Below are 133,530 nucleotides of genomic sequence, written 5' to 3' on the forward strand. Positions count from 1 at the left end.
TTTTTTTTTTTTGGAAACTAACCATCCAAATGGTTCTTGTGAATGCAACTTCTGTCCACTTCTCACATCTTGTTCTCTCAGGCCTCTTTACTCTGCCTTGAGAGCTGGTTGCAAATTTTAAATTCAAACAGTTTTGTGCACGAGTTTAGCTGTTCAGTTAAACTATTTTTGTGAATGTTGCTTTTACACAAGTTATTTTGATTTTATACAAAAATGGAATGTCTTCTATTATTCATCASAATGTCTTTCCAAAATATTTTTTTAGTGTTTCCTACTGCCCATAGTTTATGATCCTCACCTTCTCTTTCCCCTTTGAGCTAGGATTCATCACTGAGCTGTGTCCCCGCTGAACACACTGACTACACAATGGCCAGTGCTCCCTGTCAAGGAGGAGAATCTTGTGTGCAAACAAATTTAGTTTATCAAATACAGGCTCTACAAAAAAAAGAGTACAATACCATTTCAAAAGAAAATATGGTTGTCTTCATTTTAAATATTACATGGGTTGTTTCCTGTTTCCTGCATTTCGTTAACACAAAAGCATACTCAGAATCTATTTTTTCTTATTGTTCATATGCTTTGCCTCATATGCCRGGTAAAATTATTTACTATGGATGCTGAGATATGTCACCTAATTCATGTGCTATCATTCTGTTTTCTGATAAGCAAATGCAAACCTTTAATCACAATAAAGATCAATGACTAATTGTTAGTGAACTGAAGCACAGGACTAATTTACATAGTCTTTAAAATTAGGATAGCAGCTTATATCTTTCTATTCTAGGGCTTCCAAATTTGCTAACATCTGCAGAATTGAACCAGAGTCAGTACCTTTGTCCCTAGAGACATTATGTTATACAATGCTGAGAAAGTGGTATATAAAATCATGAGAAAAAGCCAGAAATCAATACAAAACCAACCACAATTCAGTTAATTTCTTTAGCTAGTTTAGCAGCTAACATACTCCTGCCAGAAATRAAGAGAAGCCTCCCCCTCTTTTTCCCTCACCAAGATACTGATAATGAATGTCAGAACAACACAAATAACATGTATTTCTATTACCTGAAATATTTGACCAGAAATACTTTCTGCTCTTTTTTTAAATTCAATAAACATCAGCAAAAATATATTGGATTTCCTACCTCTATACTACCCAAATGACAATCAAGAGCAAAACAAAATGCAAAGACAGAGCAGAGAATAATTCTACCATGTCAGTTAAATTGACAGTGTATGGAAAAATGCCATAGAACTGATTAGAAATTTCATTTTACAATCATTTCAACTTGAATAGTGTATCTGCAAAACCCTCATATGTCTACAAAAAGTTTTTCCAGAAAAGGATATTTATTACAGTTGTCTTGGCAACATGAGCTCTATGGAAATACAAATCACAGCTAAAAACGTTTTGTTTTTAAACATTGCAATTAAATGAGGGGTAGGGGGGAAAGGGGAAGAAGTCTAGGTGAGCAGAACTGTCTGACCTGGTCTCAGTTAAATTCATAGAAGGACCAGATCCAGTAAACACTAAAATATTGCACCTTGCTTGATGTTGATGAGACTTGAAGTGGAATATGGTCTTAAATAGGACGAAGCACTAAGACAGATGTAAGCAAGCTGCACCGAGACCACACTGAAATATCAAATATGATCAGAGGCTTAGAAGGACAGGATCCTTGACAAAGTTTAAAGGAATTCAGAGTAGAAAAAAGAAGACTGAAGGGATATCTGATCATGATATTTCAAAATCTTTTTTTTTTTTTTTTTTTTTTTTTNTACACACATTCAACTCACTCCTTATGCACACGGGCTGTGCCTAGCACAAACCTCTGTGCTTACAGCTCGCTGCCACCTGTGAGATGGAGACGAGTATGGACACATGGCTCCACCTGAGCAGGCACACAGCCTGTCTTAGAGGAGAAGTTGCTCCTGCTGCCATTGCCTTCACATGAACATTTATTAAGAATTATRAACTTTAAATGAAGAATCAAAGTCTAATGCCCTTTTTTCCCCCTCCTGTTATTTTGACTAAAAGGTTTGGGTAATGGCAAGAATTGGAAACAGCTAGCCAAGATGTTGTGTGACCTTGAGGAAATTGTTTAGCATTCATGAGCTGTCTCTGCTTCCATCTCTAATTTTGGTCCAATACTACCTAGGAAATACATTGTCAGATTCAAACAGGTACTTGGAATATTTCCAAAAAACCAGCACATAACTCTAATTTCAGTTAGAGACACAGAGGGAAGAACTGAACAAGCCAAAAGACAAATTCACTAGCCAAGGATCACTCAAATAGTAGTTTCCAGTTTGGATCCAGAATTCAAGTAAATTTTGTCTACATTTKCCCAAGACACCAGCCATGGGAGGTCTGTAGCATTCTTGTAAAAGATCTTTTTTTGGAGGCTAGCTGTAGTACATTCCTAGCTAAGCACCAGTCTAAGTAAAGCCAAAAGTACTGTTCTACTTTGTCAGCAATCTTCAGTAAAATCACACAAGAAATAATCAGTTAAAATTAATGTGACACCAACCAGAATTCAGTCACGGTTCATAGCAGCTACAGTAAGGGCAAAAATAAATGCAATTTTTATGGCCTTATTGAAACTATTACTTTTTTWAAAAAACACTGCACTTTGAGAACAAAAAGAGATAGTCAAAGATTGCACAGTTACTCTAATACAGTGTGGATTCCAAAAATTTCACTAACACACTCCTGAAGTGTTGTCTTTTCGTAATCTCATGAAATATCAAACATACTCAATTGGTAAATCTGTAAGTGAAATGTAACATCACAACTGTGTGACTGGATAGCAATCGCTCTGTGTTSTGGTGAGACATTTCTGTAATCTCTCAAAGAAAAGATCAAAATATTCTGATCTATGCCAGTTCTTCACTTTTTTTCTGTAAAGGTGAAAATCACCGTCTCCCTTCGCCTGCTTTCGTTGTGTTTTCCTTTTCACCTGGTAATTTGGGATGCAATAAAGCACCTCTACGCTGGTAGGGCAGACATACAGTGCCCACCTGGGATCTTGAAACTTGCGCTTGGCTTTATTTCAGATCTAATGGGGATAGCAATACAAGCTTGAGACCTATTTTGAGTTTTCACTTGTGCTGTATGCTGCRCTGTACTTCCATGTAAAGAGAAGACTGCTCCTGAGTACAACCCACTTAGCAGAACAAAATCAAAGTGCAAACAAATGACATAAAWGCAGTTATTGAAACTTCCTAAGGCAAGCAAGAGTTCTCCTATTTTCAAATGTTTTTTCAGAAAGCTGATATGCTTTAAGATCATCCACAGATGCAAATCTAACTGTTGGATACTCACTAGTTAAGAATTTGCTTTGACTGAACTTGTTAAATTTCATCTTTTAGTAGCTGTTACCTTAGATTCTTCTGTGCTGCCTGTTACTAAAGTATCTGTAGAACTTAAAATCTGTAATATACTTATCTTCAGAGCATGCTGGCAGAGAAGAAAGTGTGCTTTTCCTCATTTTATTGATGGGTAACGAAGACAAAAGGGTACTTAAGGATGTGCTCTGAATCTCATAGGAAAACTGTAGCGGAACAAAGAAAAGAGCTCCACTCTCCTCAGTTTCAATCCCCCATCTTAAACCTTACTGTATATACAGGTTTCTATCTACTGCTCCCCGTTTATTCTGTAAATATCAGGTTGCAAGTGCTCCTACAGAGCAACAGTAAAAGAACGAGGGAAATGAAACCTAAAATATGTTTATAGCTTATTAATATAGAAGAACCGCCTCCTTGTTTGTACAGGCATGTTTTGCAGCAGCAATAGACTTTCATTAGCGTGAATCAAATTAGCCTATGTTTGAAGCAGGTGTTTTGACTAGCTCCAGTAGCCTGTGCCTCTGCACCTCTCTGGAACGACTGACTCCAAACTAAGAAGGGCAAATTGACTTGATCGCACATATATTCTTGAATAGGCTACAAGGCTTTGCTCTGTCTTTCATTTCAGATGTGGGAGAGTGTGTCCTTACGTGATAGAAGTAAGAAGGAAAATGATGTTTAGCTTTTAATCGGTGAAGACAGATGCTGAGTTTCCACAGTTACYTGCAGTAACATGTTTTCCAACAATTTTAGTCTAAAACCTGCTCTTCCACTTGCCATATTGCCCTCCCAGACAGGTTTTGCTCATGTTAAGGTTGAGTGATGTCAATAGCTGAAGCGGCAGCCTGACGACAAGCACAGAAGAGAATGAGACATAAAAATGCTCCCTCCCTATTTCAATCTCTTTGCTTTTGATGCTTGTTGCTGATGCCACTGCAGCTGAAAGCATTGCATCTCTGGTGCAGAACCTCTGGTTGCAGACACGGAGTCAGCAGCTTTGGAAACCAAAGGGGTGCTGTTCACTAGACTGTTCTGATTGTCAAGTGATGCTTTGGTTCACTAACGAAAGCTAGTGCACTATTTGGAGGCTTTTCTGTGCATAGSTAAGTATTGAGAGAGCTTTAACTTTCCAAAACTGTTTTGCTAGCCTCTAGTTGTTACAAGAAATGTACAGAAAGCATATGCATTCTGGAACATTAAAGCAGCTGCAGGGATATGATACCAGATCTTATTTCATACTAAGGTTATGAAGTAAGTATCAGCTGTGATAACATGAAAGAAGAAGTAGAAGAAGAAAGAGCTGTTATAACAAAATGGTTAGAAAAGCTCTCTTCTTTGGTTAGTTGTGGTCTCTCCAATCATGGTACCTCAGTTAATATCCTTTTCTTTGATAACCCCTTTGAATATCATACTGTGATACATACTATAAATGCTCAGGTCTCAAAGCTAGAAAATCTTACTGGAAGAGCTGTTTTCATCATGTTCACTTGTACCATCAGAGGCAGGACAAAGCTTGTATTAGTTACTATCTGGGGTTGGCGCAAACATATTGGTTTTGTCATTGAAGTAATAAAGTGTTTTGTGCTTTTGCCAAATGCAACATATTCCTGAAGGCACTCACATAATATAAGGTGGTRTGATAGTTATGATCTATTAGCAGGAAAATGTAAAAGGATAATCTATACTCCATCTGGGAAAATAGATCTTTAAGTGATTTCTTCATTCTTTTTCTGATTTTTCCATGCAAAGCTCTTTCTTAGGTCTTAGACAGGCTATAAATGTCACTGGTATTTCAGTATGTAGACACACTAAAAGGCATTTTCTAGTTCTTTACACTTGCTATTGACCTCCTCTCAAGTGACTGCTCTAAAAGCAGAAATATTTTCACCTAGAATTTAATATATTGTGGTCTAAAGTTCAGATCTTATCTGCCTGTTATGTCAACCCACAAAGTGCTACCCAACATTAAGTGCTCTGAAAAAACCCTGTACCTACATATGAGAAACAAGATAGAATTAGCGAACAGCTTTAGTATGAATATCTGCATTTCTTAGATCCTTATCTGCAAACTGTGAAAAACAGTATTCATTTATCTAATAATGACAGTAGTAAGACAAATTAATATTAATACATAACTGAGAGATTTAAAGGATGAGTCCATAGAAAGGACTACACGATAAGCATCACTGAAGTTTTGCTCAAAATGGCCAATGCAGAAGGAATGGATTAGGAAAACAAGAACATACAAAGTTAAGGTTACCATGAAGCCTAGTTTCTCTATACAGCTATGCCAAGCTGATGCATCAATGSAGTCATAGAATGGTAAGGTTGGAAGGGACTCCTGGAAATCATCTCGTCCAGCCCTCCKCAGGGCCCATAGAGAGATTGAACCTGTGGCCTTGGCATTAGCAGCACCACACTCTAACCAACTGAGCTAAACCCAGTCTGCCAAATACTTCTTCAAAATGAGTTACCTTATCACAGCTCTATTACACACTTGGGCAGGAGGGAGTTTCAAGAGGTGGACACACCATGTCAAATCAAATGGAGTTCTTCAGACCTGTTGAAGGTATTACTTCTGAGTACAGTCAATTAACTGAAAAAAAAATAATCTTTTATCCTAAGCAGTTCTGGCTGCAGAAACATTCATAAAAATATGACAGCGATAATTTTTAATGATCAGCTCCAGCTCACCTGTCCCTGTCCAAACCCCTATCAGAACTAGTTTTGCTCCACCTGGAATAAGGAGGAGTTAACTTTCATACAGACTGATGTCCTGGCAAAGAGCTTGATGACTTAATACTTGAGAGTGTTATTGAGAAAAGTTGAAAAATCTTAACTATCATTGTTCTGGATGCCTCAGTAGTGGCATCTGATTCTGCCCCAACAAGATTTTCTCTCTTTCTAAAGAATTCACAATAGCACTTACTGGTAATACTGCTTTCCTGTTAATTATACTATGTCTTACATAGCATGAAATGAGGAATTAGAGGGCTTATTAATGCTCTGTAAACAAACACTGGCATCACTGAAAGCGAGATGAGCTTAAACTTGACAAACTTACTGAGTTTAAAATGTCTTAACAGCATTCCACAATTTCTATTATATTCTAACTGCACTAAGATCTATATAATTTAATATATATCCTCTGTATTCTAATATATAGTATTCTGTTCTGATACATTCTAAATACAATTAAGACATATCAATAGCTCATGACAGGAAATTTTGCTCACCAGGTATGGTCCTGTCCTGACAGAGATACATATGCTACCATTCCCAGAAACCTCTTGTTTAAATAACCATTGGAATAATAATGCACAGTAAAAAATTAGCATGAGTGCTTYTGTTATTATAGCTGATGGTGAGATCTTATTGATTACAACGCAAGCCCTTTTCAGTGAGCTTTTGTGCTTACTTTTATTGCAGGCCAAATTATACGGGTGTAATCTCTGGAACCCTTAGTATTTTCCATTGCCACATCAACAGCTGCTAGCAAGCGCTCAGCCTTTGCAAGTGTAGGATTCGCCGCCGGTGTCCCCAGCCAGCTCGCTCCGCGAGGTCGCATTCAGAATATAAATGTTCCGCTGCTCACACTGTCCTTTCCCTCCYGTCTAGTAACTTATATCGGCACAGAGCGATACCAAATCAAATGAGAGACGTAACTGACTTAGACAAGTAGGTGTAAATCTCTCTGTATATACTCATTTTYGGAGCAGTACATCAATTTAATGTACATTGGTAAAAATTCAATTGGTAATTCAAAATTAATTAAATACAAAATGACAACATTGTCATGGGTTTAAATTGGATTGTGTTTGTTTTAAGCTATGCTTTTTTTTAGCTTGATTCAAAAAATTATTTCTATAARCTAAAATGCAAAGGTGTGGAAGGACAGTAGATGATTATTTACTACATTTAGTATTTACTAAATATTTACTATTATTTACCATTTGTTGTTTCTTAAATTAAAATGCTTAAGCTATGATTTATTATTTTTGCTTTCTATGAGTATAAAAAAAATGAGATTTTGGTTTTTTTGGTTGGCTCAWGTGCAGATGGTAAACTCCAAAACCTCCTATGTGCCAACATCAGTTCCCTTCCAATTTTGCAAAAATTTCCATATTAAATATATGTTTTCTGCTCTCTCAGGGAAGATATGCACAATATTATATCATTATGTTACATCATTATTTTACAATATCATGCAACCAATCACAACTATGCAAAAKAGCACGTATTTAAAAAAACAGTAATAGATCCTGGTAGATTAAAAAAAGTTAAAAAAAAAAATAAAATCTGAGATTTACTCCCCTTAAAGCATTCCTGAATTGAAAAGTTCCTAAGATTCTAAATAAAAACATACAGTAAAAATTTACATATGTTCACTGAGAACTGCCATTCTGGATTTCATCCAAACTGCCATCTGATGGCCATATATACATACACATTTGTGCATGTGTGTGTGTGTGTGTGTATTCCATGACCTGTATTAACTGCTTTAAATGAAGGTGCAAGAAGCAGACGCATGGGAAGTTGTTGCTGAAACAGCCTATGATGCTAATTGCTTTCCAGGCTCTGACAATCAGTTTCAAACTCTTGGTTGTGGAGATCTGCATTCTTCTTTTAGTCATTACCGTCACGCTAGGAGACTGATTACGACAAACTCCTCCTATCACTCCAGGTAAGTTGTTTTCTCCATTTCCGTGCTAAAGTTTCTGGACTCTTTTCATTTGTTATACAAAGTAAAATAGGCAACATTTTGCCTTCTGCCAGCACTTCAGCTTCTGTTTCTCAGCTGATGGGGAGGACAATGAGTTCATGATTACCGTGAAGTGATAAAGGATAAATCTGTGCGCTCCTGCTCCAGCATATGCCATCTTCAGATATGGGCCATCATTTATAATGACACCAGCTGCAGCAATGCTGAAGGTACCATTAACCAAAGAGGGAAAAACACTCGGCAAAGCCGTAAAACAACTGCAGAGCTTCATTTTTCTTATTCAGTCTTTTAAAATAAGGTATGTGTTTAGTGTGCCAAGCTCAAACAAGTAATATCAACAAACTTCAGCTACCTTGGAAAGAATCCATTATTATCAGCTAAGACATTCACAGCTTCACCAATGAGATCTGTAACGACAACATATATTGTACAAAGACGATTTATGTTGTAACCAGATAAAGAGTGGAAGCTATTATCAAATTGACAAGGCTGCTGACATCAAATATGCAGGCAATTACTTTAGTACGTTGATGGCTATATATCTCACACACACAGGATTTAAACACCATAGGTGTTCTTTTTCTTTTGATGCTCGTGTAATTTTCAGGAGTGCTATTATTAACTGCAGAGCAGCAGGAAAAGCTTTGGATTCAAATTACAAATAGCTGGATTCACAGAGTTTGGTTATTGGTAAATACAAATGTGGACAAAATATATCCCTCATCTGCCTCATTTCTTACCCMTTTCGTTAGGCATTTCTGCAGAACCTAGAAAAGCTAGTGATGATGCTCAAGTTACCTGATCTCACTGAGGTAGAAGAAGAAAAGCCTTGGGGATGCATAATGTAAGAAGCCTGGTTATGGAGTTGACCAGTTCCAARTGGAGTTGGCCAGTAGTGTTAGCACGTACCAACACGTGTGTGTATGAAATGGGAAGAAAAGAACGTTGTGACAAAGAACCAAAGTGGGATGAAAGTTTGTAACACCAGCAGCTTTCCTGTCAGAAAGCRCTGTTTTGACAAGTGGCTTGTGAGATAAATCCATACCTGTTCCTGACATGAAAAAGCTAAAGAACTGAATTAMTTCAGGGAACAGTAGTTAAAATCTTCTCTCACAGGGGACTGTGCATTTTAATTTGCAATGTGTTTTATTATTTTACCTTATTTTGTTACATCTCTGTCACAGAAGTATTAACCTGAAAATGGCTTTAGTGGGTCAGTGCAAGGTATCTGTCCAGACACTGTCCTCCTGCCAGCAGAGGCAACTAGTAGGGGCTTAGGAAAGAGCACTGCCCAGAAAGGGGCTCCTTCCCCTACAATGTCTTCCCAAGAGCCAATAGCTTCAGATCATCTTCATTTACATGCAGATCACATTCAATAGCCACTGATGGGCTCATGCTCCAACAGTCCCTTTGCAACCTCATGCATACTCTTTGCCCTCACAAATCATGTAGTAAGGAATATAATAAATATATTTTTTTTCCACTGTATGAAAAAAAATATTTTCTTTTGTTTGAAATGTGAAAATATCTTTGGCTGGCTCCTACTACGTGAGATATGGGATAAGTTATTTCTATTTACTTTCTCCTTATCACACATGAATTTAGAGCTCAGTATTCCCTTACTGCTTTCTCTTGTTCCTCTTGCATCTCAGTAGTTACATTCCTCTGATCATCCTTATTAGAACTAGAAAATGTGCTGAGTACTTTGAATATTTATATCCTCTCATGAGGTTGAAGAGAGACACAGCATTCTCATCCATGGATTTTATTCACTATTTCTTTTCCAACTATTCCTAACTTTTTATTTACCTTTTTAACCACCAATAAGCATCACACTGACTTGTTAGTCAGTGTGAAGTAGTAGTAGTTAGTATTCAGGAAGATAATAGCTAAGAAAGAGGGAAACATTGTGTGTATGTGTGTGCATACACGTGTACATATATATATAGATAGATACAGATATATGCTTGCTTTTCCTTCTGAGCAATGCTTTGCGTTTGCCATTTTACAGCTCCCTATAGTCAGCTTTTAAATGGATTATCACAGATAATTTTGGTCACTCCACTTTTGACTGTCTTTTCTAGAGAAACTAGAGAGTCAGTTCTAGCAACATGCTACAGACAACTTCCTTCAAGTGAAAAACAGCATTTATTCCTCCTCTTTTTTTTTTCCCATGTGCTCCTCATTCAGAGAACTAATCACCTCATCCCAGAATTACTAAATTCCCCTTAAAGCCTTTGCTGAAGGACCTTCTTCAATGATTTTTGAAAACTCAAGTATGTCCTAAWCATCATCCTTATCTCTAAGATATCTTTAGCAGAGTTAAAGACACAGACATTCTTTATTAGAGCTTCTAATTTGCCTTGTATGCAAGCTAGACTTCTGGTTAATTCGCATCATCCCTGGATCCTTTTCTAAAGACAGTTATAGATGTACTAAGCCTTTAGGCCTCTGGTAATCTTTGGGGGAATAGGTAAAGTACCTTGTTAATACATAAACAATTTCATATTTAATGTATCTTTGAACATGAAGGTAAATAATTTCAGATCCCGGTACTTTTTACCAGTGCAATTGGCAAATTTCTCTAAAACTCTTCTATGCATTCTTCAGATTAATCTGAGACGATTTCTCAGATTAATGTTTGGAAAAAAGGTTCTGTTGGAAGAACTTCTTTGATACCTTCACCCTGAATACTGATGCAACCAATGCATTTGGTTTCAGCAATGGATTTAATTTTCTCTGACTGCTCCTTTTATACCTGGATCATCAGTCAGCTCCAACCAGCTCTCTAAAAGGCTTCCAGCTTCTGATGCGATTAAAATAGACTTTGTTACTAGCATTTATATCTTTAACTGGATACTCCAGTGCAATTTTATCTTTAACTTGCAAAATGTTACATTTATTCACAGTTCTTTGTTGTACTTTGAAAACTTCTTTTCTTTTCTTTCCCCCCCCCCTTAATTTCCTAACTGCTTTCTTTACATTGTTGTGCAAACATATTGGTCACTGGAGGTCATTTATAGTTTTGAGGTTTCTCCATTTTTGTTTTTAAATTCGTAACACAAATACACCCTAAATCTTCATTATGTCTTTCAACAATGTCTTCTCCAGGCCACCTAGATTTTTTGCTACTGATCATAACTTTGTAGATAGCTTCCTTATTTTCATGAGACTGTTCTAAAAAAGTAAAATAAAAAAAGGCTATTGCAGTGTATTTTTTGTCGCTTTTTCCTTAACAGAAATGTAGAATTTATGTTCTTTTTAGAGAATCTTAGCTAAAGCTAGGTTTTGAATCAGTATTTGTCAAAGCACAATATGAAATGTCATGTCCTACACTACGTCCATCATGCCACTTATGTAAAATACCATAATTTGGCAGAAAATAGGGCATTATTTTATTTTTAATACATAAAATTTTATTAAAAAGACTAAGGCTGGCCATTATTTAATACAGGTTGACATTTCTTATCTGATCTTCTGGACAATTTGTGATACGAATGAACACCAAATACACTGAAACAGTTTGATGCTAGGAGGAAGAAAAACAGATAAGCGCTCAGTGTACTAATTAGAGGAGCAGCTATTTTCAGGATATGTCTCTTAGCCTGGAATCATTTTTCTAGGATATTGAAAACAGATGCTCTTTTAATTAGAAGCAGAATTTCTGAGTTTCAGCTAGCAACACCCAAGACTAGGCTTGATTGCACTGGAGATAAAAACGCATACTTTACATGGGTTCCAGCCCTCCTGTTATGTAAATGTCTGCTTATGWATACATCTGCTAGATGGCATTCAATTCACTAAAGTGCATGCATCTCCATGTGACTGGGACCATCTCCCCTTTAATTTACCAGTCTTCACATGGACATAGTCCATAAACAGCGTGGGCTGATGGAAATTCATCTTCAAATGTGAGTAGCTGAGGCCTGTACCTTTTTAAACAGAGTATCCTGGATTCTATCCTCAATGTCTATATGTAATTCAGTTGGCAGTTGTAGTCTAAGACTATATATAGAACTAGATTTATTACTACTGGTGTGTTACCAAGAAAGCCGATCCAGCAGGTTAGAAGGAAAAATATTAATTCCCCTGAGCTCAAAAACATCTTCTGTAGTCTGCATATCCTTCTCCCTCTCTCTCTTTTACAGCCATGACAGCACTAATAGATGCCTAAAAAAATACCTAAGATAGAATAAATCTCAGCAGAGAATACAAAATGAAGTGTGACCTCTCAAAAATTTTAGTTTTACAACAATAAAAATACAATAGCAAATATACTGTAAATGATAAGTTCATACATKCAAAGAAACCAAATCCATATGTTCACCACAGGTCATTCCATGTTTAAATGTGGACAGTAAGAAAGAAAAAAAGAACGCACGCTCCTGTTTATAATACTGTCTCTTGAGATTCAGGCAACCATCCCAAAAACACAGCTAGCAAATCACAACAGAAAGTGTGGCCTGAACCTCAGGCCTTCTTTACATAAGGTAAAAGTTAGCTAGAGTGTTTTTTTTTTTTTTTTTAATTCCTCCACAGTGCTAGGTTGTCCATCACAATTCTCATCATCTATATACTTCTAGCTGTCCAAAGACACATTCCACTTCCTGAGCATTTCTGAAGGTAGGGATATCCTATCACTTTAATTTTTTCCTGGTTAAAGTCTTGGTTGGAAGCTGAGAGAAGTATACAGTGAGTGGTCTGTTGGCTCAAGATTAAACCTAATTTTCGTCATCAGATTTGCTTAAGCTGAACCAATGAGTTTTTATCTTAAATATTCTGAAAGTCCTAGAATCATTGATATCTCCCAAAGACTGGTTAGCTCTGATCAAAGGGAAATAAAATTCCTTCTTAAACTTTTTTGGATAATGTCTAAAGAAAGAGGAGGGARAGAGCACCCCTAACACCACAGGACTTTAATACACTCTCCAGTGCTAGGGAGATCTGCAGTAATGCTCTTAGCATGGAGTTCTTAGCTTACTTCCTAGATACACTCCCACTGGAGTTGAATGAAAAAAGGTTGGGACATTCAGATTGTACCATTGCTATGGTATTGGTATGGTATGTTAGGGTACCGTGCTATAGCCATTGCTATATTGAACACACATACAACATCCAGACTGGCTTGCAGACCTTCATCCTAAGCACAGTGCATCTGAAYGCAGAATGTAGCTGCTTGGTGCTAGTGACAGGACAGCGTGGGAGGCAAGCTGTGGAGTTTTAAATAGGCTTAAAGACCTAGAAAAAAAGCCTGAGTCAACTGCGGAGAATAGGRAGAGTAAAGGGAAGGAAAACTGTTACAGTGAGATGCCTAAGCAGATTGCCAAGGCCTGCGACAGTTGGTGTTTTCTTTAGAGCCTGAGCTTTCAGAATTAAGAAACTAAAGAGAAACCTTTAACTTAATTTAGTATTAAAATGTTTCTAGCCAGGTCATTTCAACAGTAAATTTTTAATGACCTCTGCTACTTTACATGTATCTTTAATAAAAATAGTGAATTCTTCAAGAAAGGGATGAATGGTCAGGGTACATGTGATGCTTACAGTTTAGCCACAGAAAATTAGAACTTTCTTATTGTAAACACAGTTTTGTTCTGAGAGTCAAAACTCTTATGCTAGTGCCCATGTGGAAGTATACAGTGAACCAGCAAGATTCTGGAGAGCAAAAGGATGAGAGAATGAGATAAGAAAATACKGGGTTTTCCTTCCTGTAAATTTTGTTGCTTCTGTTATAGTTGCCTTGGTATACAGTACTTAAAAGCCCAGTTTCAAACTACACAATGAGTGAATCTAGAACTCTTGGTGTGGATAGGCTAGCTGGGGCTAGAGACTGAGGATGCATGGTATAAAAGTTCAAGACATTACTACCAAGACAAACGTGTTCTTCCCAAGGAATGACCTGAATTTTCTGTTGTAAAATAATTGGTTCCTTTTTCTCTTAAAATTCAGAGAGAGGARTACCAGATATGTCTGCGGTCTCTTCTGCTCATTACTACTACAGTTCTGACTAAGATCTGCAAGCACTCTGCAAATATCAGTTCTTTCATTCACATTTTGGAGCTGCAAAAACAGCATTATAACTACTTTACAGATGAATAATTGATGATTTGGGTATCAAGCTCAAGGTCACACAGCAAAGGAGCAGCAGATCTTGGAATAAACCAGGACAAGCCTGTGATTCCTGGTTCCTCTTGGCTGGCATTCTTTCCTACTCCTATGCTCGAGTCTGATGACTGCACAGCACTGTAAATACCAGCCAGTCCTTCAGCACAGAAGGACAGGGTTTGCTCTAATGCTATTTTTAGTTAAGCAGATCCCGCTTTTAAATCTGCAACGCCTTCATTTTCAATATCGTGATTATGTTTAATGTTGCACGGGCAGATGAGGGAATTGGCGTGAATCAGAGAGCGCAGTGCAGAGTAGGCAGCACCACGCTGCCTTGTGAAACGCCAGCACAGAGCAAACAGGAGCTGCTGCGGGGGCTTTGCGCAGGGAGGAGGCACCGGGCAGCTGGACGTGTCAGCTGGGTGCCTCAGCCGGCAGCTGGTACAAGGGGAAGGTCAAGAGCGAGTTTACTGTTTACTGAGTTTGTAAATTACTAATTATTCAGCTCACTAAACAAAGCAGGCTCATCATCTGCACGTGACAGTCCGCCTCCCATCARCTCTAAGCACATAGGGGAAAACAGGAATTTTCAGCTTTATTTTGATAGATGGAAGTCATTAATGGGTGATAATGAACAGCATRAAGGGCTATAATGTGTAGATCCCTAGCAGGTCTGAGCATACCTCCATGTTTGTTAGAGAACAGGTGTGGAAGATAAAGTCTTGCTCTGGACTGAAAAAAGATGACCCCTCTAGAGAGTTTGGGGAAAGCCTTGCTAGCATACAAGGGATGGTAAGATGTGGTATACGTGTCCAAAGGAAGAAATGGCCTAGGCTGAGTTAGCCAAGGGCCTTCATTCCCGTTCGCAGAGAACAGCGACAGCAGCTGCAGAGACCATCTCCGAGCTGCAGAGACTTCTGAGATACTGACTGACAGAAGCTGTGGGAGCTGCAATKTGAGAAGAGACACTGCTCCAAGGAGTACCCAGGAAGCAGTCCATGACATGAGGGCTCAGGGGGAGGGAAGGGGAACGACACCACCACCACCACCCTTGGGCTTTGAATCAAGAAAAGAGGTTGGTTCTTCCTCTCCTGTGTCTTTCAGAGGAAGGGAAAGACATGGTTTTGGAGATAAACCATCCAAGAACTAGTGAGGAAGAGACCTGAGACCGGGCTTATGGCCCTCTGGATTAGGGAGGGCTGCAATTTTTGGTTGCCCTCACATGAATGTGCCTTTTAGGCAGGCATAARTATGTCCAATCTGACAACAGTCAGAATTGGCTGACATAAAGCAAGCTTCACTGTGGAGTCCAGGGAGGGGGTTAGCTTCAGCCTAGAAAACCTAAATGAGAGGAAAATATGGGGAGAATGTATCCAGTTCTCAGTTAACTTGCAGCCACTTACAATCATAGTGGCCAAAAAGGCATGCCTTCACCTCTAAAAGTGTATCTCTGCTCAGGGAATGCTCTTTGCCACAAGAGGAGATGCAAAACCTAACGAGACTACCAGGATGAGTAGGGTTAAAGGCTGCAATTAGATATATTCTCTGTGCAATCAGTGGTTGCTGCAATGTTGAGTGTAGATTAGCCAGTTTGCAGATCTTCCCAGTGTGAAGATAAAGAGAGCAGAACAGAAAACTTAAGGAAAGAGGAACTCCAGGTAAGCATCAGTGCTGGGCATGGAGCAATGGAAATAGAGGTCAGCAGCAGCAGAAGAATGAGATAGCATGTTTTCCAGAATATTGGAAAATAGGAGCAAATGGTCCAGGTGGAAGGGAGGGATTTAAAAACAAGAGAGAAACTAAAATGCTTCCTTCAGCGGAAAAAAGACACTAATGAAAAGCAGCCATTAAATCCAATTGAGACAAATTAATTGTATCATTTCAGAAAAAGTTTTGTGCCAAGAAACTTTTAAGCAAGTCACTTAAACTATAAATATCACTAGAAACCAGGCATTATAGAAAGTATTCAGCAGATAGAAGTAGAAGAGATAGAGTGATGGATTGGTGATACAGAGGTGAAGGGAACATCCTGCTAGATACGGTAAAAAGAGTCGGATTCTGTGAAGGTTATTTTGGCTTTTTGATTCCGGCTGTGCATCAGCTAGGGGACGTACATCAGAGATGAAGTGGCTTTGATGTTACAACATTACCTGGCTTTTTGCCTGCTGCTGCTTCTTTTTTTTCTTCCTCTTTCCCTTATAGTTGGGCAACCTTAATACAGGCTTCCACGGGCATAAGCAATTTAAGGCTTTCTCAATCATGGTTTGATTTGCAGTGCCTGCATTTACCCTAAAATGGATGATAGTGCATCTGACATTTTAAAATTTCTCCTTCAGGAAAGAGAGGTACTATCAGCTTCTCAAAACATTTCATCTAGCTCCAGACCCAGTAGCTAGATCCTTACATCAAGACATCCTCACTCTCAAAAGGGTRTTTCACTAGTGTTTCAGCCTCATCATGTTGCACATTCTAAATAATACAATGAAGTTTCCCTGTTTCAGAGTGTATGTGAAGCTCTTCCTCTAAGCCTTCTCAGTATCACTGGTGACATTGATATTGGATATTTTTGTAGGTTCTGTTGCCAGTTACAGTCTTATGACAACCCACAGCTTCCTACCACAGCTCTAGGGTACACAGCCTCAGTGAAGTTTGAACAGCTCTGGGAAACTAGAGCTTTTAAGAACACTTGAAAACTCCATCAGTCATGATGACACGCCAAATAATACATACATAGCACTTTGAACCTGTTCAGACTAAATGCTAGCATACTGCAGGGCTASCTGCACGGAGGTCGGTGGGGCAATAATTCAGTGTAGGGTCTGAAGGTGACTTAMGGGACTGGAAGAGTGAGGAAGGACAGCAGTGGCTCCTGTTTTACTGAACTGGGGAAAAAATGTCTTTTAACTGTTGGTTTAAAAGTTGTTAAGTATAAAAGAAATAATATTCCTAGAGACCTCATGGGACAGACAGCTCAACTGGCTGAGCTACTGTGGAATATAATGCAAATAGCAGAGGGAGAAAGACAAGCGACTACATCCTAGGTGCAATATGCCTAGAGAGAGCACCACACTTTTTCTCCCATCTTCTCCCATCCTGAGAAAGGGCCACACAGAGATCTGGGGAATATCTAGACAGAGGTACATGTCTCACTTACCAAGCTGCCATCTACCACCTCAGTTTGACCAGTACCTCAACTCCCTTGTGCCATCCACCTTTGTTCCGTTCTGAAACAAATTTCATCTCAGTTTGCCATTTGAGCTTAATAAGTCAAATTAATAAGTCAAATAAGTCAAGAAGTCACACTTAAAAGAAAAAGTCTATTTAGAGATTCTCAGATTGTTGAATAATGTTGTTATGGATCTTCAGTTGTTGGAAAGGGCAGCAAAATGTGACGGATTATGCTGCAATGATTTTAGCACACCTTTCCAGCAAACTCATAAATACATGTTACAGCCTTATTCTACAGAATTCAGAACAGTGTTAGTCATTTTTGTGGCAGACAGAAAGTTTCTTTCCAAAAAGAAGGCAACAGTGAGATCTGGAGTTTGCACAAACTGGTAGCAACTACTTCTGCTGCTCTGTCTGTACATCTGCTCCAAGCCCACCCCACGCTGAGCTTTGAAGTACCCATTAGAAACTGCCTGCCCAATAATTACCACAGGCTTCCGACCTCACTTGGGAAGTGCTAAGTCATCAGCTCTATAAGCCATAAATTATCAGTTTGGAGCAGTCTCAGTGAAAAAAAAATATGAAAGCCACAGCTATTTGAACGCAAGTCTGGACCTAGCTTCAATCCAATCCAATTAAAATAAAAGCACACGATGAAAGGATTGTGTAATGCAYTCGCTAATGGTTTGTTGTACCTTTAAGGCAAAAGGGGAAGCAGATAAAGATAGCTGAGACCGGGCAGGACTCGTGCCATCCTTGTTACGTTCATTACGGTCTAAGCTCAATCTGAAAAGCATKGAAGACTTTTACCGTGAAACTTTTCCGTGTTCTTAAGATAGAGGTAATCTTCAACACTCCCCTTTTCAAAGCTCTATTCTCTCTTTCCCTGACTACAAGAAAAAGATAATATTGAGACACAAGACTAACAACCCTAGGAAGGAATGTACTAGAAAAAAATATTTTGCTTATGAATTGCCATCGAACAATTTATGATTCTTGCATTTACTAATGTTCTCTAAGYAGCTTCTGCAGTGAAGTGTTGGCCCACTGACTGTCTGTGTGCAGTCTGAAATCCATCACTTTTTGAAATCCCAGCCTTGCAGAGCACTTCACAGACAGCTCATGTGAGCTGTTCCCATTACTTTGACTGAAACCAGGCCCCTTTTGCACATAATTGTGTTTGAGAGTTCAATATTTGCCTTCTTGAAACACTTCACTAATATTTGTCTAAGATTAGCTGTTTCACAAACATTCTTAGCCACAAATTTCTTCAAACTTCTCTGTACTTTAAGACAAGAGTGTTGCACACAGATAAAATAATTTGGCTTTTGCTTTAAAAAAACTTTGGCAAAAAGCACTTTCAGTTATTTGTCCAGCTGTGTCATAGAACAATAAATCAAACAACAAAGAAACATTTGTCTAGTTATTGTACAGACTCCAGTAATATTTAGCATTACATTTAAGTAACCTTACAAGCTTAAMCAGATAGTGTTTCTATGAGGAAAGGATGCACTAAGGTACTTATTTTATAGACTAAGAGCAAGGCCTGGAGAGGCTACACAGCCTTCTAAGGATCACCCAGAGCTTCTGACAGCATGGAGAACAGAGACTCCTCTAATTACCTCTGGAATATCTCTTCTTTCCTAAGGAAACAAACAAACAAACAAACAAACAAACAAAAACAGTATTTACTGATCAACCCTCCCCAATCAGCATTACTCAACTATTTCTGTCACTTCAAATTTTGGCTCTATTTTACAGTTCGGACAAGACTATTAACCACACAGACTATGGTATCGTTCACTCAGTACATAAGAACACTCGAATAAACCAGTAGGAGAAGCCAGAAACATCATACTGATATGTTAGAAATCTGACGGCTAGCTGCAATAAGGCATAGATGCCTACAAATGCCCAGAGTGGAGAGCTGAGCAAAGGATCTGTTTAAAGCAAGTCAATAAAATAAATAAATAAATAAATAATAAAAAAAATAGGCTAGACATCTGGATGACTCCTTGACTAAACTCTCTGTTGTTCAGCCATCTCATTCAGTTCAACTCCGCAATGTCTTGCCTATGGCAGCTTGAAGGTTTGGAGGGTTTCTGTTGTTGTTCTGGTTTGTTTTGGGGGTCTTTTATTTATTTATTTGGTAAACTGGTTAGACGTCCTTTGAAAGAACTGAGAAGGCCATGCTGTTTTCCCATCAAAACAAGGCTGCCAAAGGAGAAGTCATGTTTCCCGTGTCTCAGCACTTAAGGATTTGCATCTTGAAAATGGGAAATCTAGATCCAGTAAGTATCCAAAAGCGAGGGAATTGAAAGCCGCATTCCCCTTTCACTGAGGGCATCTCAGCTATAACTGCGAGGTTACAGCTAATAGCCGAAAAGGCTCTCTAGAAAGGAATAGACCAAAAAAGGTATATTAGGCGTTTTGAAAGAGCATTGATGCTGTCAGTGTCTTTAGAAATATTCTAGGCAAGACTATTTAACTCTCTCTTTGACACTTTGTCTAGTTTTTGAATCTCCACAGTACTAAGGCAGGATATTTTTCAGCATACTATGAAAAATCTCAAACTACTGTGAAAGGTTTGCTTGGATGACTTTCTGCAAAATAYGCAAAAGTCTTTGCAAGTTCTCCATTTACTTCTAACTTCCAAGTTAAAAAAATCACAAACATTTTAACCACCTAAATATTTATAATAGTCTGCCTTAAGCATGCAGTGCATAGTGCCTTTTGAGTACTTTAATAAGCTAGAAATAAAGGAACGTTTTACTCAAAGACGACGGAGAGCCGTATTTGGGGTGAAAAATGAAAATTGTTTAAACACACACACCATCAGTTAGAAGAGAAATGACGTTTTAATGTAYGGGCTATTTTAAGTCAAGCAGGCTGTAAGGATCATAGTTAGAATATGGCCAGAGTATCAGYGCAGGATATCATACTTGCAGAGAAAACACCTGGCAGTTACATTAGCAAATAAGCAAAAGGAGCCCCCCAGCGAAAGGGGCTCCTGCGCCTGCGGCCACCCCGGGGCTCGAGCTCAGGAGCAAGCTGCCTGCAGTACTCCTTCCTGCGGTGCCCCGGGGTCCCCGGCCAAGAGGCATCCCCTGAAATATCTACTTACTGTCAAACTCACGCACACAATGCCCATGGCATGTGGTGTAATTATCTTAATTTGTCTTATGAAGTTCTTGTAACATGCATTTGTCTTCTGCTGCTGCAGGTTTTTCACACACTAATTTGTGAGAGCAGCAATGCTCGCTTTTATGCCATTTGGGATTTCTTCCCTAGACCCTCCAAGCTCTTTGATGGCTCTACTTCTCAGGCAAAGTGCCAGCCCAATAGCTGTGTCGACAGGTGAAAGTCCTGGGCTTTTCCCAGCACGCGTCTCCTGCTGATGAAACCCTTCCTTGTGAGGAGTCACGATGTTGCCAAAAACTGCCAAAATGCACGTATTTCACTGATTGCTGAGCTGTCGCTATTTTCAGTTAACAGCTGTTGACAGGAAAGCTTACCACTGCCGACTTGACCTCAGTCTTCACTGCTTTGGATACTCCTTTGAAAAATCAACTACTTTCTCCCACRTCACAAAATCCCGTTATTTTACTGGGAGAGATAGAAGGGACACACGTTTGCTCTGCAATCAATACATCTCTTTAGAAGTAAAATGTGAGGTAGACAGACAGAGACACAGCTAATTCCTCTAAGCRCTTGAAAATTCACACTAAATGTATTACATATATTCCCTTACTTGATTTCCTGCAGCTGAGCTATTTGAAATTGTGTTATACTTGTCTGCAAAATGCAAAGCGTTATTCCCTATAAAGCAGAAATTGAATTGTGGCTCTTCTGCTCTTTGCTTCTCCCTGCTTTTAAACGTTTTTATTCCTTGGAATTTCCCCCYGGCATGCGGTGGGCGCAGACTGACATTAAGGCATTTTCACAAGTGATGAAAATGCATTTGAGACTCCCAGGGCAGGGAGGGCAGCAGAGGGAGGGCTGCTTCTCTCATGTCACTTCTCTGTCAAGACTCAGCTGGGAACTGCACAGGGTTGAACCTTCTCCGACCAGCAAGTAGCATCTTCCTATCTTGTTTCTCAACAACTGTTGAGCAGCTCCGGACCATCCGCCTTCCACCAGCCACGTGCTCCGTGTAACGGGATTASGTTACCTTCTTCCTCCGCGTACAGCAGTTCTACACGTTTTCCTATCTGCGCTGCAGTAACGGCACAGAGGCCACAAACGACATCACATCACTTCCTGCAAGGATTCATACAAACACGTATCAGAAGCTTGCCATCCACATCAGTGAGACTGGCAAAGGAAGGCAAACGGCACTTTCTTCACCCAAGTGAGGCAGAGAGCAATAACTTTGTGACAACTCTGTGTCATCAGGATGGCTTGGGAAGCGAAGAAATCAAGGGGGTGTGTGTGGGGGTGAGGCACCACACACAACGTAGGGTGAAGTTTCTCGAGCTGGGGAAGATTTATGCCAGTTCAAGGGCTTGATCATTTTCTCTGCAGTGTTCTGTTTTCCCTTTGAGTCTGCTAAGATTTTCATAGGATACCTTATGTCAGACCAGACTGACTTGCCTAAAACTAGAGAAGAAAGTCCTTGRTTTCCCAGAAACTGGAGACAATTTTCTAACTCCCTGTCTAGTAGCTTCATCATCACCTCCTTCCTTATTTCTGCACCTCCCAACACCATAGCAAACTGAATGCAGCCTCCGCTTTGGCTAGATATATATCATTTATGCGCAGAGGGAATGAGTCTCTTCTCCGCTGGCTGAAGTAATCTGGTATTCTTCCTTTTTCTAGTCACGATACAAATCAAAAGCTTCAAAAAAGATGGAAGAAAAATAACTATGCCAAAACCACTTGGCTGATAGGAGACTGAATRCACTATATAAGCACAGCTCTAGGGGGATATGTCTCCGGAAGCATAGACCTGACACCCCTTACAACATTTATCCTAARCTACTGCAGTTTCAGATGTTCTTATTCATGTAAGTCTCTAGCACATTCATTGAATCTCACTTAGTTAAAATAGAAAGGCAACTACTATGCCAGAAGGAGATATTCTGAACTGCTCTCAGCTGGGAATCTCATTTTATTCATCTTACAGAAAGGCTTTTGAAAAGCAGCACATTAACRCAAACCACAAATGATAACTGAACAGGAGACTGTTCTCACAAATGCCTCATCAATAAACATCATAAAAGTCCTGCGTCAAGAAGTAATACTCCATCTACCAGCACACGCAAACCATAGTAAATAATGAAAACATAAATAGGAGAGCAATAAGGAAGACAGGTAGGGAGTACAAATGATATCACTGAAACGCAAATAAAGTAGGAAGGTTATTGGTGAAAAYGGAGAGTATTTTCTGCAGGGAAAATCATGCACAACTTTCTACTAGAAGAGACAGTAACACTGGGTTGGAGAATAATATGAACGGATTTACTTTTATATCAGAGATGCTGGAATTAAGGGAACTGACTCCTCTGTATTTGCAAAGTCACTTGGAGAAATAATTTGATTTTTTTTCTTTAAGTGAAGTACATGCACATCTCACATTGCAGCATGAATGCTCTCATTAGAATTCAAGAGCTTTGTTTCTGTGCTGTAAATCRCTTCAGAAAGCCTCTGTTCTTGAATGCATGTATCCATACCGCTCAGTTTGTTATAACCGATCAACTTTAAACTCACGTAACTAGAATAATTGCTCAGAGCATCTCCATACAGACAGACACTAAATGAGAAAGGGAAAAGATATACACCAAAGATGGGGGGAGGGGGGGGAGCAACCTGTGAACAAGACAAGACTACAAGCTTATTTTACGCTGTGCTGCAAGCAAGGCTTGTCTCTAAAGATATCAATTAAGTACAAACGCGGCAGAGCATTATTAAACTCATTCAACAAATGCACAAATCACTTTTGGGTGGAAAATGAATAAGCTACTATTCATGTGGAAAAGGAAAGCATTAAGAAGTTAAAGATAAAAATTGGAATCTATTTATACCACGTTCTTAAAGTTCACACATTTTCTTTAATTACGAGCAAGTATCCACATAAGAAATGCAGCCTTGTARCTTTTTTAAGCTGAAGCATAATCAGTTATGATGAAAACTAAATTACATATGCTGTAATCTTTTGACCTTGGAGTCACTATGTTTTTCTCTTATTATTACTGATACCCTTGTCAATGACTTTGCAGTGAATGCTGGTAAGTGCAGGTATGTAACAGCCTTACGATTGTCACAAGTGCTGCAGGTCCGGTTTGCGGGCAAGGCTGCTCTAACAGCAGCAGTTTGGGCAGCCTGAGCTTCTACTTCCCGGACGCTGAGGATTGAGCACAGGTCCTTTTCCCATTTCAGAAGCAGGCCTGTAGTTTGCTCACGTGCATCATGTAGACTGGTATCATCCCCAAACCTGCTATTTGCAGTGCAGAAGATGGCATTTTTTGGAAAGTTGTGCAGTCAGAGTGTGGTTTGCCTGCAGCTGACGTCATCATCTATTTCTGAGCTGTTGGCTTGCACATCATCTTCATTTTGGGTGCTGCAGATGCAGTTGGCTGTGTTTTATGGTCAAAATGGAAAAAGTGAAACAATCAACCATGCGCTCTGAGAAAGCGGACAAGATCTGCGATGGCAGAGCTCCACAGCTCTTCACACAATAGGAATGTCTATGCTGTGTTGTTTTCTTCCAGAAATCCAAGTCCAGACCACATGTAACCTCTGTGCAAGTCCTTCATCAGCAGTCTGTTCTCTCAGACAGAGGAAGCAGAGAACTCACGAGAGCAGGCAACAACAACAAAAAAATTACCTTTTATTTTACTGCAGAAAATTTCCCTAGTGACAGCTTTCAAGGGTGCTCAGGACTCTCTGGTATCATTAATGAAAGGGGGAGAGGGGACATTACTGCTTTGCATGTGTTGGAAATCAAGGCTGTAATTTCACTGTAGTACAGCTCTGCTGTATATAAAACTGGGGCCACTCAAGAGGCTGCATAAAAAAGACTAATCTTCCAGATTGAACCTGTAGTAGATACGAACGAGTGTGATTAACAAAATAAGCATGAATGTGGGCGAGATCTTTGTCCTTTAAATTTCTTACTTTGTTCTACAAGTTTCACAAAAGGAGAAAGCAAGCAATCCAAAAGAAAAACGCTTATACCTYGCTGGAGAGGGGTGGGGATTTCTGTCCATCTCCACTGTTCATTAGGTTAAAACTGACTGACTCCTYCTACAAGTCTGGCTGGAACTCATGGCAATTTCCATTAGGTGGACTGCCCAGCTTTATACCTGCATAAATACCATTTTATCTGAAAACAAAAGAGTATTGAATTGGTTTTTCAACAGTCTATCTGCACTAAGAAAAAAAARGGGGGGGGGTGAATTCCTGTTTATTTTCTCCCTGCCTGCCACGTCCCTATAAAGGTAGAAGAAGCAAATTTTKCCCTTGATCTGCAGGAGACAGTACTGCCTTCAGCAGCAACTACGCTTGCAGCTCCAAGTCCTTTCTGGAAGACCAGAGGAAACAGGAATAGTACGATGTAAGAAGTAAATTAGAGAAATGCTGATTTTAAGACCTGCTGAAACGGTATTTCCTGGAGTAATTATTTGCCTCAGCGAGTGCATTGAAATCAGCAGTACTAAGGTACTTTGACTCTACGCAGCATTGTGCAGCACAGCTCTCCTATTGAGTTAACATACTTAAACACAGAAACATGCCTCTTCTCTTTAGGGCCTCTTATTATCAGTATTATTCATTAAAAAAAAATCCCTTAAGATTTCTTAAGAATGAGTCTCATTTATTTGCATTTAGTTTCCTATCGGTAAAGGAACAAACATGTTAAGTTGCACAGAAAGCACTGTAATCTTCTGGAATAAAACACGGACCCTCCCGAAATACAAAGGAACTCCAAAGACAACGCACAAGTCTGCCCTTGCAATCACACCTGCTAACACGGAGCTCTGCCTCTCAAAGATCACTACTTCGCTATTTTGATCATCTTCCTTTTGATAATAAGAGCTAACCCTTTACTGACCCTCCTATCCCATTCCTTCTGCATATCGCTAGATTTTTTTTTCAAATACAAACAGACTACCTTTAAAATCCAACTAACTATTTTTACAGTATGCCCCTGGTGTCAATGTAAATGGAAAGGTTGGAGAATGGGGAGTCCGGGGCCTCCAAAAAGGTGAGGAGGGAAGAGCAAGAACCTCAGCCACTGTCTTAGCCCCTTAAAAACAGCAACTCGAGGCGTGCAGAGAAAGCACACAGCAGGCGGAGCTGGACCGCAGCCACGTTTTGCTCATGCCAGAGCGACACATTTTCTTGTGCCCTTTGATGGTAGAGGTTAGCACTGAAAACGGGGCACAGATCACATCAAAACCTGTACACAGAGGTGTCTGTAATTTGAATAAGGAAATTTAGAAGAGCAAGGTCATGGCCCAGATGCACRGATCGCAAAAGGAAAGACACGTGGTGACTTCTAGTTAGGCACTGGCGTATTTGCATACGCTGCGTACAAGACAGCAACACATGGCAGGGCAGTTTGTTGACAAGTTAATGACCATATTACTTACATTAGCACCTAAACAAAAGAAAGATGTAAATCGGTATTTTCTTCCAATAAAAGGAACTTCTCTAAGTCAGTAATTCTGCAAGGTGGTACATAAAATGTGTATCTCTTCCTGAAAAAAATGCTGCCATCACTGAATTCTGGACCTGTAAAATTTAAAACTCAGAGTTAACATAAGTGAACACTGGTATTTTAAATGCTTACATCTTAGAAGGTTACTTTCTCCACACATTTGTACGAACATACAGGACTTCAGAGAGCTCCGAATATGGTATAAAAGGAAAAGGCTAATCACGTTGTACATACGTTTTCATAACGAGAAACGTTGAATCTGTTAAAGCTTATGCAACAGTGACTTCTGCTGTGAAAGTCTTGTCAAACCAGGCTACAGGTTATTAGGGTTGTAACTTCCTGGTMCTGCTCCGATTACTCAAAAGACTTATATGCTTTAAATAGAGTTTAACAATCTGCCTCTGGCAGGAGCATTTATAATACGAGAGGCCTCGATTCCTGTTCTTGTTCCTACTGTAAGGGGTAAAGTGTCTATGTTAGTAGGACAAGGATGGAGAAATAAAACCAAGCTATTTGTTCACTAGCCCCAAACAAGAAGAATAAAGCTGTTCAATTATCAGGATATTCTGAGCACTTCATTTTACACAGGTTGACTCAAGAATGTAGTTTTAGAAACTTGGTCTGATTTCACTGCATCTTAGCTGAGTTAGCAGAGGCAGTTTTAGCAAATTTCTATCATGCTTCAATCCTGTAAAAACGATAGGATATTTTTTCTGAGGGCTGTATGCAACAGGTATAACTGCCTTTGAGTCTGAAAAAAAACCCAACCTAATAAAAGAAAAGGGTTTCAGAGTTTTTTTTTAATAAGCAAAGTGATCTCCCAAAAAAGTTTCARGAAAGAGCTAAACTTATGATAAAAGAACTCATGAATCCTCAAAAATTTTAATACGGAGTTATCAGCTGGAAAAACAATTACTAGTGAAGAACAACCATCTGCTGTCCATAAATTACAACTAGTTAAATGTGTATCGGAAAATATTTTTTTGACTAAACAAAAGAACTGCTTGCATTCCTCTGGATTTAAAGCCAATTTTCTTGCTTGTGTATTCATGAATAGGCAGAAAATAACTCTGCACAGGCTACATGCATCGAGTTAGTCAGCATAAACTGTCGCAAAGGCTTTCCTTTTTAAGTCATACCTTTTATAAGTAAGACTTGATGCAGAGCCAGACAGCTCAATGCTCRCTCCTGCTTTTTGCATACTTTAGAGACTAGATTATTATTGTCTGGTCTCAACTAAAGGTCTATTGCCATACAAGGCTTCGTATGCCTTCATCAATTTACAACGATTGTTACTAAATAGCCCATAATAGGTGTTTTGATTTAGCATACTAGAAATGTTGGATTTACAGATAAGAAACACCATTATTAGAATTCCACTAATTGTGCATTATGGACTGCACTATACACTAGTTTAAGCTGCAACCACTTGGCTTTTTCATGCCATGTATGTGAGCTGCTGATGTAGAATCATCACCAACRTAGCAAGTTCTCCCCATTGCTTTTGCTGGTACTTTATGTCTTAAGGAAGAAGCTGTTACAGAATACATATTTATTTTCTTGAAACAAAGCACGGTTGTTTGGATTGATTTTTATCGTTGGAGTATTTCATGGTCAAAAAAAAAAAGTGAGGAATTTTCTGTTAGACTTACGACCTTGAAGACGACATTTTAAATCTCTGCTCTTAAGACACAACAAAAACTAATTAGTCCTCTATACTGACTGAAGTAAATGAAGAGCTGTAACTATGAAAAATCAATGGAACATCAGACAATGTTTGATGTGTCAGTTTGAATCAAGGGAGAGTTCTTCTAATTTTAAAATATGATTTGATAAATGCAAATCMTCTCTCACATATCATTGTTTCTGCTGAAAAAATACCGTTGTTCCATCTGTTGTAGTTTTGCACTAGCAATATTAACACACTAGGAAAAGGGAGCTTTATTCAACCTCTCCCACATCAGAGGTATTCTTTCAATTTTTACAATCTACCATATACACTAAAAAGTTTTAAAYAATGATGAATTATATTGCATACCTCCATTTTTCAGTAGCTGACTTAAGACATCTTTCAAAGGGTCCTTTCTCTTTCAAAAATTACTAAATGTGTCTTCCATCACTGCAAGGAGTGGAAAGCTGCCAGCACCTTCCTGATGTTGGAAGTTCAGATAACCCCCCAAAAATAAAAATTAAAAAAAAAATAACCAATAAATTGATTTAGTTGGGAAATAGCGTTTTGGGGAATAGATGAAGGAAACTAAAAATGAGAAATTTTCATAGGGGAGGGAGGGAGGGAGAGAGAGAGAAGGAAGCAACAACGTTTTCCTGCAAATAATGGGAAATTTGGTAAATCACCTTCCTTTTGCTGGAACTAAATACCTCATTTCAACATTTCCCAAACGAAATACTCCATTTTGAGTACACTGCATTTTCCAAATACAGCTTTCAGGCTTTAAACAGTTTTTTCTTTTCAAGGTTGATACATTAAAAATATAACACTGGGAAAAATATTTGAGAGCCAGAATATTTAGCTTGGGGATTTTTTGCATGTAACTTATCAACTTAATTCAAAACAATTTTGCATCTTAAATCTGCAGTTKTTATTTCAACTAAAAAAACCCTATAAATCAGTAAGGCAGTCATTTCAGCTGTAGTACCACTAATTTCCARGAAGCGTTCTTCGTTTACATGGTATTTGCAGAACGGTAAAAGAGTTTCCGAGGAAGCTCTGGCTCTGGTCATTTAAACGCGGACAAAGCACAGGACTACGCACTCGAAAGGCAGTCCCACAGCGGACAGGCTCGTTGCCCCACCTTTGTACGTCTGTTCAGGACGCTCCAGTTTGGTGCGACTGTTACAGAAGTGTGAACTCACAGCATCAAGTTATGATAGAACAAATACTTATTTAAACAATAAATACATCTGAGAAACAGCAGGAGGGGAACAGAAAGCCATAAAGAGCAGTCAGTTAAATAGATTTGGTTTCAGTCTAGTGGACTTGAAAGTTGTCTTTGGATTAAAGACCTCTAACAGTTCAATGGAAAAATAACAAATAGTCTGTTTTAAAGCACAGAACGATTATGGGAGAGCTAGAAACTTTCTGCAAATAGAACCTTCCTTGCTCCAATAAATTTCATTGCTCCATGCTAGGAGAAAGCAACTGTTATTTTTATGCCTGGAAAGTACATTTCCATTTGTTCGTGTTGTAGTAAACACTCGCCATAAGCGATAGGATTTTCTGTTCTCCTGAGGATTAAGAGCTCACCAAATTACTGTGTGCAACACTGACCACCTTTGCTCAAAAAAGTTTCATTTAACCTGGAAAAAGTGCAGAGAAGAGCTAGTAGGAATGCAGAAACTACCACCTGAGAGATGACTAAGAGCTARGTTTGTTTGCCTAGTAAAACAAAATCTAGAAGGGCTCTGTATCATGAAGTAGATACTGAGGCAGAGAAAACAGAATAGTATTCTCACAAGAACAAGAAAGCATAAAAATATCACTCATATTTGGTCCAGGTATCAGATGATTTCCAAAAATAAAGGAGTTAAATTTTAGAAATTGAACAAAACACGTAATGACATCTGAAGTACGGCTCATCTGTTTGACGAGAGCATTGCTGTTTCTCGGCAGCGCTTGCTGTAGGGAGCCGAACTGGGAAGGCCTTCCACGGCCCTGGCGCCCCAGTGGCCCGCACTGCCGCACCGCTTTATTGCTCCTCTTGTTCTTTCCCTCGTATTACGTATCACAGACTGCCTGCATTTTCCAAGACTGACAGGTGCAGAATAAACATTACRCTTTAGTGCAAGAGCAGAGTGGGAAAGGAACAAAGGCACAGAAGTACGGCTACCGTGGTGAATTCCAGCATTTCAGATCTCAGTGWACAAACTGATCTCTTGCAGCTTCAGCGACATTAGAAGTTACCACAAAAGGGTTACAACTGGTAGAATACCRATAGTGTGCTTCTAGTGAAGATCAAGCACCACTTGTGGACTTCAGTAGTTGGTAGCAAGTCACTCTAGCTGTATTTCTGCATACCTTATGGGCACTGAATCCTAACAGTATAGAGGGAAATCCAAATTAATACAAAAGTGGTAGCCTCTCTAAAGCAGCAGCGATCAAAATGCTAGGGCAGGTGTGTTGACTTTCTCAAGTTGTCTTCTACTGCTTACCAAACAGATTCTTTTAYGCACGTACTGCTGACAGTGCTGGAAACGCAGCAAGGCATCGCTTTCAGAAATTGCAGACTTGGAATCCTTGCTAAAATATTATCTGAAATTGCAGGCTGCTCAATGTTGCAGTGGATCAGCCGCTGCTGTTCACMAGATCATCAACAGTGAATATAACAAGTGCGTAAAATCAAATCAGCAATTAACACACAACYGCATAGTAGGCTTTATGAAACAAACAGACTTTACATAATGTCCCAAAATACTTTAGTGCTAGATAACAGGGTGAGGAAAGGACGGATTAAGTTGCATCAGCAACAGAAAAAATCTTTGAGACTTTATATATGTAAGTAGCTGTGGAGCAATGACACAAGGGCAACGTGAACCATGGAAATAGGGCAAAGAGAAAGGTTGCACTAAATGAGAAAGGCACCGTGAAAGAGAATTTATATACTAATGGTAATGAAACTTTAAAATGAAGGCCTACTAAAGCTGTATATAACTGAAAAAGAAGGGGAGGGCCTATGACACACCTGTAAGAGTTATCAGATAAACTAGAGGTTCATTCCTTTTCCAAGAAAAATTACTTATCTGCGTACATTGCAGTAAAGGGATGCCAAAAGAAAAATGCAGGAGTTGCCTATGCTCTCTTGGGAAGAGAGTATCAGTCCCATCAGACAGACTACCTCTAAGATGGAAAAGTTTGTGGGCTCTTCAGCACAGAGGGGGCTCAAAGACAGCTTCGGCAGCCAAAGCACGGCGCGAAGTACCAGAAGGCACAGAAACATCATTGCACCATTTAAGTCATCCAGGCACACTAAAACCAGGACTGGAAAYGTTAACTTCTTGCTGGGGTTGACCCAGGCAAAGACTGAACCATTACGAAGTATCTGGTAGAGGAAACAGCTGTYGATCAAAGCCACTGCAGCCCCACGTACCTTTGCCTATCCTGTGCTGCAGGAGACGGTGCTGATCCGGTCCTGTGCAGGTCTATCGTGCACTGTCAGCAGCAGAACAGAAACCGAACAGCTCTATGAGTTCAGGTACTACAGCCTTGAGGGAAATTCCACCATGTAAAACGGGGGAAAAAATGCAACTGAATTTACTACATCTTCATGCAAATGAATTTGCAGCTGCAAGATAGTCAACTTGGCACAAACTATGTGGCACCACTCTGAAAAATGAATTTTGAATAATTGAACTGCGTATCAGTCAGTCACAGCAGGTCTTTACAGATCACACTATAATTGCAGCTATTAAACACACATCTTTTACTATAGTACATGTCAGGGTATAAAATATGAATATTCTCTGCACATTTAAATATTAGAAACAGATTTGTAGCCAAAAGCTGCACAAGGTCACATGGTTCGGCCAACCTCAGATATAAGAGATACAAATCTAACCACAGGACCAGCCCCTAAGAGATGCTGAGGACTTGCAGCTTGCATCATTTTCCTGGAATTAAGCTCCATATATTCATTTTTCAGTGATCATTCTTACTCATTCTTGTATCACAAATCTGTTTGTAACAGAACAATATGAGCAACTGACAGCACTCTCAAATCACGTATTTAGGGCAGAACACAAGCTTTTATCTTGTATGTGAGCCTGCAACTTACCTTAGGATCTTTGGACTAACTCTGCTGGAGTCTTCCTCTCAAAATGCTCTAACATTTATTTTCTTCATAAAAATGCAAGATATAAAGTCATATGTAGACTCTTCTCATGTTTATTTTCATCCTTTTATTGTTTATATTATTCAAACATCAAAAAAGCTTCAAATCTAAACCCTTATGTTTGTCACAACCTGGTCACAAGCCCTTCATCTTACTTAGGTTAACCATTTGGATGATTTGAAAAAAGCGTGGTTAGTACTTGTGGAGTAGACTGATTTGGCACATGAAGATAGAGTGAAGACTGATCAGAATTACTTCTGAGTTAAGAAGAATCTATACAAAATTGTAAAGCAAAAGGATTATTTTTTCTGAAGAATGAAGTCACCATTTTGGAAAAGTTGATCATTCCTTGTCTTTGGGGATGGGCATGGGGAGGATAACATTAGAACTGTCATTCATACTTGCATTGAAAAGACTTCAGATTGGGAAAGGGTTGCAAATCAAAGTGAAATTTTGTCAAGTAACTAAGGGGTATTTTGTCAGGCTGTTTAAAGTTTTTAGCATGTTGACAGGCTTGCTTCCAATCTTAGAGAAATTTGTATATTGTTATATATGCAGTATCCTCACATCTTGATTAAGCTAGGTTCTTTTTCTGAACTTCTAAGACAACACGATGACCCAAAATTCCAAGAAAAGCAAAATTTGACGTTTCTGAGGTTTTTTTTTGTTTGTTTTTGTTTTGTTTTTTTTTTTAAGTTAGCTAATGGAAGTAATATTCTAGTTCTTAGAGGTTCTCTTCATATAGCAAAGGAAAGGGTCATAAATCAAGATACTAATCTCTGAAAGCTACCTCAACCTCTGGTGTTACCTCCTTCAAGATACTGCACGAAGAAAATAATCCAGTGAACACACACATTCAGAGTATAATCTACTATTGATAAAACCTAACAGAAACACGTAATTCATCATAATGTGAAGTGACTGGGCTATATTATACAATGATTTTAGTGATTTGTTTTTTTCCAATGATTAGGTCACTGCAATTTTTCTTCCTACAGTTCTGCAAAAAGACTCACATTTACAAAGGTTGTACTTACGTTAAGAAAATTATCTAGAATTTCACACTTGACAAATGAGCTGTGAGAAACTAATTGGATCTTCAACAGGCTTGTTTTCTAGCAGGAAAAATCACTAAAATGTATTCTCGAGTGAGATCTACTGAAACCAGAACACCTTTAATGGAGGTTTTTCATCGCTTTTAAATGAGGTTACAAGATAGACTTGCAGGACAATAAGTTTTGAATTTTTTTCTTCATGGTATGCTTTTTATGCACAGTTTACGTCAAGGAAAGGATCCACTTTGGCAGCTTTTAAATTTAAAGTTATAAAGTTAAGCTGAAATTATAAGCAACTATTGGTATAAAAGCTTGTAAGGAATTTTTTTAGTAAAATAGTTCTGTTGAACAATCCCAAGTTAAGCTAGTATGTTTACACTTGGGTGATAGATCCCCTGTTCACCTGGTTACTAGATTAACGTTCTCATCACTTGAGTTATCTTAGCAAAAGCATCTCTTTGAATACTGAAAGAAAAAGAACTCATCTTGGATAGTTAATTTTTCTATCAAAAACGTATTTTTGCACTAAATAACAGCAACATATTTTAAAGCACAGTTAGAKAATTAAGGCAGAAAAATCCCTTTAAAAGCAACTAAAAACAATAAATATGAAATCCTCACACCTATTCATACAGCAGCCATAAGAAAAATTTACAGAAGATGCCAAGCATCTTTTTTATACTGTTCAGTTCCTACTGCCGGTATACGAGTTGYTGCACAAGTCTCAAGCCTGCCTCACTGGATATCTGTACTTTTCACCGCAGTTTCTTTAGTTTCCAAACCAGTGCACATTTTTCCAATCCTGAGGTAATTTAAAAGAAACTGTCCACTGTGAAATGGAGGTATAGGATCTTACAAATTACATCAGGCCTTAAACATACTTCTGGAAAAAGAGATTACAAGTCTGCACTTCAGCCATGAACACATCCTTCTGAGAAGGATCTAGCAAAGCTGGTCAAGACTGCTTAGGGAAGTGACTGGCGTTCACTGAAAGGGATTACGGTGCAGCCTCCAAATTCATCAGGCACTGAGAAAGGACTCTTGCCGGAGGTGGAGGGGTTGGCAGCTGCTGGAGCGTAATCCCGTGTCCAGCGAGCGCCTGCCCTGCAGCTCAGAGCACTGCGGGCAGCATACRGAGGCCGTAAGAAGGTAGATGCGCCTGAATGCGTTAACGGCAGATTAGGCTGCAACATCTTCAGCTGTGTTAGGCTGGTTTAGCAGCTTTTATTATTAYGGGAATGTAAGTAAAAAGATCCTGACTTCTAAACTGCTCCAAACTTGCAGTGATACATACTGCACAGTGACTTAGGAGAAGTAGGGTGACATTCTCAAACTTTTTCTAGCTGCCTTACTTTTAAAGCATTTTTGAATAATCACAGAACTGTATTTTCTGTATGAACACATGGACAAAGTTACTCTTTTTGGAACGATGGGCAAATCTTGCTCCAGCATGTTGAAAATACAAAGCTGCATCAGAAAAGTCCTTAATCTATCTTAATCTGAGCTAAAGGAATCTTATTGATTTTAGCCAAGGCTTCAGCTCCAGTCCCCTGCGACCACAATATGTACAAGGCATGCCTGTTTCTGACCTGCCTGTTTCTCATTTTCTTTGCCCTCTATTTGAACCATGCCTCATGCTTTTGTTTGTTTGTTTTTTTTTAATAATGGAAAGCAAGCAAGATATAGGTCTGTCTTTGACTAAAGGCCATTACTAGGTATTCAGATTACCAAGAGGACTGACTTAAGCATGMGTCAGATTGATATTTGAGAATAAAGCAATTAGTGAAGCAGAAAAGTGAATATACAATAATCGCCTTCCCTAAGCTTYCAGATAAGTCAATGAACAGAACAGGTTGCTCTGCCTAATGTGTAAAAACTGAGATACCAAATTCCACAATGTGCCTTTAAACTACTAATAAACGTTTTGCCCTGTATTTAAGGCAGGAATTCCCAGCGACGCTCTCTTGAAAATGGCAGTAACATTAGCTAGACAGGTTCTGCAGTAAAACCCTCTTTCCAATCACTTTCACTCCCTGCAAATGCAGGGAACAAAATTTCTGCTCGAAATCCTTACACACCATTTGCCCACCCAACATTAAAAATACCCTACAACAAAACAAAATCTCAGTTCTTGTGCCCTGCTGTTTTTGAAAGCCTGTAGTATTACATATTTTGTATGTAAGGCTGGGCAAAAACACAAAGCCAAAATTTGTTTCTTTCAAAACGGACACTTGAACCTATGTATGTCAATTTTGGAAGATGACAAAACCTTATATGGAGACTCAGCTAAAAAAGTCAAGTTAGATGCAAGCACCTTTTATAAACAAGACAAGTTATAGAAATTGACCTTTATTTAACACAGGAATCAGTTTCTTTAACCTTTTTTTTTTTTTGATACAAAGTGACATTTTTATTTTAGTACAGAAAATCCATTTCTGAACAGTACCTGTCTGTTTGAGGTGTACCACTGGAGTCCACTCTGACCTCAACTTAAAAAAAAAAAAAAAAAAATGAGATACACAGAAAACTGCTGTCCCTCACCATGAGAAATACTTTTGACTAGTAATGCATCCATACCATTTTGTATTCTTTATATATATATATGTGTGTGTGTGTGTGTGTGAGAGATATATATATATATATATATATAAAAAATATTTTAAACAATAAAACAGCATCTGTAAAACAGAGTTTAAATTTAGGACCAAATCTTTCTCTGAAGAACTGTGCAGAAGAATCCCTTTTTATTAAACAAACTGCAAACAGAAGCAAAACGACAGCCTATAGTGTAAAACGAGAAACCCCACATAATGAAATGTTAGGAACAGTGACTGAGAAAGCAGTTCTATTCAAATGATATTTTAAAAACAATTAAAATACAGTACCCAAAAAACATGGCACAAAAGACAGAAGAGAYGAGTACAAAACCTGTGTTAGAAAAACACAGACTCTGAAGTGCAAAAACAAAAAAGGAACTGATACAATGGAGTTTGGTACAACAGGCAAATAAGTACTGCAACCAAAACTAAATGCTCATTTATTTGTTGACAGTGAAAACACTAACAATTTAGTACCTTTCTAAAGGCTTTTAATCAAAGCCCTAAAACTGTGCCTGCTCTTATATTAAATAAAAACAATCTATGTGAATGCTACACACTGAAATACAAAGCTTAAGAATTACCCTGCAAAATTGCACCAACATAAGCTTTCAATATTTACAGTATCTAAAAGTGACAAAACACAGCATGCTAGGCCTAGAGCTTATGCCTCTCTCCCACCACGACTTAGTCCAGGCCCAACAACCAAAAATTATTATTTCTCAACACACAYGTAGGCTTGGATTGTTCAGATATATTATGACGTTTAAATATTAGATTCATGCATAAAACAAAAAATGGTTTCTCTGACAGACAAGCGTTGACAGAATACAAACAGTGGTCTGCCCTGTAGAGGAGTGTACTTCCTTCTGAGCCTACTCCCAAGACGTACCGATTGAAATCCCGTGTTATTACCCGGTAGTCACGTCAACAACATGCTTAGAAACGGTCAGAATAGCAAGACAGAATCATGTTGCGCATAAACCGTTCACTCATCTGCAGRAATTTCACTCCATTTGGGAGAGTTATCTCATTAAGTGAAAGGAGACAGTTCAAAAAAACAAAACAAAAAAAAACCCAAAAGACATTCAAGTAAACAGCAACAACCAAATACTTTGAAAARGTTTTTGTAAACTTGTAATTCTACAGGGTTTTGCAGCACTGCTAAATTCATTTCTCATGGACAAGTACTCTCAGGCTGCATCCCCTCCTGACAGCCCGTCGCACGTGTAAGTACGACGTAAGAGACGAGCTCYGTGAAGTGACCTACCCCTTCCCTCCTGCCTCGTGAGTTCTGCGTGTTCAGTGTATCATTCCCCTTCGTGAAACAGAAATCACCTACTTACATCTTTATAAAGACAGAAATGGACACAGTCCACTGGACAGAAAGTTAACTGGTTATTTACACTGCAAAGCAGTTCCATGGCAAAATAACCTAGAGCGGGCCAGCAGGGATCCACAGGACTTTGTTTTGTTCTTGATCGACGGTTGTCATAATCTGAGTGCAAATGCTTGCAAGGGCTCCTCCTTGGACAACACCTACGGAAAGAGAAACCCCACACACAAATTGTGCACTGGAACAAATGGTGACGACTCCCTACCAAGAGCAGTGGCAGGCATTTTTCTGCAAAGTGTTTATCAACACATCAGAATTAATTTACTTAATTCAATACTTGCCAGATGCATGACTCTATTAAAACAGGAAAAAGAATAAACAGAGCAAAGAGGTCAAGCACTCAGTATATAGTCTCTTCTGCTAGTCCTTTAAACTGCCCAAGRAAGCAGAAGAACTGATGGCTATAATCAACTAAGACAACTGTTTTGTTAGCATTCTCCATGTACTATTTTCAGAGGAATCAGGTGGCAAAGTTTAAGTCTAAAGATGGTCAAAACCTGTTATATCMTAATAAACTTTTGCTGTTGAGCATATGGTGCTAAGAGTTTTATATTTATGTGCTAATATACATAGAGACTATAGCTGTAGCAACTGGCACTATTTACAAATATTAAAAGCAAATTATGAGGTAGCTCACAGAAAGCCAAGCTAAGTAAAACMGCCAGGGTTGCTACCCAAATCTTATTGACAGCTATGTTTCGGGAATAAAAGGTAAACAGTAAATAACGCTGAAAATCGATTCAAGAGATAAACAATCTTGCATTCTGCCACGGCTAAACATAACAGTCATGAAAGTAAAGCGGTAACACTGACACAGGAGAAGAGACTAACTTATTTAGGCTTTAAAACTGAAGTAGGGAGAAATCTGTGACTTGAGAGTTATGTCAGTAAAACCTCTTTAGCCTCAGCTAGCACTAATGCTAGAAGGAAACTGAAMGTCTTAAGGCTTAAGACATATTTCCATGCTTGAAATGTAAGAATTTYATCCTACAGAAAAATTAACTCTGCAAGATACAGTGATGTAAGTTTTSACACAGACTGCAGTAACTGAACAGAGCTATGGATGGTGGAAAACAGTAATTAAGGGGTAGTTACACATGGTGCTTAAAATTTGGTACACGAGGTCAGTCTGAATGGTCATTAGTCTAAAAATGTATTTACTGAAGTAGTCGGGGAGCTCAGGTCTGAGAGAGCGCGTATAGCAAGCTACTGTGTTCAACACGCTTAAACACAGGCATGTCTTACGCGCTAAACTGAGATTTTATAATTTCAGAAAGCCAAGGCGTCAGCACAGTTTGGACACTGGTTTTCAGTGACCAGCAACCACTGGAAACTAATGACAGCTGGAGCCCTTCGTGCCCGGCACTTTCGTAGCAAGAAGCCCTTCCCCGCGGGCAGGTGACTGGGGTACACAGCAGCCCGCCGGGCGCAGCGGCTCTGCTTCCACTATCAGGTAAAATTAAGATGCAGCAGCTGACTCTGAACAAGGGGCAGAAGATAACTTGTGCTTACACACAGGTCTGGCCCCATGCACGTCACGTTCTGTCAAGGTTGAGCTTGTTCACCGAAAATGAACATTTGTGTTGCTAGTACCGGGAACTGACTTCTGAGGACTTGTGACTTCTCTCAGAACGTGCTGTGGTAGCTCTGTACAACAGATACCCATATCTTTCCTCCCTTGCATTTCACAGTATGTCCCAAAACATTTCTTTAAGAATCCCACATATTTTGGGGGTCCTGGATTGTTTGTTTGTTTGTTTTGCCCCTTCCCCCTCCAATCCAGATTTCTGGAAGGCTTCAATTTCAGCATTTCTTCATTTTTTTTAATTGAAATTTTGTGGCCATTAATGTCCAGATCACTAGAATTTCATCCCCACTCTTTTGACTTTATGTGGAAGCACATGGAAATACACTCCAAAACAAGCAGGGGCAGTCTTTAAGCACAGCAGTGTATCTCTCATAGACGTCAAGTAGTAGCTACAATTCAAGATTCATATATTGCACTTTACGATATTAAAAGTCCTCTAAAATTATGTTTAATTAACCAAAACAATGCATGGTCCCAAATTACAATGCATAGTCATCTTTTCCCTTTCTTAAAAGGATTAAAATGTCTCACACATCAGTTCATTAACTCATGCTACAGCCTTTTTATAATTACAAAATAAGTTATATTCTTTCTACAGAAGAAAGAACTGACAACACTGCCTGTCAATGTCAAGGTATTTTCATTATCATCATCTGTAATAAAACATTCTGAGAATCTTTTTAGGTCATAAGATTCATTTTTGGCTAAAATCAAAACACAGAAAACCATACAGTAGTACTTATATTTATATTCTGTTACTTCCTCTCTCACAAAAWGGAATACCAGAGTTTGCCAAAAGGGAAAATGAAAAAAAGAACTCTGAAGAAACACAGCATGTTTTGAATTACAATGCAAATGGAGAAAATTGCAACTGCGTCCTTAGTGAAACTTTGATTTAATACTAACCTGTGAAGTACTTGCTGTACTCCTGTTCTATTTTTTGAGCCGTCTCAAACTGTTCTTTGGAATGTTTTTGTGTAACTTTGTCCCTCAGGAAGATTGGGTCTTTTTGCTCTCTATAAAAAGAAAGAAAAATATTGCATAAGTGTATTTATTTTAAATGGATTTGAAGTAATTACCACCAATTGGGTACATGTGAAAGTGATTAATTTGCAAGCATAACCCTGCACACAGAGTGCCATCTACTGTACTTCAGCAGTATCGGCATTGTCATCAGGATCATTCCAGTGCTGGCGTTTGCTATCAGAGCAAGGCAGCATTCCTTGAAAGTCACAGATCTTGGGACGGTGCTTGGGCAGAACGAATATCATTTTTTTCCATTTTACGTGAATCATACTGTCTTACCTACACACTCCAGTAGTCTCTGCACACAGCCAAGCTACAGTCTTGCACTTTTAAAGGGCAGGAAATATTGAACATTGAGCAAATTGTAAACAAGGATGTTTTAGTATACGTTTACATATCTATGTCATCGCGAAGGTAACTGATTTTCTGTTATACTAGCTGTAGGAAATATAATTAAAATGCAGAGAAATACAAGTGCTAAAAATCTTCAGTCAGAACAAGGCTTATAGCATTCTCATCTATGGCTCTAGCTTGAGGTCACCAGTGGGGGATTCTGTTCAAAAAAGCAGAATTTACAGTCAGCTAGCAATGACATAGGTAGGTACTGACCCAATAGAGGCATTGGTCCTTCCAGCATTGAAGAAGGAAGGCCAATTTTATTTTATAAAGTATGGGGGGTAGAAATCACTACTGAGCTAATATCATTGCCATGGTGGGTATGTCTACAATTTAGGGATTAAAAAGTCTTGCAGAATGCCAATAGGACCTGTGCTAAATCAAAAGTGTTCTTCTGAAAAATCTCTGGTGCCCGGAACAGGCACAGACAGTATGCTACTGCATCTTATTTTGATGACTGCTAAAACCCTTGCTTGTCTAGTTCAATCTCTGTCACTTTCAAAAAAAAAGAAAATAGCTTTAATGGCCACTCTTTGATTTTCAAAAGGGCTCCGCACATGACAGTTCAATTCATCATTCCAGTGCATGATCCTACAGTCATACTGAAATGCACCACATTGCTTGATTTCTTGCCTGTGTTTGGCAGTGGTGGTACATATTTCTGTAACAAACAACTAGGCACCAAAATTACAAAAAGATCAAACACAAAAAGAGTCTTCAGCTTTCAAAATGGAAACAGCACAAGTAAAAGGCCTCTTAGCAGAACTATTTCTAATACTTATGCAGGGAGATTATGACACTTCTTGCCAATTAAAATAGTGAAGGCTAACTAAAATATTACGGGATGGACTGGAAATTGTAACTCCTGTTCCCATTCCTGGCTGTAACTGAGCAGGATATTCTCCACTGAAGGGGAGGTAGTTGACAAGTCCAGAGTCTAGGCAGATCTGTAAGAGGGAAAAGCACACTGCATCCTCACACTCGGCCCCACTGAGATTAAGAACAGATCTTTGCGATAGTCACCACTTAATGCTTTATTTAAATATGGATCACACTTGCATCTATCTTACTGTTTAACAGAACGATGACTGAAAAGTATTTGTAATATCTCCTGGCATATACACAGTTTAATTTATGTYGTTCTATTTCCTTGAATGATTCACTTATTCCCATGCAACCAAAATGGAGTTAAGRCCACTTACCTCACAGTTTATGATAGCATTAATTTCTACATTTAAGAGAGATTGAAGATGACTAGGATAAAAGAAACAGTAAAGGTACAAGTTTATTTTAATATAAAATAAACAGCCCTAAGCTGTACCCACCCACACACTTACTTGATTTGTTTAGCATTTTTGTAGCGAATAAAAATTACAATAGGGTAGATATGAACACTGTGGAGCCGTTCAATGGCATGAGGAGCGATGTCAAGCAGACAATGACAATCCTAAGATCAAATGTAAATGCAAAACACTCATTTAGTTACAGAGCAGAAGCACACAAGCAAATCCCCCATTTCTTCTCCTACTTAAATCATTGCAACAGAATTTCACTTCCCATCTAGCAATTAGGGCTACCGATCAATTTGTACCCAAAGAATTTATAACAAAAGACAGAAAATGAAAAAAGAGCAAGACCTTCCATTTACAGCATTAAAAATGTGTATAGACAGATACAGAAGTATTTGGAGAAATAATGAATTGAAAATGCGGATTGAACAGAAAAAAACAACATTTYTCCCTCTAAATTTTAGTATTCATATTCATTTCCTCTTTCAAATCTGCTAAGGAAACACAGGCGTTCCTTAAGCAACAAGGCTCTGTATGTCGTATGACAAAACTAACGGCAACATATAGTTGTTAACTAACATTCGCCTCCAGGATTCTATTTTATAGAAAACAAACAAAACTTTCTAACTTAATAATACTATAAAAGAATATGCACATGTCCAGTTTCTCCACAGCTGAACATGCATAAAATAATCTTTAAACAGCTAAATGCCAGAATGAGATAACTGTTCCGTACCTTGTTTTATTTTATTAAGATGGTGACCTGGAGAACCATTCTCTGGATGTCTTTAAAGCAGGACAATGCTAATACACCTTTTTCCCCATATACTATGACCATATTTTATAAATCTTAAAGAACTGTACCATAAAATGTGACTCACCTTCTCTGTTATCTCCTTTATTGAAGCTACAGTTGTCACATCAAAATGACCACTTCTCCGTTTATAATCTATAAACAGACAATCCTTCACACCCCGTTCAATAGCTTGTTGGGAAGCTTTCATAACCTCTATTTCACGGAACAAGAAGAGAGTTGTAGTTCATTCCAATTTCTTAGGCGCAGAATGAGACTTACAGAACAATCTCTACAAATTCAGATTCTTGCTTTTCTCCAGGTTTGTGCTAGCATTTAGCTCACTTACATAGACRTTACTATCATTTGCTATAAGCAAGAATGATTGGCATGCTTACCAAGAGGACATCTACAAAATTTTCCAGGCGATTCTTTGACCAACATATCCTTCACGGCATCAAGTAATGGTCCTAGAATAAGCACAGGCCTAGGAGAGGTACAGTCCACTTTTTGTACACGCTGATATGCTAGACTTCCAGAATCTAAAAATATAGAAAAAAAGTTACTTATAAATCATTTCATTTGGCATTCTTCAAATAGCACCCCAGTGTAACTGTGAAAATAAACCCTGGGTCATGGATAAGGTCTAGACAAGTATAAGAAACTTCCACTAGACATTACTGCAACATTCTCCACTTAAAAGCTTAAAACAGATTTTTTTTTTTTAGTTGAATGTGATAACTTTTCCCCCTTGCATCAATCCTTAAAACCAATCATTCCCATCTTTCCTACAAATGAGAACAAGGCACAGGATTTGGTTTCTCTGGTCTGTTAGGTTCTTTTCAGGAAGTAACTGTTGTAATCAAAGTAAGTGGTGTAATCAACGTGATTTTTGTAGCGCAATAAACAAATTAAGTACAGTTTACTGAACAGTGAGCAGGATTTCAGTCTAAATTAAGCAACCTGGACTGAAATGAACAGTTCAAAGGAAGATAGAAACCACACATCAAAAGACAAACTCCCTGGGGAAATGAAACATTAATGCTGATAGACCTAGGAATAAACTATTAAAAGCTAATAAAATTCAAGTTTTAATTTGAAATACTCTGGTGTATTTTTTAATACAGTATCTCTGTTGGTTGCTAAAAATAAGGTACCTAAGGTACATTCAATACAAATCTATATTTCTAAAATGTAATTTCCTCATTCATATACAGACCAACCAGAAAGCTACATTACTCATAAGAGTCTTGCCATCATTAAAAAAAAAAAGAAAGAAAAAGAAAGAGAGAGAGAGAGAAGGCAGCCCCCTCAAGTATAACAAAGGAACTTGCCATCTAAGAAAGGAATGGAGTCTGTACTGATTGTATCAAGAGCCAGTAAATCTTTTCCATCTTTGGAACCACTCCGCTTGTGTTTATGCTTTCTTCTGAAGAATGACCTCCGGGCTGCTGCTGACAAAGTCTTAGARGAACTGTTCTCATCTTTTGCCTCAGACATGCTGTGCCTCCTATAGAATTCCTGATCCATCCTAGAGTGAAATGGATTAAGTGGTTTATATTTAAAAGTATCTATTTTTTTCTTTTTTAAAAAACTTTTTGATAAAAAAAAAAATCACTGCTGATTCTCAAACCCACTGGGAATGCTTATCTCAAGCCTTAGTAAGAGTATCTTCATTACAGAAAATTAACAATAATTAAAGAACAGGCATCTGAAATTTGACTCTAACACCATTTCTGCAAGAACGCTATAATACAAATCAAAATATTGCACAGAGCTTGACCATTTTGACAGTTAGGGCTAAGTTCTCCAAGGCACAAAAGACAGTATGCACCTAATAGCTAGAAGAGTCAGTCTCGTACAGAACTGAAGATCCCACTGTTTCTACGAAGCTGCACATTATACTCATCCTTACAAACCACTTTTGTCAGCAACCTGAAATAATACAGTTTCATTTTATTTTTTTACAGTTTTATTTATCACTGAGCACAAAGATGCTGACCACATGACACATGTAAAATGCAGTCAGTTTTACTCTTCATCTTCTAGTAATGAGGCAATCAATAATGTTTATACGTCCGTATGTGTATACTGCACTTCCAAACATCCCAACTAATACCATTGCTCCCATTATGAGGATGAGCTTTCAGTTATGACCTGCAGAAAAAAATATCAGAAGGAAAGCGAAAGGAAAGTAGAAAAACAGTAATCTTGAAAAGAACAAAATCTTTTGTCACTGCATGATACCTAATGTGATTTCAAAAGTAATAAAAAAAAATTTTTTTAGTTCCTGCACACACCTTAACTTGACGTAAGCTCTCTATCAACATTACAAGATCCTGGTAGACAGTTTTATATTAACAGCTCTGTTCACAGATGGAAATTGAAGACATTGACCCTGCCTAAAACCAAATGTAACACCCTTGGAGTAAAGGGCATTCTTGTGAAAAACTGCTTTAGTTACTGAGTCTTCTATCACAATGTGGTGCTATGCACTCTTCACTTCTCATTTGCTACAGTAAATTTACTTAATTTAGTGCTTACTTTAAGTAGCACTAAAAATTAATTGATAGAGCAATATATTTAATTCATTTTAAATAAAATATGCCACCCCTAAAATAACATATCTAAAAATTAATATTTTCCCCAAAGGATAGAAGTAAGCAAGTCTTTTATATTGCATCTCATTAGTCCAAGACTTTTAAAGACTAAGATAAATAACTTGTTACATAGATCACTCACATATATTTGCTTGGAATCTGTCCTCTTTCCAGCTTCTGAGCATTCTCATCTAGCTGCCAAGCCATCCAGCAACCAAAGTTTCCCTGTGGTAGAGTATCATCAACATATAAAATGTCATCCTTCTTAAAGCTTAAATCTTGCTCCACCTCTGCCAGACGGTCATAAAGTGCTCTGGAAAAAAAGACATAAACAGGCCCTTCAACTGATATTCCATCATCTCAAAGAAACTTATTAGTAAACTTCAAATTTCTGAGGTGTGGTAAAACTGATGAATTACTTTTCATGATGGTCAGGATATTATCCTAACAGCCTTACACTGTCACTGCCAGTCACACTCAAATACCTGATATAGAATCCATCTCCGGGAAGCTCCTTTATCTTATTGAATTCTTCTAGTCTGTATTGAGTCTTTATTTTGATGTTTTCTCCTGGCTTCAACATTTCAAGATAAGCTTCCTCAGCTGTTTTATTTCGCATATCAATGGACCCATACTGCAAAACAAAAAGAAAACCACTCTCAAGTCTGATGCTGTATTGTAGCAGGCAATAGAATTAAGTGTGCTTGAAAAGCACGTAAAATGGGCTTGATTTTCCCACTGGCAGGCTCCATATACAAGCAAGTTTTGCCACTAAATACTACTACAGTTTCAAACTTAAGATTTCTAGCGAGGAAGGAGGGTCAGAAGGGAATGGGAAACAAAATACCCAAGTGAACCCAGCAGAAACACCCGTGTGAGAGCACCTGTGCTTCTTTGGTAAGTTTGAAAATGTAAGCTGAAAATTACAGAATTGACACTGAACAGAATTTAGTATTTTTAGACAGAGTAAGTCTGAAAGAAGGCAGAAACATGGCAAAGTAAAATCTCCCTCTGGATACAATGAGAGAGTCTCAATGCTCAGATACGGTCCATCACAGCTGTACCTGAAAAGCTCAAATACGTATCTATTTATCACCCTAGCACTCCYACCTGCCAAATACAGAAATATTCTCATTTTAGATAAAGAAAGAGTCACAAACAGATTACATGTTTCTCCCCCCAACAAAGTTTCATTAAATTTTTATAATGAGAAGGATCAACATTCTGTGATTTGCAGTGTCTTTCATATTCTTGTCTTTCTCCCATCTAAAGCAAGTAGATTCAATATTTATTATTTAGAGTACAAGAGCAGCTGTTTATAAACCCAAGTGCACATGCCAAAGTCCTTCAAACCTGTGGGCAACTTGCACTGTCAGCAGTGGTAATTCTTCATACATGGTCACTACCATCCAGCTCTTCACATGTTGCAATGAAAGTTATGCATCTTTTTCAATGTTTATGGCAGAAACGCAAAATTCACAGAACATTCCCACTCCAGAACAGTGAGAGTCTTTGTACAATTCTCTGTCTATATTGTTTTAGAAATTCTGTCAGTATGCTGCAGTTTTATTAATAACTTACCTCAAGTATCATGTCACCCAACACTAGCCCGTCAGGACCTTTTGCTGGGCTGTCGTCATCTACATCCAACACAAATATTCCATACAGGTTTCCACCACATATTTGGATCCCCAGATCCACCTGGGATTTTTTAACAACAACAGTTCTAGGTTCAGAGGTCCTTTTGTTCACGTCCACAGGGCCCCTTTTGATAGGGAGAAATAACACGTGTGCTTCATTTTTAAAAACATGCATTAGAGTATACACATAACTGGCCACCTAAACAGAATATATTTACATAATTACTATTCAAAGTAGGTTACCTACAGACACAGTTTTATAAGACAAACTTCATGTTACCTGCAGATGACTTGAATCAAAACAATCTGGTCTTACACTTTCTTCACTCCTTACAGACCCTCACATTTCAAGAACAGACTGAAATCATATTTTCATCCTCAGCCCAGCTAATTYGTCAGCTGACTTATTTTAACCCACCACAGCCTTGACAGAAGCACACTTTCATTTTCTATACCCTTCACATTCACCCTGCCATTTTTTTTTCCCCTGCTTAGGGGAAGAAGTTTCACTCTACCGTAAGGAATCGCGGGGACTTGTCGTTGGTGTGGTTTGTTTGGATGGAGGCGTCATCGTTCCTTCATCCTGCTCGCTCACAGTGTCAATTATGGAATGATTGTCAGGCGTTGCAGCTCCACTGTCTTGAGGGGTGGAATGGTTACTCACAGGTTCGAGGCGAGAACTAGCAGGAAAACAGAATAAAAGGTTGGTGGTTAATGTTTCACCAGTGCCAAAGATTTTCTATACAGGCACAAAGCTGCTAATTTGGCTCCAAATCAAGTATCGGCAGGAGAGAGACACCTGCGATCGAAACAGCATTGCAAGTAACACAAATTCTCCATAATACTAAGAAAGAAACAAAATTCAATTTTAAAGTGTGATCAGGCATCAAAATCTGAAGGATAGTTTCACTAAATCATATGCATTTTCAAATTAGTTTATGGAAATCCCTGAACTCTGAAATATTTAAAAACTAGTTTAAGTACTTGAACCTCCACAGGAAGAAGTGACCTTTGATTTTAGCTTTTTGTGTCTGAAGAGTATGTCCAAATAGGAAAGAAAAAACAATAGGAAGTGCATCAAGCATTTGTCTGTTGATAAGTGCATTATACTAGCTCATTACTTTTCTAAGTAGTCGTACTTCTTATCAGCAAATGTTTGTAAATGTTATCTGTACAGAGTTATTTACTAACGAGATAGCTGCACAGACCTGAGAGCAGTTTTTCAAAGGCTAGTTAGCCTTACCTTGATCGTGAATGATTGCCAAGCTGATACATATGAGGGTTATACTGAGCCAGAATAGTAATAGTGTCGCACTGCTGCCCAATGATCAGTCGAGCCTGTTGCTCTGTAGCATTTCTCAARTTTATTCCATTAAACTAGGAAAAGAAGAAACCCACAAACCAGGATGTCAAATTTTCAAATGGAAATTGGCAAATTCATTCTTTCAATCTCCTAATTAGTTTAACTTCTAAATGCTGCCTTATTTCCACTGGAGTGAACAGGACRATGGAAGTACTGCTACACAATGATTCCTAGCATTTGATTACTCTTTGGAAGGAATCGTAATTTTAAAATATAGGGTAACCTGACAAAAAGYCTTTTTACTGTTGAAAGACATAAGCATTCTGAGTTGTGTTATGATTTCCAAATAGTTTCTAAAAGGTTGTTCATGGGCAATTTTTGCCATTAATTTATGCTTCAATATCATGGATTAGATGCAAGTTGGTTCACAACACTAATCTAAATAAAATCAGAATTTAAAGATGAATTTGGATTCATGATCCATTTTGCACTATCATCCACACACAAGACAAGAGAAGACATAAAATACACGTGCATAAGCAGGTACGTTTACAAAGCAGCTCTGTACTTTATAAAAYGCACCTCCACAGGCTTGCCTAACACTGTAGGCAAAAACAATTGTTTTAAAACTAGTTATGTCAGGAACTGATATGACTTTGTAATAACAGTAGGAAACTTAGTACAGGCTAGCTGCCTGATATATCTACTCTCTGTGTCAGGCAGAGTATACTTCCGTGACTTTGTCAAGTACCCAAATCAGAGTTTAAAGCTGAAGTATGTCTATGTAAGATGCAATGCAARCCTATCATCAAAACTCGCTTTTTGTAACTAAACCTCACAAAAGCCACTAACAGTCACAAATACTACTTGAACATTACAATACAGAACAACCCTTGTTATTTCTCAAACCACACAAGCTTTTGCAAGATACCCTTTAGGGGAAAGCAGTTGCAGCYGGGGCCAGCTGAACTGATTCATTAAGCTATAGTAAGTGAACAATTACCTCCAGCAGCTGATCGCCATACTCAAGGCCAGCTTGATGGGCAATGCTCCCGCCTGTTACTTTAGAGACAAATATTCCACCGTTTTCTCCACTCACAATGGAAATCCCTAGTGGCTCAGAACCCTTCTGCACTTTAACATGACGTGGTTCTTCCATGTAGGGCCTTTTAGAGGAGACAGTTAAAAATGATTTGGACAAAACTGTACTTAAACCACAACAATGTCAAAGTTACATGCATTACTTCATGTCTTATTGAATTGTAATAATAAAACAGGTTTAAATAGCGGCTTAAAAAAATTTACAGTCAGTTGTTGTAAACGCATTCCTTAAACACCATGCAATGTAAGTGGCAGGAATAAATGTATACCAGTTACACAACTGCTTTAAAAAGTTATGATAAATGGGAACTAGAAATAGCATGATGGTGAAGTTGGTAGGTAAGAAACTTCCAGATCCATATTACACGAAAATAGTTTAACTACCGTATATAATACGTAATTTACAAACCATATTCCAGAAAGGTACATGACAGTTAAAAATGCTGGGAGTCTTTATTGCTAGCGGAAATAAACATCATAAATGATACGGTGGTAAAACAAAAAAATAACAATACAGAATATCAGATTTTGTATTTGTATGCAGGGAAACATAAATTAGTAACAAAAATTAAGCAGTTGCAAACTCAAGCCATTAAGACAGCAGTTTGCATGGTAGCATTACAATTACCATGCAAAATTTTCTCAGGGAAATTATCCAAACATGTAAAATAGCACAAAGTGCGCAATACTGCTTGAGAAAGACAACCTTATATGAGGCCAACCTCAAACTCCTTAGTGATGAGAACCTAGGCCTAGGAGCCACAGGGATTCTCAGAAAAGATCTATTACGGAACAGATATCTGAAAGATGCAGAAGATTTGAGAAGAMGACACTTAAAAAGACACACAGTAATAACAGACACCAGTAAGTTCAACAAGAGAATAGATCATACAGAAGAAAAACAAAACCTTGCCACCCCCAAACTGCCTTCTTTCGGCAGCACTTGTCTCATTCACATGATTGCTGCTTTCTGAGCAGTGGGACAAAACATCTGGCAAGCCCAGTGAGCTCCTCCAGAGAGGATGCCAGTCCACGCTTCACCAGACAGGCGAGTTTTAAGTGTGACGCCCACAGCCGAGCGTGTGCTGCCCCAACGCTTCACCGTACCACGCAGACGCGCTCGAAGTTGTGCGGACTGCTGAAACTATTTTAATTATGCTGAGAGCAGAGGAGTTAACTGGACTTGAATGACCAACACTGGTGCTGGGCAGGCTGCTGACGGGCTAAGCACGGGATACCTCTGCAAAGGGGTAAGACTGCCAGGGGCTGGGGCAGCAGCACCACAAAAGAAAACAAGGAGGGGGCATCAACTCAGAAATGATGCTTACTGCTGCAGGCTCTGACCGTCTTCTGCAGTAGGGGCCGAGGACTCTTCCAAGTTTTTAACGTATAAAAGAATTGTCTATGTATGCCGTGCTAACAAGCTGTGCTAATTTATAACAGAAAGTTATGAGTGCATATACACACACACACACACACACATATATAAAAAACATTTGCTAGTTGTTTTGATCATGTAAACCACAGTGTTAAAGGTAAAGCTCATCTTTCTTAACATCATAATGTGATTAGGTATTGTGTGGAAAAATAGTATTTATTAAACAATTTGACATCATTGAAATCTAAAATTATACCTTAAAGATCTTCATTTACTATACCTGCTGCTTTCTAACAGTCTATCACATGCTTTTTTTTTTTTTTTTGCAAGGGAAGAGTAAGAATCACAACTATAAAAACTGCACAGCATTGTACCTTGGGATGCTAGTAGACTCAAAATTAAAGATAATTAATAAAGCATGTAGTAGAGAGTCAATAAAAAAGTAGAACAGAACAGTAACGTCTGAAAAAGCATCTTACTTGACAGGTGTTGTTAAAAATCAAGTGAAGTGCCCTCTCCTGCTACATTCAGACTGCCTGCCAGAACCACTAAACGTCGATCAGAAAAAAGTTCTAATTTATCAGATTTTTTTGATTCTCAGTTACATTGTTACTCTTAAAAAAAAAAAAGAGGAACAAACAGCAACACTCATTTTTTTGTATATACTATATTATCTGGGGAAAGGCCAAGTTAGTTACTTGTATTTTGTGAGGAAAAGAAGGTGTAGAGAGACTAAATAACCATTTATAATGCTATATAAGCATCTACTAAGCACATCCTAAAACATTTTCTTAAGATAYATTTAATTTAGAAAAGTGATCAGTAAAGTGCCTATTTTAAAAAGAGGATTTTTTTTTGAGCTTGTAATCATAATATTTTAAAATGATCATACGTATGACCAGCAACAGCAAAAGGGCTGAGACCTCACTAAACATCAATCTTCTGAGCATCACAGAATCACAGAATGGTTGAGGTTGGAAGGGAATCTTTAATGGGAATTCTTTTACTTCCCAAAGATAAGCTGATATGTATTTGCTAAAGACTGTCAAAAAACTAGCTTTTCCAATAGAATGTTTCACTTCATTAGTCACGCAAAAGAGGAATCCAACTCCGAATTCACACTTTAGATGTGCATTTGTTTGAGAACACATAAATTGAGTACATGCAGTACAAGTCATGCTGAAGTAAGAAGAATGAAAGCCCACAAAGAACACACTGTATTTCCTTAAACAATAACACTGTGCTTTGCACACAGTATATACCTAATGTCACTACAATAACTTCGTATAACATTTTATGAATAAGTCCAACTTGGAATACAGAATATCCTTATTACTTTATCATTCACATTTTATGATCAGGTCTTCAGAACACTAAGCCCTTTTATACAAATCAGGCAATATAGAAGGGTTTTGAAGTCCACATAAATGTCCAACATATCATAACTCCTTTACACTACTGGAATGGCATGTGGCATTAGAGTAAACAAAAGTCTGATTTAGATTCCTGCAATTGTTTCACATATTTAGTCTAGCCAGATTATGATAAAGGAAACCAAATACCCMAGACTGACACCATAAGCAATAGTATCTTGAAATCTGCATCATGAAATACAGGACGTCATTAAAACATCAAGCTAATGAACTAAAAAAAAATTATCATATTCCRCAAACATCTACATATGTACTTAATGTCATTGCTAGTAGTGGTCTCAGTAGAGCTAAAGGGATTAGTCACAGTTGTAAAACTRAGTCTATACATATGGACATACTTCTACACAGCTAGGCTCTCATTTTTTTCACATCTAGGCACAGTGGTTAGAGCAGGCACTCTACAATGCTAAGGCAGTTGATCTTTGGCTACCAGAACTTGCTAATCTTCATTTTATTTGGTTTTCTAGAGTCAAAAACAAGCCTAACATAAATAAGGCTTTGAAGTAACGGGGAAAAAAACCCTTATGAATTCCTTGGTTTTCTAAACTCAAGGCTCTGCTCGTAGGTTCTGAAGAAAAAAAAAGAACAAAAAAGAAAAAAAAATCTAGAGATCTCTTACCTACTTTGTTTTTTTTAAAAAAAAAAACTAAAAACCATTAAGAAACAGGATCTGAGACACATCTCTGTTCCTACATTTTTGTCACTGAAATCAACTGTTAACATTCCTTCAATCCAATAAATAATTATACAAGATTTAATCAGATATATTTGTATTAGAGAACATGGGGACCTTACCTATCTTTTCTACGTTCTCCAATAGATACTGGGCTAATAGAAATCCTAGGTAACGTGGCAAGGGAGTTCTGAGATTGGCTGCTGGTGAAGGAAGATGTTTCCAAGTTAAGTGGTGACTGTGGAGGAGTTATCAAGCTGGGACTGCTACATTCAGAGTGCGACAAGGAGCCTAAGAAAAAATAAACAATTGTCAGTTATTAGCATCATGCAGCTCTTACAGTTTGGGGAGCTACAGCAACATAATGAAAGACACCACATATATTCAACATGCAAAAGAAACCGCTAGTGATGCCTGACAGTTTCCTGACAGAAACGTTCAGTTGTTTCCTCCCTGTGAAAAAGCTACAGAAAATACATTTCAAATCACTAATCACAACTGAAACTCAGTCATAGGCATCACATTTGCCTGGTTAGGAGAACTGCCACATACAACGCCCCCAAGGCTACAGGACATCCAAATACTGTAATGAAATTCTGAGTTCTACAACTYTCAAGCACTTCTACTGTTACAGTGAAGTACTAAAATATTTTCATTGCATTTCAACATATACTCTATAATCCCTAATACAATAATACACAAAATAATACACTGTTAGAGAATTTTAAAAAAACGCAGGCTATTTCTCTGTYAAACATTTAAGATACCATTCCAGAAGAACACAAGAACTGTAAAACACACAGCAATGCATATTCTCTTCTGTGTCCAATTTTTCTGGTGTGCCATATCTTAGAATCAACTAACAGAAAAATTTGCTTTCATTTAAAAGTTTTTCTTCACCTTTTTGTGGGAAAACATAAATTTGCTAACCTTCGTAAAGTTACGACATTCTTAAGATTTTGGTGCAGGTTAATTCAGCAGGCACAATGACTTTGGACTGGCAATATTAAAAGCATTACAAATAAAATATATTATGAAATGATTTACCTCTGTCAGAGCCCATGATGGACCTCGGATATCTTGGTGTTAAAGGGATCTTAATTCGTTCCGTCCTGTACTGCAAGTTACTCGAGGAACCTATTTTACAAGACGAGGATGTAACAATTTGGCAAATATAAGAGCAATGACAYTGAACAAAAAATACATTTAGACTCTACTTCTTTAATGACCATTAAAATGATCTCTGCATTGACGTGGAAGCTTTTATAACTGTCCTTAAATACTGTGTATGACATTTCCAGTAAACTGTCTTGTTCAAAAAGTCAGTACAAATACAGCATAATACCACTACATAGAATATATATGCGTTATGCRTTCTTGCATCAAAACCTAAGAGTATTTTTTTTTAATCAAATGCAATTCAGTATGAACTCTGAGTGAGAGCCTAATATAAGTTATTAAGCATCTATGGGATTTTCTGAAAGGGATTTAAAATATTCTAATTMATTTCTGCTTGGCTGAGCAAGATATAAAAAGTTTTGAAAAGCCTAATAAYATACCATTTTGTTGTGGTTACAAAGTTGCCATACTGCATTCAGATGCAACTGCCAGTCACTGATGCATCACAAGAAGGTATGCACACAGAGAGATATTATGTAATTTAAAAAGAAGGAAGTTCTATGATTCCACTGCTACAAATCATGCATTTGTTTTGATATTGCTAGGATAGGCATATAAAAAAATCTTACTTGTCAATCAAGTAAAAATAAGTGCAACTTTTATCTTCCAACAATACAGTTCACATCAGGTGATCAGTCACCCTATAWTCTTAGTTGTGGAGGTGCTTTCCTTTTCTCTTCCTATCTCTATCTCAAGGAACCATCTTTACAATGGTACTTTCCAACAACAGCAGTTATTGCAAAGAAAATTTTGCATCACTCACACTCAGCATTTCAAAGAGACTGTAAAGAGTGAATTCAACTTGTCTACTCCCGAAGAAAACCATTTGCTGTTAAGCCAGAAAAAATGAAGTGAAGAAACACAWGGAGCCTTTTAGACTTTGCTAGTGTRTATATAAGCAAGGAATTCTCCATTTATTATTTGTCCCCAATAGATAGGWTTCATGAAATTTTCAGAAAAACTACTTACCAAGTCTCGCACTGGACGGTAATGAATTTGATCCATGAGATGCTCGCGTACGTGAATTTTCAGAGTATTCGTTGGAGTGTTTATGACTTAGGTCTAGACTCAGCCGACCTTGATGCTGAGCACTACATCAGAAGTAAAGGAGGTGGCAACAGTTACGACAAGGCAACATATCTCAGCAAACAGTAAATTTGGAAAAAAAAAATTGGTTATCCTCGAGTTACTGAATAAAACATATATTCCCCCTCCTCCTTCCTATTTCCTAATTGTCCAACGATTTTACGAATCAAGAGAAAACAGGAGGAGAATAAAGTGCTTTAAAAAAGGGGGGAAATTTTTAATTTGTTTAGGCAAGGAAAAGAAAATGAATTAAAAATTAGTTCATTAAAAAATGTCTTTGCCTACACTATCTATCTAGTGAAACAGGAGGAAAACCCAACCAATCAGTTACTGAAAAACATGAAAGCAATTAGCACATCATTTCTGTGTAGTAACAGTATTGAGAACCCTTGGTCAAAAGAGCACACACATACAGCAGCGTTTTACTGTGTACTGGATAAGCCAGCAGAAGCAATTTCACCTTAACATCTTTATAAACAAAAAATCTAAAGGTGATATAAACTTCAAGACACCTGGGATGCAGATGCTGATGGCATATTTGGCTGGCAACTGATGGGCAATTGTTGGTGTGAACTCTATGACTCCAAGCAGTATAGATGGGATTTCTCATGACAGCAGTTACTGCAGGGCATGGCGCTAAGCTTCTTGGTACAGTACCTGTTTAAAAGTGATAAAAATACATACTTAGCAACATTATTAGCATAAATGTAAGTTACAGAATGTAAATATGTTTACACATTTTTAGATAATCATGTATGGCAATATATTTGCATGTAYGTACATACATCTATAAATATAAATTAGCAGCAAATACATTGTTAGTGTCATTCCACACCATTTAACTACCAAATGTATATTTAAAAGTGGGATTATAATTCTGTAATGGCTCAGTAATAAAGTGAATAACCTATATTACAAAAAAAATGAAGTTGACGGTATATCATCAATTTAAAATGCATTAGTAGCTATAAGATTTTCTCTGCCTTCTAGTTCGAATACAAACATTTGTATTCAGCAACAACAATTCTGTACTCCTCTGAACTGTCAAGACACGAAGGCAGATTTTTATTTGCTATTTGAACTGACTGCAGCTCAAGTCATTCTTATTTTTCTGTTGGCTCAAAGACTCATACTTCTGGCATGTCTTATGGCTTTAAATTACAATATTACCACGTTTATTTATCAAACTCTTTTCTCAAGCTTTTAAGTACATTTATCCTTCAGTACTCAGAAGTCTGCTTGACCAATTTCCTCTCAAATAAATTAAATACAATAGCAAAAACTTGTTCACATTTTGAGACATGCAAGTATACTGTCTAACTAGTATGGCTTGATTARGTTAAGATGCATTTAAGAGTTAAACAAGATAAAATTTTCAGCCACTTCTCAGGAGGAAATAATAACGCTTTTTCTACTATCATTAAACTGAGAAAGCACGTAATGAACAAATAGTATAAAAGCTGTATTCATGCTGAAGTGTAACAAAACGCCCGATTATTTTGTCCTGAGCTAGCTTATGTGTTTGTATTCTGTAAAATGAATGAGATAACGGGGTTTGAAGCTGTCCTTCCTTCCAGCYACACAGTCCATTACTCTCTTCATGGTTTTCAGTAAGAAAAAGTCTTCCATAATTTCCAAAACCTATGGCAGTTTGAGTCTTTCTGTAACCGAGGATAAATTCATAAAATCAATATTGTCTTCATTTGAAAACCATGTTCTCTAAGCAACTGCCAAAGGTAACTATGCTAAAGATCGAATGATCTACTTCACAGCAAGTTTACCAGGTCTGATCAAAAGCATCTTGACCAGTTCAAAGTAACAGCCTAAGAAACTCCTGAAGCACTCCATCATTCTGTGCCTACAAGAAACCTGTTGACGCAAACTTCAACACTGCTGACGACTGTCTGATCAACTGAAACAACAGGTTAACTTCTTTCTGTTTTACTCAAATACATTGATTTGTGTGAGCTACTTGTGGTTCTCTTCTTCAACAGGTTAGTACCTCAAGCACACTGGCATTCTGTCTTTAATTTGGGTAGACTAAGGTCACAATCAATCTGAGCAGTAAAGATACTCAAGGTATATGATTTGTAGTGGGTAGTACCTACTATRTTGCACTTTCTGAACATCAGGTATTTCCTCTGAAAGTATTTCAGAAGTAGAGTGTCTAAAACCTGGGATGCCTTCACTTACGTTTTGCTTCTATAAATATTGCAAGTATTATTTATCTCCCTAATACATAGGCTGCACCACTTTATTTTCTGCTCATGAAAAATACGCAAGTTTCTGTGCAAAGAAAGCTTTTGATGAAGCACAAATCCTTCAGCCAGGAGTAGCTTGAGTTTCTTGATAGTTCTTATACAGGTTTAATTTCCTTATAGAACATTAAGGGACCAGAATCTGAAAATATATTTTACAACAGACCATGGGAACAAATTTTTTGCATCATTTTTGTTCTGGATGCAGCACAACCGATCCCTGATGTGGACAGCATCCTTTGGACATTCCTAGCAAGTAAATACAATATCTTATCCAATGCTAGGGCAGGTATCCAGAATACTACTATTACTCTAGCTCAACTTACTTGATGAAGAAATAAATGAAGGGAATTCTTGATATTCAGGATATCAAAAATGAAGATAGTTCACATCAGAAATATTTCTGACCTGAGCAAAGAGAACCACACTGACACTACAAATCTTGTCATCCAAATCACTGTCACGCACCTGCTGACATGCCTCCAGCATATAAGGAGGAAGGCACAAAGCCATCGCTGTGCCTGGCGGGACGCTTTGGCGAATACGGGGCCCATTCCTGTAGGTCTGGGGACAGATGCTCTTCGCTTGCTGGAGTATACTTCTGCACCTAAAAAACCGAGAAATCATAGACAGATGGAGATTCAGAGGGAAAAAATAACCCAAACGTCTTCAATAGAGTAATTCGGTCTGTGGAACCAGCACTRTTTTTGTTCAGTATTTTATGAACAGACCCTGCTGAGTTAGGTAACAGGAGAATAGCTCAGATACTGTCCCTGAAGAGCTGCAAGTTCAGAACTCAGCATACAGAATTTACACATTTCAAATGTATAAGACAAAGTATTAAAGTAATTAATATGCTAAAAGTAATTACTGAAAAGGTACTTACAGTTTTTATGACAGTACTATTTTATTAAGTGAAGAGTTACTGACAGCACAGAGCTTTGAAAAAAAGATTAAAAAAAAAAAAGGCAAAGATATCCTCTAAGGACCATGACTGGATGGCTATATAAATAATTTTTCTACCTACTACCCAGGGATGAAATTCTCTTTTATACTTTATCAACTCATAGTGTATTTACACAAACCATAGTGTATTTACACAATTTAAAAAAGAACAAAAATGAAAAAAACTCAAAATACTGCCAGATACAGCTACAAGGTSAACTACACAGTATATTCTATATATACACATTTAATTTTATAAACACTACTTTATTAATGAGCACATGCAGACTAGACAATACTCTCAGATACAACCTAACATAGCAGTACTGCACAAAGTCCATTCAACCAGAGAACAATTCCAGAGAATACAGTGCCTTTTTTCTTTTTTCTTTTCTTTTTCTTTTTTTTTTTTTTTAAAGGCATAATACTCCCTTTTACTCTCTAGTCAAGGCAACTTCAGAATTGCAAAGCTCTGCCTATTTTCTGTGAGGCTGGGAAGAAATTAAGGGATGAAAAAAAGACCCAAGAATCTATTCCCAAAATAACTCTAAAAGCAAAATGTATCAATATCTCAAGTACCCTAAAAAACGAAATTACACAATTTTCTTCTACAWCATGGACCAATACCTATATGATGTCTGCAGAACACTTGCACAGTATTTAGAATCAGTAGTAATACGGCTTCATCAATGCTTTCCGATTCTCTCAACTAGTGAGTGCCAAAAAAYATTCCCTATATTCTAGTTAAGGAATTTCATATATTTAGGGCCCCACCTACACATATTCTTCTCACAACTGGAAACTCTTCCAATATTACCATGAGGATAACCAGGACAATACATACACAAGTACAACACGTGTGCTGAAAGACAACAGCAGGATTTGTGTTACTTAACTTCTTACAGTGCAGTTCTCRTTCAAAAATGGACCTCTCTCTTAGCCATATTTCTCTGAACAAGTCTGAGAAGTAATCTGCTGATTTCAGTTCCCAAATTAAATCATTWTATTTTTCTGTCATTTTATAACACAGAATTTGCTGGACATGCATTAAAAACTTCTGTTTTTAAAAACTACTAAAAAAAATTCTGTATTTTCTCCTCAAAGCATTAGAGAACATCAATTAAACAATTAAAGTGGCTTTAAAAAGTGACTTTTTATGATTAAAAACTTGTCAACTGTTCTCTTCTATTGCAAAGCACAGCCCCAAATCTTGCATTAATGACACTTGAGCTTTGCTGTCTTATTCCTTCTAAAACTCAGTGACCAGAGTGGGGTTACCCAGGTATAATCAGGTGCAGAGGACAGACAATATCATACTGAAGTTACTATAAGGGTGATTATATTCAAGCAAAAACAACATTTTTTGAAACTTAACATTTCATCCGGAAAAAAAAAATTACCAGTTTGTCAACGTGAGGAAATACGATATGGTGGACAAACTATGCTATTTATTATGGCACTTGATAATACCCAGTAAGCTCAACAGACTAGTTTACATGGACCCTATACACTGTTTYCTCCACCCACTCCAGTAATAAACAATCCACAGTGGGGTGGTTTATTCACAGTACAGCATTTCAAACAACACTCATTTCAAACAACACTTTCAAATCATAGTCTCATGCATAGTCCAGATTTACAGGGTAATGTACCTACCACTCTGAAATTTAGGTTAGATTTACAAAGCTATTTAAGCACAAAGACTTATGTCTTATGTCAGGGTGAACAGTGTACCTTTTCCTATAAACCTGTAAGAGGAGTTGAGCAACCAATCTGATTTTTCAAATCTCAGTAGGCCCTATTTTCAGCTTTTCTGAAGCTGCCTCTCTCTTTTTTTTTTTTTTTTTTAAGGCTGTCAAAAAGACACAAGAAAGGTCCCTGAACTTTCATTAAGGACCATTAAAATCTAAAACACAGCTACTAAGCAGAACCCTATCACTCCATTTGGTGGCCGCTCCCACCTGTTTCATACTGCAGTTCTGTGAATTGCTTTTGTATTTTGTGACAGTGCAAAGTTGGGTAGCTTAATAGACCTGGATTTTCAGAATGGGCTAAGCTTCTCCCTTTACGGTTCAAGGCTGGACACCCAAAACCACACGTTACTTCTGAAAATACTCGTTAAGGTTTCTGGTTTTGTGCTTCAATATATCAAACTTCTTTCTACCTGGAGTGCAGGATTTGGAATGGGCATAGGGGTCATTTTATGCCTCAAAGCAGGAGCTGATTTTGGCCTTGGTCTTTTTATCTCTGGCTCTTCAACTCTTTGAAAGCCAATRTCATCTTCACAGGATTTCCTTGAAGAGAGATGACTGCAGTCAATTCCTTCCTCCCGATAATAATGTCCAGAGTTCCTACCGCGCCCCTTGAGGGTAGCAGAGTCCTGTTTAAGCGCCAAGGAAACTGGAGCCTGGGCAGTGGCTGGGCTCGTGGGCGGTGATCCAGTTGTTACTGTAGACTCYGACGCAGAACTCGTCTGCTGTTTATGCTTAAACTTGATAGAGTCACTTCTCTTAGGAGGAGTTGGAGGAGTTGAAGCCACTTCAGTTTTGGATGGCTGAGGCGAATGGCCTGTCACCTGATTAGGAGAAAGGTACTCCAGTTTAGGAGGAGTTGGTGGTCTTTTGAAAGTATCAGGGTCAAAGATAGATTTCCTTTGTTTTGGCTTTTTGTATACAGAGAACTTTTCCGTTTCTGTTGTTGAGATATTAACCACTACTTTTGGCCAGGTGCCACCACTATGCTTAGCTCCGTGTCCTTTGTCAAATATGGCCTCTACCATCATGCAGTCAGCTCTCGTAGGTTCATAAGGCAATCTCCTGTTGTCCAAGTCAGCAACTCCATAGCCTCGGTCCCCATACGCCTCTGGATTRAAGGAACTGAGACTATGTTCTGAATTACTGTGGCAACTGTGGACTGTATTCCTGTGAGAGTCTGCTCGTAACGCGTTATTAGGGAAAGGTTTGTGATCACAAAACGAACCGCTGCCCTGATCACTCGGGTCCTTTTTGCCATCCATGTCTGGATTGAAAATGTCAGTCTGTGTTGAGCTGTTGAGCTTCAGGTTTCTTTTATTTTGGGCTTGTACCTCTGATGYGTGAACTCTACAGTTAGATATTTTTTCTGATTCCTTTAGGTTTTCAAATATATTTTGGCCACTCCAAGATGAACTTTGAGGGAAAACCTAAAACAAAAGAAAAACATGCTATTACCTTATTATTATGGTTGATTTCTGTTTAGTACAAGGCATCTTCTTAGCCTCCGTGATTTACACATCCCTCAACACATACAGTTAGAAAAGGCTTAATAAAAATCTTGCAGATTCAAGACACAGATCGTCAGATAAAACAAAGCTGAGAAATGCCTTCTGCAACATTTCAAAACAGTTCCAGAACAGCAACTCCGCATGGTGGCAGAAGCACAGAACTGACAGCAAAGGGACCTGCATTCCACTTCTACCACTAAGTGGTTCTAATAAATCACGCATCATTGCCTTTTTTCCCTCATACATTTTTAAGAAGGTAACAAGATGAAAGGTAAGTTCCCTGARGCCAGAATTACTACTCACTAAGCCTGTGTGACAGGCCAAATAAAATGGGTTTCTAACCTCAATGAGCAAAACAGAATAATATTTCTGAATCAACAAGCCTGAAAAAGAGAAACTTGTACTTATCTACCATGATAGGCAGAGTTCAGTTTTCYGCGCAACTCCCTCCTGACTACAGGCAAACCTTTCTGTAGTTAGRAGGACAGTTTAATTTTTCATGCATAAAGCTGCTGGAGCTGTGGAGYAGAAACCAGCAACAAAGCTAGGAATAACTTCATGTGACCAGTAGGCAAACGGGAAAGTAGTAAAAGCAATCAATAAATTTCATTTTCTACCAGATGTCAAATAGCTTTATTTTGGAAAAGAACTATCAAATGCATGACCAGTGAAATGCATCCAGATAAAGTCTTGCTTCTAGCAGAAACTTTCCCACAGTAATGGATTCATTTTTAATGTTTTCTTCCCTTTGCAAATAACAGTTCTGTATAACTTGAAGAAAATCCAGCAAACTTAGCTTCTCCTACTCACCTTCATCAATGACAGGGTAAGGGAATCCCTACAGTTTCGTAGCAAAGCTTCACATTCAGTGAGTGACTTATTATCTAGTGCAATGCCATTGATCTATACACACACACACACACAAAAAAAAAAACATAACGGACATCCATGAAACAAAGGTAGGGAACATCTTAAGATAGCATCTCTGAAACATGGAAAACACTAGTTATCACCCTATTTGGATCAAGGCTTGAATATACTTTTGAGGTCTGAATGATCTTGTCCTGTCCCACTACTCCCTCCCCATCCCAAGCCCATCTCTGCTAACAACAGTCGCACTACAATACAAAGTGTAATTCCRTAATTGCTATTTTTACCAGAGATACAGTTTAACCACATACTTGTTCCACTGCATTACCCTTTTTTAATTCGTTTATCTACAGTAATAATCCTCCCTTTCACAGCAGTGCACAAGTCAGATCCTGCAAGGTTACAAATGCATTCCCAAAAAAGGTTCCCCAGAAGGATGAAGCCTACGATGGTCATATGATAACTGCCTTTAAAAGACAAGAAACCTTTTACTCATCTGAGGAAGGTGATTTTTTGGAAACGACCTTGCCTAGGAAGTATAACAGGATGACAACGATGATTATATATCAGTCATGTGTGAAGAGTAAGTCTGTGTCTCTTGTCGAAAACTCCCATATGAACTAAGCATGGCAGGTAACGTGCACACTTTATTAGTTACCCAGCTTGCAACATATTAATTTATAGTCATTATCTAAAGAATATACAAAAAAGACGTAGTACAGTGAAAGTAAAACAAAGAACTGGAAAGTTTGAAATCCTGAAGAGTAGTATGTTTGATGGTACTTCTAGCAAAGAAGTTACAGAAGAATCAATTCTTTAGACTTACAGCAATTATTCTATCTCCCACAGTAAGGGAACCCTCTTTGGCAGCTGGGCTTCCAGGTACAACAGCAGCAACAAATATCCCATTTTCTAGATTGACTCCACTATCTGAAATCCACAAAATAAACACAAGTTTACTTCTGCAATTCAAGTAAGTTGTTCAAACAACTACACATCTGACATGTCTGCATGGGAAAGAAATTAACTACCAAAGTGAATGAGCTTCTTGATGTCTGAAAATCCTTTTAAAGAAATAAGAATGCAAGATAGAAAAATAGAGGTTTTTGAATACCCTAAAACTTAACATACAGACCTGAAAGGACTGAGGTGTTTTAGACTCCAGGCAAATGGTTAACTAAAAAAAAAAAAAAAAAAAAAAAAAAAAAAAAAACAAAAAAAAAAAAAAAAAAAAAAAAAAAAAAAAAAAAAAAAAAAAACAGAAGCCTCCCTCTATACTTACGGAATAAATCTATCATCAACATGATTATTTTTAGTATGCTAAAAGTAACTAATTAAAGTCTTGTTTCAGGATGTAGCAACAATTTAAGTGGGATTTAAACAAACTCAGAACAGGTACTTTTATACCCACGTCGTTTTTGGCTGGACAAACATGTAACATTTACATCTATTACCTTTCTGTCCAGAAACATTGATGTGAAGAGGTGTTATCACTCGCCCACCTAAAGACTTCCTTCTTCGAACCACCATATTAATAACTCCTCCTCCATTTAGCACAGCTTTTATAACTTGCTTTTTATCCTTATTAGTAAGATCCACATCATTTATCTTCAGCAGCCAGTCATTCACTCTGGTAGATAAACACAGAGGTCAGTGTTACAAGCATACCTGACTGGGCACAACAAATGCGGAATATTCATAAAAAGGCATGCAACACTGCTGATCATATCTCAATATGCTAATCCTAAATTATCCTCCACTCCTGAAGACACATGAAATAGCTAAGTGAAAATAAGGACTCCTAGTCTGCACTTCACTTGCAAAAAGTATATCCTACTCAGCTGACTGATGACTATTTTGACCAAATAGAGTGGTTAAAAATCTCCTACTGACACTGAGAACAGGAACTGGTTTCAAATTATCCCACCCTCTACTCTCCCCAAAACAGGCCACCCTTGCATCTTCCCCAAAACGTAAACAAAAAAAGTTTGACGTTTGAAGGGATGATAAACAGAGTAAGAAAGAAAACAAAAGCCAGAAGAACCATTTCAAACCTGGTGAGTTTCTGTAACACTTCTAGATACTAGCCTTCTCAGCGCAATTTCCAAACCACATTAGAAAGCTACATGTAGCCAGTAATTAAAAAACAACCTTAAAAATGGAAACACTAAAGCTTTTCATGATACGTTCATATTTAGCTTACTATGACCAAGTAAAAGACAGAATAACACCCTACCTTAAGCGGCCATCAGCGATGCTTCCCTTGTCTACTTTGGTAACAAAGATCCCGCAGTCTCCAGGGAGGTATGGTTCATTCACACCTTCTGCCACATCAAAACCAAGTGCTTTCAAATCCATATCATCCTAAGAAATATTATTAAGTGATTAAACTCTAATGGTAGCGATTGTGCCTCAGTCTGTTAACAAGAGGCACTACCGCATGCTTGTACTATGCCCTTGTATTTATATGGTATCTGTTCTACGAAAGTTCTTGTATTTTGTAAAGTCCCAATTCCATTAGATATTAGGCGTTCTGCTATATTAAAACAACTTGTTTTTCCCTCACAGATTTAGGCTGAAGTAATGCAGGAGAACTTCACAGAACAGAAATGGGGGAGAGAGTTAAGACAACATGCACAACCTGTTTTAAGTCATGATATTGGATGCTACAGTGTAACGAGAGAACTACAATACCTCAGAAATGTCCTAAAGAACAGGCATTGCTCGGGGGGAAAAAAAACAATAACTTTAAAGGTAAGAAAACAGCATTGTGTCTTGGTGATGCATTCAGAAAGAATTCAGCTTTGATATGGCTAGAGATCAGAAATAAACAGGAACAAAAGCTCTAAATTAGGAGAGTCTGAACCCTAAATATAGATTAGAAGTGATATTCTACCAACACTGGCAGAAACCAGATAATCCTGGATGAAAATAAGGATAAACACCTTGAACAAACCAGTCATTGAACCAAACTGGGAAATGCTAATTTAGTCTTTAGATTTGGTAAATGGGAAAGCCACTGTAGAGAATTTAGTTAAAGAAACTAAATTAAGTGACTAAGTGATCACAAATTTATAAATTATTATTTTTAATTTTAAACAGTACACATTCATAAAGAGAACTCTACTTGAAATCAACTAGACCAACAGTCTCAGGATATTGAAGGGTGATGGTAATCAGAACTTAAAATCTAACAGGCAAAAAAAAATACATGCAGCTTGCATCCTAAAACAATACCTTGCATCCTAAAACATTGTAAAGAACGGTTCTACACATAATTTGATGAATAATCCCCTTAAGATAAGAATAGCAAAAATTCTTGAGGGAATGCAAAACAAGACTGATAAAAGCAGGAGGGACGAACATGAAAATAGGAACATTTACCAAAAACTGATCTAAAACCTTCCAAAAATACATTGTAAATCAATACCACAGATTTTTCAAAATGTTCTACATAAATAAAAGGTTGATAGGGAAAAGAGTGGGTCTGCCATAATAAAAGATAGCGTAGAGATCAAAATATCTCTGCACAGCCTCAAAGCTGAATGAATATTACTTCATGTAGTTTTGAGCCAAGTGATTACGTAGAACATGAGCATAAGCAGACAGCTGAGGCTGAAGTAAAAATAAAAGGATTTAAATTTAGTGGACTCAGTCTCCATCCTGGAATTCAAATGCTAGTATGTCAGCGAGGATTTATCTGCAGGTCTATCAAAGTTGGCGCAGTATTATCAGTATGGTTTGATAACAGCAAGGGTAACCTTTACACTCAGGAAACATATATTCAATTGACTTGAAGTCTATGCACTCAATCTCAGTATTGCAAACATTAAGAACAAGTTTTGAAGCAAAAAATAACCAAATAAGCATACATGAATGGAAAATACATCAGGATGCAATATATTGTTTACTGAAGGTACAGCACAGGCTACAAATAACTACTTTTCCAATCAGGGAAATGTGAAGTTATCAGTTAAAATGGAGAAAAGAGCAATATAAAATGACAAAGGAACTGGTGAAAAGAGATGAAAATGTTTAGTGAAAGGGGAAKTGTAATCCTGGAAAGAACTTACAGGCAGTATTCTTGATGGATCAGTATTGGTACCTATTTAATAYGGTCTAATCAACAACGAGCTTAGAATAAAAAAATAGCGATGTGTCAATGATTCTCTGACTTAACCGTCAGGACACAGATCAGAAGAGCAGAAAAAGGAAATGGATGACCTCAAGTATTGCAGTAATAAAAGGGATGTAATTTGAGAGCACTGAATCGCTAATTTGGTCATTTAGAAGTCAGTAAGTAATTGTCATGTGTGTAGAAGCTGTTGTAAGTGAAAGAGGATCTGGAAGATCACCCATATGCTCTACATAGCCTACAAAAATGACTGTTAGCAACGTGAGACATCCACCAAAAAATTCAGGTAGGAAAAGCATACAATGCTTGCATTCAAAGTAGGGAAATAAAAATGTCTGAACTACAAAGAAAAATAAAATCAAATGGAGAAAGGTTATGCTACAATAGTGAAGGAATATTGACATTATCTGGAAAGCTGATCAAAAGAACCTCACTTATCATGGCAAAATGGAAAAGGGACTGAACTTTTCTCTACAAACAAGCAACTAAGATGAAAGGAGAGGCTAAAGCTGAAAGACAATGTTGGTAATGCTAAAGGACAGTTAAAAATAAATATAAATTTGTCGTGAATAAGTACTTCAAGTATTTGAATATTTTTTTACCACAAAATCTGAGCAAAAACAAGAAAAAATATCTTTATGAAAAAGTTTGAGTACTTTATGCAGAGATAAGGGATTTGCCTGTAAGAGTAGAAGATAAAGTCCGATGTCATTGTTTCCATTCAGTCTTTCTGCTGCCTTAGCACTGCCATTTCTGTGATGAATTACTTGCACTTTATTTTGATTTTAAGAACACTTAATGTTTAACTTATCAGAATATTTTTAATAGTACATGGACCCAGGTAACTCGCAAACTCAGATGAACTACTTTTATTTGTATTGAATGAGAAGGACAAAGCCTGTGTGCTAACAACTTTTTTTTTCTGAAATACATCTAGATGATATGGTACTTGCTTCAAATACGTTTGTGGTTCCTAGCACAATAGAAATAAAAAATTAAGAATGCACAGATTAAACAGTGTTATTTTTATCATATGTAGTATTAGGGGTATTTTAATTAACTCTCAGGCAATCCAACATATAAGACAAGAGTTAATATCTTCAACTTACTCTGTCTTTTTCAAATTCTACCACTTCCGTTTCCCACTCCAGAGAATCCGTATCTATGGCCGAGTCATGGGAACTATGGGCCATTAACTGACGAAATCTGGCCTCCTTTTCCAACTGATTCTCCATCTTCTCTCTAGGGAAAGAGAACAGCTCTTTATATACACTGACTTACCCTTTTAAATAAGACAATGTATAATAATATACAACAACATATACATATGTATATATATGTTTAAGTATAATGATACATAACGTTATCACTCGGAGATCTTTTTTTTTTTTTAATCTTCCAACTCAAAATATCAAGCTGTGACAAAAATTTGCCCTATTCTTCCATCTTCCCAATATCCTTGGACTGCTCTCAAATAGATTTATTTTTCCTAAATATTGTGCTAACTTCTTAGATTTTTTGGATTACTTTTACATGGTTAAAGTGCACAGCAAGGTTCCTAAAATAGCTATCACAAAATATATCTAACTTTACCCTTAGATGAGCTGCATCGGTATGCTCAGGAGAAGTGGGGCATGATAATTAGTGAAAGCAAAACCTCTTCCACAACCTGTAAAGACTGCATATGATACGCATTTTCTGTATGTACATAAACCAGCGAGAATACAATTGGGAGGAACTAAATTGCTGTTAATCTGACTTCAGTCACTGATGCAATCTTAGTGTATCAGTGTATCTCCACAGTACAATAGCTTGAGGAATAGCTAAAACAAGTGCTCTTCCCATACACAAGCTCCTGAATGCCTGCTCCCCATAGCTATAACGACACATGGTTCACTCATGGACACAGTTAACAGGCAAAGTTTTGGATGACTTCATAGCAACTCCATGCAGTTAGGTTGCTTCTGTAACATACTTCAGTTCCTTCAGTTCACGCACAGCATCATTTTTCTGCTTTCTCATATCATCCAGATTACGAAGAGCTTCAGCCAAGTCACTAACAGCCCGGTCTCTCTCTCTCCTTAAGTTGTCACACAAAGTCCTTTAAAAGCAAAATAAGTTTAGATAAAATTACTTAAAACTGTATCTAAGTAACAAATCAATTTTACCATGCTGTACTTTTTGATGCAATGGAAAGTAGTTTCAAAAGACCTCTCTCTCAAAAAAAAAATCATGTACGCATCACAAGATTCAGTGTGTGTGTATATACATTTTCAGTTTAACTTGGGAAATTGTAGTTCTACCTTCTACGATCAGCTTCCACCTAAGGTTGTAAGAGCACCTAATGAGTTACACTACCAAATCAAGCCATCTCTGGACACTGCTGTAGAACTGCTGTATTTTCTCTGCTTTTATTCATAAAGATAACAAAGGAAAATATTACTTATTCTAGGTCTCAAGCAGAGTTCGTCAAGGTAACAAACATTTTTCTTCATCCATTTCCAAAACTTTWCTTGCATTCTTTAGGCTAGCAGAAAAAAAACTGATCATGTATTCTGTCACTGTATCATCTATGTGTCTAACAGCAAATATGTTGGACACCTTCTGCAAATCTCCACATAGGTAAGAATTATTTGCAGGATTATCGCTAAATCAGAGCTAGGTACATCACACCAGGCAGCAAAAGTTGTTGTTCTTCTGTAGCAGCGCTGGCAGGCTCTTAAAGAGTATTTACCAGAGACACATTACGGGAATGAAAACATGAAGTAGATTGTCTTGAAAAGAGTTCTCAACATTAAAAGGAAAAAAAAAAACACAAACCAAAACAAAACAAAAAAGACTTGTGATTTAACTAATTCAGAAGTTCCAACAAGGTGAAAAAATTGCTAACAAAAACCATCAAATTCTACAATTACATTAACTGTACACAAGGTGTTACAAAGAACATTCATGCATCATCTAACATTTGTTTACCGTATACTTTCTCTTTCTGCAACAATCTTATCCCGCTCTTGAAAGGCCCAATCTCTCCTACACTTGGCTACTTCTGCTTCCTGGACAGCTTCCTTTAGTTCTTGAGACATAGCCTCATATTGTTTCCGAAGCATTTCAATTTCTTTGTTTGCTCTTTCTATGTCTAGGGTGGCAGAATCCTGTATCTAGGAGTTAAACATATAGGTAACTATTTTAGGCACAATTTTTAGGTAAGTACGCACATTTGCCTTTATGATATATTTGCTATCTGAAGTATCAAATTCTCAGATTTTTCATGAAAATTTCCACTTGCTCAAAAACCTCATCTAAATGGCAACTTTGGGTAAAAAATAAAAAGAACAGAAGAAAACTCTGCTACAATGTATTTCATTCAAATGGTGCCCAAGGGTGTGGGAGCACAACCTACACAAATAAGAACCCTCATTTCAAAATAAGAGAGTGCATTGTGTTTTATAGATCACATTCCATACTTAAAACCCAGTTCTGCTTAAAGACAGAAAAAAAACCCAACAAAAATGCATTTAAACATATTTAGAAGTAAGATATTCTATTATGAGCAGTTATAGTACAGATTTCCTGCATTAATGTCTCTTATTTACCCAGGGACAGACAGATGTACAGTTTTACAAAATAGACTTGATTCTTACATGTCTCTAAAATTCCAAAGCAGAGCCATGTAACTTCAAAAAACTTTGTTTAAAGTATTTCTGAATGTAGGTAAGAATTGTGCTTCTTCTTAAATAAACTTGCTCCGCTGACATTCTCTGCTCTGAACAAAAGCGATGACCACAACATAGAGGCACAGAGGATGCTTCAAGCTTGCAGTACAGGAAGCATGAGCCATCTACAATGGTATGGCCCACCACAAAGATCTTGCAAACAGTGTGGCTGGCTTCAGTTATATAAACAAACCTCATAAACCTGACCAGTCTTCATATTTGAGTAAAGATAAGCTTTGAAGATATGCTTTTAAAATCTGAACGCACGTTTATCAATAAAAAGTCTGTACTGCCAGGATTAGTACACTTAAGAGGCTCTAATCTCTAAATAGGACCCATTAACATTCAAAATGTGGGAGCACTGGACCATAAATCCCAGGTTTACATTCTGATCTCAACATTCGAAAATGAAAAGTGTAACAAATGAGGCCCAATAAAGGCTACAAAGAGTTATGCCTGGCCTTTTGATTTGTGATTTCATTTCCAAGGACCACATCTCTCCTCTTTCAGTTCAATGGAGGAAAACAAATTTAAATATCTATTTGTTGATTTGAGAGATTTGTATTTGATGTATCAACTTTGATTTGAAATTTACTGTAGTTGAGCATCTGAACAGGTCCACTGTTATGTCACGTATGAGTGTACCCAAGCTTATTCAGGTCCTTTGAGAAAAACAGAAGTTTCCAAGATGCCAATGGTTCAGTCATGAAAACTCAAACGCAATAAAAGACCTCTTCCCAATACACCTGAAAATGCAGTTCAATTGCTTCCCCAGATACTCATTCAGGATTAGCAAATCAGCACAAGTAAGGAAAATTAACATTTTTGTGTTGGTAAAGAGATGATTAATAAAAAGAGAATGAGTATTTTGTGATAAAGTACTGAAATAGCTTATTTGATTAAAAAATAATTTATATTCCAAGTTATTTAATAAACATACATGTTGTGACACTATGTACTTTCATATTAAAATACACGTAATCATATGTAGCTGTAAACGGTTTGATAGGTTTAGTATCTCATGCAAGATGAGCACCAATAAGTCTGCAAAACGGTAAGAATACTACTACTTATGTAGAGATTATCAAAGATCAACAGAATAGCATGTTTATACTAAAAAAGTGCCCAGATAGTAAAAATCTATAATCACATTTCAAATAACTTGGTCTGTGGAATCAGAAGTAACTAATATCCCAAGCAGGTCACAAGCATGAACAGCACACACAGAGGGCAACAAGCCTATCAGCAGAACTGCCTAGTCACCTGCTGGATTACAGTATTTTATTKGCCGTTTATTTTCAGAAACAGAAACTTAGTATGAAGCATGACTAAATTTGTTTCTAAGAAACTTGGTCACTATTTTTTAGTATTTCTTTATATTTATATACAGGTATTCTAGAGTGACCCCAGCAGGGTAAGGAGGAACCTTATGGCCCCTAGACCTTTAACAAGCCTCTTGAAAATAACTGACTCTTTGAAGCTAAGGATGAAAAGTCATTTATGAAACCTGCAGTACCTGACGGGCTTGGTAATACTCCCTTAGTAGATGGTCTCTTTGGATGATAGCTTCTGTTCTCTCTTTCCTGGCAACATCTCTTTCTTCCTTCACTGTCTCAATATCCTTGCAAGCTTGATCAAGTTCCTTCTGTGCCTCAGCTTTGTCCTTCACTTCATGACAGTATTTTTCCAGCAACTCATTCCTCTCACAAATTGCTCGATCTCTTTCCACTAGAGCTGAGTTTAGCTCCTAAAACAAGATCCATTTGTTGCAGTATGTTAAGTATAGAAGTAAACTATTCATCTCTCCAACTGGATATACACTGACACCTTAAAAGTTTACCACTGATGTTCTGCCAAATGGGAATGCAACAGAATTGTGCACAAATATACAGGTAAGTGCCAGCTAAGAATATTAAATATGGTATTAAAGATATCACAGCATCACCTTAGCACACTGCTGTCAGAAGTAACCAAGAACCTAGGAGCACTCACAGCTCTGAAGACCCTAAATGAAGAACAGTTAGTGCAGTCCTCAACATTAAACAGTCAGACATGGTCTTCTAAAAAAAAAGGCTTTAAATATAGCAAATGTTAACAATGCATTGCAAAAGTTTTTAAGCAACAGAACCAAAGTAATGTTGACAGTCTAGACACATACGCATCTCATTGCTTCATCACTAGTTTTAAAGGCACATTAGTGTCACATGCCAGTAAGATACCAATGAATGTTGCAAAGATAAAAGCACGATATGCCATAAAACAGGATTACAGTACATTTTACTAAATATGGAGTTCAACTGCATCATAACAAAAAAAATAGAGAAAATGCAGTTCTAAAATACAAGCTAGTCTTTTAAAACAGTTCAAATTAGACTGACTTTAACCACAATTTTCTTTTCTCCTCCCCTCTTGCTCAACTTTTCCCCTCCCAGGAGTAAGAGAATTGTTGAAGATTCCACTGACAATTCTTGAGGAATCGCTTTAAGACATTTAACAGCAATTGTGTTACTGATTACAGGCTCCAAAAAGACTTTCTTTCATGCCTCAAGAGCATACATTAGTGAGAAAAAAAGACCTGAAATGCAGAATATCCCTATGGAACAGTCCTAACAAGTTTAAATAAGTACGGAGTTAATAGACTTCTGGGGAAATGAATACCACTCACTGTGGATGATAATCAGCTTTCTAAGACAAATGAACTATAGATTTCAATGGGCTGTTATATTTGTTCTATTGAGTATTATATTAAGGTATCAAAAAACTAAAGCAATTACAGAAAATGAAAAGAACTATCCAGTTGAATACTCAGAGCTTAAAAAAAATCTTATAATAAGTCTCTAAATCAAAGTACCATTTTCAGAGCAAGAGAGGGAACAAAATGCAGCTGGCAATGCACAGAACAGCCTAGAAAAGAAATATCAAACTGCCATTCCTGAGCTTCTGCACAGAACGGGACACTGACCGACACTGATGACTTGCACACAGCAACACGCCTATCAAAACAGTACCACACAACAAGGAAGATGCGCTTGAAATGGTGCATGCATCCCATGACCAACTTGGAGCAGTTATTTGATGCAACTGTGCAGGAGTGGTGGTAAAATACGTTTTAATATCTTGTTCTAAGGAATGAGGCATTAACACAGTTGAATTTCAGGCCACTGATCTTCTGGATGGATCTTCTGGTCCAACCACCTAATAATATTCAGCCAATAACTATAAAGAGGTCCTTCTACATACYGACAACTCTTTCTAGGCGGAAACTATTGATGTTTGGATTTGAAAAGGATTGCTAAAGACAGCCATCATCTGAAAAGTGAAAGGAGGAAAGGGTCCAAATACTTAAAATATAAGGACATTATGTCAAAAGCTAGCTCCTACTTGACTCTGCAATTTCCAAGAAATAAAACTGAACATCTAGAGCATGRAAGACAATTGTATTTTGCTATGCTAACATTCTTTCTTGAGTTACGACGTCTAATTAGGGCTACCATGGCTGCTGAAACAGTTCTGTGACTGTATTAAAACACACAATTTTGTGCTGGAGATAAGTACCAGAATTAATGACTCACTTTGTGAACTTTAAGCACATCAGTGAATCCCAGCACTTAAGATTTTTGTTAACATCACTAAAAGCTTCAGTTGCTCAGTACCTTTGAAAAGAGATTCCTACCCTATCTGWTGAAAACAGGTTTCAGTACAGAAAGTACTTTACATGGCTTAACTATAGATTATATAGAAAGTGCTTTCAAATGAATATATACACAACTTGCACCACAATATTAAGTCTTCTCCAGTATGCAGCAGAAAAAAAGTCCCCTCAATATCAAGGCAGAGGAAAAATTCTCAGAAAATCATTCATTAAATGAGAATTTACAATGCTTTAAAATGACTGGGAAAGAACAGGTATTGCTACAGTTCATTCCAGCATCCTCAACATAAGCTGTTTGAGTAAGAGCAGTCATTGCCTTCAGCAGGCAGTAATAAAAGTCYGTTCCTAGCTTCTGCGATGTTTGCACAAAACTATGGCATGACAGCACAAAACAAAGTGCTGTTTGGTGTTGATTAGAACAGATATTATTTAGAAATACTACAGTGCTTTGGTTTGAAGAGCTATTCTGAATTTGTGAAGTATCAGCAGATTGTGTTCGTCTAGACAGGAGGTTTTCCTTAACACTGGAGATGGTAATRGACTGTACCAACATGGAAGCAAAGATTGTTAACACTGTCTGCCTTCGTGTCATTCAAAATTACTCTTTATTTTGCAGTAAGAGGATCCTTAAAATCCCAGGTGTGCAGCACCTTGGCCCAAATTCTTGCTGAGAACTTACGCTGCACACCTGGTAARCAGAAATTATTACCATCCTGCAGCTTTTATTTGGGGACACACTACTAAAACCATAAGCATAGCAACTAAGAWATTTCTGCTAACATTTAAATTAAAAACTAAATTCTCATTATTTTGCAATCAAACTAAAGATATAGACAACAGAACTAACATTTGTAGCAGTGATGATAAGAATTCTCAGGTCTGAGGGTAGTTCTCACATTCGAATATAGTATGGTAACAACATATAGGAAAAAATACAACCAGCCTATTAGACRCAGGGGAATGCTGACTGTACTACTAAGATAAAATTCTATTTTCTAAGCATTTGCTRAAGCAAAAGATTGTGCTAAACCAAAACACCACTTGGAGATGGGGGAAATTTATGACCCCTAATCTCTAGCTCTGAGCAGCCTAACTCACTAGAACTTCATTYAGAACTCTCCACAGTGCAAAATCTTGACCGTTCTTAATTAACTTGTGATTTCTTCTACAATCTATAAATGTCTGGCACTGACTGTATTTTTCATGTAAATTAATCCATTTCTACTTGAGCATGTGGGACCATATAAAGTTTAAATAACAATGAAACAGAATAACTGAGTTCTTCGCTACTTACTCTTTGCATAGGACTTGTGTCACACTTGCTCACAGGCTGAATAATCATAATTACAGGAAAGAAAACAAGAATAAAATGATCTCAGTAGTACTGTTTTATGCCTTTTAGCAGGTGTATGACCGTACCCTGCCAGCATTTTGCTCACTAGTCCTGGACTCGCATCCTCCTTCCTGCTCATTTTTAGTCACCCCTTCAAGGGAGTCAGTGATACAGGAGGGAACACCTATATAATATACTCTAATCTCCTACTAAAGCATGCTGGCAAATTACAACACCATGATGAAAGCTATAATAAATGTGAGCAGCTATGCAAAAAAAAGAAAAAAAAAAGATTAATTGTGGCTATTTTCTTTGGTACTCCATTTTATCTGACCTTAATTCCAGTAAAATCAATGACGGAAATTTCTAGTGGCTTAATGGCCTCAATGGAGGTAGAAGAGGTTTGAAACAGATTTATTAAAACCTCAGTCACTGCAGAGGCTAAATCACTTAGCTGGCAAGCATGCGGGGTTGAAAGCTTTGAATATTTAAAGCTAGAAGTTATTTTTAAAAATAGTGCCGTATGTCAAAATCCACATTATGCACCTGAACAACCGTGTAGTTTAAACAAAGCTCCACTGTTTAATTATTCATAAAGAGTATTTTGTTCATTTATAGTGATTATATATTAGTGATATATTAGTGGTATAAAAAAAGTAAACTGGGATTTATAGGCAATGGAACACATTTAATTGACCTATTTCATGCTCAAAGTAGTATTTGGAAACAAGAGTCAAGTGAACGCATTTCAGCTGAAACGAAACTGAGCAACAAGCTGCACTATAGGATGCAAACTTCTCAAAAATATATTGCTGAMAGATACAAAGTTTTAGTTTAACACACTTTCTAAAGCATGCCTCAGTTGTAGTGAAAAAATCTTCAAAATATCCTTGTTAACTTTAAAAAAGGCAGAAAGAGTGCCAATGAGTAAGAACACGCATGTAAGCACAGGCTTTGCAYAAATACTTGAGAATCTATTTTTATCATGTAACTTAAATCATAATGGATAGTATCCAGAGGTTCTCATAATGGTTAAAAGTTAGAAATAACAAGTATTTAGAGCTACRTTGTTACAAAGGCCATTATTTGAAAAAGCATAGGAGACCGACTCAGTAAAAGGGGGATTTATAATGAGCAGAATAAAGTCAAAAGAGCAAATTTCATCTTACAGGTACTCTACTAAAACATGGAATTTTAATAATTGATAGTAAAGACTGCTATAGGAAAACACGGAATTTCCTATTCACATATATTTCTAATTATAGCGTCAGCAATACATAGTCATTTCCTTCCTCACCAAAAGGCTTAGTTAATACCTGTCTTAAAGCTTCCATCTCTTCGCTAGCCACTCGCTTCTCGGAGGAAGTGTTCTTCAGTTTGGACTCGGCAASCTCCAGCTCTGTTTGAAGCTTATCTACCTCTTTGATTACTTGATCCCTCTCGCTCATTATGAGGCGGTATTCATTGAAAACKGAGTCCCTCTCTTCCTTGTACTTCTCTGCATCCTTTGTTGCTTTCAGTTGCATTGTTTTGAACCTTGTCACCTCTGATTGCAATCGCTCCATCTCTCTCTGCAACTCTTTGTTTTGTGCTGTGGCATTGCTTAGTTCCTGCTGTACTGACTCAAACCTGGGGGGGGGGGGAAGTAAGCAAAGAACAAAAGAACAATTTTGATACGACCAGATATACAAAAGCTGAGGACTGGACAGATTACAGAAAAACAACCAGACAAGTATGCTTACAGTCCACAAGCAAAGACAACAGAACTAAAACAAGTAATTCAGACACACATTCATTTTCATCAATAGGGCATCCCACAAAAATGCAAAATACTTTTAACGATCAAATTCTAAAGTGTAAAACATCAAAGCCATTTGCCAAAACAAAAAAAAAATGTCATGAGGAAAGAAGAAAAAATGTGGTAAGTATAGTAGAGCAGGGAAAAAAATAACACTGCCTTTAAGGGAAGTGACTGTAGAAAGAAGGGAGAGTCTCTACTATGGGGAAACAGTCACACTGAATTYTGATAATGGAGGAAACCTGAAGGCAGAGTTCCTGCTGCAACACCYGGATCCCACCTGCCTTGCGTTACCTCCTCTGGAGGAGGCCCAGGCAGCTGGATCACATTTGCACAGATGTTTCCTGTAAAGGCCAATTYATACCACTGCTATGAAAGAGAATAGCTTTGTACATGGCACCCCGTTCTTAAGTGAGACCCCTCAGCAGGAAGGACCACCTGCTTGGTTTGCAATGCAATTTCAAACTAGAGCAGATCTGTTGGAGTGCCATCGCCTACATTAAAATTGCAGAATGCCACATTTAAATTTGGGATTAGTACATATGAAATATTTTGAAAATTAAAAATAGCTATACCCACTATGGAATTACCAGCTGAACCATCTTGGATACATTCTTATGCTGCRTATTACTGTGACAATTTCACAGATGAGGAAAATAAGGGTAAACACTTCTATTGTACTTTTTAGGACCAAAGATTCATTCAAAATGGCCATCATTCAAGTCTTGCTCTTCCTACTCTCTCTAAAAGCCATTTGGACTGTCTTTGATCTTGATCTTAATAAAAAACAGTGCTGAAATGTTTTACTGGCTCATCTTTGAGCTGCAAGTTGGTTAAATCTTACATTCTGAAAAATAAATTTTGAGAAATATACACAGCTGAAAACATTTAAAAAACATCTTGGGTTTAGTAGTTAATCACCCAAATTAAGGCATGCTTGGTTATGAAGAAATGACAAAATGTGAGACTSAATTTCTTTACCTGGAAATATGTAAAAGAAGTCCAGACCAAAAGTCAACCAAATAAAAAACAAAAGTTACTGAAGCCCAATTGTACTACCTTGGCTGGATCCAAGGTTCACAGAAACAAGGATACCTTTCTTGAAATTCTTAAAACCAACGTTTGCTCAGTATCAAACCATACCATCATCTTGCACAACAGATCTTGCTTAACAACCTTTATTTCTTCTTGAGGGCTCATASCAATTATAAATTATTAACCTTGAAAAAACTAATTTATGTGTCAGGACATTATGCAAATCCTGAGCCAAGTATGACTAACATTTAAATACAGCTCCGGGTATAAAAATATAATTCCTCTTAAGAAAGGAGGCCTACAGGACAAGGCCATAATCATATATGTCATGCTAGCACATTCCAGTGCTTTCTTCCACATGCTTTTCCCTTACTTTCAGGAATCATGTCAGTCTTTTTAAGTTACATAACTACACTCTCTCAAATCTTTTTAAAATTTAAATGTATTGCAACTTCATGCACACTGTAAGTGTGTATATTATAATCTATGCTTAATTTCAGTTTTGAAAAATACTAGAAGTCTATGAATGCAGAAGTAAACATGCTTTTTGRCTGAGAGAGATGCATGGTTATCCCTAACTTAGAGCCATGAAAACATTCCCAACAGACCCATGGACACTCTTCAGAGTCCTTACTTACACTAGCGTTCCTCATACCCCTCACCGGTAACTGTGCAGGACTAGTGTCAAGCAGGAGCAGAGAGAGATTAGGTACAGGGTGAAATAATGTCTCTGCCCTCCTCTGTTCCAGCTGCTGGTGGCAGCAGTGCAATGAGGGACCTTCCCAGCAACAGGAGACTCCTAGGTGCATCCATCCCAGCAACTCTGCTGCCCACTCGAAGTACTGCAAACTAGCACCAAGGCTGCAGTTCAAGTGYCACAAAAACTTTACCTGTGCTTCAGAACATCCGTATTTGTTAAACGTCGTTTTGGAATAATATGCTTTTCTGGACTTGTTTTATTTCTTCATACAAATATACATGTGTACATATGTAAGTATACAAAAATACATGKATACTTATATGTGTACACACATACGTATGTGTGTGCTTTTTATACTGATGGCTTTTATGGTCCTCATCACCCATAGATGAGTTCACTGCTTGGAACACTAAATCTGAGGCTTAACAAAATTTTGGCTGTATTTTTGGCTCCAGTGTCTATAATTAACAATAAACATAGCTCAAAAGACAGAGTATCCCTTTCTCACATAAGTTAAATAACAGTTAAAATTCCTCACACAATGTCTACASCTTAATTTGGAAAATCCTTTCTCAAGAAAAAGCATTATTTCTTCATATACATGTGTGCATCACACCTCTAACCCCTTCTTAAAAAAATACTGTATATAAAAAGCATGCTTACCTATCATACTAAAATAATAAGATAGAGATACATAAATATTAGGAAAATATTAGTTATATACAATAGAGAAAATAAGAAGCTACAACCGAGTGGTTGCTGTCCTCAWAGCATATGTGAAAGGTACCAAAAATCAGTTATACCTTCTGAGAGAAGAGGAATATTGCTGCTGGAAATGTATTGCTGTGTCCCTCTGTTTCATTAACATGTCAATCTGCTTCTGAAGACGTCTGTTCTCCTCCTCAGCCTGTTCTAGTCGGCTAAGATCTGTGTTGTGACTTGCTATCTTCTCGTTATACCGTTTCCTTAATGCATCATAATCCTTCTTCACACCCTCTAGCTTGTCCATTGCTGTATCATACAGTTTATTTAATATCTCTGATGACCCATTTTGCTTCATAACCTTAAAAAAAAAAAGCTTTGATAAGTCTCAGCTGTAAAAATATGAATACATGTCTTTTCATGAAGGTGTATGAAAATCATTTGAAACTTCCTACTGTGCTATTACAGCTCACTTTTTTAAACTACTCTGCTCGGCAAAGGAAATCTATATTTAAAAAGTACTAAGCCAATGCAATGATGAAATCCGTATCTAAAAGAATCTCATCTGCAGATTAATAAAACTGATATTGCCGAGAAATATTGTTAAATTCAGTTTTTATTCAGTTCCTTCAGTCATCTGCTGACTGAAGATGCTGCTGGAAAAAATGGTTTATCACATCTTAAGTGCACAAGTTTATGAAAATCTCTTTAAAGTTAATTCTGCTACTGCCAGTTTATTAAACCTACATTTTCTTCAAAGTATTTTTTGATATTAGCAATAGATAATAGTTATTTGAAGATGAAGATACCAGTAATTTGGGGAATCACCACAAGGTGGCACTCAAGACAGATGGTCTATAGCCTCTGAGAACACAAATAATTCAAAACTTCAAAAGAATAAAAGCTACACTATATATTATACACATAAGCCTATCTTTTAATATTCATAAAGGTATTTCATCTGAAAGCTACCCACAAAAGCTTGTGTTTCAAAACCTATAAACAAAATATTAACAGAAATATCTATTTAAGCATGAATAAAGTCTAACCCAAATCTTAGCTACAAACTGATTTCCATTTACATAAGAATTTTGTAGTAAATAATAATGACAAAYGACCACAACGGCAATAGAAAGCCCTGGTGAAATTCAGTGAATCCAGGTCTTCTCCTGTCTCAAGAGGCTAAAAAACAATGCCCAAAATGAGGCTTTGCCACCTTTTTTTTTTTTCATTTCTTTTTTTTAAGTATGGTCATTTTTTATGTTTTAGGTCTTTTATTGAAATTTGGACTTAACAGAATGGCAGGAAGAAACAAGAGAATTCGATACAGAGCAGTGCCAGAAACACACACAATCTTAATGTTACGCTACAAAGCATATAATTGCTCTTACATTGGACATAGGTCCCTAACAACCTAGCAATCTGGAGAAAAAAAAAAAAAAAAAGATCAGGCTAGAAGATAAAGAAAGAATAAAAACGCAAGCACTATGCATGAAACAAAACAACAAAATGCGTAACAGCTCCCACCCACAGATCAAACAAACTTTAACTACCAGGAGTGTTTTTCTCAGCCATCTACTGCAGAGATGTGATGGTACAGATTCAATACAGTGCCTCCAAAGTGAAAAAATTGTATATTGTTTTCCCTGCTATACTTGTTCACATCCTATGGACAGTTTCAGGTATCTATGGCTCCTCATCTTCTTTTATTTCCTATATTCAGACTAAAGATCTGTTCCTGAACACGGAAGAGCCTGGATGCCTGCAGACCATTTAGAGATCACCAGCTTTTGCACACATCTCACTGTCCGCTGTTGGCAGGTAAGGACCGAGTTATTATCAGAAAACCACTTCTCTACATAGGCAAGATAAAAGAAAAAGAAAGTTCTTCAACTTGACACTGGTCTGATGCRCGCAGTAGTCCCGGATCAAGGCTGCCCTTTGGCAAGACGCTCAGAGGCCCGGCTAACTTCACACGCACGCACACGCTCACCGGCTTCAGAAGGGTAACCTGTGCACCGAGATGGACACGTTTACACTGTCACGCTGCTCTGAGCCACTTTAGGTAAGTAGTTAAATGTGTGCTGATGTCTCTTCATTCAAGAACATACTACCTTTTTGTGTGATAAATTGTAAGCCTATGGAAAGTGTAAGTGTATGTCAATTAACACCCCTCAAGGGTGTTCTTTTCCTGAAGACAGCTTCCCGAAGCACACTGAAAGCAGCTTTGAGAACAGAGTATTTGAGAGCAAAGGAGAAACAAGCCACTTCACATTGTTTAAAGCATGTATGTCTTTTTGCTGAAGACATATTAAATAAAAAAAAAAAAAAAAGAAGCAGCCAAGCATACAAGAAATTGCATGAAGTTTAACAAATCTCTGCTAACAGAGATCTCAATCTGACACACCAAAAAAGAAAGAAACGCCATGAACAGGAAACACTGCAATAAGGAAAGTCTCCCATCCAAAGTCCCAATGTGAGAAAAAGTAAATAGTCCCAGTCAGACCAAAGGGGACAGCCATAGCAACGCGGGCCTTCATACGCGAGCAGCAAGAACTTAAGCTGCTCAGTTGCTACACAGGAAATCAGTGGCAATCCCACACTGTAAGAGTAACTTGATCAGAAGATTTTGCTCTCTGAGGGTACTGAGATGCTGCATTTTATTATTGCCTGACACTGAACAACATGTCAGAGGGATCAACAAAAACAGAGTTAGACTAATTCAGATGAGAAGTGACACAGACAAGACGAGGCTCTTGGCGTCCCTTCAAGACAACATGATTCACTTTGACATGCTGAGAAAAGAAGTTATACTAGTTTCTCACCGAGAATTACGCACACTATTTTCTTTAAAAATGTAATCATGGAAGTTCACATGAGACAAAATTTCTTTAAATAAATACTTTAAATGATGCTTTAACCTCTTTTTATACTGCCAGATAACTTCAAGACAGACCATGGAAATATAACAGCCCTCTCCGGTGGGTTTTACATCTCTGCTGTGCAGAGTGAACAAAAAATTGAGGCACAGAACAACTAAGTGATTTACCAAAGTTTAAACAACAAACCATTTGGGCTACACAAACTTTTGAACCAAGTCACTAAACCATTTTATAGCAGAACTCTCCAAACAACAATGTCCGAGGCAGGAATCAAGAGGAAACGCAAATCTCAATTTATTTTTGCACTTGCACCAAGAAAATTCCTAAGCCACCATTCAGCACGCAGAGGTTGCTCTGACCTTTATCCCTCCTACCCTAGTAAATAATTATTTTTGTTTGCATAGGCTTTGCTTCTAAAGCCTAATGTTTGACTTGAAAGTTTGCCTTATGAATCAGCCTAAACACAGTTAACCGAGATGTCCTGTTTAGCCATTCCCCATGTTACTGCAACTATTCCAGCTAAATGGTCACACTTCTCTGTAAGTGAATCACAGACCTGATCACTAGCTGCTCCTTGCTATGTCTCCTGCGCCCTTCTTTCTTCAGTCTCTGTGAACCAAACAACCTGAGTGTTGAGACAGTCCTGTTGCGCAGAGTTTCAAAATGTCCACCTTTCAGTCCTGAAAAGCTTGCTTTTATGTTTCAAGTTTAAAAACATTACTCAACCTACAGCTTTGCTATTACTGAAGAGCGTCTGTGAACCTAAATAACCAAACTGAGTTCCACTATTTCCCTAACCTTTAAGGTGTCCCTAGAATAAAGAAAAACCTGTCAGTCGTTTTTTTCCCTGCAACACTGTCAAAGAACAAACGCAGCTTGGACTTCTTGCCTGTTCAAAGCTACTCCTGTCCCATGCAATACCTTAAGATCTAGAGATAAAGGTCTTATTTTTAATAGCTTCACAACTTTAAACTAGATTTTTGATGCCATTCCATGTACCTCCTTGGAGGCCACTTAAGAAAAATCATGCCGTATACTATCATCTTCATTTGCACAGCGTTTTTTCCTTCTCTGCAGTAAAAATTCTTCATACTAGCTAGTATTCTATATCATTCCTTCTTCTTTCTAAACATAAAAGCTCAATTCATATCCACAATCTAATTGTCTCCTCTTAAAAACTTAAGGCATATATTTTAGAATCGGCAAGACAAAAGTCAGCAAGCTATACTTTCAGTTTTATTCACTTATTTATCAAAATATGAATTATCATTTTCTAGGTGATAAATGTGTGCCTGTTGTCTCAAAGYAGTCACTTGTAAAGAAATAAATACGGAAACTTAAGTTAAAAAGAAATGAGACACTTCATTCAGATATGGAAAAACCTTTAAATTCTTCAGAAGCAAATCATGGTTCCTACTAGCACTTACACCCCCAACTGTAGCTTACCTGCTGTTGCTGGCTACGTAGGTCCGTTATCTCTTTCTGATCCTCATCATGAAGTCTTTTCATTTCCTCACACGACTGCTGGAGATGATTATGTTCTCGCACCAACTGCGTGTTTTTCCTCTTCAGGGTATCCATGTCCTCTTTCAGTTGGGACTGGTCACTCAGCAGTCGACTGTGCAATGTACTGGGTGCACACACACACACACACACACACACACACAGAAAAAAAGCTCTTGGAGGAAACCTTTCCAGGACACACTCTTGATGCCAAGGTTAACTCATGTTAAGCACAAGTTTACTATCAAAAAAACATATCACACTAACTCACTTCTTCAAATTTGAGTATTTCAAGCACCAGAAATAAACAGAGAGGAGCAGGAATATAAAGAAGAAATCCCAGTTGAAACTACATGGTATTCTCATACAGCATTAAAAAGATAACGGATTTATGCAAAACCAGAAACATCCCACCAATGCCATTTCACAGTCATTTAAAAAGCAAGCAGATACGCACAAAGATAGTACAGCACAAGCACAGCAAGCTCCTGGTGATAACAGTAATTGTACCATTATCTCCACTTTCTCTTGGGCTCCTTGTCTGACTAGCAGCTAAGCTAACATCCAGAAAAAAAATATTTTTCCTATTGCTAAATTAAAAAAACACCACGCACAGTGTTTTGATTACACTCAAGCAAGGAAGCAAGTCACAAAGAAACCTATTAAAGTTATTCCAAACTAATTACACATGCTATAACTGTTGCAAGAATTGCACTCTCACTTAAACAACTCATAGTCACATGATGAGACTATCATTCAAATTACAATTCAAGGTAACAGCCCAAACTTAAAGCAGATCACTGCTGAAAAAGAGCAAGAGTTAATCTAATCTAATATACTTTACTATGGTGGATTAAGTAAAATGATAACTTGATACGGTCCAGCTTTTTCTGTTGAAACAGGCCGACTCAAACTAAACTCTCAAACCTGCTGGTAAACTGTTTAAAGTCCATGTTAAAAAAAGAAGGAAGGAAAAACTAGAGGCAATGAATAGACTCAATTCATACTTTAAAAATATCTGGTAAACCAGCTAAAATACACTTTGTACTCCCTCCTTGTGAAGTGAAATATCAGCATTTCCTGTGCAGAACGACCCAAGGGGCTTACAGAAATCTTCCTTAAAATTAGGGCAACAGCCTGCTGAAAAATTAAGCCTTTGACAAATTACATTCACAAGATTAAGTATACATAATCTTTACATGTAGGTTACTAACTTGTTATACAGATTTCACTGGCAATCACAGAGCCTTTGGAAAGGCAATAATCCCCTGCCCCCTAAGCATGGGGCTCTATGAGCTGCAAGGGGGGCAGGGAGGAACCATTTTAAAAGCTGTTGTATTGGCTTCTTCTCTCTACCCCAAGAGCTAACCACAGGACAAAACAAGAGCGTTACGGATTTCAACACGCTGTTACATTTGGGGCATCTAAAACCTAAAGTGAGCTTTGGCCTCCCTGAAGTTTTAAGTAGGAACTTACCCTACTCAAGTCTCAGTAAATGAGTTGCTAGAGTAAAAAGAACAGCGCAACCTCTGAATCACTTGAAACTTTCTTATGACCATAACCTTGGTCTGTACCAAATGTAAACACAAAAGCTTGTAATTTCATATATGCATCATTTTATGGGAGACTTTTAAACTATTGGTTTCTGGGAATACTCCTATACACTTCAAATACTTGAATATTTCAACTAATCATTGTCTTTCAAAACTCAAAATTTTTTCCTAACATGAGAAGGTAAATCCTTCTACACTATCATGAAAACACTGAAAAAAAACAGTACGTAACAGTATGATTTCAGAGAGTACATAACTCCTAAATAAGATGAGCTAAACAGCTATCTTTTAGGATAAAGAATATGGAAGTCTTCCATTGGATAAACATAGATATTTCACCTCTGGGAAAAAAAGTCTGTCTACAAAGTACTGAACACTATTGGCTTTGCACAGAATTCACTAGCTAGTAAAAGTACCTGAAATACTAGTAAGCAGTACTGTTTCACAGAACAGTTAAAATTCAAGCAAGAAGCAAATATTCACAGAGAAAAATCACTATATAACAAATAGAAGTGAGCAAAAATAATCATTAATTTAGAGGAGGAAGCATAGAGAAAAAACCTTAAATGAGACCAAGTAGATGAATGAAGTTCTTTGAAAAGAAGCCATACAACTTGCTAGATTTATACCTATTGACAATATTTAATATTATTTGCAGGTTTTGCAAGAAGAACTTAAAATATACTGTACAAAGGAAATGATGCATATCTTCAAAAGGTTTGAAAAGTTGTGAGTACAATGTAAGAACTAGCAGCTGTCAATGAAAACAAATGCTGTCTTTAAATACTTGTCATACTTTATAGTGTAGATTTGAAAATCCTTAAACCCAGTATTATTTGCATTTTGATTTCTGAGCTGTTTTCCTTTCAGGTGAATAAAATGTGCTCTTATTTGCATCAACAACAGATTTTAAAATAGAAATATGTGCTAGAAGTATTCAACAACTCCTTATTTTATTTCATCTCCACAAATGCTTACTATTGGTCTAAGCCTCTGTTAAAACTTACATGGAGTCAGCATGACAGCTATCAAAACCTAAAACTAAATAATCAATTACCTCCTTCAAATTATATTCTGCTCTCAAACTTGACAGAAGACTTCTAGATCTCACTATTAAGTCAGTGAGGCTTTATTTCTCAAGGTTTCCTATCTCAGATTCTTCAAAATGAAACAACTTATACTTTATCCTTTATAACTGACTAGAAACCTTATCAAATGCACAGAAACATTCATCTTAAAATTAAAGAGGAAAAATAGATTAAAAAAATCCAGTTACCACATTCTAGTAACTTATAGCCAAGCAGACTGGTCAACTCTTACCTTTTACAACTTTATTGGTACTTACTGATAAAAATCTGCCTCTTTTGCTGCTTCCTCACACCTTTTTAGTGTCTTAGTATGTTGATTCTGCAGCGACTGCAGGTCTGACATGGCCTTCATGCACTGTATTTTCAATCTTTCATAATCATGATTTGGTTTTGGACTTGGTCTGGCATGGAACAAAAATACAAAGTCAAGTCTCAGCTACCAAAGAGAATGAAGGGACTATGACATTACTGTCCAATAAATGATTGGTATTACGCAATTCTTGATACTAAGACTATATTATGCTTAAATTTAAATACTAAACATTTGACATTATGATGCAACCACAAATAAGACTTCCTGATTTTAACCTCTATCAATTTTAAACTGAGACATAACATCTTGTCCAACGTTAACTTACTCTACATTGTACCATGGATCCACGCACCTCCCTCCTGAGCAGCAGGATTATCACAGACCAGAACTGCCACTCGATACAAGAACGAGCCAATCTGCTTTTCTGCATAAGCATGTCAAAACTTTCGAAGAGAAACCACTGCACTGCAGTGAGTGGGGCTGAAAAGAGGCTGCCAAAGTAAAGCAGGGACTGCATGGAGCACTAGGCTGGGAAAAAAATTTTGTCTAGGCAACAGCTGGAGGTCCTTGTCTACAGCTCCCTAGGAAAATCAGGGTTAGGATTAGGGTTAAGAGAAAGAATTTCAGAGCAACACCAAATACATGCATCTGTGCCAGAGGAATTTGACTGCTTTTTACCAAAAGTCATATAATTAAATGAAGTGTTATTATTTTATTTAAAACTCCAATGAATGAATGAGAAAACATATCAGGATTAAATACATATTTCCATACAATATTCCAAAATTTTTTCATATAAAATATTCATTCATAGGATTTTCTAATACAATATAATCTCTAATAATGAATTTTTAGTGAGGTGGACAAAGTGAAAGCTAAAATCAAAAGACACTAAAAATTTTCAATTAAAAATTTAGAGACACATAGGAGCAGGGGGAATTCTCAAGTAATCCATCTCGTCGGGCAAGACAAGTGACTAGTTTCACAGTGACTTCATATACCATTCCCTGGGTATTTCACACTCCTACAAGCATCTCATATGTCTAATTTGCTCTGTTGCCACATAGATCATCCTTTCTCTCTCTCCTTCTCATCTCACTCCCCTCCAAATAGCTTCACTGTAAGCTCAGCCTGAAAAGTAATCAGGATTGTCTTTGCTTCATACATAAACTGCCACTTGGATCTTGGAACTGAAATTCAGCTGGCAAACGAATTGACAAGGGAGAATGGAAACTGTTTAGCACAGCTGTGGTGCTGAGAGTCATAAAAAAAAGAAAAAACCCAAACCAATCACATCTGATTCACAGTGTCTTAAGGAGTTGATGTGCAATATGAAGGTGCTTTTTAGTAACCCAGTTGCACTTGGGTTGCTGGGTAGAATGACCTTTCACTGGAACGCCTCTTTTCCTGCCTCCTCCACAGAGAAGTACGCCCGGGAAATGCAAAACTAGAAAACCCTTCCTTGACTGACAATTAACAGTCAATTAAAGCCAAATTCATACAAAATAACTGTATGTTTATGTCATATCATCAGTGATCTTTAGATTTTCTTTTTCTTTTTTTTTTTTTTTTTTTTTTTTTTTTTAACTCACTGTCCATTTAGGGATGCCAAAAAAAAGCAGTACTATGCTCATACAGTTATACGGAAATATTACCGTTCCTACTGCATTGATAATCTTCTTTCTAAAATATAATCCTAGTTAGCATAAGTAAAACTCAATTTGCAAATGTTCACACCCTTGACAGAAGTACTAAGGATCTAAGTATTGATTTAAATGAGACTTTAGGGTGAAGTTATTGAAGGTAGACACCATCTGTCTAACACAGTCATTAAAATGACAACATTAATTGAAGCACCATTTAAATCTCTGGGAATGCATTAGGCTTATTGACTCCCGTTAAAACATGCTCATATTAAGCTTGTAATTGGAAATTCACATTCCCACAGAATATTCCAGTCAGTGCAGTTTAACCAAAGGATAACCGATAAGTCATTCTCAAAGCTACAGCAAATGTTTTATCATCTCTTTGGAACACCATCACACATATATTGCACACACTGCTGAAGTAACACAACCTTGTTCTGAAGAAACCTATAGACAAGAGTTACCATGTGGGTGAATACACATTAGCCTACCTACACAGTGATGAGCGAACTGCAATGACACCAGCCATATCCCGCATTCCAGCTTAGCTACATGGGGAAGAAGGAAAAAAAAAAAAATCTGGAAAGCTATGGCCGTATGTACTGCCCCGCTGTTTCAAGGGTTTGCGTCTCAGCAAGATGAATGGGGGTGATGGCCAGAAGGAACTCTATCCCTGGTCAGAAGTCAAAAATTAAACTGTTGCAACAAAGCTCTCCATTCAAAACCATGCAGTGGCTGACCCTAGTTCCAATAGGAACACCACAATTTAATGCTGGAGCGGGGGGGCAAAGGCTTCACAGAATACAGAGCAGTATTATTTTAATAAAGGAGAGATGTCAGTTACTGCTTTAGAAGCACTGCTGCAAATAACGTACAAAATATAAAATGCTAGGGTCAAAGGTCTGACTATTCTTCTGATGCTCATAAAACAGCTCTGAAAATCCTTTGTATTCCAGTGGAACTAGCCAGAGTATAGGTCAGGACTATACTGAGACTGACATTTAGATGTATTTGATTACACAAAAGCTAACGCCAACAGCAGACCCATCTTTCCTTTGGGCAATGCCTTATCAACAGCGTGAAAATATTTTCATTGGTTACGTCAAGTCCACGAAAAATAAAGAGTTACAGATCACACATACAGCAGTCTCTTCTCAAAGGCAGCCTGCAAGTCTTCTTGTATTTCAGTTCTCTAAGGAAAACATATTAAGTAGCAAGAACRGCAGTTTTAAACGCATAACGTGCACCTTGAGCACGTGAAACGATTTGGTCAGATCTTTGCTGAACCACTACCACAAGTGCACACATACCGTCACTGACAAGTGACTCAGGCATCGCATGAGCAGTCCTACCGCTGTGCGGCAGAACGACACGTGTTCATCTGATTCAGCACATCACAAGCCACTTTACGGCTCCGYTTCCACTGCGCAGCGGTTAGTCAGTGTTTGCTTTAGAAAGCAGCTCTCAGTTTTGCAACYGGCTCTCTTCACAGCTAGCGCAGCCCAGCCTACAAACGTGCTGGGAGCTGCAGCTGTTTTGGAGCACCTCATCATGACGTGTCCAGATTTGTCTCTACGCCACCTGCCCAGGGTACAGGCATCGTTATAAGGTGGCATATGCAGATAAGAAAGCAACAGCCCTTTCAGGGCTGTAAAAAACACCAGGGTCTTTCAGATTTCCCTGTTCAGAGTAACAGTTTGCAGTGTCTGAGCTTTGACTCCTAGGAGGCTCAAGATTAGTTTTACATGAGGAAAAACTGCAAAAAGTAATGTAAAAAATATTACCAAGTTTTTGCAAACCACAGGTGTGCACATAGATGGGAGTAGTAGTTTCTTCAGTAAAGGGAAGTAACTTCAACTAATGATCTCCATTCCTTTTCCCACTCTTCAAATATTTGTTTGGAAAGCAGCATTCTCCATCCAACAAATTTTATAAGCGCTGTCCAAACACAATGTTTACTCCAGTGAGTTCTTCTCAAAGGTGTTTTCCACCAGAATATACACRCCCTACCTTTGCAACGGAAAACTGATTTGGCAATCCAAGAGAAAACTGGGGCAGTCTAGACAACAGCCCATCACAAATTCATTAATAATACCCTGGATTATAAAGAAAACTATTTTAAACTATAAAATCCTTAATTCCTAAGCTTTGATTTCCAACAAGAAGTCCCTCTGTGTAAGAAGTAACTGAAAACTATGTATAACATATCGACGTTTGACATCCTTTTCCTCTCCTGTCCCACAACACTGAGAGCTGTAGAGAGTGCACAAAGCCCCTAACACTCAAAATAATCCTCACAACTCTCAGAAAAAAAGATGGTCAACTAAGGAGCGTATGAGTAAGACGCAGATTCTCTCAATTCCAGTTCATCGGTTCAAACCTTGACTTCATCTTGTAAGGACAAGAAGTTCAATTAATCACCCAATTAAATACAGACAGAGCCTATGAAGTAACAGATAAAAAAGAGCAACAAACAGGAACCATAACAGTTCAAAGCAGCTAAGCATTATGGCAATGCCCCCCAGGAAATCTGTGCTTTGCTCTTATTTCAGACTCACTGACAACAAGATAGTTTCAGAGTTCAAAAAAAATCTCTTGCATGTGTTATTGGCAGATAAAACGCACTCACTCAGTATGCCAAAAATTATGTTTTCCAATATAACCAAACCTTCAGTTCTCAAAAATAAACTTGATTCCTATCCAAAAAATTTCTTATCAGCAGGTAACTCATACTCTCCCTTAATACTATGTTCCTTGTAAGTGATCATCACTCAAATTGGAATGGACTGTGTAAGGCTGTTGGACATTAATTGACTTTGAACAGTACTGTTTTAATTCGTCAGTGCCCATTACCTCTCAGTGGTTGAGGGCTCCTTTTYCCCCAATACCTTACTGATACACAGTTCCCTAATAAAAAAATACCAGAAAGTCAACTCCCTAAAAACCCTTTATTCCCCTTTGCAGGACTTTATACTCATCTTGGCTTTCAGCAGCACAGGGTATAGTTGGGATTCTTTTCTCTCCCGGTTTCTGTGCTCTGATCAAGTGTTCAGAGCTATCTTCCTTTCGTCTCACTTGCTTTCTAAACAGAAAATGCTTCAGCCACTGTCTTCCTTTCCCTCTCTTAACATAATAAAGACCTCAGCAACTTATTTTGCTGCTTCTCTCGAGACAGAAATAGCTCTCTCAGCCCCACAAGGTCCATTTGATAAAATATCCACAATATAAGAAAATTTATTTTTCATCCAAATCCTCCTTCCTCCAAGGAATAGACAATTCAACAGGCACCTCCAAAACCTGGAGAAGGTCACCTACACACACATCACCAGGATGCACTTTAGGAGCAACATAAATACACTGCAATCATCATGCAATTACGGGCAAGCGGGAATCAAGACACTTGCAAACATTACTGAAGACTGAATTCAAGTATGTTTCCTTTATCTATTTTTACCTGCAGTCATCAAAAGTCGATCCAGGAGATGAAAGTGCAAGTCGCTTGCGCAGCTCATCTCTCTCACGAGTTACCTGGCGGAGCTGAAACAATATCGTCTCCAGCTTCTCACTCATTTGTCTTGTGTCTATTACAGGTGGTGGTGACGATGCTTTACCAGTCGTACCTGACAAAGAGAAATAATTGGCTGTCAAATAACTCCTCACAAGAACAACACGACTTTGCTAAAGAAGTCAAGACTAATGCCAAAAACATTCTATATTTTTGGTTGCAGAATCCTATTGAAAAACAAGCAAGCCATGGAAGAGTTCATCAATGAGCTAACAAAAAAGAAACTCCAATTCAGACAGCTGCTGCACTTCAAGAAAGGCTGTATCTGCCTTCCAAGTTCAGTTTGTACGAGTAGGACCCTTCCTTGCTTGCCTCCTTACAATTYACCATCAAGTAGAGAGTTGACAAATGATGCAAAGGACCATGACGGTGACAAAGGCGGTGTGGGTCCAAGTTGCATACCTACTGAGAAGCATGTTCCTTTCTTAAAGGAGAAGCAAATTTCACCTGCAGCAGCTTACACCAGTGACAGTAGAGAAACTCCTACAGGACAGGGGGCCCTTTTCCTGTTCCTCTACCTACCAGCACAGACATTATTTTGCAATAYGCTACTGTGCTACTGCTTTTTTTTCCATGAATCTAGTTAACATTCAAAAATCAAAAATAAAAAYAAAAAATGYATCTGCTGTCAGGAAAAATCCATGCTCAAGTATCACAGAAAAATAAAACTCACAAGYTAAATTTTACTTACTATCTTTGAATTTCAAGGAAAAAAGAGAACACTGGACATAGCAATTCTACGTGTCATGACTTATCAGTCCAGTAGTTAAACATTTGACTTACCAACAATTCATAGGAAGTTTTTTGTTTGTTTGTTTGTTTTTACATTTTTGGCTAAAATRAATACAATCAAATCACTGCAACTGGACTAAAGAGCAAATTTCCTCTAAGGGACAGCCCTACGTTAAAGAGTTTCATGGGATTTTGTAATTCTCAGCGTTTTTTTGTTTTTAACATCAGAGATAAACCATTACACATACTCTCTTCTCAGATAGCCATACAGATACTAAGAGGTCATCTTCTACCTGAGAGAGGACAGTCTAGAGTATTATGTTTCACAACATGTTGACAATTATTTCAGCTGTAATTTTAGTTCTGCCAGTGGAATATCAGGTCCTAACCCTAGATGTCAGAGCAAGAGATAAAGGTCACAGATGTGTAAGTAAAAGGTTTGATCTATACGGGATTTTACAACTTTCTACCCAGGAGAGAAATTGTAGAAATATTTTTTTCTAATTACAGCATTTAAATAAGTCATAGAAATGAGAACTTTTTTTTTAATGGGAGATGTAAGATAATGTTCTCTCATCATTGACTTTTCAAAGACAAGGAATTTCAAAAAAAAAGAAAGAGTTATGAGATCAAGTGCTAACGAATTGCAAGGATTGGCTTTTTATCTCCAAACCCAGATCAGAAAAATATGAAGTGCTTCCAGTACACAAAACCTCCAACTTTTAAGTAAAATTACCGATGCTTAGACGTTTCCACACCAAAATAACTTCTGGGTCAGGGCTAACATTTATATAGCATCTAGTATAATAGGATTCCTGTTTGTACTGCCTTCAGCTGTTACTGTAATTCTGTAATAAGGATTTCTGTGCACAGACAGTTCTTTTGATCTAACTATTGCAAAAYAATGCATGTAAATGCTATAATTACAAGCTGAAATAATTAAGAACTACAGAAACAGCCTGCATTCTGTAGAGACATAAACTTGCATCCCTCAAAAAAATTCTCAGTGGGTGTTGAAGCACTTCATGTAAGTGCTTCAACAAATATTTTTATGTAATAGTATTTTCAGCAGGGTATCAGACCATAAAAAAATTCATACCTGATAAGAATGGTAAAAACACAGATCAATACAATCCTGATATCTCTCCTCTTATCCTTTCAAAAAGTCTGAAATGTTTATCTTTACTCAATTTAACCACAGCCTTACATTTTCAGTAACAGCACAAAACGTCTCATAATGTTAGGTGAGATTTGTGAATGCTCCAAAAAGACTTCAGAAAACCCCTAGCTCATCAGAAAAATTCAATACTCTTCATTTCCCTTAAAGGGGCTTTTCTAGCTGACTGCTGAAAGCCTTTCATTTCACCTGACATCCTGACGCAGTACATGGAAAGCGACCTGTGCTTCCAGCCCTGTATTTTTTTTCCATTTGACTGCGTATTTTACACAACAGTACTTCCTTTCTGCACTTTCGCCAGTCAAACTGGTCTTAACATGTACAAGCCTCAAGGCTGACGTTCCATTATCCAAATTATGCCACCTTCCAGTAACTTACCTGCTTTCTCAGGCAACCTGGATTTGTCAAAATGCATTTGCTGCATGTTCTGCCAACTACAGCTCGTTCGCCTACTCCTGTAGACCTTCATTCGGGTCRTAGGGGTTTTCGTTCATTTAAAAAAATAAAAAATAAGAAAACCCCACAGATAGCTCCACATTGGCTCTAGGACTGCAGCAGTACATAAAGCACCTTTCTGGCCTACCTCCAGCTAAGCTACAGTCCAACACYGCAACAGCCTTAGAGCAGGGATGCATCGTGTAGGCAAAACAGACTTTACTGACAACATAGTACACGCATTAAGTTCTGAGAACAGGCTAACTTTTGAACAAAAAGAAAAAAACACAAGACTTTGCGGGATTCCCTTCATACTTTCTATAAAAGAAAAGCATTAAAAAGGGAAGTTGGGACAATCGTATCTTCCATAATTATAGTTCAAATGCTTGACTTTGCAGAAGTCACAGAGAACCACTATTAGAGTACATATTGAATAAAATTCTTGATGATCACTCTACTCATCAATGACTGAAGAGATAACTGCTGGCACAGACAAACCATCGTTCAGTTAGCTTCATGTCATCTGAAGGAGGAGCGTRCATTTCAAAGCAGAAAGGCGTATTTTAATAAAGGCAGGGCTCAGAAACATGTTAAGCTGATCAGGACATACCATAATACTGAATCAGCACAATGTTGAAGTGGAAAAATGGGTACAAAGGCATAAACAGGTACTTTTCAGAAATACGATTAACTTAACTCAAATTCTGATAACCGCATCCCTCTATCAGAAATGCACTTACCACACATGAATGGCAGAGTCAACAAACTCTAAAGGTAACCTTTCATACACTAACAAAAAGTCTGGAGTTTTACCATTTTTTTTATTTTTTTTTTTAAGTCATCCTATAAATTTGTGTCATTTCTTACTTGCAAACAAAAGGCTATTCAGGGTACAATCAGTCTTTCACTACTTTCATTCTTTTAAAAAAGTAGTCATTGGGGATGTTTAGAACATTATTTCTTTCTGGTCTTGTAAATGATGACAGACAGACAGTTAAGATTACTCTTGCCAGACAAATTAACACAGAAGACATACTGCAAATTGTTACCAATAAGTTCCCCACAACGTCGGGAGGAGAGGACAAGTAAAAAGTGGCAAGAAAAAGTAGGTTAAAATATTTAATTTCTTTCTGCAATTGATGACAAGAAGAACAGGATTATATATCAGAAGTTATCATACAGACTTATTTATTCAGATATATCTTTTGACGAAGTCTTGAAATAGTGGAGACCTCAAGATGGAACTGAGAATTACCACGTAGGAAAAATAAAACATTAACACAACACACAAAGAGAGGAAAGAAAACTGAAAGGGACAATACTGAACTGCAGAGTTTTTCACGTGACAGCAAACATAACAGGTTACGAAAGGAGTGAGGAGCAGCCAACAKGCAAGGCCAAAAGCAGGTGTAGTGCTTCAGTATTTGTTTTTATGCAGAATGTAACAAACCGAACCAACCAGCGCACAGACTAAACTTTAATATTAAGCTTAAGACTTCACAAAGAACTGAACAACGGTTCTGGAAAGATCAACGTGAAGCAGAAACTACAATTTAATACTCAAAAATAGCAATGAAGGAGGAAAAAATAACAAATGCGTTAGGTGACAAAGTCCTAGTAGAACTCTTCCGAGCTAATACCCAGTAGAGGACAAATCTGTCCTTGTGACCGTGAAGGATACAGCTAGAGCTTCTYGGTTTGACTGGTCAGGAGCTCCCTGGTGGGAAAGATCAAACATGACATTTGTTGGATCAACAACCTGCCCAGCAAAAGCACAACCCAGACAAAGCATCCAGTCTGAACGCAAGCGGGACAACTGCGAGGGCTGACCGCTGCACGGCCACAGAGAGGTAAGCCGCCGCGAGCCCCTGTTCCCCACCAAATCCTCCTGCACGGGAGCGCCACACACCCTCCCGCTGCACTGCTTCACGGACCGGCAGGAGAAGAGTCGACACCTCAAGCATCTGCGGAACCCACAGACCAAAAAGGGGCTCAGGGGTAGCRAAAGGCACCACACTCGCAACCTGCTGTCGGGAGCACAGGACATGGGCATTCACACACCACAGCCCATTCCAATCAATATTGACTGTATCTTCAGAAATTTCACCTGTGAGCTGCCAGACATTAAGATATTATAGCACATGAAATGCCAGCAAGTGGTCAGGTACTGATCAGCAGTTCTGAAGTCCAACATATGCCAAACCCCTAAGACGCCAAGAAATAATTCAAGTTGATCCACTACAGGAAACAAAACAGAACATCCCAAGAACAAGCAAAAAACCCACCTCAAAAGCAAACAAAACCAATCCCAATCCTCTCCCTCAGGTCTGTATCAGGTTTGTTTGGTGATTTTTTTTTTTTTTTTTACACAGGGCATCACACTGAATAATCTTTGTGCACCTCTGAAGTGACCAAGGTTGAAAAATCAGTGTGCACGAGTACATATCGACATGTAGCTCCCCCTGCCGCTGCCGGGAAATGCATGTCACGAAAGAGAGGTTAGTGGGAACGCAATACAGCTATTCAAAATACTTATTCAAGAGAAGATAGTTATTAACAAACATAATGAAAATTAGGCAAARAAACTACAGCTCAATCCTAGAACCATCTCCATGATTCATGAACTGGACCGATTAAAGTAGTAGGAGACTGCAATTATTCTGCATCATTTCATCTATGTCATTTCAGACAACAAAGGAGTGTTTTATCTTTTACCGAGAGAACATCGAAAACCACACCTGCAGCTGAACACTTMCTATGAATAGTGAAAAAAATTACTTTGTTACACACAGCTGCGGAAAGTGTGAGGCAATAAAGTGAAATCACAGCGATACAAAAGGACAGTTGTCAAAAAGGCGGACATGAATCTCAAACAGCGAGGGAAAGACTGGATATCGTTGTCGAGGCATCATCTGACTGGGGCAGCGGTGATGTTTGCTTTGGAGCAAGAATAAAGAGCCCCAGATTAAGTAGCCTGAACTGCAATTAGTGAAAAGCCGTACCTTTCTGTACACAGCTTGTCGGGCTGATAAGCTAACAAAGCGTTAAGCAGGGAATCACTGTTGGTTAAAGTCCAAGTTGGACAAGCTTAGTGGAGACAGATATACAACTACCTGAGGGCTGCAAGGAAAAGTCATAAAGTTAGAATGCCAATAACAGTTTTTGTTACAGACTGGAATGTAAATTCCCCTAAGAAAAGCTAGTACAGCAATATAGAGAGTGAAGAGAAAGAAAAGGCACTTATGACTAAAATAATGATACCACCTGCAAGAATTAAAGAGCTGGAGCAGTAACTGTGTTAGAAGTCAAAGGATAACAAAACCAGGAGTATATGATGTGGAATAAAGGGGATGTAAGATTGATAGCTGTAATCCCCAAAATGCTAAGAGATCTGGATATGGAAAAAAGGAAATCATGCATATAAAAGAAAGATGGAAAACCTGTACATAAAAAAAAGATTATACTTCAAAAGAACATATTAAACAAGAGAATTATGTGAGCAAAAAATTAAGTAAGAAAATTTTCAGAATGGAAAATATGCAACACCCTTGTGTTAAAAACATTCTTTTTACTCCTATACCTCACAAAAAAACAGTGTAGAATATCCTCAGTCACACCTGGACTCCTCCATATGATTTGCTAGTTTCTTTTAAATACAGGTGCAGAAGGTCCACTAAGGCAAAGAGCCAAAGAGGCAGATGAAACCAGCACTGCAAACTTAAAACTATGCTATATTTGCATAACCCCGGAGAAGAAAATTCAGGAAATACTTCTCCTTAATACACCTACAATTTTTCCTGTCTCTATTATAAAAATAATCTGCTCCTGGACATAAGGAGGAACGTGCCAGTTTGGCCTGTTGGCATTGGACCTGACTGCRGGCTCCCTTACACTGACGGGTAACCTCCAATACATGAATTCAAGGGAAGAATAGCTCTGTCATTCAGGCTCATTTTAGTGCCTGGTGTTATTAATCTGCAAAACTATAAGCCTGACAGAGCACACTACACAAACCAATATATTACAAAACTGAAACATAAAGCAAAAAGCAACATTTCTTTATTCTTTGTTCTTTCCCTCTCCATTATCACTGCTGGGTCAAGTGGGAGATCAGCCAGCGACTGTCACGTATAGTTGGGTTACTGGTTTCTATCCAACTCCTCAGTGACAGCGTTGTTCCGTGCTTGGCACGCCAGGCACTGAATCTCCATAAATAATTATTCTGATGTCAGAGACACTGGATTGTAGCTCCATTCAGAGATTCTGCCGGGTACGGGGAGCAGGCAGACGAAGGAAGCCTTTATTTACACACAAAAATCTCCGATCAGTAAAGAGCAAAGAGAAAGGAAATACGGCAAGAGCATGACAATTTAATGAGGATTTGTTCCTTTTGGGGGGAAGAAGGTGGGGCTGAGGCACAATAGTGGGATGCAGGGATTATTGCAGCTTACATCACATCTCTCTGGGGAATTAACAATAAACTTTTGCCTCCAGTATTGTCAAAACAACCCATTTCGTGCGCAACAGCATGGACTTTATCAATACATGAAAAAGAAAACAAAAGGGAAGAAACAAAGTGTCATGTACACAGATTTCCAACGGTAAGGAAGATACACCAGAAAAACCTCTAAGGAACAATGACCCATCATGCTGTTCTTTTATTTACATGTGCGCAGACACAAAAGAAAGAGTCCTGTACAACTGCACAGCGAGATACGCCTATGAACAGTCAGCTCCTACTCCAAGTCTGCTACCCTGCCGCTACATGAGTGGGAAAAGTAGCTTTGCCTCAATGGCTTCTTCTAGGCCATGCATGCGAGGCTGGAAATTCWTTCTTGCTACATCCCTCATGGTCTTCAAGCCCAGCAAGCCAGAGAAAGAAAATGAAAAGTGGCTTGGGTGACAACACAGAAATCATGATAGACTGGTCCTGAACTCTCACATGAGTCACATCAACCACTTTATACAACTTACTTAAGTCCTTGCTCTGCTCCTCTATTAGGACTATGACAATTACTGAAGGCTAAAAAATTTCAGTGTGAGTAGGTATTACCAACATGAAAATGAAGGAGACTTCATAAACTGGCTTCAAATCCCAGCAATTTCTGTGCTTTTCTGTTTCTGGGTACTGAAATGGGTGTGAAACACAGACAACAGCTGTGGTCTGTAAAAGAAAATATCGTTAAGTTGGTGGGCATCCGATGCTGGGGAGCGAGTCAACATCCTTTTGCAAGATTCCTTGTGTAAGTGGCATTTCCCTATTGGACAAAAATGCATGTTTCATGTTTACAGCAATAACTAAACACAGGCTATTACGATAACAGAGAAGCTGACTGAGACAATTTTGAAAAAAAATTACTAGAGACTCTTGTTTTAAGTTAACCCAAAAGTTACTGGTAGGTCAGTAGTTCTGCTATTCTCTCTGTAGCTAAACTAGGAAAAAAATACGGTAAAAACACATGGATTTTCTACAGAGTCTGTGGAATCTTTCTCTGTATTTACAACTGAATCTTAACCCRATCTTTTTATGTCTGCATGCTTTCTCCTTGGGCCTAACTAGAAATAACTTTGTGGAAATGTTTAATTTTTTCTGCCTAAAGGACAGAATGGGTGCATAAGCATTCTGAAGAATTTGTTCAGCAGCAGGACAAGGATAGAAAATGATCCTGAATGTGTTATGTGTACCACTGGGTTCTTTTTTAACATCTAAAAAACAAAGCAAGTCAATACAGCTTACCGGTAGCAAAGGCATCTGAGATCCTTTGCCTCCGCTGCTTCCATGCAATTACAGAATTTACATTTTTGGTCTTATAATCTAATGTACTGATCAAATTGGGATCAGCTTACCTCATCCTCTGCCTCCATGCTGCCTTTTACCCAAAATGGTGCATCTGAAGTCTTTGCCTGTATCAGCTAATACAGAAAGATAGCTGTAATCCAGCTCCATCCCAGTACAGTCAGGGGACTGTGCTGCCAGTACACACAGGGTTAGTCTGGCTGGACATGGTCTGGAAGAAGTGACAAAGACTTTTGTCCAACTCTGACCCTGACGTGAAGCTTACATTCCTGCACAGATCCAAGGTGGCAAGCCTTGAATCTATTCGGTAAGGAATCTCTGCACCATGCTTCATTTCACATTATTAAGTCTGGCCCTAAAGAAACCGTACAYGAGGCTGCTAACAACTGTGTAAGCCTCAGAACCGGCTGTCGGACTAGTTGTCCAAAGAAATCAGCTTTAGTACTAACAATGTTCTTGTCAAAGCTTTTCTCCAGGAATAAYACTGATACATAAATTATTAAAAAGTAAATGTACTCAGGAATGCAGACATTGTTATAACTCTTAAAATGATGGCTTCGTGTTTTTAAAAGGGGAAGGAAGAAAAAAAAAAAGATGAAATACTTGGGAGCAATTATTTGTGTTTGTTCCTGACTCTCAAACTAGATCTTGGTTAGAGGTGCTCATATAAAGGAAATGAGACATTGGTGACCTAAAATCCTCCTCCTCTACAGTCCTTGACTCATTTGTACTGCTCTAATCTCCCCAAACCTCAAGTCCTCCTGCTCAGCATTCCCAGCTCTCCAGTCCTCTTACCTCTATTCCAGTCCATCCCATCCCAACCTGCCCTACCTCACTCACACTACAGAAACAGTACCACCACTCATCCTAARCAAACCTTACTTCCCAGTGCGTACCACATTTTCCTGTTCAAGTCTCCAAACTATTGCTCCAAGGACCCAAGCTTCTACCTTAAGCTCCCTTCCACTCAGACCTATAGATCACATAGGCTCCAAACCTCTGTACTCAGACTTACCTCAGACTTCTCAGTTTACCATAGACCTAAAGATCACTCAACCCAAAGCTTTCTTGCTCCTTGCAGCTCCCATTTTTCACATCCYAAACTCCCCAAGCTGGAAGCCTTACATTATCTGTTCCCCTCTCCTCCTTTTTCTGCCTGTTAACTCCTCTGCAACTTCACATATACCTCTCACATACTTCCCAGTGGCTAATCCCTGCCCTTGCTATCACTGCTTGTTCTCCTCTCCCAGCTCTTACACTGGCACAGGTTTCAGTACTCTGGGTTGCATTTACCAAAAATCTACTGGAATAGGTCTCTGAGGGTTGCAAAATAAGTTATCAGTGAAGAGACTGTGGAGACCTCTGCAGAGGTGCGTATTTGTGCCTTTGCTATAAATAAGGCATTTTTTTCCTCCTTCACAATTAGTTCTGCATCTAGATATGGACAGATGAGGTAGCTGTCATCTTCCTGCAGAAACTGCTGCTTCTCTGATGACCGTCATGACCACAGGCTTGTCCTCCCCTGAAGGGTGCAATCGCCTGCCTGACTGCTCAGAGCCTGGAGATGCAGGCACAGTGCATGCAGCAGRATAAACAGAGAGGAGCCCAAGGCAYCAGCTGGAACAGGAGAAAACARCTGTGAGGCTCTGGAAGTGCCACATTACACTGTGCACTGAATGCCTGCCTCACACCATGAAAACCTCTTCACATTGAACCTTTCCTTTGCTACCAGAACTTGAGACATACCTAGCCTTCTTTCTGACTAAATCAAACAAATGACAATAGCCAACTGCTAAACACCRTATTAAAAAGATGAACTCCATTATACCAGAAAAGAAAGATTTTCAAAAATGGAGCATCTGCTACAGATAGAATTAAGTCAAGGGAATCAACTATAGGCATGCAATATATTTACCTATTTACAACACTGTATCGGGTAGTATTAAATCCATCAGCAAGGATTTCCTCCCAATTCATGAAAGACAGGAGAAAGGACTATGGCACCACAACAGACTGCAGATCTAACAGACTGGTATTCAAAAGATAATCAAAATGATTTTGCCTTTCCCCTTCACTACCAGACTTGCCTTTCCCACAGGGAATACAATCTGGTGATGAACTCTGCTCATTCATAAACGTATCAGGACAGACAATCATTAGCATCAGTTCACTTATCCTTCATTACTAACATTTTGCTAGTATTTGTGATTTTAGGGGATCAGGATTCCAAGCTAGTCACTCTWTAAAATTACCCACAAAGAGGGTACAGCCTTGCCACAGACAATTCCTAGAAAGTATTCACACCATTTCCAGCACCGTGACCTATGAGAGAACAGATAGCGCAGTTTTACAGAGCAAGCTGTCCTAGCAGCATCCTACCTACCACAACCACCCAACCAACCACACACATACACACAACGAAGCGGACATGCACTAGCGTTTTAGGTTATACATTGGAYGTCAATGCCAACAGATATTTCAGGAGCTGGTAGTATACTAAAAAGCCAGCTATGCCTGTGCTGGCAATGCTACTTCTAGTACTTGAGTATCAGAAGCTAGTTCAGTTTACTTCCTAAGCAGAACGCAGTGAACGTGAYGGCCTGCTCATCATACGGACTTTTCCCTGACCACTCCACAGAGTCATCCCCAGAGTCATAACTGAGATCTAAGTCACAAGTCTTCGTAAAAACTGATTTTCTGCAAATGAAARTTTTATCCAAGTTCACTGCAACAACCTTCAACAAGATCTCTCTTGCTGAGGCTGGAAACTGTCACTCTCTCTTTCCAAACAGCCAGAAACTGAAATTGCCAGAACTGCCACTCTAGACCCGAACAAAGACCCGTCCAGCCAGTTACCCCATCTCTGAACTGCAGCCAGCGCAAACGCAACACGCAATGACTGCGCTCCCCACAACACTCCTCCACTGTCTAGTGACCGTCAGCTCAGTGATTCACCCGACCCAGGGATTTTTTTCTCTCCAAATTTGTCCAGTTGTTTTTCAAGCACATATCAAGTTTTAGCATCTGGAGCATGTTCTAACAGGAAGCTCCTTGTTTCAAATACACATTATATGAAAAAATACATCATGGTAGTTGTTTTCACTAGAAATGTAATGCATGCATTCTCCACTTTCCTCGCAACACTTACAAGCATCTATCGTATTTCCTCTAATTGCCACTTTCAGGCCAAAGAACCCCAGTCTGCCTAGCTGTTACCTATATAAAGCTTGCTCCACAAATGGTCATTCCTGCTACGACTCTCTTTGCCTGCTGCCATGATTTTTTTTTTTTTTTTTTTTTTTGAAATAGGAGAGGCAGAACTGCAAACATACCACTGTATAAATCTACAGTGTGTCTGAATCTTAGGTATATTAGGTATATAACATGATATTCTCTCTCCTTTCCTAATCCCACCATGCGTGTTTTTTTGACCAACACAGACCCAACATTTTCTTAGAACTGTCTTTTAAGATTTTCTTAGAACTATTTTAGTTCTTAGATTGAGGTCGTTTTCAGATAAATAGGCAGAATTATCATATACATCAATTTCACAAATGAAGACAACAACCTGGACTGAGGTGATACAATCATCTCAATTTCACCAATATCCTGGCTCATTTGGAACTATTTCAAAACAAGATCATTTAATTAAGAATGTTGACAGCAGAAACCATCTTCAACAACAGCTAGTATGATTCAGGTTGGGAAGATGGAGCACAGGGACGTAATCTTCACTAACAATTTTATGAAACGTGCAGTCCATACAGCACAAATGAAAGGTTGCATTAGCTCTCCTACTTAGACAATGCTAAGAGTCATGCTTCTTCTCCTGGGCTTAACTAATACCTCAGTATCTTTCTCATTTCCTCTGAAAAGTAAAAATCTGACTGACAATCTGAGCAAGGTGGATCACAAGTTAATGAAAGCAAAAGGATCACCTGAGTGCTTTGAACTCAGAGCAAAACAGATCCCTTTCTTCACCCACAAGGAAATGACRTAAGTAGAGAAATTATTCTTTTATACGCACGCGTGTGTACTTATAACTACAACAGTGTCAAACTGAACATAGGCCAAAGCTTATATTATCTCCAGACTACAAGCTATTTATTATTTTCCACCGGTGCATTCATTTCACAGGCAAGACTGTGAAAGCATATGCCAGTGAACAGGAAGAGGGTTATGCAAAATTCCTGAAATGCTATARCAATTTCATATTAGTTGGAATTTCATTCAAAGAAGTCATACGAAGCCTTCAGGGAGTAGGCATGCAAACAGTTTCAAGTAGGATGGCTTGTCACTCAACAAATCAGTACTAAAATAATTTGGCTAGAGCTTTCGAGTGACTTGCAAACCCATCTAGCAGTCTGTGCTATATTAAGCAAAACAATATTTGCTATTGATATCAGATCAYATTAAAAACAGTCACTTCTTGTAGAACAAGATGCAAGTAGGATTCGAGGATGTTCACAAATGAAGTCTAAAACCAGAATATGGAACATACATGTCAGCTTCAAATGAATACAGTATCCCTGGATGTTAATGCACCAAACATTGAATGACTAATGCACTTCAATCATTTCAAGAAAGATTCAAGAAAACTATGAAGAATACTAGATTACAAATTCTGCTTAATAGTCATTCACTTAATTTTTAGGTTATAAACAGCTTTGATTGCCGCACAACCCAAAGACACAGAACACTTTCAAGGATAATGCTTTAGATAAAATGCACAGATCATGTATTTAGTATAAACTTTGAAATACTGAAGTGTGAAACAAAAAATACGGCTTGGAAAAAAAGCAGTTCCATGTTATATATGAAAATAATGATATCTAAGCAGCATCATGCCAAATTCTAAACAAACTTCCAGACACACTGCCATATTTTTAAACWAACGAGCAAAACACATACTCTAAATGTAGGGTCTAAAGCAAACACAGCTCCCAGTTCTCCCTTGAAACACGCTAAGGGGAAGTACTTTCATCACTGACATTACTACCTCATTCTTATGAAACACCCTGCAAATGAGTCCGGTCACACTGGAAAAAGGAAAACTCCTAGAAAGCCYTGATAAAAGCAAGCACAGCACAGCAAAATAGCTAGTGCAACAGCACATTATTCATTAAACATCGCTGAAGTACAATCCTACAGAAAATTAGTAAAACAGAAAATGGAGMCCTGTATTTGCCGGTTGCAAGTGCGTGCTGCTGAAGTAAAGTTCCCGAAGGAAACTTATCTTCGTGATGTCAAACGCTAGCTGGTGATCTACCTACCTTTGCTTTCAAAACCGTAAGAAGATTAGCTACAAAGTATGTCAATTTACAACCCTATAAAAACTGCAAAAACAAGTTAAATATACTTGTCCTTTCTTAAAATCAAGGATAAGGGACTTAGAAAGGACCACTTACATCACTCACTCTTTACATTTCAGGCCTGCTTCATTTAAGAATTCTTTCACAACCTTACTGTGTACCACTTTAAAAGAACTGTTCTTTGAAAGGATCCCTTTTTGAGTCTGGTTGTCCCAGAAGCTTCTTCCCATCTCCAGCCCCAATTTATTAGTAGCAAACCAAACCACATCCTTCTTCCAGGTAGTGGCATACAAATGTAATCTTGATAAAAATCAAACTAACATGTCACAGCTTCCCGTTCTTTCAGCAAATAGTTTAGTCAAGCCTGAAATCCTGTTCCTGCATGCTGGAGTTAAAAGTTCAACTCAGTGACTGCAACACATCCTTAAACAGCAACTGACTTGCCTCACGCTGTCAGGGTACTCTGCAGATGCCTGGAACAACATCAGGTCTTTAAATATGCAAGAGCCTACATTTCCTATCTAAAACTAAGCACTTCTATATAGCTTTCACCACAGAAGAATTTATATAAATAAAGAGCAGAAAAMCTGACAGCAAATACAGCACTTCCAAGATCATATGGCTGCTGGCTTTTTTTGTCAACACAGCTTTCTCCTCCTCCTTTATTTTTATTTATTTAAATATTTTACCTTTCTCAGTGGCTTTAAAAAACTGAGAAAGTAAGGCAACTCACTGCATCTAAAAAAAAAAAAAAAAAATCCACGTCAAATCACTCTTGAAGCCTGCAACCACTTCTGAGAGTTTAAAAGCCTGTATGACCTCAGCTAATAATATTTTTAATTTCTTACTATGCTTTTAAATCTGACTACAGTTTACAAATGCATAAACATATAGACATATATGTACATATATAGGCAGTAATATGCATTTTATGTAGGCAGCAAGCCTAACAAGCTATGAAAATGTTCAACCTTATACTACAGAAGGCAGCTATACTTTTTCCTCATGAAAACACACAATTACTTCTTATAGTTCAACTCTAGTGATATTATGACCTGAATCTGTTTACTCTTCCTGAAGATAATTTTAAAAACATTTTCTCACCTTCCAAAACACACTCATCAAGTTTGTAGATTAATATTTTACTCACCAATGCTACTCAGAGAACTGCTGCTTTCAGAATCAGAAGGCATTATGGACAGCACACTGTAAGTAGATCCTGAAATTAGAAAAACAAAGACAAATTACGCTAACTATTCCTCCTCCTGATACAAGAGAAGCCAAACACACTGAATTAAGATAAAAAGGATCACTAATGTATAAAAAAAACTAATAGGAAAAGAATAATTTGTAAACACACACAGCACTAGGTGCTCAGTAAGAAGTTATTTCAGATGAAATGATAAAAAAAAATGAATGCAACGAAATGTAGAAGTAGTACAGTGGTTATTTCAGATAAACTGAAAATGCAAGGTTTCTTCTCTAAATTACAAAAATTGATTAAAAGTGATGTGACTGACAACAGTCAGAATCTAATCTTGTCTTTTTAAACTACCAACTTCTACTTCATTGTGTTATTCATTTACACCCTTATCGTCAAGCTTCTTTCATACTTAGGAAATTTCACTGATAGGTGAACTCTGCTTGCATCCATTTGCAATTTTCAGCATCCAGCCCTAGAAGTGAGGACCTACAAAATTATCTGCTGGTACTGATGATACTGATAGCAGATTTTTTCACATACAGATATATCAACAGACAAGCTTCTTTTACTATAGTTAATTCAGAAGTATGCTAGGTTTTACTTACTAGAAGAACTAGAAAAACAGGTCCTATTTCAAAATCTTACAATCTAAGCAGCTCTACCRTCCCTCATAAACAAGATTAACATCCTACAGAAAAAACAGGGAGGGATTATGTGGAAAAGTGATTYGAAATCTAGTAGACTTTCTGCACAAAGCAGGATATGAAACCTGTCTTCACAACAGCCAAACTCAAAGGCAGTTTCAATATTTTTAAGAGTTATCATTCCTACAGTCTTTCTTTTTATGTTTCAGTGTTTGCTTCTTCCTTTCTCTTTAAAATTAAAAAATGAAAATATGAAGCTGAAAAGGAGCAGGAGATTTGACAAGCAGACCTACATTCAAATGAATTAGAGAGAAGAGTCTAGAAAGTAAGAACACCCTAGTTTTTCCTCATGTCTTCCACTTCCTATTAGGAAAATACACAATACTTATAACTGTTATGGTCTTAGACAAAGAAAAGATGAAAAAGTTACTAACACAAGCATTAAAAGTGAATTGAATTAAAAAAGAATGAAAAGAAAAAATCACCAACATCCCACAACACACACACTTATGGACAGATCTTCAGCCACTAAACTGATATCCATACGCATCCATATGGAKGCCAGCATGGCATCCATAACCTCAGTTATGGTCAGGTCCATCTATCTATCTTGACACGCATACACACTATCAAATTCGATAAAGTAAAAAAGCATTAGCTCAGCTGGTGAGAGYGTGGTGCTGCTAAGGCCAAGGTCKTGGGTTCAGTCCCCGTACGGGCCATGCTGAGGGTTGGACTAGATGGTCTCCAGAGGTCCCTTCCAACCTTACCATTCTATGATTCTATGTGATGTCTAGGTGAAATCAAAGTTTAAAAAGTACTTTAATGGAAGGAGAACTCCTTCTCAGCAAACCCTCTAATTTTACTGGCAAACATCACYGAAAATAAGTACCAAAACCAAACTGGGCCATGAAGCAGCCTGCTTCCCCTGACAAATACTCATGAAAAAAAATCAAAATATATTGGTTACCAATAAATCTAGTTGATTGGATAGGATTTTTTTTTCCAAATAACACAGGACAAGCATTCCACTTTGATACAGTGACTTAAAAAACAAACAAAAAAAAAAACAAAAAAAAATCAGCTTCCATTTTTGCTTCCATTTCAAAAGTAAGTATTTAAGCTGTGTTCTTATTTCATTAGTGGTCATTAAACGAAAGGTGATTTCAGCAGTAATCAAAATCAATCTCCTTGCATATTGTAAAGCCATATCTGACTTGCAAAAATTCTAGTAGTCTGGACAGGAAAGATTATAATAATAGTACAACCTGAAAAAAAGAGAAACCAATAATTGAAGAAAGACACTTTATGACAGACAGGTTGTACCAAGATTGTATCAAGAATCAGTGGGACTCRAACAAAATAAAACCTTGTGCCAATAAGTAAAAGTTCATTATACTTTGCAAAAGAAGAATATCCAAAAAGAGATCCAATTGCTACAAGCTTAATTAAAAAAAACATGAAAAAACCACAAATTTTATAGGTTTGAATTCAGAAAGAAGTAATTTACTGTTCTGTAATTGGACAGGATGACTCCAGATATCTAGATAAATACCCAAGATGCTCTTTAAATTAAGGTGGACCAAACCGGTAGAATGTGGATTTTGCTTCTATTTCTTTCAGTCTTCCTGAGCTACCATTATTAAAATCACATATTTGCTGTATCTCTATTTCTCATCTCAAAGGTTTTTTTGTCTGTCTGTTTCTTAAGGATAAACTGATCRAATCAGAAAGCTCAAGTCAGTTGGCTATGCATGTTCGTAAAGATATCCAAAGCAAAATAAAAGCACGCACAGACTTTTTTTCCTGACACTACAGTCTAATCAAAAGTTAGATTTAATAATCAGCATGAAATTTTTAACAGCTGCTTAAGATGCATTAAGTTGCATGAAATCCATCATCTCAAGCTTAAAAAAACRATCCCTTTAGGTTTAGACTTAGAGGCATAATACTACTTTAAAATAATTGCTACTATAAATCTGCATATAACGAACTACTGCAGAGCATGTTAAGTAATACAACTCTTGTCCAAGCTCTTAGTATAAGGCGGCAACTATAGCCTCAATGAGCACTCACWCTAAGCTAAAAAGGTTTAGCAACCCACCTCATGACAGGAGAGGCCCCTTCCTTAAATAAGAATGAAATTCCAAAGCCAACAAAAAGATGCACAAAATAAACCTTCACCAATTAAGTGTTTTACTGCTGTGTACATGTAGAATTAGAACCCACACGAAGCGAAAAAAAGGGCATAGAAGAAAAYAGGCAAAGGTTGAAGCAAAAATCAGCAAGGTGATGTTCTGTAGCCATCCTATTGGCTCTATTTTATGATTGAAAGCAGAGCTTTTATTCCCACACCATTTGGTTGAACAAGAAGTTTGCTACAATAGCATTTTATTTTCTCCTCACTTAGACCACTCTCTGTCAGTATTCTTCCATGTGCATACACTCAAGTGATGCTGAACTGACATGTACAGTTGAACAGAAATGATATCAGTAACACTGGTGTATTTTTTTTTTTCAATTCACAGGAAATTAGTCCATTCTCTGAAACATGTGCCATCACTATCAGTGGCAGTATTAGTTAAGTGTCAAAAAAATCAGAGGATCCTACATAGCTTTCACAATATTAATCTYTACCTACTAAATCAAAATATATCCATGACCTGAATTCAGACAAAAGTAGCATCTTAATGAATTAAGAAAACTAGCAGGGCTTGAAAATCTTCTAAGGCAGCACTTCCCCACCCTATGGGTTGCCTCCTCATATAGCAAATGAAAATCCATAAAATCATTCCAGGAGAAGCTTAGACATGAGGAAAAAGATGAGAGAAAAAACACATAGCTATTTTTTGTAACCAAAGGCACTAGAAAACCCTATTATTCATGAACCACATAATCATGGTATTTTAAGAAGTTGGTTGCAGAACTGTTCTCCCGCTCTTCTCTCCTCTGAGCAGATAATTTTCATTTTATTTCAAACACTTAAAACTGTCTGGATGGCCATTCATCTTGTTAAATTAAAAAAAAAAAAAAGTCACCACAACATATATCAAGAAGCCACAACTATTTTCAAGTTCATGTTGAAAGCCTTTCACAGCTGGGGGGTTCGTGTGCCTTTCATTATGCTTTTCCAAATATTTGTCTTTCCCTCCCCTCACCCCCCAACTATTCACTGGCATGCCCAAGTCGCCCACTACAAAACTTGTTACATTTCATTTCAACTCACTGACTCAYAATAATTACTGACATATTCTGCAAGTTCCAAATTACATGAAATAACAGGATTCTGATAAACACAGTGGCTTCTATTCAGACTTGAAGTACGAAAAGGAAAGTAGCGACCTGCCTTTTACAGGCACACATCTGCACAGATGCACAAACGTGCTCTCTTCCGCGCAGCAGACCTGCTTTGGGGGCTCTTTCCTTTTGGCTCATCCCGATCTGAGCTGCAAATCATTTCCTGCCTGTGTCGGACAGCTTTGGCAGAGCAGAGGGATTTAGAAGCTGCTCCTGTATATACTTGAGATTCTTAAGAAAACCCATTTCCTTCTATTTTTGACAGTTAGAAAGCAAGCCAGATTTCCTTATGTTATTACTGTCTTGATTAGTCTGACAATAGAAAGGCCACAAGCTTTCAGATTCAGGAAGAGAACTGGTTGTATAACTTCGAATTTTACTTTCACGTCACCCCTGGAGACGACAGAGGAACTGGCTGCTCGTTTTCCTCCAGCTTTCAGGCACTGTCCACGGGGACACACCGATGCACACTGCCCCCACCAGGGAAGGTGACCAYGGTGGTGGCCCACCCTAAGGAGACACCAGCCGCCAGGTCACGCTAGCTCCTCGCTGGCGATACCAAGCCGTGGACATCGCCACCGGGCRACGCAGCCCCGGCACGGGCAGCTGGTGCCTCTGTACCAAGCGGGGCATCAGCCCAGCAAGCAGAAAGCACAAAGGCAAGAGCAGACTGAGGAGATTCAATTAAAAATCCCCAAATTAAAACAAAACACCATTTTCTGCCTTTCTAACCTTTAAATTGTGAAACACCCCATAACAGTGTGCATCACCTGTATTTCAGAGGGAGACTAAAAAGGCAAATCAGCTAATTTCAAAATAAAACCTCTAAAATAAGAACATACTTGGTAACTTCTGTAAGAAAGCAGAGCACAGAAACAAGTAAAACTTCTCCTAGGACTAAATGCTAAATTGTTCAATGATTCTTTTCTTTTCTATTTTTTTTTTTTTTTGGGGGGGGGGGGGGGGTGGAGGCAGGGCAAAATACTGTGTTCAAGTTTAGTTATGCGAAGAGGAGCTTCATGTCAGGATTACTATCCCTGCTTGGAAACCTGTCATCCTCCTCCACACAAACATACATATGCACATACGCTCTGCTCATGGCTCTGAAGAACACTGCAACTGGGTGGACTGTAGTCCCAYTATACAGACTGGCAAAAAAAGATACAGAGGACCTCAATTATTTCCCAAAAATCATTCCACATGTGCTTTATCTTATATTTTATTTTTTCCAAAATGCACTTTACTCTCAAATATTTACAAGACTATAAATACACTACAACTGAAAGATCYTGAAAGTCTAAAGGCTACTTTATCTCTCAAATTGGCTATACTAAGTAAATAATTGTGTAAGATTAAGTATAATTATTTCCTCAGACATATATCTTAAGCACAGGACCAGAGAGGCAGGTATACTGAACCCGTTTCTGCATGCGAAGAGTAAGGGTCTAATTTAAGGAACATTAGGGATCTCATCCCACAAGATGGGGAGCACTCTGTACAGCTCTTCAGCATGTCACTCACCTTTAAGGGCATTAGCAGTATCGCTGACTCCTARATTAAGTACGTTTCATAACCAGAACACTTAACTCTCTGCAGGAGAGAGGCTGGAAGGAGCGCTTGGGCCACACCACTTCCTTCCACTCCACCTCTGCTTGCAAGGGTGACACTGAACGCTCTCCCCGTGCTCCCCTGCTGCGCATTTCTGCTCTTAATTAAACTCTGCTTTTCCTCCCACCTCCTCTCCCTGCTCTGCAACTGCTGGCTGATTCCCCTTCTCTCCAGCGAATGGTTTCTTGACAGAGGTCCAGCACACCAGAAGCGAGGGCAGCATGACAAGCGTCTGTTTATCCACATCGCAGCGCACCAAGCTAAACTGTCTTTGGCAGGACTCTCACTTTTTGTGGGGGAGCTAAAAACTTTGATTAAAATTGGAAGTGACCTCTGGGTCAATGTTCCCACTGCTTTTCACATTACAACACACACAACTGCCCAAGGAGCTAGGGGCACGTGGATCTGCCAGGCTCCRTCTCTGAGGCTGCTCTCCTCCCGGGAGCCCGCGCCGCCAGGTTTGTCAGAAACCATGAAGCGCAGCAGCATCTTGCAAGCTGTGCGACACTCGGACAGAAGTCCTGACCTCGCACAGTGCTTTCAGTAGGAAAGGCCAGCTTTATCTCAGGTCTCTCTGTCACTGTTAACGCTGAGGAACTCCAGCCACAAAGGGTACAAACTTAGCAGTAAAGGTAAAACTGCAGCAGAGGCCTTATCAGTGGCAGTCGGCCGTCTCTTCTCCCACAYGCTTTTAAACATGGTTTTATTGCATATTTTGCATACCTAAAGATCCCGAATGCTGTGCCTTCAAGTATAAAAGTTTTTATTTTTAGCACATTGTGAAGAGGGAAAGGAACATTAAATTGCTTTTTAAAGAATCCAGCAGCTAAAATATTACAATATGCATTTCCCAAATGCCTCAGTCTTTAACCTTGTCTCTACAAAAGTGTTATAAAGTTTATTTTCCTTTTACAATGGAAAAAATATTTTACAATACATGTAAGAAGTATTTTAATATAAATATTAAATGCACAGTTTTGGAGAAGATGGATGATTTAGAGCTTAAAGTCTATTGCACCATATAGGATTAAGGATAAACTCTCCTTGATGATGATACTTGACCCACGAGCAAAGACCTTCTCACTTTTTTCTGAAACTTTTACTGAAAGTCAATATTGGTGACAGAGTAACACGTCAGACTGATTTCATTTAACACGACAACTCCTGTATAACTTTAAAATCAGAAAAGTTAAGTAATCTACGCAAAATCAAAGACTTCAGTAAAGAAACCCAGAGTTCAGATGCTTAAGCTCCTAGTTGTCAGGCATATAATCAAGTACTTTTCATCTTCAAGTGTTTTTTTAAAAAAAAAAAAAAAAGGCTAGATACGGGTATCTGGAAGATTTGTGTTTTATTAGCTATTTTCTGTGTTTAAAACACTTAATAGCAGACTGAATTCTTAAATGTGTAATCCTAAATGTACTCAGTGCCTGTAGCCACAACTACACTTACAGATTTTTTCTTCTTTAACCAGCAAGTAACATAGTGAGTTACACTGAAAGAAATTTAAAGCAGAGCTTTAAGAGAAATCTAAGCCAGCAGAATCTGTCCTTGGGCATCTTACTACAATCTCCATTAGGAAAGGAGGAGTTACTGACTTCAGGTAAAAGAAAAGACAGAATAGCAGTGAGAAAGAGGAGAAGACAGAGACAAGAAAAAAGACACTTCATTTTTATTTAACCTGATCAGTGCCATGAGGATACACTTGCTGCTTTGTACACATACTTTATCAGCATTATTTGTTTACCACACTCTTATCATTAGGACACATTACTTCATTTCCATGCAAAGATACACACAAAAGATAAAAAGTTTACAAATCTGAATTGGCAAAGTTTCTGATTCATAATATACACATGATGACAGTGCTTAGCTGATGGCAGACAAGCAATTTTGCCACAGACATGATGCTATGATTACAGTTTACAAAAGCCGTATTTAAGACTCAAACTACCATGAGGTTTTATTAGCAGGATACTATCCTACCTACTCCTATTACCAGCTGTTAATTGCAAGCACAATGATTAAAAAAAAATACAAAAGGAAAACCTCACACACACATTACGACTGCTTAAAAAGCAAACAAAACCTTCAAGTACATCTGATCAGCCAAAAATAACGTGATTTTTGCCATCTCTCTCTCTTCATTTCTTCCAAATTTGCAGAATTATTTATTTCACCTCCAGCGCTCTGTGACACTACATCAGACATGATTAAATATACCCACTGGAGCAGTAGGACGAAAGATACAATTACTGCTGTTACTACTTATTCAAAAAATCCAGTAACAGCTCAGGCTCTGAACCAGGAACAACTGTTTTTACCTTTGTCTTCTCGCCTTTTGACTGGGATGGCTTTTAACTCTGCTTTATTCGGAGCATCTTGCCTCGACAAGTCGCTCATCTCCAAAACTCCATTTCATCCAAGAACAACACACAGCAAGGGTCTACAGCCCTCTCTTACGGCCCTACATTTCCATTAGACAGTTTCAACAATTATTGTAATGCTAACAACAACACATCTAGCTACTGTGAAAATATCAGCATGCAAATTTATATTACGCTGAGATTCTGGCAAGGAAACAACCAGGTTGTAAGCTGCATCTGCTGTCTTCACTGGTAACTTTCTCACACGGGAAGTACACGTGTTCATAGACCCATTCGCAAAGGAAAAAATATCCTCTGGCTCCCAAATCCTGATTCTTTAACCTCAGCATTTAGTAAAAGAAGGAGAAAGTTATATTTAAAGATAGGTCTCAGTAAACCTGCAAGTGCAGACAGGTGAAGTAACTGTAATGTATTCCCGCTCACATGGATTATACGGGTTGCCCTTGTTTATTGTCAAATCAGCAGTGCTGTCTTCTGTTCTACAAACCTGATGTGATAAAGGGGTGGTGTTTTACCTTTATTAGAGGTTAAAAAAAAAAAATCAATCAATCGAGGTATAAAAATCAATTATTTTTAATACTGCTCTTTTTAACAATGCCAGTTAACCTGTTCTAGGAAAATGTATCTCCAGTCCATTGGTCCAGTCTTTTTTTTCTTAGTGTTAATTGATTTTTTTCCTAGTGTGTTCAGATGTTCTCTACTTAATATGAAGTACTACTTCTAGAGGGGAAAAACGCTACCTTTAAGGTAGCTTTACCTCTCAAGCTACCTCTATACTTGGTGCATGTCCACAGGAGACTGGGTAGACTTAATTCTCCTAGTATGCCCTAAGATTTGCTCTCAACCTTCCAAATACAAATGATTTTGCATTGCTTTTGCCTAAGTCCCAGATACTGTGTACCAGCTAGAAAAATATATCCACTTCTAAAAAAAACACACTCTAGGAGGCTCAGCAGAGGTCTTACACTACACAAATCATTAAGAACTATTATATTTGTTTGCTAAATTATGCAAGATAAACCAAAGACAAAAAGAAAAAAAAAGCATTCTACTCTAACAAGTAATGTCACTTTCAAATGCTCACGTTTCTCTAAATTTTACCTTTACAATCTAGGTTACTCTAAGTTTTATGTAAGAGGATATCTGTGTGTCTGTGTCTATGTGTATTAACGAAGAGATGAAATGTAGATTTTTCATTAAACTTCCAAGATAACTAAAACACAAAAGATGACACTTGCCAATAAAAGACACCAATCCCTTCCTAGAAAAGGGAGTTAGATAAGCTCGGTCTCAAGAACACTGGCCAAGCACATGCCCTTTCAGTACTCCACCTGCATGATTTCCAGCCAAGCGGCATCCTGGGCTTTCAGTAGGTATTGCAGACGTTACTGAAGGGACCAAGGCTTTCTCTGCTGGGCAGTGCAGCAATGGCAGCCACCAGGCAGCAGCAAGCCCCTCCTGACCTGCTCAATCCTGGCTGTCCTTAGAGCCACCTAGGAGACTCCCTTCTACAAAGAGTGCCTATGGACTCTTCCTCCTACACACCATGCAGCCAAGGGGACCTGCACCCCAGCCAAGCAACACCTGCACATGCCACACTTTCCTTCCCTGTACCAGGGTTCAAAGTGCATCCTAGCTGTGTTCACTGATCCCATTTGGTCCAGATTGCCTTCCCCCCCCGCCATCATCACTCTACTGGACTACAATTCAGACTCACTTGTTTCTAAAAATTTCCCTCCTCTACGCTATAGCCAGAAAGTAACAGGGTTTCATTAGTGAGACATTTAGCAAAACCAGATACCACAGAAAGTCATTTTCAAAGCTGCTACAGACTCTTTCTGGTCCATTTTCTGAGTTTTGTTGCTAAGTGCAGCACAAGTTAAGGCATCTCAATAAGAAAAACAGAAGGTCCAAAGTCATTCTTCTTGCTATGAGTGGTCTCTATCCACAAGGACTCACATTCCCAAACTGCTGAAGCTAATACTGAAGCTGTTCTGGATTGCAAGCACATTCTGTATCTTGAAAGCTAACTGTTTGAGCTAAAGTTTGATACACCAATGCTGAAGGAGCACAGACGCAGTGTGGACTCCTCCTGGGCCCTGACTGAAGGATGGCATTGCTCACAACAACTGGAAGAGGAAGGTACATTTGGGAATCTGGTAAGTTACCTGCCTAATCTAGAGGATATTTTACTGCAGTAACATGACCTCGGTCCTGAAGGCCTGATAAACTTCCTAAAATTCATTCTACATAGTGCGAAAGAAGAAGTCCAACGATTCTTCACTTTCTGCTGGTGAGTATGTACTTTGAAGAAAAGGTTTTACTGGCTTTTCATGGTTTGAGTTTCACGATCCATGATTTATACTACACTGTAAACACGAAGCTGCCAAAATCCGCAAATGATACCACTTCTGAAAAAAGTTCTAACAGACCTAGAAGCAACACCTTTTACTGAAGCAAACAAACAAAAATCCAAACAAGTAGCAGGCAAGTCTATGGGGTTCAGCCAGAATCTGAAGCTTCACATAAATGAGAAACAGAAAAGTCTTCAGCCATCACAGTCACAGAACATTTCCYAAACGCCAACTCATGAGTGGTTTCTTGCATCTCATCTGTATTCGGTGGCTTTGCAAGGTACGTATTCTGCCTCATCTATCTCATTTTAAGGCTAACCCTAAAGGCTAATGGCAGTGAACAACTTTTTTTAAAAAAAAATAAATATCTATATTGTAACAGCAACCTAGCACAGGACTTGGCTGTTCTAAGAACATATTTTAAAGTCACTTCCTAGGAGTGTTAATACTCTAAAAGAACCTAGAATATTTCATAGTCAGTATCAACAGGCAGGTTAAAAAAACAGAGTAAACAGCACAAAGAAACTAGAACCTAGAAAGTGAGAACAGAGAAAGGCCACAGGGGAAGGAAATAAACTGAAAGAAACGAGCAACAGGAATAGCAGGGGTGAGCATGAAGTCCTCCCACTGAGTGATGCCTTCAAGTATTTTTAAACCTGCATAGCCGTCGAAAGTCTGGAAAACAAACGTGTAATGCAGTTTAGAAACGCACCTCAACAAACTTCACATCACCAACAAGAAACCTGGATGCAGGAAAAACTACTGGTCACTGCTCCTCAGCACCTTCCAAACTGCACTGCGGAAGAGTCCACTCCAACCCCCTTTAACTTTGGACTACAACCTTTTCGATCATGACTGTTCCAAGAGCCCAGCAACAATTCTTAAAAAAAAAATAAGGAAATATTGTACATACATTTTTATACTGTAGGAAAAAGGGATAGACAGGTGATACACTAAGTTGCATAACATGTCATTATTTGGACTGGGAACAGATACTTCTCAGAATATCATTCCCTTTCATTAAGTTCTGACAAAAATGGTGTTTATGAATACTTTAAATCTTCTCACTAGCTTCTTTTAACCCCAAATAATAATGTAATTACATGTATTTTTCTTACCATGTTATTCAGTTCTTAAGGTTGGAAGAAATGCTTGCCAGCTGTTAATTTTTTTCTGTCAAGAAAAGCTCACTTTCCAGTTATTTCCGTACTTGGGGCAATTYTTTATGTCAAGCAACCTCCTAGAAGATTTTGAAGTAAGCAGGCTGAGATTTCTGAAGGAAGATACTGCCATTTGCAACTGACCCTAAAAGATTTAAATAAAAGGATACTATGCTCAGAACATTCCCACATGCTGCACAGCCTCCAACTGCAGGCTTTCCTGCAAAGCCCCCAAATCCTCCAGCCAATCTGGATGGTGGAGAAAGTGATCTCTGGAGTGTCAGAAGCAAGAATGGTGGTGGAAGTAAAGATGATAAATACTAGATTCCTACAAATGCATTCTCAGTCCTTAATATTAGGCTTACAAAACTTAGAGGCATGAAAACTCAGGAATTTTAACTTCATTTAGCTTGCACAGATATATACACAACTTTGCAGCACATGAGTCCTTCAAATAATTGTAAATTAAGGTAATATGAACTGCAAAATAAAATTTAAAGAGTACTATGATTAACTCTACAAGTAAATACTATACTGAAAATTTAATTCTAATTCTGGAATTAAATCAAAGTAACAATTATGTTTGTAGTGGGGCCATGCCATAACACAACACCTACATGGAAGAACAAAGAAAGAAGGAACTACAGGTATTTAAAACTGTAGACACTGACATTCACAAGTCTAGGAGTCCCGGTAACAAGCTACGCAAGTATTGCTTCCACAAGATGAGCCTCTCGCTACATCCGGTCATTAACTCGCTGTAGCTTGTGACTGAGGATTTCCATTGCAGAACATGCTGCGGGAATGCCTGGAACTGCTGATCACCAAGCAGTGCCCAATTTCAGCTTTGAAATACCATTTCAAATTTCTCACACAACAAACAAGTGTTAGAGTTTCAACTTTCTTAGGAGAAAGCATCAAGAACATGCATCAGCCAAGGTGATTATAGATATTCCCATTCATAAGTGTAGTCTAAATACAAGAAACAGATTGCTCTAACTGCAATGGTACAGTTAAAGTAACAGTTTTCCTACTTTGCAGACACTTTTAAACAAGGACAAGAGAGTTCAACATAGTCATAACTTATTCCTGTGCAGAAGGAGAATCAAGCACAAAAGGAACAAAACATGTTAATACAAATGTAACCACATTCATACCACGAAATTGTTTACAACTCAAGAAAAAAAAAATCTTTCTTCGTGTGCTGTTCTCCATATTAAATGCTTCAAATACTAACTAATTAGGAAAACTTAGAAGCTTCTTTTCTTAACCTGAATTACTCATCTTCTTATAACTTAAAAATCAATTCACTGTACTGCTCATAAGGGACTTCAAGAGACATATCAAGATAAACATCCAAACTCTGACTATGTGGGAGTCAATACTTAAAACTCCTCTTTTGAAATTCAAGTGGCATGAGAGTTGACTCCATCAAAAACACTCTTTCATCAAAGCATGTGCCTTTAGGGGGAAAAAAAAAAAGAAAAAAAATTAATTGGTATGAAACCTGGCATAATACTAAAGCAACTTCCTTTCAACCTTGAAATGAGATGCACACTCTCAACTAAGTCCTAAAAGATGAGTTCCCTTATACAGCTTTTCATAGCACGCTTCAGCATTCAGTCAGTATCTTCCCCCACCCAAGAACAACAACAAGGACACAGTGCCCTAGGATGAATAGTTTCATTTTAGGTATGTCAGAGTAAGGCTTTGAATTTGACTTTGTTGCACTGTTGTAATGGAAAAAACTTACACACACTTTCATATAGGAGAGGACTCCTATCAGAGTTTCTCCTTCATGCAGTTTACAGTGACTTATGTGAAATGGTAACAGAAAAGACATACTATATACTCAAAGATTTCTCTTATCTCCCTGGCAAGCTTCTTCAATACTTTTGTTGGTTTCTCTCATTTAAGAAAAGCAAAACAGAAGCATAAGACATCTAGCTCCCCCCACTCCACCCCACCCGCTGTAGAGAGCGGGAAATTCTACTAATGCCAGTATTAATTCCATATTGTTATATATTAAATGTTATATTCTATAGGCATGGAGTCCAAGGTTGCGTTCAGCAAAAACGATACAAATAGAGTTCCCTACAGACCTCAGATCTAACTCCTTTTCAGGATATTTTTAATTACCAAACAACTGTCAGAACTGCATAGATGCCACTAATAAGTGGCAAGTGTTGCAAACCGTGATGTTGAATGGATGGTAAAAACGGATGGTGACTAGGGCACCACTGTCTAAAGCAGGACAAATGAGAGCAAATACACAATTTGTCTATGCAGAATCTTTCTAGAAACAAACAAGTTGTCACAAAGATAACAGCTTAACTAAATCACTTTCCACCCATGGATATGCCAAGTACCAATACAACCTCAGAAGAGGGGTATTGGTATCATTCTTCTGGTTCCTCAGAAGGGGGAAAGGTAGCAATATCAAGAAACCACAGACTATACTTTTCCAGAAGACAAACACACAGATATGAAGAAGAAACTCCACCTATGCCCTCATTTAACAAAGCAATTAAGTATGTCCTCAAGTGCCCTGCTGTACTGGGTGATTATTACAAAAGCTGACTATCTAGGAGCCTTCTGCAAGAATAATTTGTTGCAAAAATCCCCAAGGGTAAACTTCATGCCTGCTCACATGTCCTGTTCTGTTCACAGCTGTGCCACACACAGCAGCTTTTTATCCTCCCCAGAGGTAGCTTTGGTGGAACAGTGATGATGGCAGCAACAGGCCAGTAACTCCTCAACTGGTGCAAGCACAGCTAGGGTGTGTGGGCAGCCCCACATCCTGACACGCACCGGTGCAATGTGCTAAGCCAGCTGAACAATGAAAGAGAACATTGCTTACATTTCCTAATGGCAAAAGCAACAGATATTAATAAAAATGACAAAAAGCCATCTTCCCCCAAGTACCAGGGCGCTCAGGTATATAAACACTTATTCTCCTACGTGGGGGCTAAAGGCAGAGAATGCTGGAAAAAAGGAACTCGTCTGGAAGCAACGAAGGCATGCATTCCTCGCTTTCTTGCCTCTTCTCTGCAGGATGTCAGGGCTGCCACTTCTCCCACAGGCATGGCAGAGCAAAGAGGAAACAAGGAGTGTACACAGTATGTAGACCTTCCATCTTCAGCTGCTGCTATGCTACAGCCATGAGGCAGCACTGGATGACCCCATCCTACTGCACAACTTCACTTACGCATACATATCATTGGTGGCTCCTCCCTCTAGCTTCCTTTTTTTTTTTTTTCCCCCCAACTTCATGGAGTCTAGAGAAGATTTTTCCTATGTAGCAAGGGTATCGAAACACAAGATGGGCCTCTTTGCCTTCACCTCATCACATTCACAAAATGTTTGAAGTAATTATTTTGGGATAACTAAATTAACAGCCACTTGCAACTCTGGCAAGTCCTAAAGCAGATGATGACTTTCAAGTGGCTAAACAGCGACCAACAGGTTTGGGTTACCATGCAAATAACTCGCAAATAACTGCAGTACTCGTACAAAGAGCAAAGGAGAACCTGAGGAATCACTGAGAGGCAAGCAGACCTTAATAATGCAAAGATTTTTATGAGCCAAATACTAACCTTAAGATCAGTTATAAGGAGGGAGAAGGGAAAAAAAAGTAGTCGTCTTCAATACTGGCAAGTCAAATGCTATCAGCTTCAATTCTGGAAAAAGTTCCAAGCTTACTGCATATAACATGCATCTGCAGAAGACACACTACATTCTTACCAGGAGGCAGCATCATTATGAGACTGCATACATTGAGCTTGATGGAGTGCAACAGACTGCCCTGGAGCCCCAGCAAGCATCACAGGCTAAAAAGGGCAGCCACTGGACACAGCTGATGTCCAGAACACTGCTCCAACAGCAACCACGTGACTAGAACACCGTATTTAGGACGGTGCCACACAAGAAGAAAAAGAAATAAAACTGTGGTGCTGAAGAAGCAGGAAGTGGCATACTGGACAACCCAAGTCTGAACTGCTGAAGAAAGAGTGGCCTCCCACCTCAGAGGTATAACTGAGCTGATAAGTGAGCCTTGCTCCCCATCGTGGAGCTGTGGTTCCCCTCAGCCTTCTCCTATGTCTCTTGGAGGAAAGGTGGCCTGAAGCAAGCACAGCCTGAATGCGCAGGTTTACAGCACACTGAAACTACTGATGCCAGCACAAACAGCCCTTAAATAGGCCTGTCAGGTAGTCTGGAGTTGCAAATACAGTCATCTAACGCTCTGCAACCTGTTCATTTAACCACACAAACATATCCATATTTCACTGTTCCCCTATCAGCATCAGAAAACATAGTAAAAACCGTGCCTCCGTATTCAGACTTGAAACAGACTTTATTATGTATACAGGCTTTAAGGCAGTTTCTGAAATCTGCTCCCCTATTTAAACCTTTAGGGAAGCAGCTTTCTTCACATCTTCCTCCTTGAGTAGACTCTGAAGATACGAGAGGCATTTCTAATGGAGATGGTGTCACTGGGAGTGGTAGCAGGACCAGTTGTTTTGGTTTGCTCCTCATTTCACCAGCCACAGCAGCAACAGGGAGGCTGAGTATGCAGAGAGACAGAAAGAGCACCAGAGCATCGGCAGGTCAGAAAAGACACCGTTGCCCTACTCGCACACACACTGCTTTCAGTACAGAGTGCTTAAATGTGCAAGTAAGCACTGATCAAATGCCATTAAAACCATGCATATTCCTATACAATAAAAGAAGGACTCTACTAAAAATCAAGGTGCATTAGCCCACTGCAGTGCCTATAATCATCAAATGTTTGAAACTGGTTGCAATGGAAGGCCTACTTCAACTAGTCAGTAACATAAAAAGGAGATTCAAAAATGGCTACATACACTGGCTTACAGAGACCACGGTTTAGAGGTGTATAGTTGAAGTTTCCCCCCTCTTGACTTACTTGTGGTACTTCGGCTCCTTTCTCCAAGACGCTTTCACCATTTTTAACTTAATCTCACACTGCATTGTATCATTTCCTGTCGTGATAAAATACTTTCATACTCTATTTCCCTTACATAGTCAAGATTATTCAAAATGTTTTAATTATAAGCAACCAGGTTACCTTTAATTCATAGGTTTTCCACATCTAACTTTTGTTACATTGCTGCAGGATTTTTACATTAAGAGTAAATGCCTAGAAAAGAGCATTATGTCTAATTGTGTAAAGTGAAGTACACAAAAGCAAATAACTGATGTAGAGTTCCTACTTTTCTAACTGTGGTTTAAACCAGAAGTTTCCTCAAGAGAAATATTGCGTATTTTCTCTGCTGGGATAATGTTTTCCAGAAAGTGATGTTTTGAGGACACCGGAAGATTTGTCAGACTAAGCTGAATATTAGTTTTGATCCAACAGCAAGTGRTTCACATCTCAAAATCCCCAATGCAACAAATTTCAAGACTTTTTTATACGTATAAAAACGTAACTACTGCTTTTCTTTTAAAAAATAAAATCAGTGGAAAACTTCAGAGAAAACAGTGCAACAACTTAAATATCAGTATTATTTGGTGTTGAATTCCTCCACTGAAAAAGAGGTTGATAGTATGCAGGTCTTCAAATCATTGCATTCCCTGCCTGTGCTACATTTAATCCCAATGGGAAAATGGATATTCCAACTTTAGAATAGAAAAGCTAAATTTGATGAACAGCTAGTGGTGCTTATGCTGATCCTGTTTTATCTCAAATCAAATACAGATAACCTCCTGAAATGGGTAATAAATGAGTATTTATACATACATATATATACACATTTATATATATGTACATTCTCTCTATATATTTATATATATGTATGTATATATATATATATATATATATATAAAAAAAACACACAGAATGGAAATAAGTGAAAAACAAGGGAAAAGAAGCCCAAGCTATGGCAGAGATCCCTGAAGCGACGGGTGTGTGTGAAATCTTATTTTTAAGAAGAAAGAATATTTAAAAGCTTCATATACTTTAAGATAGATGTGGATTTTTGATCAAGGGCCAAATTTGATAACAAAAATGCTACTACTCTTAGTACAATGATAATGTAATAAAATAGAGATTTAACCTGGACAGTACACTCACTTTCTAGAACATCTTCTACATGTATTCGGCGATTTATGCCAACAGATGAGCGTTTGGAGGTTGGTAATCAGATACGGAAGTCTGATTTATTTATTTTTCAGCTTTATAAAATGTGCTTTTCTCCATTTCCTAAACATATTATTAGTGCAGWGGAACGCAAAACAAATCTGAATTAACACATTAAAAAGGAAAACACAAAAATCAACAAAAACAACTCACTGCCATATAACTAAACTCCCTCTACCCTCCCAACTGAAGTTGACTGCCACAATCCCCTGCACTACAAAGATCACAAGCAGAGTCTTGTAACATGTTCAGCAGTTGTCTTCAGGTAGCCTGTGAGAAAGAAGAGTGTAAACTGTAGGAGAGCTTCATGCTGCCTATGCAAACTCACTCTGCCTCCTATGCAAATTCACCGTGTTATCCAACCACTTCTCCAGAAAATTAAACAAGTGTCTTGCCACCAACTCCAGGTGCATAAAACRTAAGAGCTGTGATTATCAGTCTTTGCAACCATCTCAGGTAAACCAAGGAGAAGCAGCCTCCAAGGCATAAAAAGGAGGCTTTAAAACTCTGAAGTGAGCCCAAAAACTGCACCCAGAAAGATCTGGAATCAGCTCAACCATGCAATTACAGCATAGAAAAGGGAGCCATTAGGAAGAAGTCTAGAAACAAAACAAAATCTGAGCTACCGTGGCACTCTGATTATGTGAGGTTGGGTTTGGTAGGTTCCTTACACTGGAAAACTGTATTACACTAACATGCTTTATTAGACAAGTCAAAACATCCTCCACACTGCTATTTCTAGATCAAGCCTCTGTGAGTCTTAAAAGTGCAAATATTAAACAGTACTGTTAATCATTTCTTGTTTGGACACAAAAATATATCAGCACTATTTTTTTCTAAATTCTATGGGAACAWCCAGAGAGCAAAGATGGTCTTTTATCAAGACAACAGGATTCCAGTTATGATTTACATGGTTTTAAAAAGTCATCTTCCTTGTTACACAGCTCCCTCTAAGAAGGGAGAATATTAGCCCAGATGAACTCATCATCCACTGATACTTATTTATCTGCATGGCAATTATACTCCCTCTGGCCAGTGAGGATCAGAATTTATCACAAACAACATATTGGCATGTTTGGACTTGGAATGCTCTCTCTGCTCCCATAAGGTTGCACATTTATCCCCTAYGCAGAATTAGGAGTAGATATAGATAAAAGCAACATCCAACAYGTTAAGTATCAGTAACAATGGCAACTAAAGACAATAGACTACTCAACACACTAAAGAAATAGTGTGGATTAACATCCAACAGAAGGACTCCAGATCAAACAACAAGGCCACCATATTTCACTAAAACACRCACAGGCGCACTAGAATTTAATTTGTGTTTTCGGAAGCACAGTGGATCTTGCTAACTGTTTCCCCATCCATCAGATAGGGAAGAAAAGCAACTAGAAGAACTAGCAGAAACAGGATAAGGAAATCCATATTGGCATCAGCAGAGTTACTCTTGGTCCATTAGGACACAGGAGGGCAACGGAAGGAGGCAAATCTACTCCTTCATTTCCCTCACTAGAACAAATCAGACCCCAGTAGAACCTGAYGCTCTTTACTCTTCCAGCTCATCCCTCTCACCCCTCCCATTTCCTACTTGCATCTCACTGCAGAAACACAGACTTYGTGCTAACACCCGCTCACCCCTTTTCATTCATCTACTTTCTGAGACCCTATCTTCTTACTGAAGGCAACCTCTTTAATTTTTCTTCAATTTTGTCTGTCTTAGCAAGAAAAACAAAGATTTTATCATTGAGGGGAGGGAGAGGTGTTATGAATAGTCAAGATTTAGATTTAGACAAGAGACAGAAATACTGTTGTCTGAAAACAAAGAGATCAATTTTTCTGAGACCAAAAAGTCCCTGCCRTGACCCTTGGCTCCAAATCAATACACGATAATCTTGCAAAACATACATCATCTCATCAATAGTTCTGTCTCTTACTCAGAAAACCAATATTCTCTTTTTAAATGCTGCAAGTAGGAGAAACACCTGCATCTCTTACTTTCAGAAGAACAGGAAATGAGATAATTATTAGTTCCTAGGGAACTTGGTTAGAAGCATTTTAAAATAAAGCAGGACTGGAACAATCATATTCAGTGATGAAAAAAGCTAACTATCTTGCTAACTATCTAACACTTGATTAGCTACTAAGTATTTATTTATTAAATCAACAGCAGTTTCCCAGTTAATTCAGTTCTCTGGGAAAGCAAACTTGGAAAYAAGCCCTTTAGTTCCTCCACCCTTGTGCACCTTTCCCTCTCTCCCCTTAAATAACACTATCCTCGGAGAACGTATGCCCACAAAATAATGGGAATTTTAAGTGATAATGACAAGTGAAAACCTAATTAGTGAGACCAGTAGATTGCTTATTTGATTTGATTCCTGAAGGTATATTTTGTGTTATAAATTGAATCAATTGAATATTTTTCTGTCCGAAGTCTTACTGCAAACCAGTAAAGGTAGCTGGATTAATTTCTCCCCTCCCCCCAAACAATTTTTTTGAATGTCACTGCTGACATAAAGCAGCAAGGTCAGGTTTAAGCGCCCCTTCCCAAAACTATAACCTGTCAAAATACTACGATTTCCCTATTCCAGACCTCTGTAATTGCAAGATCAACAATATTCTGAGCTAAGCACAGYGGCCTGCGTTTACAAGAGGCACATGAATATGTGCCTAGTGATGACTGAAAGCATTATTTCAATTTTTGAAATTTCAAACGAAGATTCGTTGGAACACAGTATGTCCATTCACTGGACACTATGTGTCTACTGTTCTTGCCACAAAGAATGAAAAAAAGAGGAAGGATAGCTGACGTTTTCAGACAGACAGAAGTCTCAGTCAACACGACTCTGCCTGAAAAAAACAGTAATCAACTTTAAGAACTGTTTAATTACTGGGCATTTTTCCCCCAAATTAATGGGAGGCAGAAAGCTKTCAGAGACATTGCAGCACAGTAGCATCACTTAAAGCACTCTAGAGACTCTTTTCCAATGGCGAAGCTTTGAAAGGCCAGAAATACCCACGGGACATGCCTCAGTGTGTTGGACACAGCCATGGAAGTAATGAATTAAAAAAAAAAAAAGGAAAGAAAAAAAGAAAGAAAGAAAAAGAAAGGGGAATAGCCTGCTTGCAATGCAGCATGCTAATTAACAGCAGGAACAGGCCCAGAGAAAACCCCGTGGCATGGTGCGAAATGCTCACCTATCGAGGGGAAACAGTCCTTGGTGCTCCAAGCRCCACCAAGAAGTTGCAGAGCACCTGCAGGAACATTTTGTGCCCCCRAGACTAGGAGAGAGAAGCACAGATAGGCTCAAGCCGGCTCTCCGGCCGCTGCGCCCACTGCGAGCGCCGAACCCAAAGCGCAGCTCCCTAACTGAGCACAGCCACACCACCAAGCAGGCCCCATGCCACGAACATCCACAAAGTAAATCAGTCACATAAGGCAGAATAAACTGGTGACAACTTTCTCCTTTTCCATGCATTTTGATATCATGCTAATGCATACTACATTAAAACCTAGTCAGCAAAATCCAATTCGTAAAACAGAAATTAGTATTAACACACAGGCTTATTTCCACTAGGAAAATTTCCATTAACTTCAAAGTAAAAAAACTCTGTAGAATAAAACCTACAACTGCTTTTTGGCACACACATGCTTTTCACAGCTGTAATCAAGCAACACTGAAGCGGTAACAGACAGCATATTTTAAGAGAAATAAGATCCACGAACCCAAAGTCCTAGAGAACAAACCACAACTTTGCTTTAAAATGTCCTGTTGCCTCTGTGTTTAGCTATAAATGACAGCAYTGAAATCTGTGACTTGTATCCCCACACTGAAAAGCAAACTGGAATGCCAAAACCCACACCTTCCTACCAAGGCAGGCAGCGCTACACGGCACCAGTTTGGTTGTTAAAGAGATGGACCTGGAAGATGGTTTTCATTTGTCAGAATGGAACTACTACTGAAGAATGGATGTAGCAAAAGTGTTGTTGGAAAGAGATGAGAGAGACTGCAGGAGAAAGATGAGATTGAGAACCTGAAGAAACCAGAGCTGCCAGTGGAGTCAACGTTAGCTAACCTCAGTACGTCCATGTCTGCACACACAGCAGTGGCACCAGATGGGCTGCGACCGCAGTTCCCTAGACTAATGCACAAGTGCATCTTCTAGCCTCTCAGCCTCACCCAACCWGCTCACACTGTCACCTAAAGCAGAGCAAAAGCACAATCTACTTCCCCCCAAAGATGCCTATGTCACAAAATTGAGTGCCATGCCAGCAAAAGGCAGGGGGGTAAAGAAATCAAACCAAGTGTTCCTCATGCTGTCCCGGGACTCTGTGCCAGTAGACTGAAAAAGACAACACTAACTCTTCGAATCTTTGGCTTCACACAAGGRTGGATATTGTGGTCCCTATTCTGTTCAACCTATTTTTCCTCAAAACAGTGAAGACATCTCCTTCATGATCTACACCACCATTTCAGCATAACCCCAACTGAACAACTGCTGTGTGCTACACTGCACTATTACTTTCATTCTCTTCATGACTTACTTTTGTGTTGAGTGAGAAGCTGGTATGTGGGATGAAATGGCATTTATCTTTTTAAAACTTAGAACAAAGCTTATTTACAGCAATATAGCAATTTGTTTGTTCTAAAATCTGTTCTCACTATTGAAATGCTACACCAAGTATGGCACAAGTAAAAGCTTCTGAGAATAGGCATTAGATTTCATACCTCTGGTGAACAACACTTAAAGGTAAGTCTCCTTGGTCTGAATGCCTTGTGGTGGTATACATTACAGACATGCCTAACAATGCACATAAATGTTCATGCACGTGTACACAAACGAAAAAGCTCTGGAAAATGTTCTGACACCAGTTATGTATCTTGCTTTTGTCTTTAAATGTGCTTTAACGTAAGCTCAATTACAAATAGAGCATATTATAAAAACAAACAGCTCCAAGTTGCTGATCCACCTAARTATCTAACTGCTAGTCATCAGCTATATTACATATTACCCTATAAGAAAAAAATCTTCAAAAAAAAAAAATCCAGATTATCTTCCCCTTAGTGTGGCTTTTAATTAGTCTCAAGACAACGAAGCCACAGTGGCTGGGACATGAACTGAAGAATTTTGTACTACTGAACACTGAAAAGGAAGTGGGTTACAACACTACCATAATCAAACCACAAAAGCAGCCTGATTTTAACCTCCAAGCGTTCCACTTCTTCACACTGCACAACTCTTACCAGAAATCATATGAAATCGGAGTATGTGATTTGCCAGGATAGGATTTTTCCTTCTTTAAACAAGTTTTAGCTATTTATTTCTGTTAGTTTTTGCTTGAAAGTAGCAACACTGTGTACTACTGCAGTCAAACCCTTGCAAAAAACTGTCAAAATACGACTTTTTTTCATGACGCAAATCAAAGCTACAGTCAAATCCCTAAGAGAAGGGCAGCATAAAGGAAGTTTAAGAATGAAAAACAAAACATTACCCCTAAATTGATGTGTTCTTATTCCATTTCCTTTCCACATCTTTGGAGAAAACCAAGCAGAAATACAACAGAAGAGCTGACATCTGCAAAGAGCCCACAAAGCTACCGAGCACAGGCTCAACCAACTTAACTTGCTAGTACCTTTCAGGGCAGCCTTGCAGTAACGCACTGCAGCTTCTGCTCCCTTCCAAGCTCCAAAGGCTATAGGCTGATCCTCAGACAGTATCTCACATATGCCACCCCCAAACCCTTACAACCTAGCCAAGCTTTGTTATTACCACTTTCCCATTGCTTTCCTCATCCAGTCTATGAGTTGTAAATAAGTCTCTGATTAAAACCATACAAGTCTGATTTATAACCATAGTAATTATCACTTGATTTCAGTCGCTTTCTGAGTAACACTTGATTTTCATTGTTTTTACAAGATTTAGCAGTAACGTATTTGTTGTACTCTACAAAGCCCTTTCAGCATTGCCTTGGGGATGAGAAAGGAACACAAGAAGTGTTTTTAAAAGCAGCTACACTACTTTTCCAAGCATGTTATCTATTTACACACATCCAAACCCACGTTAGTCCCTGTGATTTAGAAGTGTAAGCTGATGCTGGGGTAGGGGAAGCTAAAAAAAAATTATAGTTGTGCACACTGAACAACCAAATGTTACTAGAATAATACTTGAGTGAAGCTGCAGAATGTGTTTTTATTAAAGGCACATGAAGATATAAAGTTAGAACTAACAATCTTAGCAGAAATGTCTGAAGAAATGCACATTAAAATGCTTGTATGTGGTACAAATTTCATAAGTAATAATTCCTGCATGCAAGTCATTTCAGATATAGTTTTAGAATTCAGAATTTAAATCATACACTTCCTCATATGGGCATACTGTATGAAATAACACCCATAAAAAAACCTCAGAATATAAAATCTTTCCAACTTACAACAATGAATACATCAACATTTGTACTTTTTAAATATTTTATTTTAAATATCAGGCCATTTATCTGTACAGATCTGTGAAAGATAACCTAAAATTAGATTCAATTATAAATGAAAAAAATCCTTTTCCAAGAATTGCTCAAGAGAATTAAAAATAGAGTAAGTTTTTACCAGAAATTTTACCAGAAAAAGCTAAAGCATAAATAGGCTACYTATGAGAATGCAGGTTGAAAAGACTGAGTCCTCATGGCCTGCTAAGTCATCCAGGAAACACTGTCATACTTAAGGTGCTACAAACTGTACCTATAGCAGAGAGGAAATACAGAACCATKCAGAACAACAAAACAGCTCTCTGAAGTTTATAAAAAAAGCCACACGCACATTGTAGATTTCCTCTGGACTCTGTGCTACCACTGGAGTCGTGACCCAAGCTGCAGGATGCATTAAAGCACAAGCCATCAGGACGGTCCTTCGGAGGAGGGAGCTGCTACAAGGCACGTTGGCCCCAGAGCCCGCAACAAAGGACTGTTGTTCTGAACCAGCGCTCAGAGAGAGGAGAGCAGCTCAACCAGTTGGCCCAGTCCTGTATACTGGTCTGTGGTACAACAAAAACTTGCTGTGACCTTAGCAGACAATTAGTATATGGTGGTGTAGAGTTACAAAGTTCCACCAGGTCACTCACAAATGAGTTTTAGGACTGCAGTATAAACTCTTTGAAAAGCTGCATTCCTGGTTTCTTTACAAAACTAGCTTTCAGATTGCCCCCCAAACATAGGAAACTAACTGCAACACCACTTTCTGTGTATAAGGTTTACTACAAAAATCAAACTACAATTCTTGAGATGAGCTAAGTAACTTTAACACATGTATTATAATTTTACTTTGTAAAGGACAGATACTGTGTTCTGCAGAACAATTACACAGAATCCAAACTTAAGAATCAATTCCATATACTCAACAACATACAAAAACACTTTCTCTTGAAGATAAGGGTAAGAACGTTAACTAAGCTGGGGATGAAGAAGGGAGCAGGCCTCTGTAGAGAAGTAAGCAAAGGCAGTAAGTATCCTGTTGCCATTGAAGATGCTGGAGGATGCAGCAATGATGTACATTATTCCCTCCGTAAAAATAAATCAACACAAGCTTTGCTGCAGAGGAAAAAAAAAAGTGATGACAAAATAAGTAATGCTTCTCAATTCTGTACACACTCTATTAAAATAATTTAAGACGCACACCTCCTTACAAAGGAACCAAATAATGCTTTCTTCTCCACTCAAGACATCACCAGTGCCATCTATCCCACCACCCAGCACTGACCCATCTGCTCATACACCACAGCGCTATCCTAGGGGCGCTACTGCCTCTATCAGTAATATCACTCTTAAGACAAACTTCCTCCTTTTGACACTRTTTCACTATGTAACTTATAAAAGTCTTTAGGAAAAAGAGATGYGATGCAAACAAAAAAGTGTCAAAATGTTAAGATATTTGTATACTGTCTTTTAATACAGAATAATAGATTTTATTGTTAGATACTACAGTAGTACAACTCAGATCAGATTTCTTAGTTCTTAACCAACTCTTAGTATGGCTCTAGTAAAGCTAAAAATCACCTTTTGTCCTCCGAAAATAGGTCAAGACAACTACTCTGAACAGGCAGATAATCAAGACAGTTTTATGGCACACCTTCATGTAATCCTGTACAAAAGGGTTCACAGAGCCCACCTTTGGCCAGCTGTAAAATACCAGGGACATCAGAAAAAAATTATTTTTTTTCCTCCTGTTGCAAAACAGGACCTTACATAGATGATAGTCAAAGGCCAAAAAGCATAAGAACTTGGTCATATGAACTGTACAAAAAAACACTTAGGAAAGTTATTAATATTTACAATCATTACAATTATTTACAATTACACGAAACTTAACATTTTTGATATTTAAATATCTTAGAGAATCTTCTCATCTTGTTCACTAATGACATTTCTTTAAAGTTCTTGGAAAACATAATTGAACTGTAGTTTTACCACACTGAATTGTAACAGCAGCCTCTCCTTCTTTGATATATTGTTTTAAAGCATCAAGCAAATGTAAAATTTCAAAAATAGAGATTAAATTTTATGACCAAACAAGATATTTTTCAGATCTGCTTACTATAAGACTCTCTTGTTCATAAATGAAAATTTGTATATAGAAACAGAATACTTGAATGTGTGCATATTGGCAGTTTCAGATGTATACTTAATAATTATAAGTACTTTACAAATAATACTTTAAGTATATACTTATACTCAGTTTAAACTTAAGTGCCTGAGAACTGCAGCAATGTACATGCATAATCTTTTAGCTAAGCTTAATGTTGTTTCACAGTTACTATTTTAAGAAACTTGTAAATTACTTGTGAAAAATTGATCTTTTAGGCTGAAATATTCTTTCATGTCTGTCTCCAAACTTTTAATAAAGTGATGATGACAGTAATTCAGACATTCTTAAAAACAGAATTTGGAATAAATACATTTTTTGCCCATCGTAACTACCAATTAAATGAAATCCTCTCATCAATAAGTTCTTGCTCCAAAGGGAGTTAACACTCRAAATTTAGCATGAAAGTTACATTTAAATCCCCCAAACTGTCTGTAATCTTGATTAAAATTGTTTTCTTAATTTATATAGAATAAAAACCTCTAAAATAGCACATTTCTGGCAGATTCTCTCTCTCTCTCTCTCTCTGAAGACAGTAATTGGGAAGCTAATGCTTCCCAATTTCACCTCAAATTACCATGTTCTCTTTTCCGCAACTTCTGTTTACTAACTGGATTATGGTCCAGAGATCATCCCAACTGCKCTCACTCTGCCCAGAAGCCCCTCTTTGCAAGCCCTCTGACTACACAGGGTCTCGTTAGCGGTACATTTCAGTGTCAGTATCAACCTTTAAACTATACAAACAATTGCTATTTTCCCTAGTAATTGCCAACATTCCTGCCTAAAATAAAGACTTCACTTGAACAAATCMCTAAATAAAATTCACTTGTATTATATCAGCACTTTTGCTTTCCTAGTTTTTAAGAAAACTTCAAAAGTTTCCTTCATCTCATGATTCAGGTCCCTAATGGAAAACTTCAATAAAAATACAGAAATCCTGAGGTTTGCAAAACATCTCTTCAGTATTTTCTTCTGCATGTAAAATCGTTTTCCTGTAGGATCTTCAATAGGCACAAGGAAGCACTAAGCTAAGGCACTTAACTTCMAAATGATGCCGAACAAACTGGAATGCAAGTAACATCACAGAAACCAAATTTTATTTTCAAATTATCAGTAACTGAGGCCCTGGTTTAACAAGGTAAGTATGACCCTAATGTTAACTCATGCAAGCAGCAATATCATCGTAGTATCTTAAGCAAGTGAGCACCTCCTCTGTAAGAAGAATACATGTTTATATGCCTTATTAAATTGAACTGAACTTTTAAAGTACTAGTCTTAATGAAGGGTTTTTTTTTTTTTTTTTT

The 133,530-nt window shown here is 38.1% G+C and overlaps 1 protein-coding gene across 1 annotated transcript; it reads right to left on the reverse strand.

Moving 5' to 3' along the window:
* Positions 1-35,231: 35,231 nt before the first annotated feature.
* On the reverse strand, positions 35,232-105,996 carry DLG5 (discs large MAGUK scaffold protein 5). Its single transcript, XM_085312296.1, has 32 exons — positions 105,933-105,996; positions 91,219-91,384; positions 86,063-86,206; positions 83,108-83,291; positions 78,881-79,140; positions 75,861-76,173; positions 71,076-71,306; positions 68,820-69,004; positions 67,822-67,947; positions 66,956-67,088; positions 63,948-64,075; positions 63,166-63,341; positions 62,538-62,641; positions 61,652-61,744; positions 59,744-60,760; positions 57,103-57,241; positions 54,889-55,033; positions 54,260-54,381; positions 53,159-53,248; positions 52,234-52,402; positions 48,530-48,692; positions 47,467-47,600; positions 46,739-46,903; positions 46,165-46,348; positions 45,069-45,217; positions 44,726-44,896; positions 43,318-43,514; positions 42,382-42,525; positions 42,072-42,199; positions 41,239-41,348; positions 39,386-39,495; positions 35,232-37,034 (listed from the first exon to the last, which is right to left on the reverse strand). Exons 1-32 carry the CDS (start codon positions 105,973-105,975, stop codon positions 36,931-36,933), a joined length of 5,727 nt encoding a protein of 1,908 aa, XP_085168422.1. The 5' UTR covers positions 105,976-105,996; the 3' UTR covers positions 35,232-36,930.
* Positions 105,997-133,530: the final 27,534 nt, after the last annotated feature.

Source organism: Rhea americana, unplaced genomic scaffold, assembly GCF_003343005.1.
Source record: "Rhea americana isolate MKP2758 unplaced genomic scaffold, rheAme1 scaffold_36, whole genome shotgun sequence".
Classification (NCBI taxonomy): domain Eukaryota; kingdom Metazoa; phylum Chordata; class Aves; order Rheiformes; family Rheidae; genus Rhea; species Rhea americana.